This window comes from Haliotis asinina, chromosome 13 (genome assembly GCF_037392515.1).
Source record: "Haliotis asinina isolate JCU_RB_2024 chromosome 13, JCU_Hal_asi_v2, whole genome shotgun sequence".
Lineage (NCBI taxonomy): Eukaryota > Metazoa > Mollusca > Gastropoda > Lepetellida > Haliotidae > Haliotis > Haliotis asinina.
The window spans coordinates 6,111,422-6,233,317 of record NC_090292.1 but is presented as its reverse complement, the minus strand read 5'-3'; the positions used below and the strand labels follow the sequence as shown (position 1 = coordinate 6,233,317).

Here is a 121,896-nt window from a genome sequence, read left to right as displayed (position 1 = left end):
GACTGCCAGTCTCCTTCCTCCAGACACAGCCATCACCCTGCTTGTGTCCACACCCCACCTCCTCACACAGTCCCCTGTTGACTAGCAGTCTCCTTCCTCCAGACACAACCATCACCCTGCTTGTGTCGACACCCCACCTCCTCACACAGTCCCCTGTTGACTAGCAGTCTCCTTCCTCCAGACACAACCATCACCCTGCTTGTGTCGACACCCCACCTCCTCACACAGTCTCCTGTTGACTGCCAGTCTCCTTCCTCCAGACACAACCATCACCCTGCTTGTGTCGACACCCCACCTCCTCACACAGTCCCCTGTTGACTAGCAGTCTCCTTCCTCCAGACACAGCCATCACCCTGCTTGTGTCGACACCCCACCTCCTCACACAGTCTCCTGTTGACTGCCAGTCTCCTTCCTCCAGACACAACCATCACCCTGCTTGTGTCCACACCCCACCTCCTCACACAGTCCCCTGTTGACTAGCAGTCTCCTTCCTCCAGACACAGCCATCACCCTGCTTGTGTCGACACCCCACCTCCTCACACAGTCTCCTGTTGACTGCCAGTCTCCTTCCTCCAGACACAGCCATCACCCTGCTTGTGTCCACACCCCACCTCCTCACACAGTCCCCTGTTGACTAGCAGTCTCCTTCCTCCAGACACAACCATCACCCTGCTTGTGTCGACACCCCACCTCCTCACACAGTCCCCTGTTGACTAGCAGTCTCCTTCCTCCAGACACAACCATCACCCTGCTTGTGTCGACACCCCACCTCCTCACACAGTCCCCTGTTGACTAGCAGTCTCCTTCCTCCAGACACAACCATCACCCTGCTTGTGTCGACACCCCACCTCCTCACACAGTCTCCTGTTGACTGCCAGTCTCCTTCCTCCAGACACAGCCATCACCCTGCTTGTGTCGACACCCCACCTCCTCACACAGTCTCCTGTTGACTGCCAGTCTCCTTCCTCCAGACACAGCCATCACCCTGCTTGTGTCGACACCCCACCTCCTCACACAGTCTCCTGTTGACTGCCAGTCTCCTTCCTCCAGACACAGCCATCACCCTGCTTGTGTCCACACCCCACCTCCTCACACAGTCCCCTGTTGACTAGCAGTCTCCTTCCTCCAGACACAACCATCACCCTGCTTGTGTCGACACCCCACCTCCTCACACAGTCCCCTGTTGACTAGCAGTCTCCTTCCTCCAGACACAACCATCACCCTGCTTGTGTCCACACCCCACCTCCTCACACAGTCCCCTGTTGACTAGCAGTCTCCTTCCTCCAGACACAACCATCACCCTGCTTGTGTCGACACCCCACCTCCTCACACAGTCCCCTGTTGACTAGCAGTCTCCTTCCTCCAGACACAACCATCACCCTGCTTGTGTCGACACCCCACCTCCTCACACAGTCCCCTGTTGACTAGCAGTCTCCTTCCTCCAGACACAACCATCACCCTGCTTGTGTCGACACCCCACCTCCTCACACAGTCCCCTGTTGACTAGCAGTCTCCTTCCTCCAGACACAACCATCACCCTGCTTGTGTCGACACCCCACCTCCTCACACAGTCTCCTGTTGACTAGCAGTCTCCTTCCTCCAGACACAGCCATCACCCTGCTTGTGTCGACACCCCACCTCCTCACACAGTCTCCTGTTGACTGCCAGTCTCCTTCCTCCAGACACAGCCATCACCCTGCTTGTGTCGACACCCCACCTCCTCACACAGTCTCCTGTTGACTACCAGTCTCCTTCCTCCAGACACAACCATCACCCTGCTTGTGTCGACACCCCACCTCCTCACACAGTCCCCTGTTGACTACCAGTCTCCTTCCTCCAGACACAACCATCACCCTGCTTGTGTCGACACCCCACCTCCTCACACAGTCTCCTGTTGACTACCAGTCTCCTTCCTCCAGACACAACCATCACCCTGCTTGTGTCGATGCCCTAGTCTCCTCACACAGTCTCCTGTTGAGTACCAGTATCACATGATATTTATCGACTTTATTGTGTCTGCATAAATCCACTATGAACTAAGTGGACACAAATATTTTTTAAGATAAACCTCAGGACCACATCACTCAAAACACATCTAGAAATGAGCAACAATCGTCTCTTCATGTCCCTGTTTGGCATGAAAGGTGTCAACCATTCCTAAAAGCCACCCTCATCACTCACAATCACTCTCCACCCAGATGTACGTACCCATATTTCTCGGTCCACACAGTTAATGTTTCTGTTTCTCAGCCAGAACCGTACTTCGAAGACGAACACCTGTTATCATCACACAGACCACACACCAAAGGCGAACGTTCCCTCTCCACAACCACCACAGCAAAAACCCATAATCCTCACTCCACCACGGACCAATCATAAAAGCAAACACCCAACATCTGTCAAAGTCCCACCCTTAGGATCCTCCTCCTCTTCTCCCCCCGTCCGAACCAAAACATAAACACCTGCTCACAAACACGTCCTTAACGTGAAGAGTCTTCTTGGCACAATCATCCAAGGGATAACAGACCGCACACAATCAAGTCTTGACAGTAACCCTGTGTAGTGCAATAGTCCAAGTGAGTGGAAATCGATGGTATTTCAGTTGGCGTCTTAAAAGCGTGAACTTGCATGATGGGTCTCGTAAATAACTTCATCGTTAATGGAAAAAGACTGTGTAAGTTTTCGACCCTTGCTTGTCCTGAGAGTGGGAGGACAGGCTATGTTTTATTTGCAGTCAGCCTCAGAGAGCACTGATCAGGCTTGATCTGCTACACACATCGAACTACTGCCCATATCCAGACGTATATGTTCAACACCGCATGGGAAAAAATTCTGTTAGGTTACAGTGTTACAGAAAACGCAGCATCTGTTTCAAACTCCAGAGATGTGTCTAAGCTCAGTGGGTATCGCACTGAAGGCTATAACCCAGCGTTCTCTGACCACGTGGACCTGTACGGTTTATATGGAAAAAACACGGCTACCGATCATGAATAAAAAAGCATAAATAATAGAAGAGGTCAGTTATTTGCTGAAAGCGTGTAATGCCGCTTTGAACAAGGCTTCAACTGTATCATTGTTTTGTCAGCTAAAAGTGCACGTATACAGGATAATTAACCTTTCTGTCTTGTACTTTTGTGTGATAAAAAGTGTTTGTCAAGTAGTTTTGTAGCCCAAACGGCACAAATATCAAACGTAGCTAATTTATCTTTGCGTTATATAGAATTAAAATTGCGGCATTATGAGGGTCTTACACCCTTTCAAAACAGGGTATGACGAATTTATTACCTCTATGATCATTTTAAAGTAGCTTATCTTTAAACAATAACATTCAACATTCTTCAGAATGAGACTCACAATGTTTCGCTAAGATATGTCCTGCACGATTATAAAGGGAGATACATCGGGATGGCTTAGTTTATGATAAAAATGATCAAATGTTAGGTTTGTTAAACGACAAGTGAAATATAGAAACATTTTAAGTTTTGGATACATTTATTGTCACAAACAAATAAGAAATTATGGCGACACTTTTATCACTCTGTTAATTCCAACTCAAACATTTCGAAGCGATCATCCGTATGGCAGCCACATTCCATCTAAGGTCAAAGACGTTGTAGTTTGAAGATAACGTATACATTGTACAAACATTGTTACCAAGTAACCAAATTGTGTAAAATACAATCGAATTTGGTCGCCTTTCCAACAGTATCAAAACTAAAACGTATATATGTATGCGCTATATCCAGCTTGCCATTGGTGAACGGTTGCTACTTAACTCCTATATGCTCCTCCACCTCTATGTTTCGGCCAGAGAATCAATTGTATACTAGTAATTCAACACCACCGTCCTGACACCAATCCATGTGTTACTCATACAGTTCAAAATTAAATGACCATTCGTTTTTGTCACCAATACGACGGGTGTCACGTTGCCAAAAGGCCACTTGAGGTGAAGTTATAAATGGAAACACTCACGATCAATTTTCAGTTCTTATGCTTCTATCGTATTTTCACAATTTCTTTTCTTTCATAATTTTTCATTTTTTTATTTTGGACTAGATAGGAGAGCAGTCTTAACCAAGTGCGACAACTCTGATGTGTTTGGCTCGGCTAGAATAGACCTCATGATTGCGTAACATTTCAGCACTTATTTTGGCTGTTATACTTTCATTATAATGAAAACGAGTGTATATTTCCAAACTTTGCCCGGAAATAATTAAAATGTTTCACTTTGCTTCACAAAAGAATGCATCTGATTTCACTTCCTCTTTTGTGTGGTCAGACAGATATTTCAGCTGGTGAACCCACACGCCATGATTCAACGCACGATAACGGGCCACTTAATCAATTCGAAAGCTAGTAAGTAGTAACCAAACCCGACGCTAACGCTTCTACACGTTTATGCAGGTAGTATACACTTGAAATATGACTCTAGTATACACTTGAAATATGACTCTAGTATACACTTGAAATATGACTCTAGTATACACTTGAAATATGAAAATATGACTCTAGTATACACTTGAAATATGACTCTAGTATACACTTGAAATATGACTCTAGTATACACTTGAAATATGACTCTAGTATACACTTGAAATATGACTCAACCCCGTCATCGATGTTTTTGGTGTTGGTGCAGGAATTTTAAGAGTCGTCTGTAACGAAGCTCCAGAATGAGAAATCCTACAGTCTCATTCACTCAGAATTTCAAGGGAAATTCAATTTCGAATGAACGAACAGTCACCAACACTACATTGTATCGGTTTCTAAAACCTTTCGGTGCGACCGCGTCAGAGCACCATACAAACAATACTTTATTGGGAATGAATGAAGTGAGTCAGAGAAGTGGGAGTGATGGGACTTTGAAATGAGTTTGTGGGAACGTCTTTACTACCACTTGTCTGGGACGACACGATATATCTTGACTAAGGATAATCTTTCTCCAGTTATACTACTGCGTACTTTCAGAGACTACCACAACCATGGAAAGATAGTCTGTTATTCCATGTCACGAGTTGATTATATTTTTTGTGTTTTTGTTTTATATTTTTTACTATTTATTTATTGTAGGGAATCCACATACTGTAACGCGAGAATTTCATCAGATTACCTCTATTTTGTTACGCGGTATTAAATGGTCCCTTTGAAAATGTGTCTTTCTCAACTAACTTAACTGTATCGTTTCCTAATACCCATAGGCGGATCCAGAGGGGAGACTGGTAGCAGGGTGCTTTATTTACAGCTTTATTGAATGTCCAATGAAAACGGGTAAAATTAAAGTGTGCACTACCTCTTTCTTAAGAGTGCAGGAGGATCGGAGCTGACTGAGCTGACTGTACTCGGAACAGATACTTCGGAGTCTTGGGCGTCAAAGCATCGGCACCCAGCAGATGGACGTTTGTTGGTCCAAGTTTACTTTCCGCACATGGACTGTATTAGAGTATTCCTACAATCCCACAAAGTAGGTGTTAAAATTGATAGACCGGTAAAGTTTCGGGGTAGCATAGGCCGTCGGCAACCCATGCTTGTCATAAAACAAACGCGACTAACGGTATCGTGTGGTCAGGCTCGCTGACTTGGTGGACACGTAACATCGGTTTAAAATGCGCAGAACGATGCTCATGCTGTTGATCACTGGATTGTCTTGTCCAGACACGATTATTTACAGATCGCTGCCATATAGCTGGGATATTGCCGAGTGCAGCGTAAAACTCACTTACTCACTGTTAAAATTGATCAGCACCGAGTGAGGGCGTGAGTCAGTAAGGTTTTACGCTGTTTTTAGCAATACCAAACTTGTCAGCCCAGAGAATACCGTGGTGGTGAAAAGGTAGTTTGGTTTGCTTGTTGTTCACCGGGACACTCAGAAATATGTCATGACTGCACCTCCACCTCTTACGACTGGCATTGGTTTCTCAGGCTCAGGGGCCCGTTTCACAAAACGCTCGTAGCCTAAGATCTCGTAAGTTTTCTCGTAGCCATTGTACCTCCTATACTGTAACACAGGAGCTATGGATGCTACGAGAAAAGTTACGAGATCTTAGGCTTACGAGAGTTTCGTGAATCTGGCCCTAGGTCTGTCTTCATTGATCCAAGTAGAAGCACGGGTCCTGTGTGCAGCCAGGGGCCCAACAAGCTATCTGATCAGTGGACCCCTACTCCACCACCTGTCGTGGTGGCTCCGTGGGTAAATATTTCAACACGAGCACCATGGCCACTTCAAACGTAAATCTCCTGTGATATAAAATAATGATTATGGTCTTTTTGAATATTTCAATTCTCAATACAGGTCTTACTGGCGATGTAATGCCTCCACATTTATATATATTCCTGACTTGCAGCTTGACAGAGTCCAATACTTTCTTAAATGAGAAACCATATAAAGAACGATGGGAAGCCGGCACCGGTGGTGTGTAAATTGTTTCCAAACACACTGACTGTGACGGAGCACATAGTGTCCCAAGAAACAATAAAACATTGTTATCTTTTCTATGTCTCTCATGTTTCAGACGTTTTCTTCATTTGGTTAATGATTAATTAATTCACTTAGACGTACATTCCTTTATTCATTCGTGGGGTAGCCCGCGTCAGGACGGTAGCAGTTTCCATGGTAAAGGTCAATGTGAGCACTACGACAGCTGATATATATGTTAGGGGATATCACCCTGTTCCTGGTCCGCTATCTACCAACCATAATTGCTGTGACCATCACTCTCATTAGTTAGTGATCAATAACGTCATATTACCCTGAAGATGGGGATTCTGTTGCGTTAATGGTCTCCAATTTGCTATTTTTCACTCTTATCTCTACACTCCGTAGTTAATGGTACTGACGCCTCCTCATGCCTCACACGCCCATCACCGCTTCCTCTACAAATATACAAAGATGCATACACACACACATACACACATACACACAGTCACACACACACACGCGCGCGCGCACACACTCACACATACATAGATGCATAAACACAGAGTCACACACACTTACACACAGTCACACACGCGGTCACACACATACACACACGCACACTCCCACATACACACACGCACAGTCACACATATACACACGCGCGCGCTCATACAGAAAAACACAGGCACACACACGCACACACACATACGTTCATGCAGAAAGACACATGTACACACACACAAACACACACACACACACACACACACACACACACACACACGCAGACGCTCATACAGGAAAACAATGCAAGCACAAACGCTTGTGAACGTAAACTGCAGAAACTAGGAAATGACTTCCATTACTTGTGAGACCAGCTTCTCTCCCTTGTTACGTACATCTCTGAGACGGACTTGGGATGCATTCACTGCCTGTTAATCCACCCGATTACCTACCGGCCCAGAACAGGAAGTGACAGAAATTGGACACCGAACCCGTTCTTACCAGTTAATGTGTTTGAAACAGTTGACATGACAACGGTTGACGTCATCTGTTGGCGACAGGATGTACACTCGGGGGAGATTGCATCCTAGGGCAATGTTCCCATGGATGTGATATTTTTGTGAATACGGGGAAATATGTGACAAGCTTGTACAAGAGATAAGAAACTGTGTGCATTATAGTGAGGAAAGACGCCCTTGGAAAAGAAAGATTGTGACGACCCCCTCCACAGACACTGCCAGTTGACAGTTACATTTGATAATAAAAAGACCCCTCTTATCGGAACTCCCTTCACGTCGGTTATCGCTTTACATTACAGTTGGTTTACGGAAGGTCTTTCTTTTCATAAGAGTCGGCTTACAGAAGTTTACCGAGTGGTTGGTATACAGAGAGTGTCTGTTTTCGATCAGGTCGGTATACCGATGCGCCGGCTACAGTTGTCATGTTATGCAGAAACTGTCAGTATAGAAGGTGTCTGGTATAGAGAGGTTCTGTAAAACGCATACATATTTCGGTAAGAATTTGTATAGAAGCCTCTGTATCTGTACTGTACTGGTAAACTACAGGTCGACATACTGCCGGTGTATTTAGATTGTCAATCATCTATCTAGGGAAATGTATAGACTGACTGGCTGTCCATTAGCGTTGAAACAGAACTCGATAAAAAAATAATCGTTTTAATTTTGATGGTATGAAAGTTAAACCGGATCACGCTAAAAATCGTTTTCTTTCACAGAAAACCATATTTTACAAAATCTTATTTGTATGCCCGTGAAATCGATTTATAATTATTGCGATTTACAAACATTGGACTCAGTCTTACAGAAACTATTATATGGCATTTCAGATGCAATGTCTTCCAAATGTTGAATTTGCTGGAATTGCACTAACTGACTCATTTGAGGAGATATTATGATATTTCCCTTTGGACTTGTTACTGAAAGGGTTGAGGTTTCATGCGCTCTGGGGTTTTATGTCTGAGCTGTGATCATTTGAGTGAGTTGAGCAGATAAATGTCACACTTGGGTCGTGTGTTTATCATTCAAATCACTGAGCTTGGCTTACATCCAACAATTTACATTTTAAAAAAAGAAAAAAAAGCACCCACATTTTCTAGACTGATGATATCGGGCTCGCACTTCAGTTGAAACCCGATGTAAAGAAGTGATTTACAGCAGTTAAATAGAACGCTCGTAAAATATCCTTTAGTCGTCACTGGGAAGCAAGGCTTATCTCTGGACTTAAAGAGGGCCGGTTCCAACCAGTTGGAGCAGCTCTACCAGTAGGGGTTATGAAGACTTTTGCCTTTCTGAGGCTGGACAGGTGTTCAAACGGGTGTTCAAACAGGTGTTAAGCACTGAGAGATCATCTGGTTACGTTGCAGTGTAAATTGTCAGCCCGTCATTTTCTACTCACGTTAGAATGACAGAAACTGTAATAAATAAACTATAATAAATGAATCTTTGGATTCATAATATTCAATATAGTTTGTTACATGTAGAATACAATTGTCGATGATATTGTATCACAGTTTCTATCTGGTCGTTGAGTTATTTATAAAGTGACTGATTTCCACTCATAGCATCCTTGCAACCTACATGGGTTTGTCTCCAGAAGCGCGTGCCTGCTGCCATATTAATAGTAACCGTCGCATAATACAGTTATTGACAGAATAGCCGTTCTGTGGAGAATCGGGTTTGAAACGGGTTGGTACGCTGGGTGATGGCGTGACACTGTACCCTGACGTCGTGCATCGTTGACCATAGCATTAGTCACTGGATTGTCAGGTCCAGATTCATTTTATTACTGGACGCAGTCATACATCGGGAACACAATTCACGTCCTCCAGAAACCAATGTGGACGAAAATGACGGAGTTTGTGAACATTGTACGTACGCTTCTGTCAGAGAAGATAAGTAATTCACATGTCCAATGAAGCGCCACTCCAGTGAAACATTCCCAAACAGAGACACAGTCTCCAGTCATACTTGACGGACCTACCCCACATAGATACAGTATACCGACCACACTTGACAGACGTACCCCACATAGATACAGTATACCGACCACACTTGACAGACGTACCCCACATAGATACAGTATACCGACCACACTTGACGGACGTACCCCACATAGATACAGTATACCGACCACACTTGACGGACGTACCCCACATAGATACAGTATACCGACCACACTTGACGGACGTACCCCACATAGATACAGTATACCGACCACACTTGACAGACGTACCCCACATAGATACAGTATACCGACCACACTTGACGGACGTACCCCACATAGATACAGTATACCGACCACACTTGACGGACGTACCCCACATAGATACAGTATACCGACCACACTTGACGGACGTACCCCACATAGATACAGTATACCGACCACACTTGACGGACGTACCCCACATAGATACAGTATACCGACCACACTTGACGGACGTACCCCACATAGATACAGTATACCGACCACACTTGACGGACGTACCCCACATAGATACAGTATACCGACCTCACTTGACGGACGTACCCCACATAGATACAGTATACCGACCACACTTGACGGACGTACCCCACATAGATACAGTATACCGACCACACTTGACGGACGTACCCCACATATAGATACAGTATACCGACCACACTTGACGGACGTACCCCACATAGATACAGTATACCGACCACACTTGACGGACGTACCCCACATAGATACAGTATACCGACCGCACTTGACGGACGTACCCCACATACATACAGTATACCGACCGCACTTGACGGACGTATACCGACCGCACTTGACGGACGTACCCCACATAGCTACAGTATACCGACCACACTTGACGGACGTACCCCACATAGATACAGTATACCGACCACACTTGACGGACGTACCCCACATATAGATACAGTATACCGACCACACTTGACGGACGTACCCCACATAGATACAGTATACCGACCACACTTGACGGACGTACCCCACATAGATACAGTATACCGACCAAGCCTGACAGATTACCCACAGAGACACAGCATACCGATCACACCTGACAGACATACCCGACAAAGACACAGTATACCGATCATAACTGAAGACATACCCCACACAGATAGAGTACACCTATCACAACTGACGGACATATGTAGCGCAGCTAGGTGGTGAAAAACTGTAACGAGGGTCAAGCTACCTGAAGAGAATCATATATGCTTGGACGGGTTACGAAAGCTAGCAAGTGTGTGTGCTTTTTTCCTGGCGATGGACAGTGTTGATTGATAAACGTTACATTTTATAAAGGCGTACGTGTGGTGTTTAGACAAACTGAACTTCGACGGTTTATATGCGCGTTCACTGTAGCTAAAAATATCAATTAACACAGGAAATTGAAAATTTTCGATTAAATTTAAAGGTGTTCAACGTTCCAGGAACCCTTGCTTTTATCCAAATTAATAATCATAATTAACAGATTGTTTCTATTTATTATCGCCAATAGTTCAAGTGTTCTAATCTACAATTTCCCTGGAAACCTAGGCCAGTACTAGTATTGCCGCTAGTCATACACTGAACATCGTTGATGAATATGTGTTTGCTCGTCATCAGGTTACCCGTGACGACAACGTCATCTGTGACGTTGTATTAATGCGATGCTTTCCTTCCATCACAGATGACGTTGTCGTCACAGATGTGTTATTGCATATTGCATTAAACAACGTCAGTTAACTACAGTCCAGTATTTTCAATGTGTCATTTATCAAATTGTATTTGTCTTACTAAATTGGAGTCTAACATGGGTGTATTCATCCAACTAGACTTGAGTCTAACGTGGTTGTACTGGTCTAACTAGACTGGTGTCTAACATGGGTGTATTGTTCTAACTAAACTGGAGTCTAACATGGCTGTACTGTTCTAATTAGACTGGCGTCTAACATAAGTGTATTGGTCTGACAGGACTGGAGTGAAACATGGCTTTATTGGTCTAGTAAGACTTGATCGTGAGTCTAATATGGCTGTGTTGGTGTGACCGGATTGGAGTCTAACATGACTGTACTGACCTGTCTAGACTGGATGGAGTCTAACATGTATTGATCTGACTAGACTGGAATCTAACATGGTTGCGTTGGTCTGACTATACTGGAATCTAACATGGTTGCGTTGGTCTGACTAGACTGGAGCCTCACATGAGTGTATTGGTCTGATTAGACTGGTGTGTAATGTATGTGTATTGGTCTCATTAGATTGGAGCCTCACATGAGTGTATTGATCCAACTAGACTGGAGTCTAATATCGTTATATTGATCTGACGACAGGAATCTGACACGAATGCATTGACCTGTCTAGATTGGAGTCTAACATATATTGGTCTGACTAGACTGGAATCTAACCTCGTTGTATTGGTCTAACTAGACTGGCGTCTAACATGTTTGTACTTGTCAAACTAGACTGGAGTCTCACAGCGGTGTGACTAGACTGGATTCGAACATGACTGTATTTATCTGACTAGAAATGTGTTTTTCGTGGGAGTATTGGTTTTACATGACTGGCGTCTCTCGTATTTATTGTATTAATTTGTCAAGATGGAGGTCCTCTGGTTAGTGTTACGTTCTGACAAGACTTGTAGTAGTTGTAGCCTAACAAGACTCTCGCAAGTCGTGTGCAGGTCTCTCAGTGAGGATCTCCCATGCTTGTTTTTACGAGCGAACATGACTGGCGACTCTAGTGGGTCGTGCACAGGTCAATGAGGGTCTCCCGTGCTTGTTGAACCGGTGTATCAATGAGGGTCTCTCCTGGTTGTTCCTGAGTCCCAGCATGGCTTGTGTCTCCGACGGTAGTTGTAGCGGGCGTCTCTCAGATATCTTTCATCTCGCCTGACTGGTATAATTGTGTGACAGAACCTCGTCTGGCGTCATGTTCATTTGATGTCATGTTCTTCTGACAGCATTACTGAGATAATCATATATCAAATACTGTATCTTTGTAAAACGTGAGTGAGTGGGTGAGTAAGTGAGTGAGTGACTCAGCGAGTGCGCTGTGTTTACGTCGTTTTTATCATTCCAGCAAAATCACAGCGAAGACACCAGACATGGGGTGTTTGTTACATATTCAGCTAGTTTACTTCTCTTTGGTGTCTCTGACACGTCGCCACGATATTGCGTAAAACAGCATGTGATAACTTGTCCTCTAGTACAAGGGACAGAGGATCAGTCGTTCACTCGCCATGCTAAGATGCCTGATTCCACTCCCCTCATGGCAACACTGTGTGAAACCCTTTTATGGTGTCTCCATGAGATTGCTGGAATAAAGCTAAAATATCATGCTCACTCACTCACACACTCACACACTCACACACTCACACACTCACACACTCATTCAATGCCTTTGAGAAGCGATACCTGGTTTTGTCTCGTTTAAGGTCGTTGTGGCAAAGACATGACGATTGTTCATCATTCTGCAACACTCCCATCTTTGAGATACGTTCAGGCTTTAGCACTATTTAAAAGTTAAAACACCTGAGACATCTACCGTTCGCACTGTTTGTCTTTTTAAAAACCAATCATGTTTAGACTGTACTGGGTACCGATGATACATTTTAACAGACTCTCAGTCAACAATGCTGTAAAAAACTCTGTTCGCTGTTTATTAAGGAAGTGGTAGTGCAAAAATAACGATAATATGCGTTAAATACCAAAATATTTACATCACACCTAACAGCTGCGTCTGGGAGGATTATCCCATAATTGAAAGAAAATGACGGATGAAGAGGTGATCTAAATAGAGCCCTATCATCTAGGCGGTGGGCATCTGTACACAGCTTTTACCCCGGTAGTTTGATCATCATCTCAAGATCATAAGGCGCTTATGTTACAGCTGTCGACGTGACGTCAATGATTACATAGATTCCTATTGGCGCTTGGATTAGTTGCATAGCAACGATACCATCACGTCCGGTCAATACCGAACTCTCTTAATAACAAGCGTGAAAATATGAAACTTGGCGTCAAAAGAAGCTATATCTATCCCTTGATATGTCGAATGTTTGATTTTCAGTGGAAAGTACGTATACCTGAATAAGAATAATTTATAGTTACAATGTGCGCTATTTTGCACCCATACGTATTTTTTGCACTGTTCTGTTATTGTCAGTATAATTTGATTTAGAACATATAATATAATACACACATGTACAACTTTTACGGGAAAGTATGATGATCAAATAGGCATATTCACAATTATAATAAGAGTTTTGTTTTGCTGTATTTTATATTTACGCCAAACATGGCATACTTGCTATTTCCAACCAGTAGGATGTAAGGATGCTGTCTTCGTGTGAAGTGTTAGGAATGCGGGGCACTAGTGCTGCACTGATGCATCGAACTATCAGTGGATTGGTGAAAGCTTCGATACAAATTACCCGATGGTAAAAACGAAAATCTATTGATGCATCGATAGCATTTGTGATTAGTTTCTTGTCAGCCATTAATAGAGATAGAAACTACTTTAAATTGTTTTTATTTCATGTGAATGTATGATTTTTATATATTCATTTGTGAAATGACTTCAAATGAGAGAATGTAAGGATAAACAGTTATTGCAATAGTTTTGCAATAGCTGGTCGCAATAGTATGCTGCAATAGACTATGTTTATCGGTACAGTTGTTTCCTCAATAGTCACCCATGCTAAAGTATTTTAGCCACACTATGTTTGAGCCTCCAGAACACAATGTGTTCTCTGTGCACACTCTGGTCAGATAAATCTCACACAGTGTGTCCTACCACAAGTCAAGTCTGTCCAACACAATGTGTCCTACCATTGTGTTCAAAGGGTCCACCTTTACTCTCATACTCGGTCTCGGTCCGATTCTGTTTGGTATATGAGATGTGATCAAAACACAGTAAGGTTACAAATCCTAAGTATTTAATGACATGAAACAAATACCATAATCTATGAAAGATGGAAATGACGGTACGAAAGCCCTATTTCTTGTACAATTATGGTATGTCAAATCAAATACAACATTTCTCAGTTCTACTAATACCGTGCTATACCGTTTCTCTCCTAACCGTCGGATACCTCCATCCATCCATCCATCCATCCATCCATCCATTAATTTAGGCAATATGGGCGTGAAGGTCACATATTTTGGTAAGGCTGTTGCTCCATTGGGGCACGCACCGATTCCTATATTCCCCGAAATTAACTCTTCTGATGTGTGCATGACATGCTGACGGTTCAACCTGTACCCGTCAGAACACTACAAGAGTGAGGGGTTTGTACAATCCACTTTATTCCGTTCAGTATGAAGTACAATGTACAATGACATCGGGGGCTGTTGGGCAGAGTCGACTCCCAATGAAACACAGTTAATATTACTGACGATATGTATATATTTATATGACGTTTACACAATGTTGTAGTAGACACGAAATGAGCGTGATAATTAGAATCTAGCAGTCAGTGCACATCCGAACTTGAAAACGATACGAATTTCGGTTATTGTAATAACAATTAAAGTACTCCCAACACTGTGAGCCAACACACTACAGAGAAGACAAAATGTGTCTGATCGTACAACAAGAACAAGTCCATTTTACAGCAATCTATAGTGACGTCTTTATTTTGACGTCATAATGCTTTGCACACGTCATTAGTGCACGGAGTATTTCATTGACCCCTGTTTATGACGTCAAAACGTTGTGAGGGCTGTTTGATGCCGATAAGAAGAAATCCCAGTGACATCCTTTGTGGACGAATACTCCTTCATGTATACTCACGTCGGTGTTGGTCTTCATCGTATTAGCATTCTAGGGGCCACTGTTCTTAACACTCATCAGAGAGTTTGTACAGATAATATCACTCCATTCGTCCACTTAAATCACGTGACCCAAGGGTCAAGGTCACCTAGTGAAATGGGTTCAAGGACGGTAAAGTCTGACTTCCTTTTGGTAGATCGGCTGATGTAGAATCCAACAGATGGTGACTCTGCAACAGAACCATGGAAGGATGTTGTACTCTAGATTCTGCCCGTTATGTTTTGGGGTAGCTTGGGTGTGGGGTGCGGGTGTGGGTGTGTGAGTTTGTTGGGGGTATCATCACATATGTACACATATACGGGGATCACTTACTTTGTGAAGTTAACATTCAACAAATTCCTCCATATGTTGGATAAAAATTGGATCCCTAAATAAAGTTTTTTTTCAGTGCTATGTTGGCGAGAGACCGAAAAGAGAATAGTAAAATTGCATTCGCGGATTCACTGAAAAGTGACGTTGGCATTATCAAACCCGCCAATGTTTTCACATTGCTATAATTGTCTTGTAAACATGGGATGTTTTATGACTCCTCAGGCTTAACGGAACAGAATATTTGACATTTGTGTGAGATTGTTTCCGTAAGGTTTCTGAGAAGGAACCATTCCGGATGAACATTGACGGGGCATCCTGCAAACTGTCTGACCGACCTGATTTTTTATACCAGGTCACGATCTGGTTATTGGCGTACTCGCGCAGCGGTCTTAATTACCGGTGTAAATAAAGATGGGGACACGTCAACTCTTCATCGTACTTTGGGATAAAACCGTGGATAACTGCGTTATTCTGAGTCGGACGCTAATTGCTTCCTTGCAGGTAGAATATAGTGCCCTAGTTCTATTCGTTCAATAGCGAGAACCAATGGCTGCTATGTTTTGATTTGTCCAATCGCAACTAAGGTAACATTGGCTTAATCTTTGGCAGGAGAAGAATGAGTTTTTAGAGCACTCTGACCGAATCTATCTCTTTTTTTTTGTGAGAGGTAAAGAGTAAAGGAGGTGTTACGTCATGATAATGATATGTATATTATCTTTCAAATTGTGGAATTTTAAAGAAGGTAACGCTGAAAGGAATGAAATACTCTTTCAACATCAACAGCTATGTTGAACGTTAGGCCGCAGATGTTTTCAGTGTTGGTATCACCAAAGGTCAGGCATTTTGCCGCCAGATAATAATGTTCCAGAGTGTTATTTGAATCGATGACCACGGCTCAGACATTGCCCAAAGCTGTTACTAGTAAGGCTAGACCTCCACTTCAATGAAGCCCTAGCGTCTATGTTGACGTCTTTCAGGACATAGTGGCTGAGTGAGTGAGTTTAGTTCAACGCCGCACTCAGCAATATTCTAGCCATATGGCGGCGGTCTGTAAATAATCGCGTGACCAGACAATCCAGTGATCAACAGCAGTAGCATCGATCTGCGCAACTGGGAACCGATGACATGTGTCAGCAAAGTCAGCGAGCCTGTGACCACCCGGTCCCTTTAGTGGCCTGTCACGACAAGCATAGTCACCTTTTATGGCAAGCGTGGGTTGCTGAAGACCTATTCTACCCCGGGTAGACCTTCACGGGTCCTGATGGACATCATGGATAGCAACTTCAGTTTTAGTATATAACAGCAAGAATCTACACCCAAACGTCATTCTATTCCATAAACAAGAAGTTAAGATCTGTTTTGAAAAGTGACCATTTTGAATATTATGCAAGACTTTCATATATCAGCAATTTCTGTTTTAGCGGGGGGTTATTTCTAGCGTAGGGTGGGAGTTACTTCAGTTTCTTGAGTTTTTCGTTGTGTGTTTGCGCTAAATATACCACACGTAGGTTGTATGCTTCTGCACTGACTCACCAACTTCTAAATACGGATGATCTAGGATTGGTCCTGACAATATACATTGGTCGTCAGCACAACACGGAACATGTTCGTGTGTCTGAAACGTGCTAACGTAAAGACACAACGTTTTATTCCCCTCAAGTCAAGATGGCAGACCTCACTGCGATGAAATATTGTCCAAACTGTCGAAATTCCCTGACTTTGTGAACCTACCTGACATATTAACACTGAGGGCTGAAGGCGGCGATCTCCTCGGCCGTCGGTTTGGAGAGCGAGAATGTGATGGAGTTGTAGTAAAGGCCACTAGAGACAAGTCTCACTGCAGAGTTCTGGCAGCCCAGGGTCACGCTGCGCCGGTCTGAATAATAATTATCATTGGGTCATGAACCAGTTGGCATTTTCATTCTCAGCTCCGTGGAGATTATACAATCAAAGCTGCACGACGGTTCAAGTCGTATTGCTATCTTATTCTATCCATTTTCTGACAGGTTTGGTTGGTTATTGTTTAACACCGCCTAGATTTTCGAAGCTCTCTTAGCGCTGATAGTCGTACATTAATGTTAATGTATGGCACTCACTACTGTCTCAGCGGTAAGAGAGCTTTGAAAATCTATGCCCAGGTTATTGCGTCGGTCTGTAAATAATCCAGTCAGGACCAGATAAACCAGCATGAGGGTCAAGCTGGGGAATTCGGATACGATGACATTTTGTCAACCAAATCAGCGAGACTGACCACCCGATCCCGATAGTCGCCTCTATCGACAAGCATGGGTTACTGAAGAGTGTAAACTAAACTTAAATCTAAGTCACGTGTCTAAAGAGACACAGCCACAGAGAGCGCTAGAAACGTTCTCGAGTCCTTCTGCTGTCAGCGATAACCCATGCACCTACTCTACGCCACCAGCATTGCTTAACTGAATCTGAGCTGTGCCCTGTGTGCAGGATGGGACAATTCGGAAGAAAGACAACCCGGCATAGAGAATATGTACAAACCGTCATTTCCTGTCAGCTGTTAATAGAAGTGGGAATACTGGCTTTCAGTATATTCTGACATTCTCGAGGCAATGGGTGTTATGTTTACTTTATTATAACAAAATGCTATTTTAAGCCAGGTTTTATAAATATGAATAAATTGTGAACTGGAGTTAATGAATAATCTGAATACTACAGGAAATGTAAGGAGAGAATGGCAGAATGACAGAATGGTACGTCATTAAGTATCTGTTTATGTAAAACAGAACGAGGAAGTATTCGTGATCTTTATACTCACTAAACCAGTACTAGTCCAACTTCAGATCAAAATCAAAACAAATGCTACACAATCAAGTATATTCATATATATGTTCAGTCTTGAGTTCACATGTTTCAGATGTTTCAAAAAATGTCCTATTGTAAAGTTGCAGGATATTGCTGGGAAGTTACGTTGTTGACTGATATGTGATATCGAACCTGATGAAGAATGGTTTAGTTGATTAGGACTGTAATTTCCTGGTAATCGAGTGGTGACTTGGGTAGCGATGAGGATAGTAAAACCTCAATTTGGGAATGGATAAAAGGGTATGAGACCTGGCCTTGGTGTTTAGTATCCGATGTGTGGCATGGGGGCAGGACAAGGGAATTAACACAGAATTCCAGGAATGTCTGGAATTGGGGGACTTCTATTGTACATAGACTTTGTACGAAAAAAAGAAACAAAAGAAATCGGGGCTGCGGAGAGAAGGCTTGTGGTATGCAGTATTGGGGATAATGGATATAACAGATGATTACAGGTATCGGATTGGATGAGTATTGGATATTTCCATTGTCAGGTGATGGAGACAGTTTAATGACATTGTTGTATGTAGCTTTGAATTCTGAATATCTGTGGCGGTGCAGGATTCCCAAATCAGAGAACAGTGGGAGTAGAAAATGAAAATATTCTATAACGGATTCTGAACTGAATCCCTGTATAGATTCTCCGCATACCTGCTTTTGATCGTAGTCCACAAAAAGCTCTCTTCCGTCCCATGTAGCTGACGTCCAGACCGTTACCATAGAGATACTCCACGTAATCAGCACCAGCCTCGTTGTGGCACTGAAAGGGAGAAAATTCAGGGCAAACTGACGAACCCGTTAGACAGTTTACATAAAACTTACAGAAACTCCTTCCTCACACGACGTCACCGCGGCGTCACACGAGCTATGAGGAAAGAGTGACGTAACTCGTCTGTGGTTTCGTTGGCGTGAGAGAGTGAAGCAGATGACTTCTTGGCCTTTTGATTGCTCGGTAATAATTAACCACGCGTTTTTTTAAGAACAAAAAGTGTTCCGCTCAAGACTAAGCACAAGTCTTTGATATGTAATTGTTAAAAGAGTACAAGAAATGTAAGTTTGTTCGTTCTTTCAACATGGCACTCATGTATGTGCTACTTTTAGTGAGCGTGATTCACGCCAACATTCTGGCAATATCACCCCAGAAGACACCAGATATGGACTTCACAAATTGTGAATATGTGAGGAATCGAACCCGGGTCTTTGGCGTGATGAGTGAACACTGTAAGAACTACGGGCTACCCCACCGCCCCTTACAAACCGATATTAGTGCTGTAGACAAATAATCATATCAACATGTAAAGATACTAATGTTTTCATATAAACAAAGATAAAAGCCACCCGAACCCAAAGCCCGGACGGGTGTGGCATCAGGAAAGGGACATGGCGGACACTCACTCTGACCGACAGGCCGCTCTCGATGGCCACCGTGGAGCCCCGGGACGTGACGCCGATGTCGACCGACAACATGAGGATATTCTCGGGGTAGATGATGGAAGCGGTGCAATTGCGTCTCTCCCCGTAGTTCTTGAGCGTCACCACTTCAGCAGTCGGCATCAACATGACGTTACACGCTGCAATAATAGTAACACTGCTAGTGATGATGATGATGATGATGATGATGATGGACATGAACTTTTGTATTTGCTACTAATTCTTCTGCAAGCTACACAAATACAGTGGAAGCTGTCTAAACCGGCACTCAATGGGACTGGAGGAAAAATCCGGTTTAGACACGGTGCTTGATTGTAGAGCCGATGGTAAGTGTGCAAGCCATGGGTGGGGCTGCGATTGTATGCCGGTGTTGACAACTTGCCGGGTTGGGCAGCTTCCACTGTAATATTTTTTTCACATGCCACTACTGCAGATGTAATTAATTGCAGCTACTTCTTTACTTCTTCTTCTACTACTACTACTACTACTACTACTACTGCTGCTGCTGCTGCTGCTGCTGCTGCTGCTGCTACTACTACTACTACAATTTACAATTACCTTCAGCTACTACAAATGCTGCCACTACTACTACTACTACTACTACTACTGTGGGTACTTCAATTACCTTCAGCTACTACTACAAATGCTGCCACTACTACTACTACTACTACTACTACTTCTACTACTTCTACATCTACTACTACTACTACATCTACTATTACTACTGCTGCAACAACTAACTACAACCAGTGGATCACAATGTTTAGAGTTTTGAGTGGTAGTTATTATGAGACACATTTCGTATCACGGCAATAGTATATTTTAGCGGCAGGCCTTTTTTGATAGCGCTCCAGAGGTACCTGCCCTTGGCAATATATTGTTTACTTCCTGCGCAAAAGTCTTAAGTGAAAGGCGAGAGTGCAACATGTTTGCTGGACTGTTCCCTACTGTGTGTCCTATATATAAATAAGGTTGGTCAACAACATCCCGACCGACAACCTACATCAAAGACTGACACTCCTCGCCTGACTGTTCACTGCAGAAACTAGCTTCATTTAGAATTTCTGGTAAGTTAATACTTGACATTTGTGACCTATTGCCTTAGGCTTGTGACTCAACTGCATTGTCCTAGAAATTGTGATTCAACGTAACTTGCTCATTGTTTCCTAAATGCATTATTGAATATTTTAGACTTGTCTGTGTTATATTCTGCTGGTTCAGACGGGGCAAATAGTAGAGTGCGGTAATGTACGGCAGGGCAGTAGGTGATACTGGTACATAAACAACAGGGTTGCTGGAGACACTGTAGACGACCGAGACACTCACGTTGAGGGTTGTGGAGGTAGCTCAGCCGGACCCGGAAGCCCTGACCCGCCTCAGGGACCCGGAACTGGATGAGAGCCACGTTCTGCGAGGCCACGTAAACTTGAGCCGGTGAGTTGACCCCGCAAAACGTCTTGTATCGTGCCTCGAACGTGTCCCCTGTGTCCTGAATGTTGGGGAAGAACTCCGACTGCAGCTCCCAGCCGTCCACCAGCTGCAATACACAACACAGGGTGAACCGGCTGCAATATGAAACATGGGGTTAGCCAGTTGCAATACACAGTACGGGGTAAACAAGCTGCTATTTACCAAACGTTTCCCACAAGCTGCAATACAAAACACGGGATAAACCAGCTGCAATACCCAACAGGGGGTTAACCAGCTGCAATACACAACACGGTGTTAACCAGCTGCAATACACAGCACAGGGTTAACCACCCGCAATACACAACACGTGGTAAACCAGCTGTAATGCACAACACAAGGTAAACAAGCTGTTATTTACCACACTAGTTTCACAAGCTGCAATACATAATACGAGGTAAACCAGCTACAATACACAAACCAAGGCCAACCATCTGTAGTTTACAGTGACTTTTGAAGCATGACAGCAATCAACAGTCAATGATTGAGTTTAATTTTACGCCGCACTCAGCTATATTCCAGATATATGGCGGCGGTCTGTAAATAATCGAGTTTGGATCATACAAGCCAGTGATCAACAGCATGAGCATCGATCTGCGCAACTGGGAACCGATGACATGCGTCAACCAAGACAGCGAGCCTGACCACCCGATCCCGTTAGTCGCCTCTTACAAACTGAAGGCCTGTTCTACCCCGGGTAGATCTTCACGGGTCCTGATGGACATAACGACTTCACTTTTAGTTATATAACAGCGTGGCAGCCTTTCATGGCAACAATAGCCAACGAAAACAACCCACCTGGCATATGTAAATAAGCCATAAAACAAAATCGATTATTTCCTGGAATGTCTTTTCCAATTGGAACAGCAATCCTTCTCGGTGGCAATCCTTCGACCATTCGAATACTTACACTCTCTTGTTCAAAACAAAAAATCATCCCCAAATTACCATCGTAAAATTGCCCCTGGGTATTACAGGCCAAACACAGCCAGGCATTCTCCACCTGCCCGTCTCAATCCGCACAATATCAACTTAATTGTGTGTACTAGAAATTAATCGACTTTTATATTCATGCATGTAGTTTTTTTGACAGACGCCGTAAGGGACGCCGCTAGGAACAATGTTCCAGTTAGACGACGGGCATAATGGTTTTATATGAAAATACTGCCTGAAGTAATGCAGATTGTGGGCTTTTAACACCCGAGTGAATTACACGTTCATGGTGCTGAAGAAATCTTCGAAAAAGCATGATCGACGCTAATCCATGCCGAAGTTCCGTCCAGGTATTCTGGGCTACCAAATCCAGGATGGAAGGTTCTGTTACGCCGAAAGGAAACAACTTTGGACAACATATTGCACCATGACGTCAGTATAGTTCCAACCAATAATTATATATCCTAACAGAAAATCATTTCAAAGTGAAACGTGAAGGTGGGCTAACCACTACTGAATAAATCATGTTATATTTGGCAAGTGATTTATTTATTCAATGAAAACGACGCCATGTGGTTTTCATACATCCTATCAAACGCCGCCGGATGTCCCTGTCACTGTCACGAATGACAATTATATTACCAGAATTCATATTCTTTTTCAATTTGCATTTATTGGTGTCAGAAAAATCGAAGATGGTGTCACATAACAATACATTTGCATGAACCTGAAGAGTTTTAGAATCAGAATGACATTAATGTCAAAAACGGAGAAGCGCAAGTGACACGGTTGTTTTCAGCTCCAAGTACCACCATCTGTACCACCATCTGTACCACCATCAGTACCACTATCAGTACCACCATCAGTACCACCATCTGTACCACCATCAGCCACGGTCATGTATATGCTGCTGCAGACAAGGCACCACAGTGAGTTTAGTTTTACGCCACACTCGGCAATATTCCAGCTATATGGTGGCGGTCTGTAAAGTTTCGAGTTTGGACCAGACAATCCAGTGATCAACATCATGGCAATACACCTGCGTATTTACGTGTCAGCGAGCCTGAACACCCGATCCGGTTAATTGGTTCTTACAAGCATGGATTAATGAAGACCAATATTCTAACCCGGACCTTCTCGGGTACAAGGCAGCAGAACCAACATGATACTCATCCTCGGTGAACAGGGACATTTTGTGTGCTGTTACATTAAGTCTAAGAATGGCTAAGTAAATGTTGCTTTAAGCCGTTTCAGCAATGCAGTGGCATAACCAAAATCCTTTGCGTACGAACTGAATAACTGAACTGTTTGGATTGTTGCTGAGTGTGTAACATTCGTCTTATCTCTCTCTTTCCGCAACATACTATCTTGTTCCGGAAAGTCACTGAAGGTTCCCAAAGTCCACCATGGTACTCACCGCCACAAGACCCCCTGCTTCACACTCAATGGTAAACTGGGTGAACTCAATCTGCAGGAGGGTGTCCGGTTGACCCAGCATGTACATCCCACACACCTCGCTCGACCCGTCCGATACGTAGAAATAGTCCCCGGCAGTCCTCTTCATGCTGATACAGCCTAGCAACGAGAAGGAAGAGTGAGTGAGTGAGTGAGTGAGTGAGTGAGTGAGTGAGTGAGTGAGTGAGTGAGTGAGTGAGTGAGTGAGTGAGTGAGTGAGTGAGTGCCCAAAAGAAGTTGAGGATTTTATTGATTACATGACTAGGAAGGAAATATCCACGACATCACGTATTTCAGTGCGATTCATATGTTATACTTAATAATATACTTATCCAATATGACAATATTTAGGCCAGTGAAGTGTTAGTCATGTAGTAAAAGGCCCTCTCCCCCCATCCCACCCCGCCTCTAAATATTCTCCGCGCGCATGCGTCAGGTTTGTGTTCAGATGTGTTTACGTTTCTTTACATTTGTTGGTCATATTTTGTTTGTTTGTTGTGATTACCTAGTTGTCCATCGTCTGGTGTCTCGGACTGTCGTTTCAGTAAATCACCTCTCTGAAAATAGACAACATTGTGTGTATACATAAGCGATCATCAGTAGGTGCCATACAAGAAAGACCTTATAAAATGAGAAAGAGAGACACGTAGCGATTATCCACAGATAGCATGCGGGAAAGTAGTAAGGGTTATGTGAAAATCATTGCCAACACCAGGTGTCCGGGTGTTTGGGTGAGCTTAAGCTGTGCTACAGATAGTACCCTTCATTCCCATACAATGCATTATTATGTATATGGCAGCTACCTAGAGACGACGGACAAATCAACTCTCACACTAACTGTCTTCACTGGTGTCTGGTAACCTAATGGTTAAAGCAATCGCTCGTCACGCCGAAGGTCCGGGTTCGACTCCCCACTTGGGCACAACGTGTGAAGTCTATTTCTAGTCCGTACTGCTACAAAATAAAGTTACGCAGTGTCAAGACTGAACACTACTATCGTGTCGCTGGCCGCTAGCCCGTGGTTAGTAAGACCCAGTCGGGCCAGTAAATGTCTACTGGTCCGACTGCCGTGTGAATTTTTCATATGGTTATTTTGTCAGTACATCACGCACTCGGACTTGGTAAGTTATAATACAACTACAAAGCACTGTGGTCTCATAAAAACATTATGGCCTTATATCAACAGGACCCGTGTGAAGGTCCGGAGTAGAATAGGCCTTCAGCAACCCATGCTGTAAGAGGCGACTAGGTTCGGGTGGTCAGGCCAGCCGATTTGGATGACACATGTCAGCGGTTCCCAATGTCCATCAGGACCCGTGAAGATCTGGGGTAGAATAGGCCTTCAGCTTTTAAGAGGCGACTAACGGGATCGGGTGGTCAGGCTCGCTGTCTTGGTTGACGCATGTCATCGGTTCCCAGTTGCGCAGATCGATGCTCATGCTGTTGACCACTGGATTGTCTGGTCCAGACTCGATTATTTACAGATCGCCACCATATAGCTGGAATATTGCCGAGTGCGGCGTAAAACTAAATTCACTCACTCATATCGGCAGCTAAATGATGAAACCCATATCTACGGTGAATGATATTGTTACCTAGAAAGTTTCTGACATAGCTAGCCTCTACTCACCTCACTCGGAAAAATATATGCGATTATTCTGAATGAAAGACTAACAAAATGGACAAATGTTATGGATAAAGTTTCTGAAACGCACGCTGTTTTCGGAAGGGCTATTCACTTGTTGACCACATATTGTACGCCATCATCGAAAAAAAAAACTATGTCGAAGAAGAAAAAAGATATAACTAGCTTTCATTGATTTTAAAAAAGCTTTTGATTTTGTGAATCGAGATATACTATGGAAATTACTCTCTTCATACAGTGTAAACGGCAAATTGTTACAATGTCTTAGGAGCATATATAAAACAGTAAAATCATGTGTCAGGGTACAAACTGAGCTAACGGGGCATAAAACTGCCCATTTGGATTGTATGCTGAGTCCAATGTTATTCTCATTATTTATAAACGAACTTTCCGTAGAAATCACACACTACGCTAAGCATGGGGTCCAACTGTTTCCTGATGAGCTAGATATTCTAATGTTGTTGTTTGCAGACGATGTAATTCTTATGACAGATACCATTGGTGGTCTTCAGTGTCAGCTAGACACTTTAAAATTGTATACAGATAAGTGGGGATTAACTGTAAATTTGGATAAATCTAAAGTCCTGGTTTTTCGGAGAGGTGTGAAATTAGTGGTTAAGGAAAAATGGCTTTATAATGGGAGAAACATTGAAACGGTAAACAGCTACAAATGTCTAGGTTTTGTGTTCACATGTAATTGTAGTCTCAGGCAAGCGGTCTCAGAACTTGCATCCTGCAGTAAAAAGGCTTTAATGGAATTAACTGAAAACTTAAGGAAATTAGGAACAATACCTTTGGAAGTATTTTTAAAAATTATTTGACAGCCAAATTCAGTCAATATGCTTGTATTGGTCACAGGTATGCGGATTTAAAAGATACGACAGCATTGAAAAAGTTCACTTACAAGCATGTAAAATATTGTTAAATGTCGGTCCACAAACACCAAATGTAATAGTATATGGAGAATGTGGACGTTTTCCAGTTTATATTAATTCCTACGTTCGAACGATGAAATACTGGCTTAAGTTAATGACAATGCATGATGGACGTAGCCCGAAAAAGGCATATAATATGTTATACCACCTAGACACAGCTGGGTACCACACCTGGGCGTCTGAGATATGCCATATACTTCGCTCGCACGGCTTTGGATTTGTCTGGTTTTCATAAGCAGTCGGTGATCCGTGTGCTTTTCACATTTTTATAGAACGCTTGATCAATATGTTTTATCAAAATTGGACATCTACAGCTGACGTTACAGGTTGTATGCACAAGATAAGAGTCTTCTTGAGTCTGAGGGACATCTATCCTTAAATCTGGAATATAAACTCCGTAAAGTATCGGTCAAATTCAGAACTGGAGTACGTTTAAAGAATAACGTGGGTAGGTGGCAACATACTGATCTGTCTCAAAGAAGTTGTCCCGCGTGACAAGTAGACTTAGAAGATGAATATCACTTTCTGTTGAAATGTCCAGCTTATAAAGATCTTCGGGAAATATTTTTGCCTGACCGTTTGCAAGTAAATATGATATCGTTGAAAAATGTACTTAAACAAAACAAAAATGAAGACATAGTTAATCCAGCTCGTTTTATCCATGATGCATACAAAATACGAGAAAGGTTAGAATAATAGAAATTAGTATTAGAATTATAAAAAAAATACAGTACCGACACACGTGTACATATGTGTGCTCTGATATTTCGCATTGGGGATGTAACTAAAGGAAATATTAACACAGGCAGACAGGTAAATACTGAATCCTTTAAGAACTGTTTCATGTTTTTATGCCTGTTTCGAAGATACATATTACTAGTATGTATCTGGACCTGAGTTCTTCCTACGCAATAAAGACTTTGATGATGATGACTAGCTAGCAAAATTTGGAAATTATTTCACACGCCGCTTACACAGTGTCCGAGGACACTAAAAACAAAATAAATTCTCACCAAACAAAATATTTTGGACCAGTATGGTGTGCGAAGCGTCTTAAAATATCCATGTCATACGTTGGTAAAGTTCTGCGTCTTCACACATCTTCAGACATCTGATCTTGTAATCCATGTGCGGGTCACCTGTCCTTTTTCTGCTTCCAGTGTGGGAAATTGGGGAGCGATGGGGCGAAGATGGCCACATTCAAAAGTAATTGAAGTGTATGAAAAGTGTAGGCTGGTTGAGACCAAACCTTTCTTGGAATCGTGTCCAACTCAGACACGAGTCTCAGACGTGATCACTTTTATCAGGAGAAGAGGAACATAATGCCATGAGTAAGTGAGTGGGTGAGTGAGTCAGTGAGTGTTTTCGACAGTCAGTGAGTGAGTAGCTAGGTCCGTTGGTGACATACATGAGTTACAAATACTGCCGAAATCCAGAGATACTGTTAACAACAGACACTAACCAGGTTCATAGACAGTACCCAGACTCGGTTGGTTGGTTGGTTGGTTGGTTTCTTGTTTAGAGCAACACTCACTAGTACTCCAGCTGTATGGCGGCGGTCTGTAAATAATCGACTTTGGACCAGACAATCAGGCAACCAACAGCATGAGCATCGATCTTCCCAAATGGGATATGATGACATGTGCCAGCCAAGTCAGCGAGTCTGACCACCCAATCCAGTGATTCGCCTCTTACGTCCAGTATGTATGGGTTGTAGATGACCGATTCTATCCCGGATCACTACTCACAGGACACAACTCAGAGAAGGGCTAAAATTGTCTGAAGCAGACAACTGACAGTGACAGCTGCACTGTAACCCAATGCCCACGGTGAGGCGAACTTAAGGAATCGTTCGATAATTATTCGAATATCTTGTCATAAGCTGAAAATCGAAACTTTACAACAATGCAGTAAATTGTACATATCGCTATTTTGGCCACCAATTATGGCGTGCTACATGCAATAACTTAACATCACTAAAACATTAAAACAAGTCAAGTCAAGTCAAAGATATATAATGTACTTAAGGCCTCCGTCTCATATACAAGTAATACTTGTATAATATCAGCACATGTTACAAACATTTCGGGCAAGAAATTACAGTTCAGATAAGATATTGTTTTTAAGGATAACGCATGTTTCACATAGAGGGAACAGCATGTTTTACATAGTGGGAACAACATGTTTTACATAGAGGGAACAGCATGTTTTACATAGAGGGAACAGCATGTTTTACATAGAGGGTACAGCATTTTTTACATAGAGGGAACAGCATGTTTTACATAGTGGGAACAGCATGTTTTACATAGAGGGCAAGATTACGTATCACATTTTCAGTTTTGGAGCATAGAATGGAAACAAAGGCAGTTGAGGGATATTTTAATAGGTAGTTATCTGGGATATATTTTTCCTTAAATCGACATAATATGGGCATACAAAAAACGAAGTGAATTTCTTCTTCTATGGCCGAGCTACATAGTGAACATAACCTTAATCGACTCTCTATTGAAAGTGGTTGATAAGTCTAATAAGCCCAATCGAAAACTGACAAATATGCGTATGGTATTTCTAGATGTCAATACAGATAGATACATTTCAGGTTGAATTAAGCTCTTATGCGATCTGTACAGTTGATATCTTGAACTATTGTCTAAACAGGAATGCCATTCTTGGTGATACATGCTAACAGATTGTTCTCCAAATTGCTTATGAAATACGGCAATATTACCAACTGTTTGATTTATCCTCACAAATCCAAACTCATGAGAAAACAAAAGGTTTCTAATATGTTGTTGGTCAAAGTTGTCAATATGGTACTGAGTCTCTATTGTCCATTTGTGTAAAAAACGGACAGATGATCAAACTTGAAAATTAATAAACATACTATGTAAAACCCCAGGCGTCAACAACTGCCCGAAGTATGTCATGAAATGTGTTTATGAAATAACCTGTAATTGTGGACTGCTTAACATCAGTTTTACGTTGACAGTTCTAGCAGCAAAACAGCCATCTCCGATTGCATCAGATCATATCCCAGTCACCAGATAAACTGGTCCGAAATCACCATTCGTGTGAACAATCAATCGGACTTCACCAAATGCAAACTCACCAAGCCCTTCACATCAGGGGACCCACATCAGACGCCCAAACCCCATCATCAACAGAGATCAAGGATACTTCAATCCATCTGCTAATGATCCGAGTTATTTGTATAAAGATCTCCTCCTTTCAATACTGGCCCTTTGTTTGTACATCCCTGGCATACAGTCCTTTCCCGTATTAACTGACGAGCATGATCAACTTAGCTAATTTTATTCATTATGTTGTTTGTTTGGCCTCAAAAGGTATATGTACAGCGCATCCATTCCATGTGACATTCCTGCTTGGCAGCTCTATAAAAGTCGAGGCGTCACACACACGCCACAAAGAAACTATTTGTCTAAATGAAAAAGGTAAATGTTTCACGGGCATCTGCGTGTCACTTATATTTGTGCACTTAACAAGTTTTTATTGCCATGATTGCAAATATTGTTTATTTGGCCGCGTCCCGATCATCCATTTGTCCACTATAAGAATGAGTGTAAGAACGACTCTGGCTGAGTAAAACATGTTCCTCCCTCGTAACGTTTTCTTCTTTCAAAATTAAATGAGTCCTGCCCCCCTCGACACTTTTGAAAAAAATGCACCGAGAAACATTCAATTTTATATGCATCCTTATCCACAATGGTTGTCAATATCGCTCTGTAAACAGTGTTTGTAGACGTATGCAGGTATCACTGTTGGACTCCTATATCATTTTCAAAAGCATAATAAACTATCCATGACATGCAAAGTGGCAGGTTTATATAGTGGAACATGTTAGGAATTTCTTTTCACTTCCATACCCCATATCATGATCATAAAGGATGCGTCTCGACACTGTCTCAGGTCGGTGCGTTGGACAACTGACGTTTCAGCCTAATTTGCCCCAAATTGTCGTGTCCGGTGAGGGTATGAACGATGCAATGATTCGACACTGATTACACTCAGATTAAGGATTGATTCCAGTCAATGACGTCCAACACAATCCCCAAGGGTCACACGACGCCAGTTGTACAATTAAAGCTCTCACGTTTCTCTAGATGGAGGAAGCTAAGTGACTTCTCTGTAACTGATGAGTCCCGTATGTCCCAATAACACAGTTACAGCGTGTGTAACACTGGGGTAAACGTATGGCGAGTTCTGTAACAACATGCGTTGCTCTTCACACGAGCTGGTGCTTGAACAAACACGCTTTTTGGATTGACCAAGGGTGAAATCTAACAGATTATTAATTTATTAATTTTGGATCGCTATGACTCTACATACAATGACTAGTTAGCTGTAACAGTAGATGTCGTAGACCTTCCGCGCTAGTCAGGACAGGTGTATACCAGCAGAACCACTTTTATTGCTTTTTGTACTGTATCTGTTATACAATGAGGTGAGACTTTAATAACCAATCTGCCTGTGTATATTGTTGAAGTGGGACGCCGCCTGATGTAAGTATAACACAAAGACCTGTGTGCCTAAACAGTTCGTTCAGTATCAGTGTAACCGAGTGTTATGGAAAAGTACATGGTAGCTAATAGTTAAGAGCCAGGAACAATGAAGAACGTGATGTAGGATATCTTGCGATAAATCGGTGTTCAATATAAACGTTATGTTTTGAAAATCAAACACAGCTGGATCTGCATCACCTCTTCAGCCGCTGGCGCTTGTAGTCTCGCTTAGCCAATATTTAAAATAACAAATGTACTGCGTTTAACCTTGGTGAGGCAGTATGTACTTTGACTGTTTTGGGACGTGCGTACACCTTATTGAGCGAGTGATCGCGTTGTCATTAACGTCCAAGTCAGTAGCGTTGTGTCAAGGCTGTGGAAGATAGGTAACGTATATATGTCCGATAATCATCATTAAGTTTGAGAATCATCCCTGTTACTAACACCGTTAGTTGGATAATTCCCGATTGTCCCTGGTTTGACTGGTTTTGCAGCAAAGACTACCCTAACCCGTGGCAGTGTTCTAGTCGGAATCAGCCACTTGCTTAAATGATATCCGGGAAGCTTATTTTCCTTTCCGTGCACTCTTTATAATGGATCTTCTCCTTTAAAAGCGGATTATACCCACTTCCTTGTTTAGACTACAACTTAGATCAAGGCGCTGCAAAAGAGCCTGTGTTCAAGACACTGATGTGTGGTAATTGCAACTCCTAATGTTACGATGATACAGCTTCTCGTCATTATATACGTTGAGTGGGTGGAACAACATGGCCATGTTTGGTGGACTGGGCATTCACCTGCCAAGCACCTGTTTGTCTAATTGTATCACAGGATCTTCTATGAAAATGTACTGTCAGGATGTATTGAAGGGGTCTTTAGGGATGCATCAAAACTACGGATCATTTGGTTGGTATTGCTTTTGCTTGTTTTCGTGTTTTTGAAAAATTCACAGACTGTATTCGACTTGATATTCCGATGATCGTGTGCAGAATCAGTGTGCAGCATACGTTATAACAGAGGGGTCATGGTGTGGGTGCCTGCAGCAGCAAGTGGAGTTGTGCAACCGATGACGAAAACAATAAATGAAATAAGGGTAATATCAAATAAGGGCATCAAGGTTAAGTTGCACTAACCCATAAGCAGACGATGAAATATATGTAGCAACTGTCAGCTAACAACGGCATCAAGGTTGAGTTGTGCAGCAACTGAATAACATGCGATGAAATAAAGGTATCAAATGACGGCTAAAAGGTTGAGTTTTACAACACATTCAGACATTTGTTAAAATAAAGGCAGCAAATCGTTGTTACCCCAAGATTTGAAGTGCACAGGAGTTCTACATATGTCAAAATCAAATTTGTTGTAAGCATCAAAACACTAAGTTATTCTTGGTCTGATATCTACATATAAACCCGACATGTCAGGTGCATTAAATGTAATGACACCACTCTACAGTCCGTCGCCGTCTCGGCAGTAACAGTATGTTTGGGGTAGCTTAGTGGTTGAATCCTCCGCTCGTCACATAGACAACCCGGGTTCGATTCCTCACCTAGGAACACTATGTGCCCTGGTGTCCCCGACGTGATATTGCGGTTTTAACAGCAGTTTAAAGCCATACCCTTTCACTCATTCTACTGTAACAGACGACAGAGAAGCCGTTTACAAATGGGTGAGTGAGTGAGTTCAGTTTTACACCGTTTTTAGCTATGATTCAGTAATATCGAAGCGCCGACACCAGCAATGGGCTTCACCCATTGTATCCATGGGGGAATCGAACCCGGGCTCTTAGGAGCGAAGAGCGAACGCTTTAACCACTGGACCACCCACCACACCAGTGTCACACAAGGAAGATATATCTACTGATTGGCTTTGCGCGTTCAATTTTAAAACATGGTGGTTTCTGTGAGTTATACACTCTTCCAAAAAAGTAGGGGAACTGTACTTTCAATGTACGATTGTCGAAACTTGGAGATACATGGGATTGAATCAATGTTGATAAAATAATAATGGATGTTTTGAGAATGCATCACGACACGGATTTCATTCAAAACAAAGCTGTTCGTTCAGTTACCCCCTCAGTTAGGTGACTGGAGGTTGACATGAAAATTTCAGGTTTACAATGTTCAGTCAGTAGTCTGTGATTTGACCCTGAAAACCCTGACCATGCACAGATGCAAGAAAATTATCGGAAGAATGTTCTACAGTGATTTATCGACCTGACTGAAAAACGTCAAGATTCATAATGACACATCATGCACGTGTAGGAGGCTGCCGCGTTGTGCACGTGCTTCCCATGCATTGTGTTTTAGTGTGGTGATAACGTGAAATGATGCTGCATACAGAAGATGAATGTCATTGTAACTTTCCTCAATGGGTTTTCTTTCTACCAGTCTTCTGTTTGAAGAGTGTATAATTATGATGCCTGAAAAGTTATAGGAGCGTTGTATGAAGCATATATTCGCCTTCCCCATCGCAACGGGGACACGTGTTCCATGCGTTCAGAAACGCATAGCTGGACGTCCGAGTTTAATATCTATAGCCAGGCCATGGTCAGTCGGACTGTATGTAGCATAACTGCAACCTTAACCTGTTGATTATGCGCGGTTCACACTGTCATGCGGTCAGTTACTACTGGCCACTCGTGGCTGATCGTGGAATTTTAGGTTTGGAGGCGAGGTGATGCGAGTCGAATACGTTCTGATATTCAGGCGACTTAATCTGTCACGATCTGGGGCCCGTTTCACGAAACTCTCGTAAACCTAAGGTATCTTAACTTTTCTCGTAGCATTTGTACCTGGCATACTGTAACATAGGAGGTGGAAATGCTACGAGAAAAGTGACGAGACCTTAGGCTTACGAGAGTTTTGTGAAACGGGGCCCTGGTCTCCCGTTGAGATACGATCACATGTGTAGCGATAGGATGGTTCCGGTCGACTCCATGATTAGATCGTGATCACCACGATGGGGGGTCCTCTGTTTGGGACGATCTGGTACGTGCAGGTACGTTCTAATACGTTCATCACGAACCGATGAGCTCTTTTGAGATAGGATACGACTGAGGTCTCGATGTCTTTCTCGATCACGATCGAGGGTGATCATGATTTCAGCTACGACTGTACCCCGCCGGGTATGCATACAGCCTGGCTGACCATGGATGTCAGGGGGTTTTTTTTATAACTTTTTCAGTGTGAACACTACGACCCACAACATTCGTGATGTTTGTCCTTTCCGCGATTGATTCCGGTCACCATGATCTTGGAGGACGATCAGATGGCATATACGTTGCGCTTTGTTGCCATGCAATTCAATTTGACTGGATGATCACGACTGATGATGAATAGTCTAATGGCAGAAAATTGTGAACCGTCCAAAACCTTTTCTACGACCAACACGATTTCCACGACTGACCTCAAGATTCGATTAGATCTGATAAGATCTGTTAGGATCACCACGATTGGTGCACGATTATAGCCAGTCTCGGCGTGAATCGTGAAAGTGTGAACACAGCATTACCGATTTCAAATTCACGTAGGTAGGTGAACTATTGCGTGACTACAATGGTCTGATATAGGCACAGAACGCCAGTATCCGGAAGGAATCAAACTGTCTTGTTCCTTGCCGTCCGCATGCGGTTCCTTGTTTACAAAAGGATTATTAAGCATTACACTGCATTCTTTGAAGATCAGTGTAGTCTTTGAACTTCCCGATGGAAAAAAAGAAATGCTTTCGTGATTACTTCCGTTTAATTACCATCACGTAATGGTCACTGGGACGGTCAGGCCACGGCAATGGAAACACTAGTAGGTTGATAAATGGGTTGTAGAGTGATATGGTGGATGGTTGATTGGGTGAATAGTTGATTGGGTGAATGGTTGATTGGGTGGGTAACAGAGTGAGTGAGTGAGTGAGTGAGTGAGTGAATGAGTGGGTCAGATGGTGAGTGACATAGGGAGTGATGTGATTGAGTGACGAATCGAGTGAGTAAGATGTGGGTGGGTGAGTGATGGAGTGACATAGGGAGTGATGTGATTGAGTGACAGATCGAGTAAGATGGTGGCTGGGTGAGTTATGGAGTGGCATAGGGAGTGATATGATTGAGTGACGGATCGAGTGAGTAAGATGGTGGGTGGGTGAGTGATGGAGTGACATAGGGAGTGATGTGATTGAGTGACAGATCGAGTAAGATGGTGGATGGGTGAGTGATGGAGTGACATAGGGAGTGATGTGATTGAGTGACGGATCGAGTGAGATCGAGGGTGAGTGAGTGATGGAGTGACATAGGGAGTGATGTGATTGAGTGACGGATCGAGTGAGTAAGATGGTGGGTTGGTGAGTGATGGAGTGACATAGGGAGTGATGCAATTGAGTGACGGATCGAGTGAGACGGTGGGTGAGTGGGCGAGTGAGTGAGCATGATGGTGAGTGACTGAGTGACGAAACGGGTTAGTGGGTAACGGAGGGAGTATGTGAGGGAGTGACGGACACTGAAACATTACACTGAAAAAAATATATTGCAGTTGCATTAGTTTAGCTAGGAAACATTATCCAAAAATGATGAAGCATTACCCATAACTCGAATAATGTTTTTGGATTACCTGATCATAACAAACTCCACTATATAACTCACAACTCAACTTGAACAGGCATATTTAATTTCGCTTGACCAGCTTGAGTGCATTGCACTGGATAGCGCCAGCTGCTACAAAGGAAAAGATATACCAGATATAACCTTATTAGTTAAGAAAAATAAATAAATAAAACAAACCAAATAGAAGAAAACAAAACATGTTACCGAGGAAACTACTTTTACAAGTCCACTGCCATCAGTAACATAAACATATAGCCTCGGTTGTGTAGAGGATAGTACACATGTCCACAAAAAGCGGACACACATTGCCATGACAATGTTCTTGTACTGGAACTACCATCATTAGTCAGGACTAATACAACCTTCAAACCGTACACCTGAACGCACGCACGCACCCACGCACGCACTACAGTCAATTTCACCTCGTGGCAACAACGTCATTCGCGTGTATTGTTAAAGCTCCTGTTCTTGTGTTCAGGTGAATTACTTCTGTATGTTTCTGACACTCACAACTCACACCGTACCATATATTCTTCTAAGCTATGTCTGTCAGGAAGCGACACGGTATAACTCGGTTTACGCCGCTAGTGATCACTTGTCAACATCTCGTGTCAGGACAGATAAATCAGTAGGAGTGGGCCAGAAATAACGAGTCGTTCAAACTTCAATTTGCGTTAGTGTCCGGACTCCGCTGTCGTATCGACACATCGTGGAAGATGAGGCAGGCTGTTCCTGACAACGACGTTCATCTTAACGACCCGCTTTGGCGGGGGCACGTCACTAACTGGATACCGATCTCACCTAGATCGAGAAGACTTTTAGATCTATCTTTTAGTTTTAGATACACTTCCAATTATTACTTATCATCACCAAAAGGCAAACGGCAATGAATGAGTGGGTTAATATTTATGTAGTATTCAGCAATATTCCAGCTAACCGAATCTGGACCAGACACTCTAGTGGTCAGTAAACGGACATGTCAATGCCAGCACATTTAACAGGTGTAGTGCTTGTCATAATTCATCGGAGTTTGACAATCATCGGAGTCTCACAATTCTCTCTCACTCACCAACTGAGTATACATTGGAAGAGGGTGACTAAACATTGATTAATATGTGAAGAAGGTGACTAAACATTGGTATATATGTGAAAAGAGTGACTAAACATTGATATATATGTGAAGAGGGTGACTAAATAATGATGTGCATCTGGATAGTATGAAAAACAATGATATACACTTGAGGAGGGAGGCTAAACAATGATACCCATTTGGAGAGTATGACATACAATGATATACATTTGTAGACTATGGCAAACGGTGTTACCCATTTGGAGAGTATGACATACAATGATGTACATTTGTAGACTATGGCAAACCGTGGTACCCATTTGGAGAGCAAACAATGACACACATTTGGAGTGGCTAAACCGTGGCATATATCTAGAGTGGGTGGCTAAACATTGATATACCAATGGAGAATGTGACCAAGCATTGATACACAGTCTAGGCAGTTGCCATACACACTTGAAGAGTGCAAGAACAAACAATCCAGCAACTGCAGGTAGGTCCTAGTGAAACAGGTAAACCACTATGGCTTGTCGACAAATCATTGCAACACGGTTCTCTTTGTGCATGAACCGTATGTATGAATATATATCACCTCTTAAAATTACATGTACAAAATGATTCGATTTTGCCTCCTGTCAAGTGAAGGTTTTAACCACTAGGCTGCCCCCATTCCCAAAGACACCCCCACCCCCCTCCCCGCCCATCCGCATCCCCAGTACACACAAAGCACCTGCTTGTAAACAAAGCCAAAATATAAATGACGTCACTTAAGATGTCGCAAACTGCTCTTTAAAGCAGCCATCCAGAAGTTAACCATCTGTGACGTGGTTTTGGATCTTCACCTAACGCGCAAGCATGCGTGATCTCAAGATAGGGAACTGAGCTGACCATTCTGGACAGGACGGGATGACAGTGCGCGGACCGTTCAAGTGGCTGACAGGGACGGCGTGACTTGTCATCAATTGTCTTTGATAATGGAGAGCCTTTTGAAACTCAGGATGCCTTGTGAATGCTTAAAGGAGATTTGTTTTGGTCCAAAGTCATCTTCAAACATACTGCCATTAAGGGTTGTTTGTTGAGCTAATCCTACCTCGAACCTCGTCAACTACGACGTCAAACATCAACGTTGCTCTGATAGGAACATCTTGTCAACATCAAAAGTTCGATTACGAAGCCATTCTTTGGTGGAATGCTATTACATATGGGATATTCAAAACTATTCATCTTTCCGATGAAACGAAACCAGATCGACGTCCGTCTTCAACGTTGTGTCAATTACTGATGGTGAAACGTTAACAGTTCGGGCACTTTCAATATGCCGGTTGTAGTCAGCAGCCGCCGAATGTAATAAACTGAATTAAACTGAATTAAAGACAATACCATGTTTCAGTCTGTTTTTGTTTATCACTGAAATATATTGCAACACACTGACACGTTTCACAAGTTACACCTAGCATGTTTACTTACAGTTCATGAAAAACGTTTGGACAAAACTGACAAATTTTCACAAAATCTATCAAACGTTGTGAACAGGATATTATTGTCTAAATCTATAAACAGTCATACATCTTGGTTCAAAACACTATCACCCTTAAAATGGAATATCTGGGGTTTTTTTGTGATGATGTGTAAGGAGAAGTAAACGATCTTCCTGGTGACGAAAATCGACAGTTTTACCATGGCAAGAAGCTATTGCGCACTGACATCTTTCTTAATATGGTGATTCTTTGCCCTACAGGAGACGTGCAATTCAATAACTCTGAAAATCTGCACCAGCCTGGTGTGCATGGTGGTTGTGTGCTTGCTTAAGTAAACGTAATCACCATTAGACGGTAGTGCATATTCTTACATTTCGACGTGGCTGACCTCATGAGCGATGCACTCACTGACACACTCACACGCTCACTGACACACTCATTCACTCACTCATTCACTTACAAACTCATTCATTCGCTGTCTCGCTTGCTGACGCACTGATCCTCTTACTCGCTCGACCCTTCGTTCTCCTATTCGGTCTTCATTTTATTCTTGAGTTCTCCATCCTAACACCTTCCGTCTGATTGAATGCCGGCAATAAAAGTTTAACAGTCACCCCTCTCTGTAACCCCCTGTCGGAGTGTTTTACCCCCGTGCTGTCGCGTGGGCGTATCATTAAACGCACGTTTTTAAATTTCCCAAATGTCTTTTCTAAGGGTGAGTTCGCTTCAGTGATCTTTACACTCTGTGTTATTGAACGGCAGTCGGTGTTTGACTGAAGTTACAAATAGCTGGATTAATCAATCAATTACCTGCTGGGGAAGCTGATCTCGAAGCCGAGGGTGATCAGATTGCTGAGAATTTTACGTGACGCACAGACAGTAAGTTTTTGTGAATAAACCACATACATTTCCCCCAAGCCAGCGTTGTTTTGTGTAAAAGTGCTTGTTTTCGTGTAATTAAATCACAAAGGATGAGAAGACATGGAATCGTGGTTTGATTGCCAGGACTCGAGTTCCACGGCTTCAACTCTAAACCACTAACCTGGCTAACCCACCACAAGCGCACGTGCAATAAACAAGTTCTGTTATCACACGCGGGAATGTTTTATAACCCATTTCTAAAAAAATATATTTGCTTGCCATTTAACATGTTTCCGTTCCAGTGTGCTTGTGGTGAATAGAAATTACTATAAAAAGTAAAAAAAACCTGTTTTATGCTTTGAACACTGTGTGTTATATTGCAGTCGATGGGGGACGTTTGAGCGTGTACATTGCCTTAAATAACACGTGGCGGGCAAAGGGTGAAATGGATGCGATACAGCGATAATAATCCCCAGCCAATGGCCATACACTGAACAATATTAAACCCAATAAAAGGATAAAACATGTTGTTACAGCCTTCTATTTGTCCTGTAACTACTGGTTTTGTAAAGTTTTCCAGCGGAAAACGAAACATTACTTTTTGTTGAAGTCATCTGTATCACGGCAATCTGTTGATGCTGTGTGAGTTAGTGGCTGGTTAAGTGAGTGAGTAGTTGAGTTTAGTAGTTGAGTAGTGACTGAGTAGTGAATAAAACATTCATATAATAGCATATAAATTCCTACAACGAATCAATATTGAAGGTATTTTATAACCTCTAAGAAGTTTGTTTACACCATACTATTCTTAACAACATACAAACTAGACGGATGTATCAAAATTCACATTTGACGCCCTTTAGCAAACGGACAAAATTTTACATTATATTTTATTTTCCACCAATCGGATGGCACGAGTCAGTTTAATCGGATGTGGCCATGTCACGTGATTATCTCTGGCTGACAAGTGACTATGATTGGTGAAGTCCTCACTGTCGAGGAAATGATATGTAGATGTTGCAATAAGTGTTTAGGCTTATGGAATGCAGTTGCCAATCGAATCTAGCTCTACACCGGTGCTGTCACCGTGGCTGGAATTAATAAACAAATCTAAGAGATGAGTTTTCGCTGTCTTGACTGATCCATGATTTGGGCGTGGAATTGCGGAGTTAGCTGTTTTCGGTGAATCGCGGCATATAACTTTCGAAATAATGGTCCGATTGTGACAATGTATACCTCATTTTGTAGGGAAATAATCTACCGGTCGATGCATAGGTCCCGCCGGTCCTTTAAAATTATTTTCCCTTAATATTATAACTGTGTGTGGTCTATGTACCTATATGTCTTAATAATGCTATTTCTAAACGTGCCGCGCCCTGCATGGAACTCAGCAACGAGGGATTAAACTGGGACTGTTCGACTTGGAGTCACTGCACTGTCTGAGTGGGGTATGCATGTACACAGGTGTCCACAATATTATTAATCGTTACGATATACTCTCAACTTCACATCACTGATTCGTAAAAGCACAGACAAGGTCTCAACGATTCACTAGAGCACAAACACCGCTCTACCGATTCATAAGAGCAAAGACACCACCTCATCTATTCATGAGACTACAGACGCGGACTAAGATGTGTGGAGCCGGTAGGTACGTCGTGACGATTGAGATGAGCTGAAATCCCTGGCTTAAGCCTCCAACAGGAAGTGGTCAACCGACACCAGGAAAGGGCATTTGAAGTCCACAACTACATTTGACCTTCTTCCAGTAATTAACTACTGGTCATGTCTCTGGGCAGTTGTAAGACGAGGAAGGTGATGGCCAGTAGAGCCAGTGAGATATCCGCCTCTGAATCATACGAATCTACGGTAGAGTTAGCTTTTATGTGTGTTCGAAACAAAACACTTGACATAATGAGTTTTGATTATGTTTAATCGTCCCGGAAATCCACGCTCCTGAGCTCCGAACCTTGACCTCCCGTACGTCACTGAGACTCGCCCGCAGCAGCGTGGATTTGAGTGAACATTTCGAACTATCTGCTTACATGTGAGTATACACTCCGCTATACACTAGCATCTGTCCGAACCAAGGCAGCAGCACGCGAACTTGTTGTTGAATTGTGTATCACCTCACAGCTCAGACTGTTCGCTAGTCAAAATTCGCTGGTGATAAAAGTCATTTCGGGTTTTACATTTATCAACATCTCGTGTCACGCGAGATGAGAGGCAGCCTATGTATGAACTTTGAGGCGATGGTGTCCATATTGTGTGGAAAGAACCATCAAATCTCCCAGAGGTGGTAATCAGCAGGGAAGCCTAGTCACGTGTCAAGTTACCGGAACTAACCAAGAATTGTAACTCCGACTAAAGCTTACCTGTCTCCATAGATCATATATGTAATGGTCTACTGTTACAATAATCAGGCTTAACTGCAACAGGTACACCTGTAGAAAGTCTCTGCATTGTCCAGGGTGCCAGGCAGGTCAGTGGGTGTGTGAGTGGATTTAGTTTTTGCGCCGTTTTTAGCAAAATCTTCCAGGAATATCCATTGAGGGTACATTAGAAATAAGCTTTACATATTGTGCCCATGTGGAGAATTGATCTAGGCTAGCCTTCCGTCCAGCAGGACAAAGCGGACAGCCCGATTGTGTGTGGAAGCGAGTGTGGTATCTGTTTATTGTGACACGTCGAACTTAACTACATTCCAGATACACCAAACGTACAGTGTTTAATATTATGAGAAACCACCCACGCCTGCAAGATACGAGATCACACCCTCGACTAGACCACAGTACATGGAACGCCAGAGCCTCTTCCAAACTGTCATGTTCTAAAACAGATGGAACCCTCATATGAAAGCAGTAGGTTCCATATTCTGCAGAATGCGGAAAAGTACGAGCCCATTCGGCACCTGGTGTGGCATTTCCAACAAAGTGGTTGTTCCACTTCGTTCCGGCCAACGCAGAAGACCCACAAGGAGATAATTCTGTATGTTTCAGCGAATAATCAATAAGACAAGTTAGGTTTGGTTGAATGTAGTTTGAGTAAAGTTTTGTGGAATTAGTGTGTACCACTTCATTCTACTATATCAAGGAATCGATCGCCTGGCGATCCCCAACAGGCATGGTTCCTGGAATTGTGTACGCCTTGCTCCAACTGGTGCTTGAAACGTTGAACTATCACTCGACGACATGTATTTGCGCTAACAGACAAGGAATTGGAACTAAACAATTACTTCAGTGACTTTCCGTCCAGTTGTTGACACAAGCGGTCTCTCGGCACTTGGGACAGAACTGGCGAATTAAATCAGCCTGCACACTCTCCACTTTAATATTAAAGAAGAGCTCAGTACCGGGGCTGGGCCTGTCATTATCCAGGTGATTGGTTCAACTGCTTATTACCAGTCCAGTGGAGTGGCTGGGAACTTTGGTCCCACGGAAGTTGTATCACTCGGAAAAGATTAGAGTTTGTTGATACACGGACTGATTTCGTAATGTTGCCGAGTTCAGAGTACAGGTTGGCTTCGCTGTAGGGAGTAAAACTGACGCAGTCTGTGCTTGTAAGGGCTGACCAGAACTTTAAAGCTCGTACATCTATACCAGATTTGGTGTCTGACTGAATTCAGGAAGTGAAAGCATCCTGCTTCTTCGTTCATCTACAAGAAGTAGAACGATCACACATACGTAGCAGTGTACAGGAAGAAAACCTATCAGTGAGTGAGTATGGTTTTAGCCGTTAGTAATATCACAGCAATATCATGGCGTGTGAACACCAGAAACGGGCTTCACACATTGTACGCATGTGGGGAATCGAACCCGACTTTTCGGTGTGACAAGGGAACTCTTACCACAGGGCTGTCTAACCTTTCAACGCACCCAGAAAATCCCGAGATAACCGAGTCCTATGTCCTTGTGGAATACGCACACAATGTTTGTGACTGGGAAGTTACAATCACAACATCATCCAAAATAGTCAACATGGTGTTTTGGGGATAAAGTACACGGTGTATAAATGTTTATGTATGTCAGCATGAACTCTGTATTGTCGCGTCAAACAGAGAGTAACGTCACATTAGTGAGTGAGTGAGTTTTACGCCGCTGTTAGCACTATCCCAGTAATATTTGGGACACCAGAAATGCCTAGCTTATCTAACCTTATAGCTATCTCTCTGGTTCAATAAAAACAAAATGCCTTTCACATTTGTAACTCATGTAGGAAATCGAACAAGAGTGTTCGGCGTGACGGGCGAACGCTTTAACCACTAGGATACCCCACCGACCCAGTGACGTTAAACAAGGACGAAAAAAATGTCAGAAGCATATATGCGAGAGGTCTGGTAACCTAGTGATAAAAGCGTTTGCTTGTCGACTCTGGTTCGATTCCATACATGGGAACAATGTGTAAAAAACATTTCGGGTGTCCCCCGTCGTGATATTGGTGAGATATAGGTAAAAGGGGATACAGCCACTCACTCACTCAAATACGGATGGCAGAACCCGTCTCATTTCACGGTGCCTCAAGGACACGCATTAGTGCGTTTCTTTGGGAAATATGGTTAAGTGCTATATGACTGTATTTCCGTCACAAAGCCACCATCCGAGTTTTTCACAACTGAGTATGAGGAACGTGATGTAGCCATATCCTCACATCCTTGTTATTTTAAATGCTATTAAATCTGAACGAATGAATTTCAAATTGCAATTTCAAGATATTCAGCTTCGCATCAAACGTGCAGTGCAATTGGCCAAGGTAGGAAGGATCGCGTGAAACTCACCCTGTAACAGTTCCTTCCAACTTCTGTGAGCCCACTTGCGGAAAATCAACTTAGTATCCTCACCTCATCTGGCAAGAAACATTTCCGAGCTGGAGAGTCTGTCGCGAGTTCCTTGTGTATAACTGAGAGGTTGGCAATGTGTAATTAGAGTAATAATCAACGTTGAGAAAGGAAAACACCGTGTAACTTGAGTAAGCAGACAAGATGGTGTTTGAACGACTGTACATTATCACTTCTGGTTAATATTTAAGCCAGGAGACAAGAGGTTGTAGGAACATCTTCAAATTACCACAACTTGATTTATAAAGTTTTATTTAAGCCAGAAGGCGAGATAGTGTTTGAACATTTTCACACTATCAAAACTTGCTTTATAAAGTTTTATTTGAGCCAGCAGACAAGATGGTGTTTGAACGACTGTACATTATCACTTCTGGTTAATATTTAAGCCAGGAGACAAGAAGTCGTTGGAACATCTTCAAATTATCACAACTTGCTTTATAAAGTTATATTTAAACCATAAGACAAGACGGTGTTTGAACAACCTGCAAATTAAGAAAGAACATAGAATCAGGCTCACTGACTTGGTTGACAAATGCCATCGTATCCCAACCGCATCGATGGATGCTCATGTTGTTAATCAATGGACTGTCTGGTCCAGACCCGATTATTTGCTTACCGCCGTCATATAACTGAAATATTGCTGAGCGCAGCGTTAACCAATCAATCGATCAACCAGCCAGCCAGCTATCAACCAACCAAATCAACCTCCACGACCAACATGAGCAGTGACTGTACTTGATGACCCAAGCAGTCACAGCGTCCCACAGTGGCACGTCAAACAGTTTACATCTTGTTTGGTGCGACGTGTTCCAACGACAACAGCCAACAACGCAAACTCACCATACGACTCTTTAACATGGACTAACGCGTTAGACAGCTATTTCCTTGAGTCAGACATACCATAACGTCATGTAACACAAGTTTACGGCCCAGCCATCGCCCATAACTGCTGACAAACCGTTATTTTCATTGCCAGCTGTATAAAGAATGGTGCGGCGACATTTAGTGCCGACACTTGACGGCACGACCATCTATAATCAGATTTACGAGTAGTCGTTGGTCAGGTAGTATGAAGTTAACCCGCACCTCTGTCGTGACTTCGCGACATGAATGTCAAAGCTGGTACTGACTGAACTTCAGAGAGTAGCGACGACAATTTCCTTACGACTAGATTTGCATGATGTCTGTACAGACAGAAAGCAATTGGTATCATGTATGCATCAATCTATATCCAAATCCCTATGTATGTTGTAAGGGCCACGAGTCTTTAAAAACTGAAAAAGGTATGTGTGTCTGTCTAAGAAAATTACCGGAAGTACAGATATTGAACATCTGTCACCAGTACAACCTCCTCTGTGTGTTCAAAGAATTTTCTGTCCACAATAAACACCCAGACTTCCCCTGTAAGCATTAACCATCAAGAATTCCTTGTACACACTACACACCCAGATCTCCTTGTTTCACTAAACATCCAGATTTCCTAACTCACTAAACATCTAATCTGACTCCCTAAACAAGACTTTCTTGTGAACACTAAACACTCTGAACTAAACTCACTCACTCCATACAGTTTGGAAGACCGATAACGACTGACCTCTATTGCGTCATAGAACTGACCCGCACGAAACCAAGTTGCCAAAGGGAATATGGCCACTAATCAGCCACTTACATCGATAGCATATACATCAGATACAAGTAATGGGGCGACAAAATTACATAAGACAACACAGAGGTGTGAGTTGCGGCGGATCGAATTATGATCCTTGACCAGCGTGTACAAGTTCAGCGCCACCCAGTCGTAAACAAGGAGCCCAGTCAATAGCGCAAGCGGAACTTGAGCAAGGGCAGACACGTTACTTCCTCCTGCACTGCATCCGCCATAACAGCCCGAGCCTCTAATGGCGTGTCACATGTGGTTCGTTCCGAGATGTGTTGGATTTAATCAGACAAGATTATTATCAGCAAAGGGCGAGATTCGGTGTCATTATAACTAATTATTACCGGGCCGATAAATGTAGTTTCAGTGTAATTTGAATCTTAGGCTTTGGGGCCCTAGTTGACCTGTCCACCTGGACCATCGTGGGGTTGACAAGTTCAAGTTTGGATAATTTGAGATTGAGAATTACAAATTCCTATATTTTGCTCTTTCGTCTTTCAAGTAAATAAAACTTTTTTTTCAAAGTGGATATAAAACGTAAAGCTTAGATGCACCCCCATCCCCATCCCCATTCCCAAACCAAAAACAAAAACAAAACAAAACAAAACAAAAAAACCACAACAACAACAACAAAAAACAACCAAGAATAACGAACATTTTCAATTGCCGATACCCCATGGCACTTTGTTAATGGCGTATAGCATGGTGGTGTAAGTTCAAGTTGGATGCGGTCAATGATTGAATGTTGTTTATTTCATCATTGTCATTTGCAGACAGGTAGGCTGTCACATAGGTGTCAATAATACAGACACCGAGTTTTGTCTGTGACAGAGGCTGCTTATCACAATCAACATGTTGTTATTTTCTGCAACAAGTAGATTATTTATCTGCTTGTGTACACAACGAAGGTGTGACTACTCGATCCTCTTCACGGTCTCATTAACCGGGCATCCCGCGTCAAGCTGCGTGAACGTATTTTCTCCGCATGCCCCCAGCCCCCAGCTGGTGAGGAATCCATAAATCGTTTGAACTGGCGGGGTTTTTTTTCATCGCGTTATTAATCGGCTTTATAACTTGAATTTGTCCACACCGTAAAGTATAAAAAAAGGAACGTTGTAGTTTTGTGTTGAATGTAAGCTTTAAAATTTTCTGTCTCAAACACACACACATACATACACACACACACAAACACATATATATTTCACTGTCAGACCTTCAGTACTGCCTCGTGGTCCCTCCATATTCACTGTTAGCGCTTTCACATTCTACCATACCTCTTTCACTTTCACTGATAGCTCTTTCATATTGCCCACTAGCGCTTGCACGCTGAGTGTGAGCTCTTTCACATTCCTGCTAGCCCTTCCACATTCCCTCTAGTTCTTCCATATGCCATGTAAGCTCTTTGAAGTTTCATGTGAACTCTTTCACATGTACATTACATGTGAACTGTTTCACATTCACTGTGAGCCCTCTTTCACATTCAGTGTTAACCATTTCACAGTCTCTCATATCCCGTTTTCCCATTCAGTGTGATCGTTCTTTCATTCACACATGCTAGGTTCATATCCACTGAAAGAGCGACTCACAAAACAAGAGGATGAAGAACCTTTTCGCCGCCACCATCAATAACAAGGCACCCACACATATAAACCGCTGCAACCTGACACCCTGTACACAGCGTAAAGTCAACCGACAGATGAGACATACGTGGAGAGACACACTGTCAGAGCCGGAAACAGAGCAAGTCGCAAGACAGCGGGTTAGACAGCATCAGGGATCAAATATGGCCACTGATTGTCAAGGAGACACACGGCTGTCAGCACGGATAGAGATACCCGTGTTTAGTTCCCATCTAATGACTATGTCTGACACTGAGGCGTGCTATCACGTGACGCCATGATGACGTGGGATGTCACAATGTCCACCCCACGTCCTTTGTGGTGACGTCACCGTTGAAGAGGTCTCACTCACGCCCCCGTTTTTAGCGTACCTATGTGTACGACAAGTACAGAGTAGCGCAGTGTTTGGTAAGGCCCACCTATCAAATAGCACAAGTATGGGGTAGCGCAGTGTTTGGTAAGGCCCACCTATTAAATAGCACAAATATGGAGTAGCGCAGTGTTTGGTAAGGCCCACCTATTAAATATCGCCACAAGTATGGAGTAGCGCAGTGTTTGGTAAGGCCCACCTATTAAATATCGCCACAAGTATGGAGTAGCTATAGCCTACTGTTTGATATGATACACATGTTAAATTGCTCCAAAAAATGCAGAATAGCGTACTGCTTTGTAAGCTGCACATGTTGAAAGGTGTACTACCTGATATAGTACACGACATCAATGCCCGTTACTCATTAAGTTCACTAACACATGTAGGTTAGTTCATTATCAATGTAGCAAGCACCAAAATTATTAATAATACACCACCACCGGAGACATTGTACGAGAGTCAACGATACACCATGAAACCATTTCTGTGGTTGGCTGGTTCGTTATTCAACGCCCCACTAAGTATTGCAGCTATATGGCGGCCGTCTCTAAATAATCGAGCTTGGGCCAGACTATCTTGTGATCAACAGCATGAGCATCGATCTACGCATTTGTGATAAGATGGAGCGAGTCAACCATGTCGGCCGGCGAGCCTGACCACCAGTCGTCTCTTACAACAAACCCCGCTCCTGTGAAACAAGTATATATTTGGTATGTTGTTAGAGATCTGTGAAGCATGGTAGTCATACATCTAAGCTTGCATTCAGCTTACTGTACGACATGACAATATGTGATCACACAGCGAGATATCGCATCCGGTAATGACAGCTTGCGCTTACACGGCATGAACAAAACCCTGAGAGGCACTTGAAAGTTTCAGCTAGACACGGGTATCCCCAAGTCGGGTAACCTGTCACATAAACCTAGTTATTAACGCAACAGCGTCCAAGAAGTGACTTGAGGGACAGCGCCACATATGGTAAGGCAACGGACTGACGTAGGTGATAACGCGAGGCACCGCACATGGGGAAATGAGTATTTCATTAGAGTAGTACAACTCCTATGGGATAATGCAATATTTCCCAGCCGCTGAATAAGGTATTTAAACATTGGTTAGAAACCACCTGTCTGATATCACAGAGTCTGGTAAAGACATTTCCCGCGGGATAAACGCAGAATAGGTTAGATACTGGATGTCGACTAACGCTGCTCTTGAGTAGACACAACCCACTGGTATGGTAGTATTTAGTTAGACACAACCCACTGGTATGGTAGTATTTAGTTAGACACAGCCTATTGGTATGGTTGTATTTGCTTAGACAGCCTACCGGTATGGTCGATTTTGGGTAGACACAACCTACTGGTATAGTAGTATTTACTTAGACACAACCTACTTGTATAGTAGTATTTACTTAGACACAACCTACTGGTATAGTAGTATTTACTTAGACACAACCTACTGGTATAGTAGTATTTACTTAGACACAACCTACTGGTATAGTAGTATTTACTTAGACACAACCTACTGGTATGGTAGTATTTACTTAGACAAAACCTACTGGTATAGTAGTATTTACTTAGACACAACCTACTGGTATAGTAGTATTTACTTAGACACAACCTACTGGTATAGTAGTATTTACTTAGACAAAACCTACTGGTATAGTAGTATTTACTTAGACACAACCTACTGGTATAGTAGTATTTACTTAGACACAACCTACTGGTATGGTAGTATTTAGTTAAACACAACCTACTGGTATGGTAGTATTTGGTTAGATAGTGACCGTGGTATTAAGAAGTGTTTACTTAAATACCGATAATGGTATATTGGAGTGTTTGGTAAGATACCGTCCTTGGTATTTATTTAGATTATCGCCATTGAACGACGGTACTACAGTATAACGGAGTGTATGATTAGATACCCACCACGGTATAACGGAGTGTTTCGTGAGACGAGTTTCACGGGATAAAGCACTGCAGACAGGACAATATTTGAATAGACAGCACCATCAGGATAACATAATATTTGGTTTTGCGCCATCAGTGGCATAGCTTTGTTTGCTTCTACCTGTAATGTTATCCGTGGCACTTTGTCCGACATTGCCACGGCTTTTGTCCTTTGCCCTTAAAACTCACTCTCCACATGGTTAGCCGTGTCCTTACTTCTAGCCTGTGTAGGACTTTGAGTCTAATGTAATTTCCGTATAATAAACACTGCGCAAATGAGTTCAGAAAAACCAACAGAAAAATATGAGCATTTTTTTCAGAAGCAATATCAGTTGTGTCCCAAGGCAGAAAAAATCCCGTGATGCACGACTTCCACGACTTCATTACATATTCCTCATTTTGTTGTCGTTGGAAACACACATGGCAGTGTATAGGATGCAACATCACCTCGTCAAGGACACTGTTATATCTCACTAATGGCCGCCTTCAAAAGGAACATGAAACGTCAATGATACTTGCAATGAAGTGTTTTATTTCCCGCAGTGTACGAGGCCCCATAAAATACACAGAAGCTCTATTAACATCAGCCCTGAAGCCAAACCAAACAATTATTCTCACTTCTCAGGAAGGACGTTCTTCGTCATTCCTTCTTTCCTCAAAACCATGACGTCACATCCGGCCTCCCACGCCCAACGCCGGCATCCTTGACAAGTTGACAAGAACACGATTTCTGCTTTCGAAACACATTTGATTGCAGACACACACACCCCACCCCCTCTCCCTCCCCTCCCCTTCTTCCTTCCTGTCTTCCCCCAAGGCAGCAAATGCAAACCCCCTCGTCCCAGCTCCTTCCCATATCCTAGCCACCCAATGGTTTCAGTCAATGTTCTGTCAGTGTTCGCCACTATTCGGACGTGCTCTAGTATCCACACACATTTGACCCCAGAGTCGAAGACGAAGAGTTTGCGGAGGTGTAGGAGTGATCCCTTGGTAAACCCGACGACGTGAACAGAATATTACCAAATGCCGAGAAGGTGAAATAAGACTATCTCTCTCAAACGCCTTGTTAGAATTCACGACACACAGTTCGATAACGGGAGAAGTGTTGGTCGTTCTTTTGAGCGAATACATCCCCAGGAATATGCATCTACTAACAGCCACATCTTTCAGGAAATTAATTTAACATAATTATATCGATCTGGTAGATCATCTGATCTTCGTCAGAGGAACATGCTTAAAATATTTAACATTCATACAAAACCGCCAAATGTATCCATAGTTAATGTAGATAACTTGCGAAAAAACCCCAAAACACACACACACACACACAAAAAAAAGAAAGGATTGTGTCCAGGGACAAGGGTGCGCCAACTGCTGTAGGAAGAGTTCCCTACACTGGGTGTGCTCAGGTGATTGATTGATAAATAAGATCATGGTTGGTTATTATAATAAATATATACACAGTGTCCAAGGTAAATCCTTATTTGTAAATGCATATCACAATGAACGTACCACAGTACAATTAATAAAACCTTTATCATAAGATTCATGATACAAGGGTAAATACATTAGCAATAGCAATATCTCTGTGGGGGCAAGTGAAAGCAATAGATTGTTGCGGAAGCTAAAGTGGTACGTCTTGGCATATTCTGGAACATATTCAATATGTGAGGTTAAAAGGTAACAATTTCATGATCCCACTGAAGAACATGAAAATTGAAAACACGAAAACAATGTCTTGAGGGGCTAGCTAACACAACCTCTTATCATGTAAAGATCAATAATCGAACAGAATTCACGAAAACCTATCGAGTCCCAATGAAACACATGTATAAGCTTAATCAGTTCTGTTTAGCAGTTTTTGTGGAGAAGTGGATAGACTTAATCCCGTATTTCACTATCATCAGAGAGAAATTCAACACAATTTATCTAAGTCAAATGTCTCTAAACATACAACAAATATGAAACACCCCCCAAAAATGAGATCCACACATTTAGAGTAAGCTAAGTAAGACTTATGTAAGCTAAATGAATATTGTGCAGTGATTTTTCGGGAGGATAGAGCACACCAGCTGTTCAATGCGACGAATAGGGTGAATAGAACCAAATTCAACTAAGTTCAAACATCTGTAGAAGTGCTAAAATTAATGCCCCACAGCCATCCTTGTTTTATAGTTTTGCATTCGGAAACTTTTTTGTTACTTTCGGGATACAGACATTTGATATTGTTGACTGAATGAATCGCTCAGCACTGTTGGAATTACAGGAAAGCCTTCACGACCCTTGGCTGATTAGAACGCTCGCCTGACACGACCTCTTCTGTTGATGTCAATAGCTTCTCATACAGCGTGTCATCACGACGGAGTCAAACACCTGATTAAAATAGGACCGTGTCTCAAATAACACATGAGCGAGGAGGTTCATTTGAACTATGTTTTAATGACAGATTTAATGAACAAATTTTATCTCCAGATGTCGCGGTATTATTGCATGTCCTCTGATATATTTGCCTGGCTTGTAAGTGCGCAATAACTTCAGAATTTTGTCATTTTCTGGAGCAATAATTGTTCCTGGTCTCTATAATCTAGTTATTGCTTCCGTTTCAAAGCCTGATCTGCTTCGAATGATCTGTAGTTAACCACTAAGAGAGCACCAAGTTTGATCTGCTTTAAACCAGAACTCAAGCCCGACATAACTTGAACTGCTGCAGTCGAAGAAACCATGAGTGGTAATTGATGTTGACGTTTGCCGTATTATGTTATATTCTACCCAGCGCGTATAGCTATATCTTACCTGACACATTAAGGTCGTTTTCTGATTGGTTGAGCGCCCTTCTCTTACTTTCAACGTATTGCAAGCGAGTATCATTTCTATGTGGATGTCGAAGTCATTTGGTACTTCGCGGTGATAATTCTGTATCTTCGAATAAGATCGAATTACGTTTTATGTACGGAAATTCCCGATTTTTGCGAACGTAAATCGATGGAAGGGACATAACTCTGAATCGGTTTTCTTGTCGCCTGTAAGCTCTAGCGATCGCTGTAAAACGTTTTTACCCGTACTTCAAACAATTCAAAATGAACATTGAGGTGTTCCTCCTCGTCTTTCGGCCTCAGACTACATAAACAAAGATCGAGAGTACATCAACAACTCCCCCCCCCCCCCCCCCCGCCCCCCGACATAATTCCGTCTGCCAGTGTTAAAGAATTCAAACAAATTAATCAAAGTGTAATGAGGCTGAGTTAGCAGTTAAATTGTATGTTCAACAGGATCTTATGAACCAGTCGATGGCATCTATCTGACACAAAGGCATGGAAAACCATTGAGTGTATTATTGTTTGTGTTCTGCATCGTATAATATGTCATAATCTATCATGATACGTACTTTGAAACCCCTTGCTAACGGTACTTCATGTATTACTATACATATTACAATATGCCGGTGCTGCTCAAGACGTAAGTGCGGCGTAGATGGTGATGTCAGTGTGGAGGCCAGTGACCCAAAGATATTTATCAAAACAGAAAGAATCTATGACGCTAGATAATAGAGATGGTCAGCTTCACGTGGGACGGAGGTCTCAGGTGAAGCTGATCGTGAACCTTTATCACCGAGTATATACCCAGTGGCACAGTTGCAGTGTTTCCGTCGATATTTGTACAAACAGGACTGCCTGGACAATCGATGACCCATTCTCCCTGGTCCGGTGGGAATACCTCTGGAGGCTGATGTAGCCGAAGGTGTTATCAAGCCTGTATGTGGGTGGATCTGCCAAATATATTGTCGTCACAATGACCAATATCAACCTTATTGGTCGAAACAAGCCAACTTTCCGATTTTTTTTCAGTTGTGCATATTTGGGGATAGTTCTTTGTTGATTGGCGAGTTGTTCATGACGAACATTGTGAGTATATTCCGTTACCTGAACTATAGATTGTCATCGGAGATGCATCGCTGTTTTGTGGACATTTCATACGCTTAACTTTCACTATTTTTCATAGAATACCATCATAGTATACAGAATAATCTTTGCGAAACTCGATACAGTGGTGTTCAGAAGGGTTTCTCCAAAATGCAGCCAGGTGTGAAAGTGTTCGTGTACATATCATTAAACATGACACCCAAACTCACGAAAAGGCACAAATATCACAAACGGCACGTGCTCTACATGCGATGGAAGAGAAAAAAAACACATGTGTTAAGTGTTTAGTAGTTGGGGCTTAGGTTTGATAGTGAAAACCTGCCTCGATAGTATTGGGAGAATATTAGTTTCTTGAGCCCAATTGTTAGACATTTAGTACTTAGAAATTTAGTTTTAAGACATTTAGCTGAGCATATTTTCAAACGGGCCTGACATTTACTGTATTTGTGAAAACATTTCTTGTTGAATCAATTTCTGGGTCCCTTCAGTTCGTTTACTTGGTTTTCACTGTAAATATTATTTAATTTAGTTTTGGCCCAAGGTCGAAATATTACCTAAAGCCACCCAGTTTATGTTTTACTTGCACATAGTTTCTAGGACCCTTTCAGTTCGTTTAGTTTGGTGTATTTCTTTTCAGACTGTTTTTTTAATAAAAACTTCCACTGTGCATCCCTCCACTACGAGTGGGTTGTTTGCCCTACTTGAGCACGTGTACTCATTTACTCCAAACAGGTTGTTGTGTAATTATCACTCTTATGAATGGAGAATGGAGAATGGTTCCCACTTAGTATGGTACACTGGACACAGGAAGCTTACTACAGCACTGAAAATTGTTCAAATCCTGTTAATCCTGGCTCACTCACTCACTGTGGGGTGACTGGGTGGGGTTGGGTGGGAAGGGTGGACCCTAGTTTGATTACCACACTGTTCGACTTATCACTATGTATGGGCGAGCGCGTGAAGTTGGTTTTACACCGCTTTCAGCAATCAAATCAAAACATTGCTTACACAACAGTCTCGTACCCTGTTGACTGGGTTCCGTCATTTTGCGCAACTTAATGGAATAACCAGTCCAGGATTTGTAGAATCATTTAACGGGATACATAAATATCAATCAGTATGATTTGATTCACCCGAGCACTTGTATGTTAAAACACTACGCTCTTTCTAATCCTTGCAACCCCGTCGTATAGCGTGCTCTGTCGTACAGCGAGCTCTGACAAACTAAACCCTGGAAACTCAAAACGAGGCTCTGTCGCTAGAAAGGTTTGGCTATCTGGTACGGAACTGGTATTATATCAGTCTCATTATGTGTTACATAACTATACTGAATAAACGTAAAAAAAACACATAACAGGTATAACCAGTCAGCCAGATGCATTGTGAATCATTTTACGACCTCATCAAACAGGGACAGTCTGTGACGTCTTAGTTAAGGTCAGCTACCTACACCTCACCATAAAACATATAAGTACGGCGTTATTAAGTTTAAAAATTAAAATTCATTGTGAATACCATTTTCTTGTGAAACAAAGACTTGGAATTCAGTGTAACCAGAGTTATTTGTGATGTCTATTTTCACTTGCACACGAGAAAACTCGGATCGGCTGAAAAGTAGGTCATTATCTGAATTGGTCAATGAGCTCATGTTTCGGTATATTCGAGCAATATCACTTTGAGGGCCACCAGATATTGTACTCATGAGGGAATGTGAACCCAAGTTTTCGTCAGGGCGAGCGAACGCTTCAAACACAAGGCTACACCACTACCTCACACAATGCCTGAAATTCAACCATTGTGCCCTCAGTCGTCATATTGATGGGGTGGTGTTAAATGCGTCATTACAGTACTGTCCCTAGTTGAAGTAACATCCATGTTATAACACTACTTACTTATCGCATCTATATCACTTGACTGTTCTAATGTTACGTCCTTGACCTAAATTTACAATAATAATCTACCATGGACACTTTGGATCATATGTTTTCCAGTCGCCTTCAACAAGAAGCGATGTCCTCGATTTAAACAGCCTCTCCCATTCCGTATGACTGGGGCTGACACCAAAAACACATACTGAAGACAAATATTATCAGGCTGCCGAGAAAGATTGACCAAAGGCTTCATTAAGTCGACGATGTCAAATAAGGTAGTTATCTGTTGCGTCTGTAACTGCCATGCTCCATCACGACTTCATCAATAAGAACACCCAGTATTACGACAAGCTGATGCTACAGGTACACGACAGCGCGATGGCTAGATGGTTGTGGTCGAACAGCGCAGCGTTGTACTAACACAAGAACTATGTAATTTCATATGAATCAACGTGGAGTGTGTTGAGGTGAAATAATCAATTGCCAAAAATCAATGTTGAACTTAACGTACTGAAATCGTCCGGATCATGGGACATCAACGTTAACGTCATGGCTTGACGTGTTGACGACTGAAGTCCTGTAAAGGATCGTTTTGTAACACACCTTTCATCGAAGCACATTGTTCAGTTTCCATGTTGGAGCCCCTAACGGTCCGGGTTAGACTTCTTTTCAGCAACCTGTGCTTCTTGTAAGAGGTGACTAACGGGATCTGGTGGTCAGGCTCGCCGGCACATGTCGTCGTACCCTAGCAAATTAGCGACGTAAATCGATGCTCATGATTGTGATCACCACATCGTCTGGTCCAATTATTTACATAACGCCACCATTCAGCTGGAATATTATGTGGCGTTAAAGAACCAACCAACCAAACCAAATGAGTGGTCAGTACTGGTCATTCCTAATTTCGGCACTTCCAAGAAAGATCGAATGTCTGTGGACCATTATTTAAATCAATCGTCCTGAGTCGGTAAAATGCTGTGCACCCCCTGCACCGTGGGGAACACTGAATGGTGAAACAAAAGACCCGTTCTTAGATGAGCGACGTTTATTGTGTGACTTGCAAACTGTTTTAAATATATAAAATGAAAACAAGTTTTATATTCTAAAGTTACAATAACATCCATTTCATTAAAACTGAACTGAAAGAATGACGTCCAGTTGTGATAAAACTAGTTTCGTGAATTAGCGACGTGGCATATGCAACATGTGGAAGGTCTACGAGTTCTTATGTTCAATGTTTCGCTGCTTGCCATAAGTAGACAAAGGAACAGGCACCAATAAATGTCCCTTTCATGTCCAATGTTTGTCTCAATTCAGTGACAGATACAGGATCGACTAGATCCCGGCCAGACCCCATTAGACCGAGTTAAACCAAATTCATGCCAAAAATTCCTTAAACTACTACAGTACGAGTTACTGGATGGGGTCCTGATCCTCAGACCGTTCGTTATGGTAGGCCCCAGAGACGTCATGGCTAACAGTATACAGTGGTACAGTGTGTGGAGCCCAAAGTCCTGATCCTCAGACCGTTCGTTATGGTAGACCCAAGAGACGTCATGGCTAACAGTATACACTGGTACAATGTGTGGAGCCCAAAGTCCTGATCCTCAGACCGTTCGTTATGGTAGGCCCCAGAGACGTCATGGCTAACAGTATACAATGGTACAGTGTGTGGAGCCCAAAGTCCTGATCCTCAGACCGTTCGTTATGGTAGGCCCCAAAGACGTCATGGCTAACTGTATACACTGGTAAACTGTGTGGAGCCCAAAGTCCTGATCCTCAGACCGTTCGTTATGGTAGGCCCCAGAGACGTCATGGCTAACAGTATACACTGGTACAGTGTGTGGAGCCCAAAGTCCTGATCCTCAGACCGTTCGTTATGGTAGGCCCCAGAGACGTCATGGCTAACTGTTTACGCTGGTACAATGTGTGGAGCCCAAAGTCCTGATCCTCAGACCGTTCGTTATGGTAGGCCCCAGAGACGTCATGGCTAACTGTATACACTGGTACACTGTGTGGAGCCCAAAGTCCTGATCCTCAGACCGTTCGTTATGGTAGGCCCCAGAGACGTCATGGCTAACTGTATACACTGGTACAATGTGTGGAGCCCAAAGTCCTGATCCTCAAACCGTTCGTTATGGTAGGCCCCAGAGACGTCATGGCTAACAGTATACAGTGGTACACTGTGTGGAGCCCAAAGTCCTGATCCTCAGACCGTTCGTTATGGTAGGCCCCAGAGACGTCATGGCTAACTGTATACACTGGTAAACTGTGTGGAGCCCAAAGTCCTGATCCTCAGACCGTTCGTTATGGTAGGCCCCAGAGACGTCATGGCTAACTGTTTACACTGGTACAGTGTGTGGAGCCCAAAGTCCTGATCCTCAGACCGTTCGTTATGGTAGGCCCAAGAGACGTCATGGCTAACTGTATACACTGGTAAACTGTGTGGAGCCCAAAGTCCTGATCCTCATACCGTTCGTTATGGTAGGCCCCAGAGACGTCATGGCTAACAGTATACACTGGTACAATGTGTGGAGCCCAAAGTCCTGATCCTCAGACCGTTCGTTATGGTAGGCCCCAGAGACGTCATGGCTAACTGTTTACACTGGTACAATGTGTGGAGCCCAAAGTCCTGATCCTCAGACCGTTCGTTATGGTAGGCCCCAGAGACGTCATGGCTAACTGTATACACTGGTAAACTATGTGGAGCCCAAAGTCCTGATCCTCAGACCGTTCGTTATGGTAGGCCCCAGAGACGTCATGGCTAACAGTATACAGTGGTACAATGTGTGGAGCCCAAAGTCCTGATCCTCAGACCGTTCGTTATGGTAGGCCCCAGAGACGTCATGGCTAACTGTATACACTGGTAAACTGTGTGGAGCCCAAAGTCCTGATCCTCAGACCGTTCGTTATGGTAGGCCCCAGAGACGTCATGGCTAACAGTATACAGTGGTACAATGTGTGGAGCCCAAAGTCCTGATCCTCAGACCGTTCGTTATGGTAGGCCCCAGAGACGTCATGGCTAACTGTATACACTGGTACACTGTGTGGAGCCCAAAGTCCTGATCCTCAGACCGTTCGTTATGGTAGGGACCAGAGACGTCATGGCTAACTGTATACACTGGTACAGTGTGTGGAGCCCAAAGTCACGTGTAACACGTGTGGTATTGCTGGAATATTACAAGCAATAAAAACGGCCTAAAACAAAACTCACTCACTCTTCCTTCAAAACCCTTGGCGATATTAACCACAGCGTTCCAGTTAGATCATTACTAACACTCAGCTACAACTACAACAAACAGCAAATTTCCAATAAAACTAAAAAATATATGCATATTTTCAATTATTTTCCTTTACTTCTTATTCTCCTTTAAAAATATATTCATGTGAAATTCGCTATTTGTACGAAACACTCGTATGCACAAACTGTCAAGTCCTAATTTGTTTACAAGTCAATATTATCACATGAGACACATTGAACCAGTTTAATTGCAAGGACTTTTTCTCCTGATGTGTAAACGTTTCATTACATGTTACCGAATTTTTTCCTCAAATTTCAAAATGTTCATGGTTCCTTGTCTAATTGGGAATTCCTTTGTCCCATCTCACAATATCGTGACACCGACCCAACTTAACTCTTTCTGCTACAGCTTAACGGTGTGTTCGTGAGTTAGTGACTGGGGGAATAAAGTGTTTTGAGGCACGTAGTAATATTCCTTGAACTTCCAGGCTGGAGACATCAATACGGTGTTCACCAATGCGTCATAATTTTGTTACTTCAAAAGTATATTCATCTAATGCTCACTTAAACATTGAAACAAGTTTGTGGAAATCATTTTCTAAAGACCTTTGTGACTTATATATAGCTAAAGCTACTATCCTGCACTGAATTCGTTGTTTGATAAGTGATTACTTTCGGTAGGGACCCGTGAAGGCCCGGAGTAGAACAGGCCTTCAGTAACCCATTCTTGCTATAAAAGGCGACTATGCTTGTCGTAAGAGGCGACTAACAGGATCGGGTGGTCAGGATCGCTGACTTGGTTCACACATGTCATCGTTTCCCAAATGTGCAGATCAATGCTCATGGTGCTGATCACTGGATTGTGTGATCCAGACTCGATTATTTACAGACCACAGTTATATAGCTGGAATGTTGCTGATTGCAGTGTAACACTAAACTCGCTCACTCAGTTTCTGTAGGAAGTGATTGAATATGATTTTACGCCACTTTTAACAGTTACAGCAATATCCCCGCGACTGACACCATAAATGAACTTCACACATTGTATAGAAAGTGGGCATCGAAATCGTGCATTCGCTAAGACGAGCAAACGCCTAAAGCACAAGGAAACCTTAGGAATATGAGAAGAATCCGTTTTGATCTAGATGTCTGTACAAGAGGACACCTTAACAACTGGGCTATATCAAGGCGGAGGACAAAGTTCTGTGCTATGCAATCATACCCCTAGCATTGCATGGCTGTTGGCGCCAACAGCGTCTCGTCCGATTTCCGTCAAGGGAAAGAATACAGGCACTATCCCGGTCAGGAGATTGTTTTCAAGACCTCACTTGTGAGGGTTGTCATATACACGTGATATCGACATTACTCCGGACTCTGTCCAAAACACACCGTTGGCAATAGTCAAGCAGGATCTTGCACAGCGCCCCTATTACCGCTGTCAGACCAGATCGATCACAGCTGCTGGTAAATGTCCGGTATGTTCCTGATATGTATGTCCCTGTGTGATATATATGTTAGCAACTGAATACAGGGCTCCAAATACAGCCTCACCAAAATACAGGTTTGAGTGTGTGTTGGAAAAGCGAGAACTGACTGCTGAAACCTAATATATGAGTGAGTGAGTTTTAAAAACCACTTAGCAAAATATTCCAGCAAAGTCACAGAAGGGGACACCAGAAATGGGCTTCACGCAGTGTACCCATTTGGGGAATGGTACCCAAGTCTTCGGCGTGAAGAGCGAACCGTTTGACCATTAGGCTACCGCACCACCCCAACTAATATATGAAGTGTGGGCTCCATCACCATAAGATGAAAACGTCATGAGCCATCTCGTTGTCGTCGCGTATCTTAAAGGTTTCTTATTAAAACTTAAATGCAAAAAGAAGATATTGTGTATAACAGTTTTCCCAAAGTGTCAATCTTCTAATAAAAACAGAAATCAGTTAGTGTATTTACTCGCTATGTATGGAATGGTATTGTCGCTGAATTAAACTTCAGTATATTCTCATCCCGTCGCAAACGGAGAATGAACTGCACTTGTTTGATGCTTTTGGAGAAGAGAACCGTGGTTTCAGTGTGTATCAACGCCTCTCAGCTTCCACTTGGATACCCGGTAAGGACATGTTACGTAATGTTAAAGTTAAGATAATCGTAATTCCTTGCCAACGTTAGAGACCATATACCATGACGCCCCTCTATCACATCGTACTATTCCGTGACTCACCGACATGGCCACTACCATGTCGACATGTGCGTTACGTTAACCACAGAGATATGACAACACCCAAAACTTTCCGATGTTTGCCGGTTAATATCGGTGAGTATACAACAATTACCTTCAGTCATCATAAATCAAGAACAATCTTTCACACGGAAAGGTCAACAGAGGACAGGATGGCTGCACGTGAGTTTGTTCATCGCTACCAACTTACTGTTATTGGTGAAAGCGATACACTGAAGAAAACAGCCAACTCGATGCATGGTCTCGCGCTATTGTCATTCATCATGTCGTAATTGTAACACTATACACCCTGAACATTCATCATAGCTAATACAGGGAACGTGGCTCAGCATCGCCAAATGTCCATTAATGTTGATATGAAACATAAGAGTCCCGTCTCCATCCAGAGCCGAACATGTGGGTCGGTCAACGGGCCTCATAAGTCGCGTTTTGTCTGGTGTAAAGCGGAACTCAACACTTCATAACGGCAGTCTGTATGGGAGGTTGGGCTAGCGGCCAGTCATGTTAAGGTAAGAGTCAAATATCGCTGATTTTGTGTAATTTACCATATCCCGACTTCTGTTGAAAGAGAAGCAACATTCACTCACTCATCCAATCAACCACTCAATCAACCACCCATCCACCCACCCATACGCCCACTCACTCACTCACCTACCCACTCACACGGTCATTCAAGAGTCCGTTCCTATATAGCCCAGTCTTAAGAAGTCGTACCTATACAGCCCTGTCTTAAGAACCCGTACCTATATAGCCATGTCTTAAGAACCCGTACCTATATAGCCCTGTCTTTAGAATCCATACCTATATAGCCCTGTCTTAAGAACACATACCAATATAGCCCTGTCTTATGAACCTGTACCTATATAGCCCTGTCTTTAGCATCCGTACCAGCATAGCCCTGTGTTAAGAACACGTACCTATATAGTCCTGTCCTAGGAATCCATACCTATATAGTCCTGTCTTAAGAACACGTACCTATATAGCCCTGTGTTAAGAACACGTACCTATATAGTCCTGTCCTAGGAATCCATACCTATATAGCCCTGTCTTTAGAATCCATACCAGCATAGCCCTGTCTTAAGAACACATACCTATATAGCCCTGTCTTAAGAACACGTACCTATATAGCCCTGTCTTAAGAACCCGTACATATATAGCCCTGTCTTAAACACCCGTACCCATATATCCCTTACATTAGGGACGTGACGCATGTTAAAGTGTCCGGAAACAGAATTAGATATTTTGACAAAATACTGAAAACCTGATATGTCGGACAGCATTACTGAGCTCCTTGTCTGGACAGAAATATTCTGACGTCAAATGAGTCGTTCCCTATTTCGAGTTATATCCACCACCCCCGACTGATTACAACGAGTCTATCCAACAGAAATACGGAGACATTACAACGCCAGCGGCTAATGGATTCTGGTCGTTAATACCACTAAGTGTTCAAATATAATCCATTCACATTCCACGTGAAGCTGGATACTGCATTGCCAGATTGTAAGCCTGATGACACTAGGCGGTTATAGGTTTGGAAGCATCATCACTGAACAGCTCTCGGCACACTGCAACATGGGTTTGCTTTCTTTGACGTTTGGCGAGCGACTGAGTTGAGCGTTAACACTTCTGTTTAAACATTCCTCCTGCACTGTCGTTAAACGGGAATTGTGAGTTTCATAACACCATCAAACAAATTTCAGACTCCGTTATTGCTTTTCATAGCTTTCCGTAATCAAGAACATTTGATAGCCTCTGATCGCCGGCATTGGGTAGCAGTTGTGACGACTGCTTTACAGACTCTTTATAGAGAGATGGAACAAATATTGGCAATATGCTCACATTACTTATTCAGTTTTCACTCGCGATGTATAACTACTGTGTAGAAACACTTTTGATTAATACTTTCTATTGATTCAATATAAGGACAACCTAAGCCAACATAAAACACTGAAAACTGATATTGAAAAGGTATAGTTTTTGTGTTACAATGTCCGCATACGTACCGATTACATTGCCTATTTTATTGACAATCACGGTCCTTAGCCACCCACAGTTTACAATCCCCATTGTGTGGCCGCTCACAGTTTACACTCCCCGTTGTGTAGCCACTCACAGTTTACAATCCCCATTGTGTGGCCACTCACAGTTTACAATCCCCATTGTGTGGCCACTCACAGTTTACAATCCCCATTGTGTGGCCACTCAGAGTTTACAATCCCCATTGTGTAGCCACCCGCAGTTTACAATCCCCATTGTGCAGCCACTCACAGTTTACAATCCCCATTGTGTAGCCACTCACAGTTTACAATCCCCATTGTGTGGCCACTCACAGTTTACAAACCCCATTGTGTAGCCACCCGCAGTTTACAATCCCCATTGTGCAGCCACTCACAGTTTACAATCCCCATTGTGTAGCCACTCACAGTTTACAATCCCCATTGTTTAAAAGCGTGCACTCAAACATGGGGAAAGAAGCGGATTTGTTACCTCTGTCATTCAAAACATATTTCCTTTTGCAACACAATCCTGTCTGGAATTAATCAGACCAGTTACAGATTTCTACAATCTTGTACCTGAAGAGCCCACGCCAGTTTAATTATCTCTGTGTACGACTGTCGGTGATAAACAGAGTCAGTGGTAACACATAATGTTAGCAGAAACACATTCATTTGTAATGGGATCTTCTAACTAATCACGAAATCTCAATTAATTCAACTTACTGGTGTCCAAAGTAGAAAGTCAATTATCTTTTTGTGATTCCTGGGAATTATACGTTATACATAGTGTCTGAAATGCGAACAATATACAAGCGACTGATTTAGAAGAAGAAGGAAACAAATGCTGTCTGTCGTTTGAGATGACTCTGTTCGCCTTGTCGCAAAGTGTTTGTCAGAGTCTTTTCAATTATATATGTCCTGGAGTTCAGGATGTTAAGACGTTTTGTAGATGATAGCCTCACTGAAGATCAGAGATCTGGTTACAGGGCTCACTATGTATATCGACAGCCCTTTATACCGGCCTCAATAGCAAACAATAAACTCGAAATTCGAGGTTCGTGAAAGACACAGAATTCAACATATCGGCCTCACAACAGTTCGGCAATCTCTCTATACCGATCCAACTGGCATACAATACACTCTATTTACAGTGGAAGCTGCCAACACCGGCATATGTCCAATCCTGCATGTTGTCAGCACTGGCGTAAAATCTCCGTCCCGTCTGTGGCTTGTACACTTACCATGAGCTCTACAATCCGGCACATTGTCCAAACCGGACTGTTTCTTCAGTGCCAATGAGCGCCGGATTAGACAGCTTCCACTGTACTGGACTCTCTGGGGGCCATACACTGCGATATACAGGTCACCCAGTTCAGCGACATGTAGGTCTGTATTGACATGGATACCAATCGACCCGACTACAAAACAATATCTCCACTGGATTCGCTGTTGGACGAAGATCTGTCACCCAGTCCTTCCAGAATTCAAAATGCTCCATATACTGGGATCACTATATAACAATGATCTCACTCAGCAATTCCGTTATCTCTCTATACCAAACAAAAACAAACAAAACAATATTTCTTAGGCATTAAATACAATGTACAAAATACAACCATCCTATAGACTTGGGGGGTGGGGGAGGGGCTTTGTTTTCTCCGGCAGATATACCAAAATATTCGTGAATGTTTTACAGCAAGCTGACGTCGTTAGACAACACGTCTTCTTGCAAGAACAACACTGTTATACAGGTAAGTAATTTACGTCAGTGATGTACTTAGGGGTCTGACAACAGCGCATGCCGTATAGCTTTGACCTTTGAGAGTTTAGGGATAGCAGACAATGATATTGTAGAAGCGCGCACAGCAACGTCTACATAAGGGTCAAGGACGTCTCCTCCCACGGAGGTCGGGGTGGATTGTTGGAGAATAGGATATAATAACAATTAGTCCATTTAGTTTGCGCCACAACAAGTAGTGGTTAAAGCGTTCACTCGTCACGCCGAAGACCCGGGTTCAATTCCCCACATGGGTACAATGTGTGAAGCCCATTTTCCGGTGTCCCCCGCCGTGATATTGCTAGAATATTGCTAAAAGCGGCGTAAACTCACTCAGTACTAATTCACTCACTCACTCACTCACTATTACTCCTGATATCCCAAACTGCCTGTGAGAAGCTAGAGGTTTGCTTGTTAGCTGACTTATCCCACCCGATAAACATTTTCGAGTGGGTGAGCGGATCATCATCATTTCATCATCATCATCGCCACAACCATCACTTACATCACTATCATGATCATCGTCATTTTTGATTCCATTTAATTGGAGGTTTAGTAGATTCTTTCCCACCTCAACCCTCACGGGACGCAATCGTGTCTGGCACTGAGTGAGCGTGACTTTTTGACATTCCATATTTAGACATCCTCCGGGGATACTGTGATGGTAATTCGATGCAACTTGTAATCTCATTGGACGAAAAGATCAATGAGTTAAATGATTTATACAATGACGCGAAGGAAACTATGCCGCATATATGATATGGTCTCGAGAGACCCTGTATAAAGACACTGATAGCATCGCATCACAAGGTTTGAGAGACGAAATCACAAATTACGTTAACGTCGTCTCAGCGAAGTGTGTAAGTTGGCGTGACCGACTGGGGCTTCGTAGCAAGGACACCACGTAACGCACGCGATCGGATAAATTTGTTCCCGTCAACACAACTCACTACTTATGCGATGATCAATAGAGTTATCTGCCCTTCGATGGGTTACGACCCCCTTGCGTGTTCCCACCGTCCCAGAAATGACAACGTCTGACACCCCCTAGTACCTCTTCTAATATATTTATACCTAGTGCAAGTCATCCTGATCTAAATAATATGTTTAGCCGTTTATGTTCTATGATGAATATTTTTCTCTGATTCTCTGATGAGATTTATGAGGACTATAAAACAGCGAAGGAACAGCGAGGGAAGAATGACATTTGTGCATAGAACATTTGTTTATTCATCAGTAAACATAAATAACATCATTTCTGTATCACCTACATCTTGTGACATCCAAGCAGTGCCAAAGCCAAAATAAAATAAAATAACTGACGAAATGATACTATCATGTATCGCCTAAAGCGTATTTTAGGTAATCTCAGAAGTATATGCAGAGGAATGGAACTTCGTGTGAACGTTGTCAGTGAGTACATAACGACCTGAGAAAGCCATAATATCAAAGCCAGACAGTTCTTAGATAGTCCACGTTGTCGTTGACATTGGACAGTGACCCAGGTCAAGGACAAGAAAGCAGAACTACTTCAAAGACATTTGATGTTGAGGAGACGTGTGGCCCGGATGTCCACTGTGGTCGGAGAGAGTGTGTGATGGCCAGCGCGGTCGTATGGCCAGCACTCAATAAAGCAATCAAAGCTGTAACCTAAACGTTAGTTCAATAGTTCAATACCCTTTATATGTTTGTCTGATCGACGCGTACTGGGTCACTGCGTTAGGTACCATTAATTGACGAGTATTAAACTCACGACTTCCTCACTGCAACCCGCAAGTACAACATACTATCGACACCTACAATCCACCATCGATAGATCACATCTACAGTCCACAATTGATATATAAGCATCTACAACCCACCATATATAGATTAAAGTCTCTAACCCACCATCGACAGATCAGCATCTACAACCCACCATCAATAGATCACATCTACAATCCACCATTAATAGATCACATCTACAATCCACCATTAATAGATCACCATCTACAATCCACCATTAATAGATCACATGTACAATCCACCATTAATAGATCACCATCTACAATCCACCATTAATAGATCGCTATCTGCAAACCCCCATCAATAGGTCAGATCTACAATCCATCATCAGTAGATCACCATCTGCTACCCTCCACCGACAGATCACCATCTACAAACTCACCACGATGTATCACCATCTACAACCCACAATCGATTGATCACAATGTACAACTCACCATCGACAGACCACCATCTCTTACTCGCTATCGATGCCCTACCATCCATTCCACATTGTCACTATTTCACTCAAATTATGGAGAACGACAACGACAAATGCAAAACGGGTTGATTACAAACACCTTTTGCAAATTCAGTTCTAGGAATATACACTTTACAACTATCGCTGTACCAAGACAATAAAGTCATTTTCATGCTACGCATTTTAAACTTGTATGGTCATTGCACCAACAGAACGCCACCAACAACGTATTCCTATTTTGGGACCACAAATATATCCTTTAAATGACTGAAAGCACTTATAAAGATGTGCTATCAGCCAGGAGAAGCGCCGTTATATCCGATTGTATTTCAAACAGTGCTACGTCTCCATTTAATGTCGCGCAGCCGTTTGTCCAGATATAGAAAAAGATGAACCATGTCGGTTATCGGGCCCAACACAGGCGGGGGTGGCTGTAAGCCTCTATCTTATTCACAGTGAGTCGATAGCGTTAAGTAGCCCCTCAACCAGCACATCCGACAATGACTCGTTCGTGCTGTAGAGCCGTGCGGAATCGGTTAAACACACAAACGCTGAATGACTTTAAACACATACGGCCTGCTGTCGTCGTTGTAGTAGCAGGACGCTGAGTGACGTTACATGTCGCCAGCTTTAGGCGGCACTAAGTGTTAGATAAGTCTATCGCAAACAACCCTCCGACGCATCTTCTCTCTTCGGGATATGCCTTGTCTAATTTGTCAATAGTTTCATTGTATTGTGATCGACCTGTCAAGTAGGACTCAGTAATCCATACCGATGTGTTTCAGCAGAGAGACTACAAGCCTCGTTAAACCCGTTCCTTAGCCTGCTTAACGGCCATGTGCTTTCAATGAGATATTGAACAAATATCAACTTGGAGGATTCAATAACTGTTCCAGGGCCCACTTACCCAAAGACTTCCTGCCACGACAATATGGTAATACCACACGTCAATCAGAGACAAATAGTGCAACAGAGACGATTACGTGGCATTGTTTGGCTACATGTGAAAGGTGAGTTTAGTTTTACGCCGCACTCAGCTATTTCTAGCTATATGACGGCGGTCTGGAAATAATCGAGTTTGGGCTAGACAATCCAGTGACCAATAGCATGAGCATTGATCTGCAAAACTAGGAACCAATGACATGTGTCAACCAAGTCAGCGAGTCTGACCATCCGATCTCGTTAGTCGCTTTTTACAAGCATAGTCGCCTTTGGTGGCAGCATGGGTTGCTGAAGACTTATTCTATCGCAGATCCTCACGGTTTCCATGTGAGAGGTTCATATATGGAATATCTATTATGAAGTTTGTGAGCAAATATAATATCGATATATAGTATTTAAGACAAAGTTTTTAAAATAATGATAGATGGCGGTTTAGTATTGGTCGCTAAGTGCCTATTCATAAGACCAATTATAAAATAATAATAATAATCATAATAATAATAACAAATCGGTTTGTACTACTGGGTGATATGTAAGAGATGCCTACGTATAAGATTTAATGGTTTTGGTGTGTGACATTTTAAGAGATAGCATTGTATTATTGGGCGCTATATGAAAGGTGTCTATATGTAATATTTATCATAAACTTTGTACATAGACTAGAGGGGACTTCAGCAAGTAATTTTGTTATGAGACTAACAGGATATGTTGGTTAGGCTCTTTAACCCATATATCGAGAATACTAAACTATGTCCCGTGTTATACCATATTTATGAAACGAGTGAATTGTATCGAACGAGGGATACCATCCACGAGTTTCATAAATATGGTGTTACACAGCACATAGTTTAGTATTCTATATACTGCTCACCCAACATTATCAAAATAATATCGAGTAAAGTACTTCTTTCCTAAGAATTCAACGAGTATGGTGACAGCTTTCCGCGTGTCAAGCAAGATCTAATATTACTGCGGCAGATCTAGATGTTTTAGCATTGTGACGTCATACGTCGTAAATGTAAAACACCTTGACGTCATACCTACGGCATGGTGGTATGATTATTAGACAATGTGTAACAACTTTGTAAAATTATTAAACAGGGATATCTTCAAAATGTGAGTAATAATTATCCTCATCTCACGTGAATAGACGGACGGTCGTGACGTCAGCTGATGGATTGTATCATCCAGGGTCGAATGCTTACAGCCAGTCCGCATATAACTGGATAATTATTGAGTACGGCATTTAGTATTAACCTGAGTGAGTTTAGTTTTACGGTAGACTTAGCACTAGCCCAGCTATGTATCGGCCGTCTGTAATTATTCGAGTCTGCACCTGACAATCCAGTGATCTGGCATGCGCATAGATCTATATAGTTGGGAAAAGATGGCAAAGTGACACCTCTCGTGACAAACCTACATTTCCGAATAACACAGATAATTACACAAGCATGGCGTGCATTGTTACAGAACGCGTCCATTTACAACAAAGGGCCATCAATTTCTCCTTTCATGTAAATCAACCAGCTCCCTTTCATAGCAAAGCAATTGGTATTCCAATGTCCGTCCTGATCCAGCAAGTTTACAATCAGCTGGAAGCATGCAGCTTTAAATACCGACTGTACCAATGAAATACATCGCCAGCGGTTACAATAGGATGCCTCCCCACATGAACTGACCTCGGCATCAACAGTGTGGAATCAAAACCCGCAATAATCACGTTGACAATCACTTGCACCTATTTAATATTCCGAAAATAATAACACAAGGAGATGGATTATACAAAGACATTCACTATAACACCCAAACGTCCAACGTGATTGATGGAATGTCGTTTAAACAACTAGTAGAGTTCCGTTAATATTCCCTTGAAGAGAAGTTGATATCATCTGAGCATGTGTTGGTTATATGTGTGATGTATATACTCGTGAACATGAAGATTTCTCATTAAGTCCAGTGCCATGAATTTGTTCCGCTAATATATTCCGTTTGTCGATGAACATGTCACAAATGTTTGACAGTGTAAGTACTGTGATTCATGGGTACAATTAGTAAGCAAGGCTTCGGTGGCAACTTGAGACTAGTAACGCGTCACGAATGGCCTTCGTTTTCTCAAAGGATGGCATTGTCGTGATGTATCGTGTTTGATTCAAATGCCTATTTATCTATTTATAAAGCGCCGAGTTCCAGCTAGCCTGTTCACTGGCGTTTTTCCCCTCAGTCATTGAATGTCAGTCTCAGAGCCACATCGTATTATCTATCTCCACTCCTTGGGGACCATGTAACTCTTGCAGGCACTAGGCGCACCAAGTTAATATTGCCTCCTCATCCTTATGAGGTACCCATTCACGGCGGGGTGGATTGGGACACAGCACTTTACCCAGGTTTACTGCACGTTGCTGTACCCGCAACTAGCTGTTTGCACGTATTCATGGGGCCATCATCTGGTCACATACCAACGGAGTCGTGGGTTCTTTTAAGTGCATATAGTTGTGTACTGCACACTCAGAGTTGTGACAACCTACACACAAAATGATTCCAAGGTTTTTACACCCGGTCACAGCTGGGCTCCATCCCGACACCTCAAGCTCGCTGGATCACTAACCTGCCGCTTATGACATCTCTCCCATCACGCGTCCAAATGAGGATTCCAACGTCACAAATACATTAAGCAACGGGTTGGATTAGTGAGTGAGTTAGTGAGTGAGTGAGGGTAGTTTCACGCTTTTCGGCCAGATAACAGCGTGGCTGCTTGATGCAAGGCACTCGTGGATTTATGTGGAGCTTTCAGCAAGCTTTGCTGCTACCTACGAGGGTGAGAATCTTGTTGTCAAGACGAGGAGATTTTTGAAAGTCAAATCTTGGATCCCAACCCACGGTATTAGGTTCCAGGTAAACCTACTGATAAACAGAGAATACAGCACATTCACTAACGTAGGGAACCTCCTTATAATCTAAAGCCAATCCCAAATTATATCCTTGTGTATGAAATTCTGACAACAAAATGCCTCGCAATTATATTGTCCTAAAAATGTCCATCCTGTTGTTTGTGATGGACGAAATGGTTACAATGAAAGTATGTTGTTATTGTTAGGCAATGATTTTCTTTGGCAGAGACGTCCTTTTATCGAATCGATCCACAAAAGAAGTCAGATTATTTTAAAAATCTGACGTCTGATTCCTTCATAACCCGCTCGACTTTGCGTGACCCATGTTCCAGTCTGGTTTACCGGATGTGACTTTACATGATGTTGTGGCAGGCTGTAAGGGTGCACACACACAAATGATGAGCCGGACACGCCTTACAAATGAAGATCTACACAACGAACTTAGGAACACCGGATTAGATTGAAGATGACTGTAGAGTAGCCTAGCAGTTACAGCGTTCACTCCCCACACCTGGTTCGATTCCCCACATGGACACATGACGTAATGGTGTCTCCCATCGTGTTATTGCTAGAATATTGCTAATGTGGCATAAAAATAAATTCACTCATATGACAAGCAGCAAGTATATTCTAGAAGGTCATTGTTGGTGGGAATAGAGCGCGTATCAACATATGCCACGTGATTTGTGCACCAATTGTAAAGCAGGAATGTTTATGTCCTCGGCACGATTTAGTTATCTGTCATGTGATTTGTGCATCAGTTATATGACACCTGCCTCTATATGACCAATGCTTCATGGCAGTGAACTTCCTCCTTTACTGGGATATAAGGGGTATTGTACACCCTGTCACGGCTGTCATGGCTGTCACGGGAAGAGACAGCATGACCCATATTTTGTAACCCATCCTTCTGGTGACGTCAGCATTGCATGACCACGTGTTTATAACAAAACCATTATATTGATAGTGCGTGACTAGTAAGATCAGTTGACTTCTTTTTGCATGTCACAGAATATACATTCCAAAGGAGAAATAGAAAAAAATGTATTGACAAATTATGTGGCCAAGGATAAAAGGTGAAGGTCGACTGAAGACGGTATGAAGACTGTTGAATTGACGGTCTAATCGACGGAACTCTGTACTGTTGAAGCGACGTCGCTAATTTAGATTAGGTATGTAGAAATGGCAACGTAGTGAAAAGCGAGACAACGTGCTATACCTTTTGAACAGAAAAGGTGAGTGTGTTTGTATGATAAGCACAGAAGTTGGTGACTTGATAATAAAGCATGCGACGTAATGAATACATTTCTTGTTTACTGCACTGTGGTGTATAGTGAATGAGCCTTGTTACGGGAGGTACGCAGCCTTGTGCCAGAATTCGTTCTCAAATTGCCGTTACAGGATTCGGCAGTGGGATGTTCGAATCCAATGTCGTGATACACAAGGTCTCAGCGGCTGTTTGACAACCTCACCAGTTTGATTTAACATGCTATACATGTATTTCGTTATTTTGTCAGCAATTTGCACTGTTTATGAATGAACATGCGCATCATTCAAGCACCACCGTCAGTCTTCTACAGCACCGTAAATCGATGCTATTTGATTCCCTTGTCTGATTTCGTTCTTGTGGGTTACGTCGTTGGAGGTTTCACAAACAGGATGGAGATCTGAATCACTTCAGGAATGTCCTTCATTTGAAGCCGTCAGATCGTCCTATAGGTGGCCCTATGTTCTCCTCAGAAGGGTCATTCCCATTCTGTGTAACTTGGAGGTTTACCTGTTAATTTGTCACACAGAGGTCCGGCAGCACACGTCACACAAGTAAGCGTTAACTATAACCATTCGCCTGAACAAATTTTGTGGGACTTGATTGGGGTGACTGCACAACTTTATAACATATTGTCAGCAGTGATGATCTGTTTTGTTCGAAAGCAATGTCATCCTGCGTTTTGTTTGAATATTGCACCATTAAAAGCGTAATTTACGACTTGACAATACATTTGATAAGTTCAATACACATTGTCATTGAGTTATTTGACTATAGCGGCATCGTGTATTGCTTCAAGCTTATCATCTGCTAGAGGCCTTGGTGCAAGACTATATGCGATGACAAAGCGCTTTTCTTTCAATCCAGAACTGTAGTATTTGTATATGTGTGGGCGTTTGAATACTGTATTCAGTCGCCTTGTAATCGCAACAACGATACGAGGGTCGGCAGAACAAGTTTTGATCTTCACAACAAAGGGAGTATGTTACAGTGTTATGAGTTTGAATGAAGCAAATACTTGTTACACACACAGACTGTTTTGGTGTTAATAAATCAACACTGGTGCCGTAGTCACTCAGGTTATGTCCACAATATACAGACTTGACTGATGAGCTCTCATTAAACATGTCCGAGTGAAAGGACTACCTCATTGTGGACAGGCAGCTATAACTGGGATAATTTCCAGTAAGGTACAGGCTTTAATACTTTCAGAGTTCTAAACCACGTTTCATTGTGGGTATTCGGTATACATTAATCCCCAAATTTTGTTGTGCACCCCCACCCAGCAGACGTTTTAAGTTCGTCCTAATTCATGCCACTGTACCGAGGTAGAAATAGGAAAAGTTGAAAAGGGGAAGAAAGAGAAGCGCTGTTTGTCCAACATCAGGAGGATACCACGTGCTACAACTGGGAAATATATGAATTAGTTAAAACATATCAATATTGATGACCAACGACCGACAAACGTCACAGAGCCAAGACAGTAAACATGTATAAGCTTGGACACGATAGAATTTCAATCTGAGGAAAATACAGGGCATGAGAGAGGCTGAAGAATATACAAGGCATGAGAGGCTGAAGAATATACAGGGCACGAGAGAGGCTGAAGAATATACAGGGCACGAGAGAGGCTGAAGAATATACAGGGCATGAGAGAGGCTGAAGAATATACAGGGCACGAGACAGGCTGAAGAATATACAGGGCATGAGAGAGGCTGAAGAATATACAAGACATGACAGGCTGAAGAATATACAGGGCATGAGAGAGGCTGAAGAATATACAAGACATGAGAGGCTGAAGAATATACAGGGCATGATAGAGGCTGAAGAATATACAAGACAGAGGCTGAAGAATATACAGGGCATGAGAGAGGCTGACGAATATACAAGACATGAGAGGCTGAAGAATATACAGGGCATGAGAGAGGCTGAAGAATATACAAGACATGAGAGGCTGAAGAATATACAGGGCACGAGAGAGGCTGAAGAATATACAGGGCATGAGAGAGGCTGAAGAATATACAAGACATGAGAGGCTGAAGAATATACAGGGCATGAGAGAGGCTGAAGAATATACAAGACATGAGAGGCTGAAGAATATACAGGGCACGAGAGAGGCTGAAGAATATACAAGACATGACAGGCTGAAGAATATGCAGGGCACAAGAGAGGCTGAAGAATATACAGGGCATGCGAGAGGCTGAAGAATATACAAGACATGACAGGCTGAAGAATATACAGGGCATGAGAGAGGCTGAAGAATATACAGGGCATGAGAGAGGCTGAAGAATATACAGGGCATGAGAGGGGATGAAGAATATACAGGGCATGAGAGAGGCTGAGGAATATTAGACCATGGGAGAGGTTGAGGAATATACAGGACAGGAGAGGGTTGAGTTCATTTGGGCTTTACGTCCCATCGGCATTCTTTTCCACGCGGGGCTCTGATACCTGATCATAGACCCTCAAGGTTCACTTTATCTCGTGAGAAATTTTCCGAGAGTTCGAAGAAATACTCCTTGTAAACATTATCCAGAGACGCCTGATCATTTGTCTCCAATATTTCGCTACACGTAGGCAAGTGCGTGAGAGCACCAAAACTAATGGTCGCTGAACTCTTTCCGTGCTGTTTCACTTGCATGTTTGGCACAATCATAATTCTTCCTCTTTCAAAACTCTATTGCATGAATTATGCAAATGTTTGTAACTGAATTTCTGCCGTGAAGTGTTACTGACCATTGTACTATTGACTTCGTGCCAGTGTGGCAACTTTGGTGGGTACCTCGGGAGAGGGTTGAGATGTAATTGTGCGATCATAGTGAGGCTCAGAACATTTCAGTAAAATGGCGACCACACACAGAACCCGCCAGAGCTGAGCAATGAGAGCATGACCTAATCTTACGCTGCACTCAGCAATATTCCAGCTATATTACGACGCTCTATAAATAATCATGTCTGGACCAAACAATCCACTGATCAACAGCATGGGCATCGATCTACCATGTGAACCGATGTCATGAGTCAACCAAGTCAGCGAGTATGATCACCCGATCCCCTTAGTCACCTCGTACGACAAACTTTGGCTACTTAAGATCAGTTCTAACCCGGATCTTCACGGTTGGATCTGAGAAGGGATGTCGGTTGTGGTCAATTTACTCAGGAAAGGATGACGTAGAACGTGTAGCAGGACCACAACACATCTATCTCACCATTACCCATTTCAACAAGATACGTACTGGCAAACAAGGACAAATTGAGCCCCGACCTGACAATGGACCTGTATTATCATGTATGAGTGCCTCACACTGGCGCTTGCCATTGTGAGCGAAAGGGGCTCCAGGCTGTCCGCGGTCAAATGGACACCTACCAGGTGAGAGTCTCATGAGCATGGCGTCTGCAGCTACATGCGGAATCAATTTCATTGGCATGTACAGCGCGTGCATTGGCCATCATCTGCTCTATCTTTCACAAACTAAATGGGTTCGCTCAATGCCGTGCACCGCCTACTTCTCAGACATTCGTTCCCTGCGCTGGTCTAACTTATCCATGTTTTGGTAGGATGTCATACTGTATAAATCAGCTTTTATTTGACTTGTAATAATATGGCAAGGTTCGCGATTGGCAAGATTAACACTTTCTCATGTCTCGAACCTCGTGAGCCCAATGTATATATATATGTGTTATGTTATGCCAATATATATATATTTGTTAAATAGCACGGATCAATGTCAGTGGATTAAGTGAATATGTTGTTTTGAGACCATTGTTGAAACATGAGACGATTCTTCAGAAATGCAATCATGGCCTTTGACATTGACAAACTGCCTGTCGGACTCTAACAACATTCGTGGATATTTAGCTGACACTTAAGCAAAAGGTAATACATATTCTAAAGAAACCAAACTCCCAAACGCAGTCAGTGACAGTGACAGGACAACTTTGACGGCCTGCACGCCATTGAATGTGATGCTCGGTTTGTGAGCGGTTTTCTCCCAACCGAACGCCCAAAGGTAATATTTGGTGGCGAATGGTCCTATGCGTAGTGCTCAGGTCACTATCATTTGAAGTTAAGCACCGTTGAGCTCGGACAGTCCTTGGATGGGTGGCCGTGTTTGGCAGTTTGACTCCTGAGAGTTTCTAGGACTTCGGTCCTGCCCCACAACGAAGTACACAGGAAACATGTGGTCTCACCTTAGGCAAGTGAGTTTGTTCAAATTTGCCTCTGTTCACCCAGCAGAAAATGGGTACCCGGTGAGATAGAGTCCTGTGACTATAACCTTCTAGCGCCTAAGAGGGCAGCTTGGGTTATCCGTGGTAATGATAATCAGATTCTGATTAGAGCGTCCAGTGAGCAACTGGTCAGATGGATACTAGGCGCTATATAAGTGAATTCTTATCATTATCATTTAATCATTACGAAAGCTACTGATCGTTTGAGGTCTGCAACGTGTGTATGTGCCACAGGTACGTTGCATGTTGCCACATGTTACACAAGTGTCTTCATAAAGCTGAGTTTGTCTCAATCTACAAATTACCAAGAAACAAGTAACGTCGAAAGTCGTCTTCCTTCTGGACGCCCTATTCTGGCGCAAACGCTGAACGTTTCAGACGAATTGTGGTTCCCTCTTGACTTCCAGTGCAGGGCTCGTAGTTGAAGACTTTCCACTTATGGTCATTTCCAACGGAACCATAGTGTCACAATGACAGGTGGAACTACAGCCCACATGAGTGTCACAAGTTAATGCCATCATTGCAGTAGTCGCAATGTCGACATGTTGGGTAACGTTTAATCTTTCACCGCGGTAGTACAGTTGTTCATCGTGTCCAAATTCCGTCAACAATAAAACCCAGAGTCTCTTACAACTGATACGTCAAAATCCAAAAGCACACTCGATGAGTGCATGAGATGTTTCGCTTTGTTCCAGTAATATCACGGCGCTGGACGTCAGAAATCGACTTCACACAATGTGCCCATGTGGTGAATCGAACCAGACTCTTTAACCATTAGGCTACCCCACCACCTTAAATGGACGTAAGGCCCAAACAGTATTCTCGGCTGCCGGGTATACGCCGTTGTCATTCGCGTTGCAGAGTTATCCACCTTAGCTCTGACAGGATCTGATCTGTGGTTGCGCCCTATGATCACCGCAGTTCTTGTTGGTTTCCCCAAGATGAAAAGCGTCAGTACCTGGCGCAGTCCGCCAACGAACAACTCGAATCACGAACAACGTTCAGAAATGATCCCTGTATTCGTTTCCTGCTACTTCTCAATATATCTTTATCTTTACTTCATAAGCGTCACTAGAAGAGATTTCTCGTGTGCGTGTTTGGCGTACTTCAACGAGATAATATTACTTTCGTGCGTAGTAATGGTATCTTTAGGAATATCTGTGTTCTCCGGTTCATGTATGTGAAAAACGTTGGCAACGGAAATACATGCAAATTAGGCATTTATTTCAAGTAATTAAATATCTACGTTTTCACAGATTCATTCCAATCCCTTTTGTTTTTCAAACGAAATGTATTATGTAACTAGAAAAAGAACCCAAAACACCAAACAAACAAAAAATGTCGATGTTTTGATTTGCCATTTCAAGGATATCTCATGGTACTGTAAGCGAAGAAAAAAGCAGTTCTCGACAGTTTTGCCTTAAACCATGCGGCGACACAATATGTTTCGAAAAAATGTTGCTTGAAAAATAATATTGCGTTCTATAGTTGTGTTCTACATTGGTCTTTTGGCGGCCATACTGCCTAAAATATAAAAAATATAAGTTAGATGAGGTATAAGGAGACGGAGTTGTACTTGGGATTTAAGCTTGTTCATGTATGATCCTAAGTCTGGCGTCCTTGTACTCTCCCAGTGTGACACCATATTACATTCATACCAATGTTGGTACCTAGAGATTTGTAGCGGAACTTTGTTTCGAGAGCATATGTACCCAAGATAAAATCCAACACAAATCAAATAAGACATAACGAAGGAAATTTCGGGCATTTTTGAAGTCTTTTAAACCGTGAGCCAGGCTGGGCAACAATAATTACCATCTTTCAACGTCCTTACTTCTTGTAGACATCATTCCAGCACGACGACTGGGGAAAACGTTTTTGGCCGATGTTGCTTGAAGAGATCCCATTCCCATCTGTGAGTGTTAGTGGGTGTGTTATGTTGGTCGGGTGGTTAAAGCATGTGGTTTGGTGGGAAACTAGTTTTGCTAGGGGTATAATTAGTCCTAGCAAACTAGCCCTCCCCAGGGTTGACTTGCACGAAGCAATCATACCACTACATTGACTAACTCCCATTCTTCAACATAGGCTTAAGTTAGTCGTAGCGCTAAGATTGCTTTGTGCAAGAGGGCCCAGATCTCATAGCCGAATGTCAAATAGCGAGTCCCTAAGAGCCCGATCGCGACACCGTGAGGTTGTTATCTATACAATATGATAATGTATATATAGTCCAAACCTGCCGATGTCCCTTTTCTTCGGAACTGTGTGACGCCGGTTGTGTCAGAACATATATAATTATTTGATTCATATGTGAGCTATTCACAGCATACAATTAAAACATTTGCGTGGGTACATATAACGAGTCCCCGGATGCAATCAATAGGGACAAACAATAGGCTTACTAACTGGGCTTACAGGTTTACAACTCTGACGTCTCGGGGCTTACGTATTGGGCCAGCATGTGCAGTAACGCGTTCAGTATTGCGTCACTACATGTTAGTGTGTAAAATACGTTAGATATATTCCTGTGCTATCAAGCTTACCTGCGACTTAATATTTCACACAAATATCGGAACCTTTTTACACATCATAGATCAATAGTTCAGAAATTCTTTTCCAGACTCCCACTATTACGTCAGTGAATGATAAATCTCCGACAGAAGCCAGATTTAGCCGTAATGAGTGAGACATCAAATTTCACAATCTGGTAGCACTTTTTGCCCTTGCATTACCTCGTCAATTACACGCTTATACACGATGGCGTACTGATATCATTTCACACCTGAGATCACAAAGGTGTTGGACACCTGCAGGTGTTCTCGCCGTCATGGGTGCCGCTCAGTCTTCAACGCGATCATTTCCTTAATAGCCGTGATATGAGAAATTCTACTACCGGTCAGTTACACATACAATTTAAGGAAAAGTTTGGTTTTGAAATGTTTCTAGTTAATGCATTTTAATTGTAAGCAGATATGCACTAAGTAATATGAGAATTTCATCCTACAGATAAACAAGTGAAACGGGTAGATTTAGTCGCAATATGATCCAAAGGGATAAACGACAATGTATATATTGCAATTCTCTAGGATAGAAAGTTAAGACATACATATACATGTATTCAGTTATTATATTCATCAAATGTTGATATTCAGCGGTCATTAAGTAAATATGCACATGTCAAGCTTTCCAGTAAAGACGCAGCAATTTATTATTTATCGACTGTTAACTAACCTCGGAATCATAAACTGTGTTTATTACACCATATGTACGATCAGAGGCCACCCTTGGCTTGAGCAATAAAGTCTGTGTGTCTGTCTGCCTGTCCGTTACGATGCTTTCTACGACTTTGGTTAATTCTCACCGATGGTTATCGCCTTACTGTCACACTGGCAGAGTCGACAATGACAATCTGTGAGTCGACATATTTCCCAGAGTCACTCAATGACGATGAACTGTGTATAATACCTAGTGTTTGGTTTTATCGACGTTATTAATCTTGCTTGTGAAACAGAGCTCGAACCTCGACTCCTGACGGTGTACTTGTTTGTGAATTGCATTCAAATTTAGGCGCACACACAGACACACACACACACATATGACGGTACATTAGGTTAAATACGAAATAAACAAAAAAAACCCAAAAAGTACGATTCACTATTTTTCCGGTGAGAGTAACAAAGTGGTGTCTGTACAATGATCAACCATCAGATTAGCTGGCACGGTGGCCATCATTCCGTGATTAGTGTTTTTCTTTATCGCTTACGTGGATGTGTCCATGAATTTCTTTAAGTTACACCAGTCTCCATCACGTATGATGCAATAATGCCATGTCAGTATGGCGAACATCTAGTTTCGATGTTCTGTCTGTACATTCCTTCCTAATATTAGTATCTTGCAAGATTCTACTGTGAACACGTTAGTACCTTCTTAAATGTAGAAAATACCAAAGACATGCAGACAAAGAATCCGTTACTTCATGTATCGAAAGGAATTCGTCAGACTATAAACCAGTTCCCATTGAAACCACAATTTCAAAGTTAACCGTCAAAATAATATCAAACAAGCTGGACTTACCTTGACAGGTATCGTTAAGCCGGTGGGAAGTTGCACGCATATAGTCATAAGTAGGGAAAGAGTAGCTCTCATGATGGTGATGATGTCAACACGGCTGTTGGTAAAGTCACAGAAAAGTCTGGGTGTGTTTTTCTTAGCGGCTGATACTGCCCAGTCCTCTCCTCTGTCCCCAGATGTCCTCTACACTCTGATGCCCTGCCCGCGGAAGCCCTTCTCTTCGTGGTGTTCTCCGTCGCTCCAAACAGACACTGAGTTGTCCAGTAGTTCCGGGAGCTTCTCTTCTTCAACTCTATCGGCCGGCGTGCCTCGTGCCTCGTGCCGCGCTCGCGCAAGGGAGGTGGTCCTCGTTAAACGATTTCCCGCCTTTTTATACGTCGCGTGCCTTCCAGTGCATGGCAGACGACAAAGTGACGTCACTTCTTGTACTTCTGTTTTCCCTGGCTACATATGGGAAGTGGAAAGCTACATACAATTCTCTTGTAGCAATCGGGCTGTTGGCCAATCAACATCCACTTATTGATTTGAGCAGCCTTAACAGTTGAATTGATATGTTTGGTGGCTACAGTCACAGACAGATACGGTTAGACCAGACCAGAGACCATATAATAGACCAGACCTTTATATCGGGGTGGGTTGTTTGACCGACTTCAAGGCAGATGACACCTAAAACACCAGCACTGAGTGAGTGAATGAGTGAGTGAGTGAGTGAGTAAGTGAACACGCAAAAGCAAAGGCGATTTTCAGAATATTGTTTCATACAGCCCCGGTAAAGACGACATAAATACACTACTGCTTTCCAGAACCTTATCTTTGTGTGACTGTAAACAGCCGAAGCGTCAAAAAGCGGCCATTTAACTTGTTCCTTTGTTTATAAAGCGCGTGAGGAAAGATTCACCAAAACGTCACCAGGAAAACAAGCAAAACATACGAGCGATTCTTTCGAAATACAGTTGTATGACAGCAGTCTGCAAGTAACCACACATTCCAGTGATTCTTCAGCGTCTTACTGCGCCGCAGAGTTATAATGACATGAATTAGCAAGGCCAACCGATGCTGTTAATTACATCTCGTGACAGCCTTGGATTACTGAGGACAGGCTGTGAAACGATCTAACGTGAAGTCTGAGGTGGATTGGTATAATGTTATGTTGATGTCAAACCATTGGTTTCACGTGATGGGAAAAGTGTTGTTTTGCAATATATTAATATATTGCTCTCATCCTGAAATCAAAGTAGATAAATCTAACCAAGTGAAATACACCATTATTGATAATATTCATAATATTATTATCAAGATAGATTTTGCTTTCGTTTGAAGCCTTTCCGCTTTGCAGAGATGGGTCATTTTGGGCGTGTCAGAATGGATCATTCCCATTATGACAAGTCCCAGTTCGACTACCCGTCCAATACACAACCTATTCCACTCGAGTGGTTTTCAGTTCCGAGCACTCTTCCCTCCCACTTACACTAATAGCTGTTCCAGGTTCGTAAAATGTTAATTAAGCTAATTGCACAGATACTTTTATGGAAGAGTTCAGGTATTTACATAAAATGTTTTAGCACGATTTATCATATACACAGTCATATACACATATACACAGTCATACACAGTAGTCAGCCACATAACCAGACTTCTTCAAGTTCTACCGACATCTGACATGCAGCACCTGTCGGGTACCCCTCAGATATACAACAAACTCTGCTTTCTGAACACGAACCATACTTAACGTAAAATCTCTGGGACTGGCCCCAAGGGTCTTCTGTACTTGTGATAAACGTGACAGTTGAAACATTTTAAGTTTTGATCAGAGTAGAGGGATTATCCTAGCTTGGCTTGTAATTGGATGATGTCCAATTTTCAAAACAAACACAGGATCCCCGATTCACTTCATTTCTAATCATTACAGGCAGGGCAGGGGAGTCTCCCTTATAGGTTTATTTCAAACAGTAGTCATACTGGGAGAAATCAGCTATCCAGGTACAGTACATTATTAAGTGTATGGGTGTTCCATTGTATGTTTATGTTCATGGGTAGTCAAACTGGGAATAGTCATACTGGGAGTAGTCCTAATGGGAAGAGTCCCATAATCGCGGGTCGAAATCCATTGGGTCTTAGTTCGTCAACACAATATTGATTTTAGCGGGTTTCTCTGACATTTGACAACGGTGTTATGAATGAAAGAACGTACAGGATAGTGACATCCCGATCCCACGGTTCAGGCACGTTGCATCGCCATGCCAGTAGTTATATGGTAAGAACACACACATAAAGATATGAAGACTTGGCCCCGATTTCTCGAAACAAACTTAAGTCTGAGTTTTGACTTAAGTTCAAGTTTTATATGTATATATGCAGACATACAGACAAACAGAGAGAGACAGACCATAGGCGAATCTAGGCACCTCACTTTGGTCCAGAAATTTTGTTAAAATGACCATTTCACCACTGTACCTGCCCCTGCAGGCAAACAGGCGCATGCTCAGAAAGAATTCCATGCTCAAGTTTAATAGACATTGTTAGTCGCAATATCAGGTTTATTAGTATTACTTAGTGACTACCTCTGGCACGACAGCCACAAGAGTGTGTTAACGCTGACAAATGTACAAGCTTCAGCTGATACCTCAGGTGTTACGTTCAAACTTCCTTCGTGTCTAACAAACGTATTGTATGCAAGCAGGGTCACAACAGCTTAATGGTTCCCCTAATGAGCACAGCAGGTGAAGGTCTCACTAACTATCTCCATATTCCATTCATTGTCAGAGAACGTGTGTGGAACGTAGATGGGAAAAAAATGTTGTTGGTTAGATTTTTTAAGATTTTGGTGGTAGATCCCCTGAAACTATACCACCCCTAGTCATTGATCAGTGAGGTAAGATGGTCATTGATGACACAGGCAGGTGTAGAATGTAAACAGGGTAATCTTCATCCAGTGTGATAATGTCGCCATGAAGGTCAGTCATTAGACGGTTTCCTGGAAATACTGAGATACTTTTGTCATATGTGCCTAACTGTGCAATCAGTAGATTAAAAAATCAGATGGGACGTATTTATAGTCTATTTCAAATGATGTTTATATATCCTGGTAACTAGTGCTTCCTCGAGGCGCGGGCAATTTCTCCATCGGATCATTGGATGCCAATCTCAAAATCTCGTTTTATCAATCTCAGCCTCCTTGGTAGTATACAACTGCTGCTGCCTCTGGGCGCTCCGAATTTTTTTGTGGCTTTTTCATCCAGGGCTGTGTACTGTACACAAGGAGTTGTGACAACACGGAAAGAATCTGCTGCACACAAAGTTGTCGGTTTTCGGCAGGTGTGTTCGAGACGCACTTGATGATATCTCAAAACATGTATGTTCAACATAATTGAAATGAATAATATTGACAGGCCGCTTCTGGATTAAGATAATGCAAGTGATTGCAAAACTGTTAATTGTTCCACCTGTTTGATCATTATCACTTCAGAAATCGTCTTCGACTTGTGTGTAGCGTTTAAGCCGCAGACAAGCCTATGACGAGGGTAAAGATAATCAGGTTTGTAATCACGCCATCTATACAGCTGTGGTGCAATGAGACGGATCAACCAGAACGATACCCGACATCGTGGCTTCCACCGGTTCATTCGGATGCAGGTGATTTTGTTTTCACCTTCATGGGAATGGTGGTCCTTTCCCAAATTAACACAAACAATAGGGGACCGAGTGCCTGTTTATGCTCCTCTTTGGCGAGGGGATAATTCGAACATGTTAAAAACCAAAGTTAAGATGTTTCATTCCAGGTTACAGATCTTCATTTGATCACATGTTGTACAAATGAAACTATATACCAGTTCAAGTCCCACTAATGTGGGTAAACGGCATGGGGCGCCATGACTCGCCATGACCCCCACTGATCATGCGTAAATGATGATGAAGTGTCGAAACAGTTTGCAGAATCACGCCACGGTTTGTGATGTTATGCTCAGAGCGATTAAAAGCATTCACCCGTTACACCAAAGACCCGAGTTTCCAACAAATGAATAATATGTGAAACCAAGTGCTGGAGTCCCCTGTTGTGGTATGGCTGGAATATTACCAACAGCGGCGCAAAACGAAACTCACTCGTGCTGTTATAATTAGTGACATCGTAAATAATCCGATGAAAATTGCGGTGGCAGATGCATACATTTCTTTCTTGTTGTACTGACAAGAACCTGCTTATATATGATGCCATACAGAGAAATATGTTTAATTGTTCAAATACGGAAAGAGAAGTGTCCACCTCCAAGACCAGCAACGTCAAGAATGGTGTCGACTTTCAGGAAACCTTGGTGCTCACGTCCAGGAAATGGCCTGCAAGCTCTAACGTGTTGCTTTGTGTGACGTGGATTTAACAGAAGAGAAAGTGTATAAACTCCGTTAGAGTATATTACAGGCTGAACACTATTAATATATATATATATATATTTCATTCTTGGGTTCGTTACCTTATATATTTTAGCAGATACAGGACAGTGCAGCCAATTAGCGAATTTCAGAGGATTTTAGTTTGTCACAGATACCGTTTCTCTGATGCATGATACAGATTGGGGGTCACTTGCACTGACAAAAGACGTATTGAACTTGTGTAGAGAAAACGATATGTGCAAAAGATATATCGTACGCTACGCTTCGCGCCCTCATTCGTTATACTGACATGTAAAAAAAACCAACAACAATAAAAAACAAAAACAAAACCCCTTTATACTGCAAGAATGTTATTCTGAATATATCAGCATAAAAAAATCAGCAAGGCATTAAATAAGGGACGATATTGCACTTTGGACATGGCTCTTGACACTGCCTGGATAATTATTGTTGGCTTTGATACTATTATCACAATCTGACACATCCCTTAAATGGAAGTGGATCAGACACCTGGAGTTTAATAACATCTGAATGAAATATAATTAACGGCATCAAACAGGTACATTCACAGCCACATGCATATATACCTGGCACGCCAAAAGAAGTATTGGAAACTTAACATATTTCAGTTTATTTGCTTCGAGATAACGATAGGTAGTGTTTGTTCAAACCGCGAGCATGCACGTGTTCAACTGTAATGCTTGATTGGACTCCCAGCGACAGAAATGTTTTTTCATAATAATTTCCATACAGACCAAGAAGAAAGACTGGGCAGTAGGCTCGGCAGTAGGCTCGGCAGTAGACACGTTTGTTCTGGCGGACCCATACACTGATACGTGTGGAAGAGTGCTAAGAATGATGCTAATTTGCTTTTAGTAGAATTCAACAAATATAAAGGTATTTATGTCAGCATCCCGCCGTGGGAAGAATCACTGACAAGTGTAAATGTCATATTGCCGACTAATTACTGCTTTCCTCACCACTTGTCCTGAAACAGAGTGATTCATATAATTGGGCAAAAGAAAAGGTATTTTAGAGGAAACTGCAAACATAACAGCCGCTGTTATTTCTTCTTATCATCCTCTAATATAGATTTCACGGTTAATTAAAACTCCCTGAAATGATTTTTAGCTGTTTAGCCATCTACGCCAAAAATTAATGGAATCAAAATCGGTGGGCAATAAAGGCGTATTATACTCTCGTATGTGTATTACACGTTTTCTTGCTTATTGTCTCACATTAACATTATATATTTACTGACTAGTGTTATCCTAGCACGACATAGTGGACAAAGGTGATGTTTCTGATATCTTTCATCTAACTGAGGACTTGGTGGATGTGATATGTAACTATCATGATTGTCTCCAGTGAAGCTGTCATTACTGTCACAAGTGTAGCAGTGTGTTGTTTCGTGAAAATATACATGTAATGATCGCGTTGTCTGAAACACAAAAGAACCAACAGAAGGTTGCATTATCGGTATTGGAACAATAATTTATTAGATCAATGGGTGGGAGGGTAACTTACTGAAACATTGTTTTCTCAAAATAAAGTCTTGTGGGCAACGCTGGAGACGTGCGAGTTAATGATGGAATTGATACGTTCACACATGAAAAAGGAAAAACTATATTTCCCCAAATATTAGGAACAGGAAGGACCAAGCCATCTTTCAATGAACAAAAACCAGCACAAAATACAAGTTTGTATCCTAATGAATGTCTGGTATTTCGTTACATTAGGTTGGTTGTCGTTGGTTCATCTTGCCAGCATTGTCCACGATGTCCTGGATTGTCTGGGTGTTATTGCCTTGTGTGTCCTGTTTGATACATGGTATCATGCAGGTTGGCACCATTTGGAGTCACCTACACTGACAAAAGACGTATTCAATTTGTGTTCTGAGTGAGTGAGTTTAGTTTTACGGCGCACACAGCAATAGACCAGCAATATGGCTGCGGTCTGTAAATAACCGAGTCTGCTTCCATGAGCATCGATCTGTGCATTTAGGAACCGCTGACATGTGTCAACCAATTCACCGAGTCTGACCACTCTATCCCGTTAGTCGCCTCTTACGACAAGCATAATCACTTCATTTTGTGTCGGTAAAATGTGTGCAAAGTTGCACAGGGCATTGTGAATATGTATAATTTCATCTGTATGTATATGTCCTTTTAACAAAAATATGAAAGCCTGCTTCATATGCTTCATTCGATACACCATCTCGACAATTAGTGTTGGCTTTGGAACAGACACCTGGTGTCCAAAAACATCTTATAAACTATTCAAACGACCCGTATCAAACAGGTGTATTCACAGACAAATGCTTATATACCTGTCACGTTGAAACGACTGATGTGAAATTTGATACGTTTCAATTTGTTGCATGGAGAAAATATTAGGTAGTGTTTGTTGAAAGCATAAGCTTGCGCGTGTTCAGTTGTCATGCTTTTTAATCGCTAATAACTGTAAATGCCATATTGCCTTTCAAATAATGTCTCCCTCACCACATGCCCGAAAATCAAATAATTGGACTAAAGAAATACATGTTTCAAAGGAAACTGAAACTCCACCGCTTTTATTCTGAAAAAAAAACCCACATTCGCTGGAAGCGAAATGTTATAAAATTTCACAATACATGTACATAAAAGGAAGATGGTAGAAAGTACAATTATCTTTTCTCAATATAAATGAAACAGTTACAGTATATAATCGATTTAGTTCATTTCATATTTTTATCAACCGAGGTGCTTTGCTATATGTATGCAAGTTTTTCATTCAAGAATATGCTTTTTTAAGTTTTTAGATTACCGGAAGATAGGTATTGAGTGTGAATGCATTTCTTTCTTTGCTCAGTAAAACCTTCGCATATAAATAATTAAATTCATCTGCTATAGCAGGTGGTTTACAGAGAGTTCTATTTTCACGGTCAATGCCGTACGAACAGACAACTTCCACAGTTAGGTTAGGGCTAATATACGTACCCTGGAAGGAGATATTTTTTTCTAAAATCGGGATATTTTAAAAGTATTTGTAAAAACCCTCTAGGGCTAATGTTTATCTCAATTTTCCAACTTTGGTAAAATTGATGTTTTAGGATTGATCCTATAGGAGAAGTTAACCAATGGCATGAAACATTTACGGGGTTATAAAATATATAAGATAGACCACATTTATCAAGCTTACATCTTACATATTTGGTCCAAATATCAGATTCGTTTCCGCTAGTAAGTGCATAATTAAACCCCCTTGGCCTGTATGGAATGTAGCCTATACCAGTATCAGACTGCCATTTGGGCGGCTGATATTTAAAGGGCAAGTTCTCCATAGTTCTTCGTGTACCATATAATTTAAAATGGAGTTTCATTAGCCAATACCTACTTTAAGAAATCCCAAGTGAATGTTCTCTATTTGGGTGGACCATCACTGACAATGTGATTTATTCTATGGGATATGTATGTTTAGTATTGAGTCATATAAATATTATGTATACTTTCCTACGAATTTCTTTGCAGGCTTAAAAAAACACACTGTTGCCCTCATGTGACCCCGTATGTTCCCCCTCAGTGTATTTACTGATTAGCGTTATACTGGCAGAATATATAGGTACGCTTGATGTATCTGATATCACTGATCTAACTGGTGTGACGGAATTGGTGATTGTAACATGTAGTTATCATGAATGTCTCCAGCATGGTTATCATTATTGTCACAAGTTTAGCAATACGATGTTCGTGAAAACACTCATGTAATAATCGTGCTGCCCGGGAACAAAAGAACCATAAAACACGTTGCCTTAAAGATATGGGAACAATCAGTTTCACCGAAGGAAGCAATTCCCTGCAGGCGAGGCAAAGAAACGCCAAGGAATGATCAGCATGAAGATCAAAGGAAAACAGCTGTGGTGAAAGCGCTCAAACCTCGCCGATGTCAAAACACTTGTTGTCTTCAAACTGATCTTAAACAAGAACAACACATTTTACATACGCTTGAGTAGTGAGAGCAGTCTGACATTGAACTGCATGTTCAACCTTGAAACTGCACACATGTACGTGTACTTGTAAGTAATGAAACCATTGATTCCAAGTCAATATTCATTAGACACAAATGTCATGACGCTGACCAGGAGAACGTGAATGTGATCTGCCGTCAGCTACCGATCAGTGTGGTTTTCAAACAACCCACAGAAACCATGCAGTCCGCACCCTCAAGGATCCTATGCCTTGGGTGAGGAATGAGAGATTAACCGGCCTGAATACGTCTCAGATGAAACAGACATATCTTCTCTAACAATTATCCAAATTGGAAGTAGGGGCGTGTGAAGCTACCCTCGTGGGCATACTGGGTTGTAATTGGGACGTCACTGTATCGGATAAACTGAGGTGGGTTGAGATAGTCGGGCTGTTGGGAGTGAACAGTCCTTGCTTTGAGTGGCAATATTAATCCACAGCCACTTAATACAAATACTGTCCACCATAATGAATGGGCTTAGACAGCAACAATGGTACCATGAAAATGAAAGTGACTTGCTTCTCGATCTGACGCCAACATGCATTTTAAACTAATTGTTGCAGTTATGTTATATACTTTTTTATTCCTTTAAACGCATGTCGTTCAATCTTTGATGAGTACTATTTTATGCCTTTTAGTGCTATTTCAGCAACAACGCAGCAGAGGACTCGGCAAATTGGTTTGACACATTCAACCCTTTATGATTACAGTCCTATTTGTTGTGAAGAGTGGCTACATCTGCAAAGTGGCATGTCGTACATGTTTGTATCTCCTAATGATGTTGTTAAATTTCCTGTCCATAAAGCTGGTATCACATGGGGGACACTGCTCAGGGCAGCCCCACAGCATTTATTTCCGCCATCTTGTTTTTGTCGATTGCCATTGCGCTATCCCATTAATGTGCGTCCAACAAAATAATCCATCAGTTATGTAAACATTAAATCTAACCTGAAAAAAAAACAGAACTTTTTTTATATACGCGTGATCAGTTTGAAATAATATAAACACTGCCCTCATTCCTTTTGACGACTTACTATAGATTTTCTAAAGTTTGTATATTTTCTTGTCGAATGTTTATGTTTTAGCAACTACATATCTCGTAACAATACATGTTCGTAATGTTTTTTAACCGCGTCATACTAACATTAATTTTCGATAATAGACGTGAAGCAGAATAAAAACACACGAACGAAAGCAATTTTCATCAAATATCAGCGAGTAAGCATTAAGTCTATCCATCAAAGGCACAACTACAGATTTTGATAAGCGTCATTATGTTAGGGCATTGTCTATTAGGATTATGTACACTCTCGCATGAACTCTCATGTTTTGAACAAATAGATTTATCCTTTACTTGTGTTGTAATATTACAATGTTCGTAATAACCTTACACACTATCATGTTCATAATCTGCATTTTGTGTCAAGACACATGAAGAAAGACACATGAAGAAAGACACATGAAGAAAGACATGCACATGAACGAAAGCCGTTTTCATCTAATATCAGTGACGGAAACCATTAACTCTATCCGTCAAAAGCACTGCTAACTATTTGCATTAGCGTCATCGTGTTGGCATTGGTTTGAACATTCTAAAGAATACACGTTTCTTTGCATACATACACTTGAGCAGCTGCATTGTTCTTAAGAGTGTGTAACAATGTTTGTAATGTTCCTTAACCTTGTGTTCATGTATGCATTTCCACAAGACACGTGACGAAGAGCAAACAAGGCAGTGTCATTCTTGATCCAATTTCCATTGTGGATTATCATTCAGTAGATACCATCAATAAATTGGCAGTTGCTTCCAGTGGACTCATATTTCATCTGGATTTTGATTAAGTTTTCTCAGATAATTCAAAACTGACTTTCGGCAGATTAATGAGAATAGCCACGACGTACAGTATTATGTGTTTGACTGGGGTTCTCCGTCAGCTAGCTACGTGTACCTGTATACCGCGTTCATTATGACGCTGTACACATGTGTACGAGGCAACGGTCTTATACCTTAGTTGGATCTAGACATGTGTGTGACACGTGTGTGAAACATTAACTGTGTTGGCCTTCAGCTTCTTTTACAAGTGTGTAACAACTGACCGAATCGATATAAACGAATTTGGCAGTCTCGAAATGATATTCGGGTCTCAAGTAATTCTACATCCACTTAAAACCGCTTAAGATTAAACACTGAAAGTACACTGATGTTGATCGGGAACCTGACAGATTAATAACCAGCCCAAAACCTCTCATGCCCAAAACTCGTGGTCATGAACCTCAACTTTAGATGAAAACTGTCCGCAGTTAGAATCATTGGCATGCTTCAAAGTGCATCACTTGCATCACGTTCATTATAAAAATAGTCCCAGCTTGTTTAGACTGCATGGCTTTATGAACGTGTAGCTAATAACACTTCTTAGTCGTTCACTACCCGAGCGTAACCTTAAGGGATGCTGATCTGGAATATTCTTTGACATCACAGGCACCACACAGTGAAGTGAAGGTCGTGTCATTCCGTGGCAGTCCAAAGTGATGCCCAAGTGTTACTCACGAATGGATGATATCCGTTGAAACATTTGTGTCCTACAAGCAATTTCGGTTTCGTTTGAAAGTTTGCCAGCAATAACATGGGAAACAAACGAGGAGTGCCATTCTTACTCAAATTGATGGGGAAAAGATTCACAATTTACGACACATGTTGTAATCAACCACACCTCGGTTTTGTGTACGCGACAATTTACTGCCCAAACCTGAGTTATTGCTGGAGCGTTTGTAGACAACAGTGCACTGTACATGACATGCACTGTAGATGTGTCACATTTAGAGCGAGCTATACTCGGATATAATACCCCTGTGTGTATAATGTACTCACGAGCAAGCCGATGTTACTGAAAAAAACCTAACCAATGCATGGAACCACCTTATCCTCAGTGACTAAACTTTATGCAAACATCTTTACCTGTAACTCGTTAACCTAATCAATACAAGCCTGCACACCAATCAGTTGATGCCGGTACAGAAGTTGAAGGTTGTACATCAATCAATCGAAGCCTGTACATGAATTAATAGAAACCTGTATATCTATTTACCCATTGTTTTCAGTCTACTGTTATGTGTATATATACTACATCCCTTTCGTTTTACCCTCACCTCACCTGAGGAAGAGACTAGGAGACGTTGTGACCTTGTACAATAAAGAAGTTGAACCATAAAGCATTTTTAGTTTAAAAAAACAGTGCGTTATATCTGGAGAACAGAGAATTTTGAGGTAAGAAACACAATTAAAAACAACCTCAGTTCTAACTGGAAAGAAACCAGGGTAAATAATTGAAACATGAAATTTTCAATTTTGACAAAACAAGGAAAAATACTTGGTGGGTGCAGTGTACAAATCAATAACATGGGTAGTGACCGACGTTTGGTGATACTTAAAGGACTGTTTCTATTCGTTGTCGTAAGAAATACTCTGTTGCTTTTCGTCGGTTTCCAGTCTATCTTTGAACAACATCCAACAATAAATCAAACTAATAATTCATACAGGGTCATCAATCTCCTCATCTAAATAATAAACTTGCCAATGAAAACAAGGAAGACAAATACTAAGTGGGTGGTATTGTAAAACATCAAAATAGCTTGAGTTGGGGTGATACAAAGATGTTTGTTCCTATCGATAGTCTTAAAAATACACTTGATTGATTTTTGTGTTTCTGTTTCAGTATTTGGCTAAATCCAAATATCGATATCTATGTTTAAAGGAAACAAGGAAACATTCTAAATATCATGTCATATATAACAGTGGATTTACATTTTGTGAATAATGTTTTCCCGAGATCGATGACCATGTTCTGAATTATGACAAAACGTGAAAAAGGAGTAGTTATACGCCGCACACAGAACTATTTCAGCTTGATGACGGAACAATTCAAACTGGAATCAGCATGTAAGAATTCTACCATTTGATACGCCGTGGTTCGTCCTAAAATACCAATATCCCGAATTACATCGAAAACTCTTCACAATAGTAATATATAATAAAGCTACAGACAAAAAAACAAGACGTTCTCATTGATTTAATTGTTTACATCGTTATGCCAATTACGTTCCAGAGGAAAGTTTGTATAACTAATATAAACATTTCGATCATTAATTGACACGACTAAATGCTGTCAAAGTGCCCATTCACCAATGTGACACAAATTCATCCAATGGCAGCATCCGATGGAGGAGGAGCTGATACCTTTGTTTGTCATGTCCAATTCAGGATGTGGTGTATCCTTTATATATATTCAGCCATGTAAACAGCTCTAAATACATGTCCTTCTCTCTGTAATAAGCAGTTGTATCCCATTACCACAGAATCTCGTTCCGACGTCTCGTATCGGCGCGAGAATAACGTGATTAGAGTTGTTATCCGTGCTGTCTAATATACAAATGTCATCTCGAGTTGCAGACATCACGAAAACAGGGGTCATGGGATCTCTCCTTACTGACTTACAGTTTCAGTGAATACCAGTATTTCCGCTGATGAAGAATGTAGACAACTGCAATGTCAGTATGGAAAATGCTTTCTTATCTGTTTGTTGGACGTTGTGGACGTAGGTGCGGTTGTTGAAGCTGTTGTCTAGTGCCTGAATGTTTTAAACTGTGGATTGACACGACTATGGAATAGGAAATGTCAAATAGGGGTGAATGATGTCGAGTTTTGTTGAAGATTTCATATAAATATGTAAGTACTCTTAAACGAGGGACAATGTTATATGATACATTTTAGAAAGGTTAAAGTTGGGATAAAGTATTGTCAGATGATATTGATGTATTGTTGTATAGTTTAGTTTTATAGTAAATGCCAAGATTTACAGCAAACCGGTTGTTGTGGGAGAAAACGGAAAACAATCTCCATTTGAGGTAAAAGCAGGCTGACATACAAATCTGAGACAGGCATGTCCTATTATAGAGAAAAGTAAAATTTTGTAAATCTGGTGGACAAGATGGATGGAATAATAATAATAATTGACACTCTAAAACATATTCAACCCGACAAATGGATTGAAGTGTAATCAATTTTCATTCGAAACCTTCCATGGATATCCACAAGAGCGTCATTAGAACAAATCTTGTGACCTTAGTGGGCCTCATATGTTTCCATGTGTGTCCATGTTGAGAATCAAACAGGAATGAAACTACCAACACAACTACACCATACCACTGAAACAGCCGATCTCGACCTAAATCATAACTCGTACACTGTACAGACAGCTAAATTTTAGAGGCGTCACTGACGTGCTTTGAGTGACATGCTGCCCTTTCAGTGCAATCTGACTTTTAACCCACCGAACACTACAGTCGGCCTTAGTTGCCCACGGAGAGCTCTCACCCCTGACATTGACGATTCTAGACCCTTTGATTAAAGTTAATAACTCGACAGAAAGATCGAAAACTTTAATTATATTGTACTCTAACATAACCCAAGTGTGTGTTGGTGGCTGGAAGACTATTAACAGTAGTGGAAATTAAAACGTCATACGAGTTCCTTGTTTCCAGACTGTCATCATTAGTATGGCGTGTACGGCTCCTGACCGTGGTTACGTGGAGGTACAAGTACAAGGGAGATCCTTGTGGTTGATTAGCACGTGTACTGGAAGACGCTGACGGTAGCGTGTCAATAAGACGTTAAAACCTTAACTTGCACGCCATAATATACATTTAGAACTCCAGATAGTCTAACGCTTAATCCACGAATGTATGTAATGTTCATGGAAAGAAATATACTTGTTTAAATGAAACAGAAAACCCAAACCAAACAGTTAGGAGGGAAATCTTGACTTTCTTCAGTCAGGGATTTAGCAGTGCAAGGAGTGCTAGGATGTAGGGAAACACTGGTTCAGGGACTGTGAGGCTGTGAATACTCAAAACAACACTGAAGTTTCGGAATTGTCTGAATCAGTTATAAGAGCTGCCCGTAACAGCAGCATGCATGTAAAGATTGCATCACATTGCCGTGCACCAGGTTGTTCGACGAAACAAGTTGTCATGACATTGTGTTAACTAGCTCAGGTTTACCTGACATCACACCAACAATTGTGTGAACAAGTAGGTAATATAACTTCATAAGAACCATTGTGTCAACTAATTTGGGTAAACATAACTTCATAACATCCACTGTGTCAAGAGGCGAAGGTTAAAATAACTTCATAGGGGACACTGCGATAACAGATGTAGGTTAATATAACTTTAAAACAACCATTGTGTCAACGGATGAACCTTAACATGTCTTGGTAACAAACATTGTGTCGAAAACGTCAAAACGTAATTTAACTTCAAAACAACTTACATGTACTTATGTCAGCCTACATTATGGCAAATCTATTTCGATCCACAGCGCTGATACATTCAACAAACCAACCGCTTCTCTGTTACAGAGCAGAAAACTTGGACATTCTGTAGTGGCTCATGGAGACTGTATGTAATAATTAAATGAGGTAAAGGTAAACTGAATCGAACAGAGATACCAGCCTTTGATTGTTGAAGAATTTATGTATGTAAGACAAATGGTCCCTGATGCAAAACCAGGTCACGTACAGTATTTCTGCCGTTTAAAACTAAGTCAACAGCTATCTGCTAGAACACCTCTCTATAACAGTAAAACCGTGAAGCTGTGGGTTTGTACCGATCTTCATCAACTCATGATGATCATGAGCCGATTCAAAGGATCGGATGGTTAGGCTCGCTGTCTTGGTTGATGCATATTCATGTAGTAGTATTTAAATGAATGCTCATGAAATCAATCACTTAAATGCCTGTTCCAGATTCCAATATTTACAAACCACTTTAAAATAGTCGGGTGTTGGATTTGTTACAAGATGTGTATTTTCTTTAAATTGTGTTATTGGTTAAGTGACAATTATTATTGGGTCACAATGCTGAGGGTTTTGAGTGATAATTGTTATGGGTCACATTTCATATCATAAATGTTAAGTGCTGTAAGTATTTTAGAGGCAGGCCTTTAAAGTAGTGCACTGGAGTTGCCTCCCTTCACTAGTTGTGTTTACTTCCGAGAGACTGCGAGAAAGTTGTAAGTTGGTGGTGATGTGGTGTCAAAGTGCTTGATTATTCAGGAATCAGTGACTGTGTATATATAAAGTTGGTTATTGTGTTGATGATAAATGCTCGGATTTACTGGAGTTGTCTTTGTTCGGCCTATCTATATCTGTCTGCCTCGTCGCCTAATTGTCAACATCGACCTACACCCAACACCAACCGATCGTTTGGGCACATTCAGTATAACTGTTTCTCACTCTCAAACCAAGACTTTGGTGAGTTGATACTATATTTGTGACCCATTACTTTAGATTTGACTCAGTTGCGTTATATTAGAAACCTCCATTGTGAACCTTTGTATCTTCTTCGTGTCTGCTCAATACATTGTAGTGAATATTTTAGACTTGTTTGTGTTATATTTTGCTGGTTGTGATTGGATTTCCTACACCTTTTGTCACAGCAATCTATTCGCCATAACAAAATTGGGGGCTCATCCGGGATAGAATTCATTTCACATTTGAGACCTATTTCATTTTTTTTTTGTTGCCCTTTTGCAACAAGTTAATTGTGGAACCAGCAAAATGGTGTTTGAACTTGAGAAGTCTGTATTGTCCCCTGGCCCTGAGTCAGTCAATTGAGCAAATTTCTTCACATCTGAAACTTGATGCCAAACCTGCTATGAGGCAATTTCATATTTTGAGAATTGTTTTGAATCGCTATAATGATGAAAACATTTGATGTAAATTTCAGTTTACCAGGTTTTTAATCGTAGTATTCTTGTCATTTTAAATTTGGCTAGTATTTCGTACACTCGCCAGCAGCTGAAGGGATGGTGTAAATCCAACTAGGGTCCATGCAGGTAGCAAAGGTACTGTAAGTCCCCATGGTCCCTAGTATGGTGATCTACCTTGTGTTGTTGGCGATCTATAGCCCGTGTTTTATAATGTATTGTCTTCTTTAATTACAATGTTTTAGTTTTTCATGCTGGTTTTATATTCATGTCTGTGATATTCTAGTGTTTTTACTGTCCTTTGTTGACAGGTTTTTTATATCACACATATATTCCATTTCAGTGTTAAGTTCCCGTCACGATATGGCTGAAATATTGCCGATGTGACGTTAATTAAATGTTAACTCACTCACTGTTGCCATGGTTTGCCATGTTGACGGCATGGATCACTGGTTATATTTTCACTTCATTTTGTCTCAAGCATATCAATGGTTTATAATCGATCTTTCAAATTCGGGCTTAAACCAAAAATAACCTGATTACACAAAGGATACAGCATTGCTCCAAGAAAAACTCAGGATCATAGACCTTTCAATATAGTATAGTTTCTGTGTGTCAGATAGATGTTCTTGGGACCCTAAATAACATCACCTATTGGTGAAAAATGTTCGTTTAATGAGACACATACAGCATGGAGAGACCATATGACTTTGGGACGGACCCCTTAGGATATGGGTGTCTATATTTCATGTTGTTCATCACCACAGTGTGTTAATCACGACGGACGTTTTCATGGAGCTGAAACTGAAATGCCACAAGGATGTTCCGCATTTATCACTCACGTCTTTGACGGAGATGGTGTTATTGCTTCTGCAGTCACGTGGTACTAACAACCAGCGTCCTTTTATCTCCGAACGCCAAGATCGAAGTGGTGTCAGGGGTTTTCAACTTGAATGGGAGTTTAGCGGGGGTGTAACTCGCGAATCAAGTGAGGAATATTCTTGGCGTGATTGTATGGATCGTTTGGCAGCAGAAGGGAGGGGGATTAAGTGAGAGGGTACGGGAAGCGAGAGGGAATCAATGACGACTGTGCAATCGACAATAAGGACGACACAATTTGCTCTACAGAATTGAGTCGTGTGAAATCACGACTTCGTGGACAAAGGATCAGAGAACAGACCAATATATTTCCTGACAATGTAGATAAGCCCTGTGTCACCTAAAACAGACTTGCATCAAGACCAAATAAGAGGCGTTCGTCCCTCACGTCTCTGACTGCTCACAGAGAAGTGAGTGAGTGAGTGAAAGAGTGAGTGAGTGAGTGAGTGAGCCACGTTCGACTGCTTACGAAGCAGTGAGTGACAGTGATTGAGTGATTAAGTGCGTGCGTGCGTGCGTGCTGGCGTGAGTGAAAGAGTTAGTGAGCGAGTGAGTGAGTAATTCCTACAAATCGCAATTTCACGTCTGAGACATGTTAAAACAAATAAAGAAGGAACGCGTCGTGCATGACAATAATATTTTCTAGACATAGTTTGACTAAGACAATTCTTAATACAGATTACATTTAAGCAGTTCAAGTTGCTGTTGAAAGTTTACCGGTAATAACATGCAAAACAAATGAAGAGTGTCACTTGTTCAGAAAAAACATGATACTGTATAATGTTAATACGGCTTCCCATTCATTGTAGAGAAGATTCACAACACAGAAGATTCACAACACATGCTGTAATCAATCAATATACTCGATTTAGTGTACGGAACATATAAAAAGCCCTCAACAGAGTTTTTGCTTCAAACGTTGGCAGACGGTGCTGTATTGAACATGACATATGTTGTCGATGTGTCATAAATAGAGCGAGTCATACTTGGATAGAATGCCTGCCCTGTGAATACCATGCACTCTTGAACAAGTAGAACTTACACTTGAAAGCAGTACTTTATCTCTACAAAATGGGGAATTGTGATGAAGAACAATCTGTAAGTAATCTCCATATAATTGTAAAGGAACCATGGTACATAACTGAGACGTTACATTTCCGACTTTGGAAAAAGAAAGAAGAATACTTGCTGGATGTTGAACTGTAAAAATCAATGACACCATACCTGACTGCCTGTAGTGGTGCTTGATTGGTTTTAGTAGGTTTTTATTTCAATATTTGGCCAAATCCCAACCGAATCAAACTGATCACTCATAGTAGGTGATCGATCTCCCTGTCTTAAGGGTACATTCAAAGTATCTTTGCTATATTTATACACCCATAGAGAGACATAAGAATGATCATGTCACGGAAATACGACATATATAACATTCGATTTACATATTGTGAATAATGCTACTTTTCTGAGATCGATGTCAATGCCCTGAAGTTTAGGAAAACGTGACACCAGGTGGCGCCTGGGTGCACTGTAGGTGGCGCCTTAGCAGAGTCACTATACAAAAAACATGTGTACTTCTTAGTTGGGTTACGATGTTAAACATTCGGTTTCTGTTGAGTTACTACATTGGTCAAGGACGCCATCCATTTTATGAATGCACAATACAGCCGTTACTGGAAGGTAGCAGAAAGCTGTTTGTCATTCTATCTGGTTCTTTTGCTTTTTCTGGCCCAGTCTTTGACACGTTAATTTGTACTTCAGTTCAGAAATCTTTGTTGAACTATTAATTGGTGTTTGAATTTCGATCTTACAGAATACAATTGTTAACTAGAGATCATCTCACTTTTGACGATGGCGAAAGTTTGAACTTTGAATCAGCATGACAGAATTCTACCATTTGTTACGTCGTGGTTCATCCTAAAACTCCCAAAACATCCTTATCTCAGTAAAAATGTATCACGTTTATGTCGAAAACTAATCACAACAACAACCTACAGCGTCCAGATTTGCCCCAGTATGTATGTATGTATGTATGTATGTATGTATGTATGTATGTATGTATGTATGTATGTATGTATGTATGTATGTATGTATGTATGTATGTATGTATGTATGTATGTATGTATGTATGTATGTATGTATGTATGGATGGATGGACGGATGGATGGGTAAAGGAATCGTTCCTGTCTCTATATAAATGGAGACGTGTTGACATATATCGAGCCAGATCTCGTACTAATTGTAAATCATCTTCGGCATTAATTAACTCTATTCACATAGTTGCCAAGTACCCTCTTTCGTTGTGTCGCTGTAACAGGAGGGAACTCCGTCATATTAGGGATTAAATAACCAAATACAAATGTTTGTGAGCAACCGTGTCCATTTGTTTCATTATACAATTAATACTGGATCTGGATTGATTGTATAATCATTTAGCCATTATCACAAAGACACACGGAAAGCAGTTGCGAGTGTGTATGGACACGGGGCATCTCTGTTGATGATAGATGCCGCCAAGGAACACATTCACCCACGAGAGTTAGAGTTGTTATACGTGCTGTCTAATATATAAATGCCATCTCAACTTGCAGACCTCACGAAAACAGGGGTCACAGGATCTCTCCTTACCGACTTACAGTTTCAGTGAACACCAGTATTTCAGCTGATGAAGAACGTAGACAACTGCGATGCTCTTGTGGAAAATGCTTTGTTATCTGTTTGTTGCACGTTGTGGACGTAGGTGAGGCTGGTGTAGCTTCCCATGATGTCTAGTACCTGGATGTTGTAAACTGTGGATTAACACGACTATGGAATAGGAAATGTCAAATAGGGGTGAATGATGTCGAGTTTTGTTGAAGATTTCATATAAATATGTAAGCACTCTTAGACGAGGGACAATGTTATATGATACATTTTAAAAAGGTTAAAGTTGGGATAAAGTATTGTCAGATGATATTGATGTATAGTTTAGTTTTATAGTAAATGCCAAGATTTATAGAAAACTGGTTGTTGTGGGAGAAAACGGAAAAAAATCTCCATTTGAGCTAAATGCAGGCTGACATACAAATCTGAGGCAGGCATGTCCTATTATAGAGAAAAGTGAAATATTGTAAATCTGGTGGACATGATGGATGGAATAATAATAATAACTGACACTCTAAAACATATTCAACCCGACAAATGGATTGAAGTGTAATCAAGTTTCATTCGAAACATCCCATGGATATCCACAAGAGCGTTATTAGAACAAATCTTGTGACCTTAGTGGGCCTCATATGTTTCCATGTGTGTCCATGTTGAGAATCAAACAGGAATGAAACTACCAACACAACTACACCATACCACTGAAACAGCCGATCTCGACCTAAATCATAACTCGTACACTGTACAGACAGCTACATCTTAGAGGCGTCACTGAGGTGCTTTGAGTGACATGCTGCACTTTCAGTGCAATCCGACTTTTAACCCTCTGAACACTACAGTCAGCCTCAGTCGTCCATGGAGAGTTCTCATCCCTGATGCAAAACCAGGTCACGTACAGTATTTCTGCCGTTTAAAACTAAGTCAACAGCTATCTGCTAGAACACCTCTCTATAACAGTAAAACCGTGAAGCTGTGGGTTTGTACCGATCTTCATCAACTCATGATGATCATGAGCCGATTCAAAGGATCGGATGGTTAGGCTCGCTGTCTTGGTTGATGCATATTCATGTAGTAGTATTTAAATGAATGCTCATGAAATCAATCACTTAAATGCCTGTTCCAGATTCCAATATTTACAAACCACTTTAAAATAGTCGGGTGTTGGATTTGTTACAAGATGTGTATTTTCTTTAAATTGTGTTATTGGTTAAGTGACAATTATTATTGGGTCACAATGCTGAGGGTTTTGAGTGATAATTGTTATGGGTCACATTTCATATCATAAATGTTAAGTGCTGTAAGTATTTTAGAGGCAGGCCTTTAAAGTAGTGCACTGGAGTTGCCTCCCTTCACTAGTTGTGTTTACTTCCGAGAGACTGCGAGAAAGTTGTAAGTTGGTGGTGATGTGGTGTCAAAGTGCTTGATTATTCAGGAATCAGTGACTGTGTATATATAAAGTTGGTTATTGTGTTGATGATAAATGCTCGGATTTACTGGAATTGTCTTCGTCGGCCTATCTATATCTGTCTGCCTCGTTGCCTAATTGTCAACATCGACCTACACCCAACACTGACCGATCATTTGGGCACATGCAGTATAACTGTTTCTCACTCTCAAACCAAGACGTTAGTGAGTTGATACTACATTTGTGACCCATTACTTTAGATTTGACTCAGTTGCATTATATTAGAAACCTCTATTGTGAACCTCTGTATCTTGTTCGTGTCTGCTCAATACATTGTAGTGAATATTTTAGACTTGTTTGTGCTACATTTTGCTGGTTGTGATTGGATTTCCTACACCTTTTGTCACAGCAATCTATTCGCCATAACAAAATTGGGGGCTCATCCGGGATAGAATTCATTTCACATTTGAGACCTATTTCATTTTTTTTTTGCCCTTTTGCAACAAGTTAATTGTGGAACCAGCAAAATGGTGTTTGAACTTGAGAAGTCTGTATTGTCCCCTGGCCCTGAGTCAGTCAATTGAGCAAATTTCTTCACATCTGAAACTTGATGCCAAACCTGCTATGAGGCAATTTCATATTTTGAGAATTGTTTTGAATCGCTATAATGATGAAAACATTTGATGTAAATTTCAGTTTACCAGGTTTTTAATCGTAGTATTCTTGTCATTTTAAATTTGGCTAGCATTTCGTACACTCGCCAGCAGCTGAAGGGATGGTGTAAATCCAACTAGGGTCCATGCAGGTAGCAAAGGTACTGTAAGTCCCCATGGTCCCTAGTATGGTGATCTACCTTGTGTTGTTGGCGATCTATAGCCCGTGTTTTATAATGTATTGTCTTCTTTAATTACAATGTTTTAGTTTTTCATGCTGGTTTTATATTCATGTCTGTGATATTCTAGTGTTTTTACTGTCCTTTGTTGACAGGTTTTTTATATCACACATATATTCCATTTCAGTGTTAAGTTCCCGTCACGATATGCCTGAAATATTGCCGATGTGACGTTAAATGTTAACTCACTCACTGTTGCCATGGTTTGCCATGTTGACGGCATGGATCACTGGTTATATTTTCACTTCATTTTGTCTCAAGCATATCAATGGTTTATAATCGATCTTTCAAATTCGGGCTTAAACCAAAAATAACCTGATTACACAAAGGATACAGCATTGCTCCAAGAAAAACTCAGGATCATAGACTTTTCAATATAGTATAGTTTCTGTGTGTCAGATAGATGTTCTTGGGACCCTAAGTAACATCACCTATTGGTGAAAAATGTTTGGTTAATGAGACACAGCATGGAGAGACCATATGACTTTTTGACGGACCCCTGAGGATATGGGTGTCTGTATTTCATGTTGTTCATCATCACAGTGTGTTAATCACTCACCGCTATAATGATGAGAAGAGACCTTTTCTTAACAATAGGTTTTGCAACTGGTTGAAGAGGAATGTTCAGACCATCTGGAAATGAAAAAAAAGTAGAACTGGACCGGATGGAAATGGAAAACAAAATGAAAACGTTTGAGATGGAGCAAGAAAGAGAAAGAGAAAGAGACAGACAGAAAGGAAATAGAATTAAGAAAAATTGGAAATTGAAAGGTGAACTGAAAAGATTAGAAAAAGTCATCTCAGAACTCAAATTCTTCCTCTTCTGACATTGAGAGGCATGATAGACATGTACCCACCTTTTAATGAGAAGAAGTTGACAAATATATTCTACATTTTGGAAAAGTTGTTGAAAATCTCACGTGGCCTAGAGAATCATGGTCAAGGCTATTGTAGCCTGTATTGAAGACTTACGCCCAGGATGCTTATTCAGCCTTGTCCAAACAGCAAAACTCAGACTATGATCTTGTCAAGAGTAAACTTTTAAAGGTTTATGAGTTAGTATCTGAAGCGTATCGGCAGAAGTTCAGAAACGCTCACAAAAGGGAACAATGAGACTTTTGTAGAGTTTGCTAGAGAAAAGGAACCATTGTTTGATAGGTTGTGTGGGTCTAAGGAAGTCACAAATTCTGAGTGTTCATTCTGATCTTAAGACCTGTTTGAATGAACAAAAGGTTGGTGACTTACATGAGGCAGCGATATTGTTTGACTCACAAGAGTTGTTTTAGGTCTCTGGATAATACAAAGTTTTCTGGCCAAAAGGGCTTTTCCCCGGGTAAGATTTCAGGACATGCAGGCTACAGTGGTATTAAGACAGGTTCAAATTCTAGTGGCAAGCAGTCACATTCTTTTCAGTCTAACCCTAAGCCTACCAGTGTTTCTGATCCTGTTTGTGCATATTGTAAGAAGTCAGGTCATTTGATTTCTTCATGTCGCAAACTCCTGTTAAAAAATCAGGCTGCAGGTTTTCCGAATGCATTTGTGTCCATCACACCTAAACCTTCCTTTCCAGGTGGTTCTGATGAGAGTTTTGTTTGTGAGAGTAAATGCCCAGATTCTGTAGTTCGGAAGGAGTTCTTGTCCTTTGTTTTTAAGGGTCATGTGTCGCTTAAAGGGAGATAAGGCTACCCCACGGCCCGTTTTTACCTTGCGGATACTGAAGCTATCCAGTCTCTGATTTTGAAGGATATTTTGCCTTTTTCTGATGAATCTTGAAGCGAATGTTTTGCTTCAGGGATTAGGTGGCAATTCTTCTGCTCCTTTCCATTTTGTGAATTTGACTTCAGATTTGATTTCAGTTGAGGTGTGTGACGTTAAATATTAACTCACTCACTCACTCAGGTGAGGTGAAAGTTGGTGTTCTTGACTCTCTCCCAGTTCCGTGTGTTGATTTGATGATCGGTAATGATCTTATGGCGGCCAAAGTTCGTCATGATCCAATATCACTGTTTTGTCGGAGAGTTCAGTTAGTACAGAAAAGTTGGAGGATGAATTTCCAGGTATTTAGGCCTCTTGTGCAGTGACTCGTTCAATGTCAAAAGGCAATTCTTCCAAGACTTCTTTGCCTAATGATTCCATTTATGATTTGTCAGGTACTTTCATGGATCATCCTTTGCGTGAGATAGAGACTGATGACTTATCTTCAAAGAGTAGTTACACTTCAGGTCTTTTTGGTGAGTGATAATTTATCAGGTGGTGATCACATTCTTTCCAGAGAGCAGCTTATTAGTGTACAGGGTAAGGATGTTGTGAATCTTTGTATCTTGCTCTTGTTTGCTCAGTACATTTTATTGAATATTTTATACTTGTCTGTGTAATATTTTACTGATTCCAAAGGGATTTCTTGCATCTTTTGTTATGGCAACTTATTCTCCGTAACAGACTATATGATCAATAAACAAATCGCAAACGTAATATCTATATTATGTAATAGCCAATTAAGAGGCTATTGTGACCTCATTTACTGTGTTGTTAACAATCACGTATTTTATTGCAAAACTGGGGTTGTGAATACTGTACATGCACATCATGAGGCAAGTTGCCATGGTTTGCCATGTTGACGGCATGGATCACTGGTTATATTTTCACTTCATTATGTCTCAAGCATATCAATGGTTTATAATCGATCTTTCAAATTCGGGCTTAAACCAAAAATAACCTGATTACACAAAGGATACAGCATTGCTCCAAGAAAAACTCAGGATCATAGATCTTTCAATCTAGTATAGTTTCTGTGTGTCAGATAGATCATGGGACCCTAAATAACATCACCTATTGGTGAAAAATGTTCGTTTAATGAGACACAGCATGGAGAGACGATATAACTGATGGTCTTTAGCGCTGCCCACTTTGTGACGGACCCCTTACGATATGGGTGTCTATATTTCATGTTGTTCATCATCACAGTGTGTTAATCACGACGGACGTTTTCATGGAGCTGAAACTGAAATGCCACAAGGATGTTCCGCATTTATCACTCACGTCTTTGACGGAGATGGTGTTATTGCTTCTGCAGTCACGTGGTACTAACAACCTGACGCGGTCTCCAGCGTCCTTTTATCTCCGAACGCCAAGATCGAAGTGGTGTCAGGGGTTTTCAACTTGAATGGGAGTTTAGCGGGGGTGTAACTCGCGCATCAAGTGATGAATATTCTTGGCGTGATTGTATGGATCGTTTGGCAGCAGAAGGTAGGGGAATTAAGTGGGAGGGTACGGAAAGCGAGAGAGGATCAATGACGACTGTGCAATTGACAATATGGATGACACAATTTGCTCTACAGAATTGAGTCGTGTAAAATCAAGACTTCGTGGACAAAGGATCAGAGAACAGACCAATCTATTTCCTGACAATGTAGATAAGCTCTGTGTCACCTGAAACAGACTTGCATCAAGACCAAATTAGGATCAGAGAACAGACCAATCTATTTCCTGACAATGTAGATAAGCTCTGTGTCACCTGAAACAGATTTGCATCAAGACCAAATTAGAGGCGTTCGTCCCTCACGTCTCTGACTGCTCACACAGGAGAGAGTGAGTGAGTGAGTGGGTTTGTTCGTCCGCCACGTTCGACTGCTTACACAGGAGAGAGTGATTGAATGCGTGCGTGCGTGTGTGCTTGCCTGCTGGCGACCGAGCATGTGAGTAATTCCTACAAATCATAATTTCATGTCTAAGACATGTTAATACAGATAAAGAAGGAAAGCGTCGTGCATGACAATAATATTTTCTAGATATAGTTTGACAAAGAGAATTCTTAATACCGGTTACATTTAAGCAATTCAAGTTGCTGTTGAAGGTTTACCGGCAATAACATGCAAAACAAATGAAGAGCGTCACTATTTCAGAAAAAAACACATGCTACTGTATACTGCTAATATGGCTTCCCATTTATTGTAGAGAAGATTCACAACACATGCTGTAATCAATCAATATACTCGGTTTAGTGTACGGAACATATAAAAAGCCCTCAACAGAATTATTGCTTCAAACGTTGGTAGCCAATGCTGTATTGAACATGACATATGTTGTCGATGTGTCATAAACAGAGCGAGTCATACTTGGATAGAATACTTGCCCTGTGAATATCATGATCATGCACTCTTGAACAAGTAGAACTTACACTTGAAAGCAGTACAATATCTCTAAAAAAAGGTAAATTGTGATGAAGAAAGCTAATAAGTAATCTCCATATAATTGTAAAGGAACCATGGTACATAACTGAGACATTACATTTCCGACTTTTTCCGGAAAAAGAAAGAAGAATACTTGCTGGATGTTATACTGTAAAAATTAATGACACCATTACTGACTGCCTTTAGTGATACTTAAATATACTTAAATACTCTAAATACTTACTTCTATCCGTTGTCTTCGTCAGTTTCTGTTTCCATGTGTGAACAACAGTCGATAATGAATCAAACTGATAATTCATAAAGGGTCATCAGTCTCCTCATCTAAATATTAAATTTGCAAATTTGCTATTTCCGATCGAAAGTCGTGAAAAACACATTTGATTGGTTTTAGTTAGTTACTATTTCAATATTAGGCCAAATCCCAACTTGAATCAAACTCATCACTCACGGTGGGTCATCGATCTCCCTGTCTTTAGGATACATTCAAAGTAGGATTGCTATATTTATACACCCATAGAAAGACATAAGAATGATTATGTCACGAAAATACGACATTTATAACATTCGATTTACATTTTGTGAATAATGCTAATTTTCTGAGATCGATGTCAATGCCCTGAAGTTTAGGAAAACGTGACACCAGGTGGCGCCTGGGTGCACTGTAGGTGGCGCCTTAGCGGACTCTTCATAATGAAGCATGTGTATTTCTTAGTTGGGTTACGATGTTAAACATTCAGTTTCTTTTGATTTACTACATTGGTCAAGGACACCATCCACAATACAGCCATTACTGGAAGGTAGCAGAAAGCTGTTTGTCATTCTATCTGGTTATTTGTTTTTTTTTCTAGTCCAGTCTCTGACACGTTTATTTGTACTTCAATTCTGAAATCTTTGCTGAACTATTAATTGGTGTTTGAAGTTCGATCTTATAGATTACAATTGTTAAGTAGAGATCATCTCACTTTTGACGATGGATTGATATCTCTGTAGTTCACTGTTAGCAATGTAATTGTATGTAGTAACTGCATTTAGTTATATCCCGCACACAGCAATATTCCAGCTGAAATGCGGAACAATTTAGTTTCAACTTGGAATCAGCATGACAGAATTGTACCGTTTCATACGCCGTGGTTCATCCTAATACTCCCAAAACACCATTCCCACGATGTATGTATGTGTGAAGGAATCGTACTTGGCTCTATATAAATGGACGGGTGTTGACATATATCGAGCCAGATCTCGTATTAATTGTAAATCATCTTGGGCATTAATTGACAGGATTCACATGGTTGCCACGCACTTCATATCTCTATGTAGCTATAAAAGGATGGAACTCCATCATCTTACGGATTAATGGATTAAATAACCAGATACAAATCTTTGTGAGGAACCGTCTCGGGTTATTTCGCTATACAATAAATACTGGATCTGGATTGATTGCATCGTCATTTAGTCATTACCAGAAGGACACTCGGAAAGCAGTTGCGAGTGTGTATGGACATGGGGCATCGTTGTTGATAATAGATGCAACCAAAGAACACATTCACCCACCAATGACAGCATCCCGTGGATGAAGAACTGACACCTTTGTTTGTCGTGTCCAATTCAGGATGTGGTGTATCCTTTATAAATATCCAGTCATGTACACGGCTCTAAATACATTTCCTTCTCTCTGTAATAAGCAGTTGTATCCCCTTACAGCAGAAGCTCCTTCTGACGTCTTTTATCGGCGTAGAGTTGTTATCCCTCCTGCCTAATATATAAATGCCATCTCGAGTTGCAGACCTCACGAAAACAGGGGTCATAGGATCTCTTCTTACCGACTTATAGTTTCAGTGAATACCAGTATTTCAGCTGATGAAGTACGCAGATAACTGCGATGTGACTGTGGAAAATGCTTTGTTATCTGTTTGTTGCACGTTGTGGACGTAGATGCGGCTGGTGTAGCTTCCCATGATGTCTAATACGTGAATGTTGTAAACTGTGTATTGACACGACTATGGAATAGGAAATGTCCAATTGGGATGAATGATGTCGAGTTTTCTTGGCGATTTCATATAAATATGTAAGCACTCATGAACGAGGAACAAGGTTATATGATACTATCAGAAAGGTTAAATTTGGAATATAGTATTGTTAGTTTATATTGCTGCACTACTGTATAGTTTGTATTGTGAAGAGGTTGTTTTGGGAGAAAACGGAAAAATTCTTCAGTTGAGCTTAAAGTAGGCTGTCATAAAAGCTGATTCAGGCATGTCCTATTGTATAGAACGTGGAATATTGTAAACATGTTGGACAAAATGGGTGGAATCATAATTAACCCACTCTCTAAAATATTATCCAACTGGCAAGTGGGTTATAGTGCAATAGAGTTTTTTTTTGAGTCCTTCAGCAGATGTTCACAAGAGCTAATCTGTGGCCTTAGTGGTCCTTTTATGTTTCTATGTGCCTCCGTTTTGAGAAGCAAACAGGAATGAAACTACCAACACAACTGCACCATGCCAATGAAATTGCTGAACTTGACCTGAATCATAACTCATACACTGTACAGATAGCTAACTCTTAGAGGCGCCACTGACGTCGTCGTGCTTTGAGTGACATGCTGCACTTTCAGTACAATCTGACTTTTAACCCTCTGAACACTACAGTCAGCCTTAGTCGCCCACGGAGAGTTCTCATCCCTGACATTGACGATTCTAGACCCTTTGATTAAAGTTAATAGCTCGACAGAAAGATCGAAAACTTTAATTATATTGTACTCTAACATAACCCAAGTGTGTGTTGGTGGCTGGAAGACTATTAATACGAGTGGAAATTAAAACGTCATACGAGTTCCTTGTTTCCAGACTGTCATTGGTAGTATGGTGTGTGCAGCCCCTGAGCGTGATTTCGTGGAGGGAAAAGTACTGGAGAGACGCTTGTTGTTGATTGACACGCGACGTGGATACGGATATCGGAAATGGGAAGACGCCGACAGTAGGGTGTGAATAAGACGTTAAAACCTTAACTCACAATGCCATAATATAGATGTAAACTTCAAGATAGTCTAAAGCATAGTACACGAATGTTTATAAGTTTCGTGGAAAGTAATATACCCATTCAAATGGAAAAGGACAGCCTGTGAGTTGGGAGGGAAATCTAGACTTGCTTCAATCATGGATTTATCAATGCAGGGAGTGCTCGGATGTAGGGAAATGTGGTTCAGGGACTGGACTTTCGGAACTGTCTGAGGTCGCTATAAGAGTTGCCCGTAACAACAGCATGCATGTAAAGATTGCATCACATTACCCTGTACCAGGTTGTTCTATGAAACAATTTGCCATCACGTTGTGTTAACTAACCCAGGTTAACGTAACTTCTTAGTAAACGTTGAGATAACAGATGGAGGTTTATATGTGTTTATAACAACCACTGTGTCAACAGATGAAGGTAAACCTATCTTTATAGAAACCATTGGGATGAAGGTTAATATAACTTTATGAAAACCATTGTGTGAACATATGATGGCTAACACAACTCCATAGCAGCAACTGTGTCAACAGTTGAAGGTTAATAGAACTTCGTTACAACCATAGTGTCAAGAGATGAAAGTTAACATACCTAAATAACAAACATTGTGTTGAATAAGTCGAATCATAACGAAACTGCAAAACAATTTACATGTCCTTTATGTGAACCTGCATTATGGCAAGAGGTATTTCAATCCAGTGCTGACACATTCATCAAACCATCAGTTTCTCTGTTACAGAGCAGAGAACTAGGACCCTTATCATCCCCCATGGAAATTGCGTGTACTAAGTAAATGACGAAAGGGTAAATTTGGTCGAACAGACGTGCATAGGTTTTGACAGTTGTTGAGGAAAACTTATGATGTAAGAAAAATGGCCCCTGATGCAGTTAACAAAACCAAGGTCATGTTTAGTGTCTAAAACTAGGTCAGTGGCTATGAGTTACAACACCTCTCTATACCATTAAAACCGCGACGATGCGGGTTTGCAACGTCTTTCATCAGCCTGTGGTGGGCGTGAGGCAATTCACAGGGTCGACTCTTTAGGATCAACGTTTTGGTTGATGCTTGTAGTTGTTTTCAAATCGATGCACACAGTATGTCCATCACTTGATTGTCTGGTCCAGATTCGAATCTTTACAGACCGCTTCCACATCGTTGGAAGTTGATGAATGTTGTACAAACAATAAGGAAATGGCAAAAAGAAGCCATCATGTTTTATGACCTCACTGCCCATCACATTCTCTTTTCAAAATATACTGAGTCAAACAATAAACATCTCAAGATGTAATTTTTCAAAACAATGAATAATTTTTCTCTGATGATACATCTGTGTGTCCGAAATGGGTCTTTCGACTCTAGAAAAATGCTAGCAAAAAACCACTCAAACCCATCAATTCCTCGTGCAAATGACGTTAGTGCCAAATCAAGTTTTGCACGTGCAGTCGATCATTTTTATACCACAGTTCTAAAGGTACTTTAAATACCACAATTGCGAAATGTGCAACGTGAACATGCCTTTGGCATGTTGCAAGCGGGAAGATCAGTTATTGACATCGCAAGAGCTATGGGATGCAGTCATGGTACTGTGTATGACTTGTGACGTCGTCTACAACAAATTGGCACCAATTCTGATCACCCAAGGTCGTGACGTCCACGTGTGACGTCACGAGCACAAGCAAATCATAATACGTACGAACCAGGGCTGGGATGAGATGCCCTCACAGACCATTCGAAATTGGTTGCGGGCTGCCAATCTCCATCCGAATTTTTATTCCTGTGACTTGTAACTCAGTATATGAAACATGCATCCCGTGGGGTAACTTGACTTGAGTTGTTTTCTAAAATGGTAATGGTTTTGATCACTGGTTTCAATTCATTTTGCCTTCTGTTGTTGCTTAAAAACATTTGTTTCCCCATGACTGATGGTCTTCAGCACTGCACACTTGTGACGGACCCCTCAGGATATTGGTGTCTATATTTCATGGTGTTGATCATTAAGGTGTGTTAATCACGACGGACGTTTTCATGGAGCTGAAACTGAAATGCCACAAGGATATTCCGCATTTATCACTTACGTTTTTGACGGAAATTCCGTCATTGCATCTGTAGTTACGTGGTACAGTTATCTAACAAGCTAATACGTTCTCCAGAGCCCTTTTATGTTGGAACGCCAGTATCGAACCGGTGTCAGGGGTTTTCAACGTGAATGGGAGTTTAGCGAGAGTGTAATTCACGAATCAAGTGAGGAATATTCTTGTCGTGGTTGTATGGATCGTTTGGCAACAGAAGGAAAGGGGATTAAGTGGAATGGAACGGGAAGCGAGAAAGGACCAATGACGACTGTGCAAACGATAATGTATACAACACAATTTACCTTATAAAATTTAGACGTGTAAAGTCACGTCTTTGTGGATCAACGAACAGATCAATATGTCGCCTGACGCTGTTGATATGCTCTTTGTCACCTGATACAGGCTTGCGTGAAAATCAAGTTAAAGGTGTTCGCCTGTCACGTCTATCACTGGTCACACAGAAGTGAGTGAGTGAGTCATCCATTCCTACAAGTCGCAATTTGACATCTGGTAAAGGTTAAAACAGATATATAAGTAAACTGCCAATCATATTATTTTAAACATAATCTGACATAAACAATTCTTAATACCGCTTACCAATGATCAGTGAACAGACCAATATGTCTCCTACCGATGTTGATACACGCAGTGACACCTGATATAGACATGCGTCACGACCACATTAAAGCCATCGTCCGTCACGTCCTCATTGGATGAGTGAGTGAGTCCTACAAATCGCAGTTTGACAACTGAAAATGGTTCAAACAGATATATAAGAAAGGTGCCCCCATGAGAATAATATCTTAGTATTATCCGACACAGAGAAGTCTTAATACAATTAACATTTCAGCAGTTCAAGTTGCAGTTGAAATTTTACCGATAATAATATGGAAAACAAACGAGGAGTATCACTAGTTTAGAAAAACTCACCATTGTATAATGTTAACTCAGCTTCCCATTTATTAGGGGAAACATTCACAATTCACGACACATGTTGTAATGAACCATGCCCCTGTTTTGTGTAGGCGACAATAAACTGCCAAAGTCTGAGTTATTGCTGGAAAGTTTATAGACAATACTCTGCTGTACAAGACATGAATTGCAGATGTGTCAGATTCAGAGCGAGTTATATTTGGATATAACACCCCCGTGTGTATGATGTGCTCATGAGCAAGTAGATTACACCAAAAAGTCCTTTATCTTCGGAGAACGGAGAACTTAGATGAATGAAACACAACTATCAACAACCTCAATTTAAGTTTAAAAGTAGCATTGGCCCATATCGAAACATTAAATCGTTTAATTTGGGAGACACAAAGAAAAAATACTTGGTGGACGAATTGTAAAATTTGTTTGAGTTGCTACACCCATCAAGGACACCATCCATTTACAGCCGTTACTGGAATGTAACAAAAATTTGTAACTCATTGTATCTGGTTGTTTTGCTTTACCAGGTTCTGTCTCTGAATTTGTACTGACACACAAATTTGTACTTCACTTCAATACTGAAATCTTTGTTGTACTATTAATTGATGTTTGAAGATCGATCTTTTAGAAAACAGTTGCTAACAATAGAGCACCTCTTTGACGCCTGTTTCACACACCTGTAGTTCACGGTGAACGATGTAATTGTTTTCTAGTAAGTGAGTGAGTTTAGTTATACGTCGCACACAGCAATACTGTAGTTTTGAGATGTAACAATTTAGTTTCAAACTAAAATCAACATGAAAGAATTCTACCATTTGATGCGTCATGGCTTGTCTTAATACCCCCAAAACACAATTATCCTGATAAGAATGTATCACCTTTAGATCGAAAACTAATCACAGAAATAATCTACTTTGAAACGTTGCTGCAGGCAAAAGACGAGACGTCATCAATTTTCAAGTAATTATAGCTAATTATAGTCAAGAGGGAAATGTTTAAAACTAACATGAAAAGCTTTTCTGCGTCTGGATTGAGTGAGTTGGGTGTACGTGTTAGCTGAGCACATTTCGACGGAACACACTGTGTGCTGGGAATTGAAACTGTGTTTTAGTCATTCCACCGAAACGTTGTACCGACTAGGCTCTCCTCAGCAAAGACGCAGACTTGTCCCAAGATGTATGTATAAAGGAATTGTTCCTGTCTCAATGTGAATGGACGTGTGTGCACATATGTGGTGCCGAATCCGGTGCTAATTATAAATCATCTTGGGCATTAATTGACAAGATTCACATCGTTGCCAGGCACCTTCTATAATAACCAGATACAAATCTGTGTCAATAACCATGAGTCGTTATTTCACTATACAATTAATACTGGATCTGGTTTGATTGTATCATCATTAAGTCATTCGTTTAGTATTCTAATTGCTCCTAAAATATTGCAATCGTTAGTTTTTTTTATCGTAAAAAACACTTTTGCTGTCATCTGTATTGAATTGTATTATCATTTAGTCACTATCACAAGGACACTCGGGAAGCAGGTGCGTGTGTGTGAGGACACGGGGCATCGTTGTTGACGATAGATCATTTGGCAATGCGGCCAAAGAGCACATCAATGACAGCTTGGAGGAGGAAGTGATTTCTTTATTTGTCATGTCCAATTGTGGATGTGGTGTATCCTTTATAAATATCCAGCCATGTACACAGCTCTAAATACAATTCCTTCTCTCTGTAATAAGCAGTTGTATCCCCTTACAGCAAAATCTCGTTCTGACGTCTCGTATCGGTGCGAGAATAACGTGATTAGAGTTGTTATACCTTCTGTCTGTTATATAAATGTCATCTCGACTTGCAGACCTCACGAAAACAGGGATCATAGGATATATCCTTATTGACTTACAGTTTCAGTGAATACCAGTATTTCAGTTGACGTAGATACCTGCGATGTCAGTGTGGAAAATGCTTTGTTATCACTTTCTTGCAGGTTGTGGACGTAGATGCGGCTGGTAGAGCCTCCCATGCTGTCTAGTACGTAAATGTTGTAAACTGTGTATTGACACGACTATGGAATAGGAAATGTCCAATTGGGATGAATGATGTCGACTTTTATTGAACATTTCATACAAATATGTAAGCACTCATGAACGAGGAACAAGGTTATATGATACATTTCAGAAAGGTTAAATTTGGGATATAGTATTGTTAGGTTACATTGCTGCGTTATTGTGTAGTCTGTATTGTTTTATAGTAAAAGCTAAGATGAATGGTGAAGAGGTTGTTTGGGGAGAAAACGGAAAAAATCTTTAGTTGAGCTTAAAGTAGGCTGACATAAAAGCTGAGGCAGGCATGTCCTATTGTATAGAACGTATAATATTGTAAATCTGGTGGACAAGATGGGTGGAATCACAATTAACCCACTCTCTAAAATTTTATCCAACAGGCAAACGGGTTATAGTGCAATCGATTTTTATTCGAGTCCTTCAACCGATCTTTCCATGTGCCTCCGTTTTGAGAATCAAACAGGAATGAAACTACCAACACAACTACACCATGCCAATGAAATTGCTGAACTTGACCTGAATCATAACTCATACACTGTACAGACAGCTAACTCATAGGGGCGGTACTGACGTGCTTTGAGTGACATGCTGCACTTTCAGTACAATCTGACTTTTAACCCACCGAACACTACAGTCAGCCTTAGTCGCCCACGGAGAGCTCTCATCCCTGACATTGACGATTCTAGAGCCACTGATTAACCTTAATAGCTCCTTTTATATCCGAACCCCAAGATCTAAGTGGTGTCAGTGGTTTTCAACTTGAATGGGAGTTTAGTGGGGGTGTAACTCCCGAATCAAGTGATGAATATTCTTGGCGTGATTGTATGGATCGTTTGGCAGCAGAAGGGAGGGGGATTAAGTGGGAGGGTACGGAAAGCGAGAGAGAATCAATGACGACTGTGCAATTGACAATACAGAATTGAGTCATGTAAAATCACGACTTCGTGGACAAAGGATCAGTGAACAGACCAATCTATTTCCTGACAATGTAGATAAGCTCTGTGTCACCTGAAACAGATTTGCATCAAGACCAAATTAGAGGCGTTCGACCCTCACGTCTCTGACTGCTCACACAGGAGAGAGTGAGTGAGTGAGTGGGTTTGTTCGTCCGCCACGTTCGACTGCTTACACAGGAGAGAGTGATTGAATGCGTGCGTGCGTGTGTGCTTGCCTGCTGGCGACCGAGCATGTGAGTAATTCCTACAAATCATAATTTCATGTCTAAGACATGTTAATACAGATAAAGAAGGAAAGCGTCGTGCATGACAATAATATTTTCTAGACATAGTTTGACAAAGAGAATTCTTAATACCGGTTACATTTAAGCAATTCAAGTTGCTGTTGAAGGTTTACCGGCAATAGCATGGAAAACAAATGAAGAGTGTCACTTGTTCAGAAAAAAAACACATGCTACTGTATAATGCTAATACGGCTTCCCATTTATTGTGGAGAAGATTCACAACACATGCTGTAATCAATCAATACACTCGGTTTAGTGTACGGAACAGACAAAAAGCCCTCAACAGAGTTATTGCTTCAAACGTTGGTAGCCAATGCTGTATTGAACATGACATATGTTGTCGATGTGTCATAAATAGAGCGAGTCATACTTGGATAGAACAGCAGGGCGTGTAGGATTGTGGGGCCGTGACAACGACAATTTGGCTCGGTGGACTCCTATAACGATTGTTCAGTCACACATGCATGCATATATATTGATTTCAATATATTTATAGTGAAATGACAATTAATTTAATGCAGATAGAATTTTACAAAAAAAATCGAAATTCTGGATTATTCATGTGCATATATTTGTATATAAGGTCTGTCAGCATCCCCAATATAAACTCCAATATATTTAGACTCTAAGTTCACATGGCGAAGGAGGTTTATACACACAACCAAAACCAATTGGTCAGCTCGAGGCCGTATAAAACAATAAATCTGAAATTCCCTTTAAATGTGAGATATTTGGCTGCGCGTCATGCGCAGTCATTTCTTTTTCATCCATATACACTCACGAACACCTGGTCATTTCAAAACTAGTGTCACCTAATGACCTAATGTGATCCATGGATGAATTGTGTATATTATGACAAGTACAATACACTTGAACGCGGCATCTGTTTTACTCCAATACACAAGACCAGCGGACGAGACACGACTTTTTCGGGAGCAAATTGTCGTAGGCGCTTTGCTGAAATTACGTAACTGAACGCGGAGAAACAGAAAACGTCATCGTTCCGCTCAGTGGTCTTGTCTTTGCGACTTAAGCTGAAGTAGTCAACGAACTGAGATAAAAGTCAGAAGGACCAAAAAGTGGAAATCGGTGTGTGAATCTCTCATGACGTCGTTGGCAAAGTAATATCTGTTCAGGTCATGAAAAGTTGAAAAACAGAAACCGTTCTGTGAATGTACAACGTTATCAAGCAAGCGACGTCTACAGGCTAGTCCTGTAAGTTAACCTTTGCTTTGGGTCAAGGTCAAAATCGTTTGGTGTAGTGACGGTGTTGATTTTAGGAATTAGACACTGGTATTCTACAAAAAAAGTAAGAGACATTTTTGTTTACATTAATAATTAATTCAGATATCTTATTGCATGTTGGGGAATGGATGGACATTAACAAAATGTTAACTGACACTGTCACACTGTCCTCAAAAACACAATTGTCACAAAGCGTTCTAAAACACCTTTCCAGTTTTGTCAAATAATAAGATCAACAAGAAAGAAAGAAGTTATGGAACTATAACCCTCAAACATCAATGGCAAATCAGATCATATCGGCAATAAGTCATATTTTTCACACACCTCAAATACACCCTAACATTTTGTTTTAGATTATGAAACTATCACTATTACGTACACATTTCATCTGATAGTATATTCCCCTCATAAGAATAAAAAGTGTATGTGAAAGATGTTTTTGAAGTAATAACTAGAAACGCTCAAACAACGGCGTGTAGTATTTCAATGGCGGATCAGAGCAGATCGTCGATATGTCACATTTTTCATACACTTCACATACAACCTAATATTCTTTTTTTAGGTTATGAAACTATCACTATTACTTGCAAACATATTTCTCCCGATAGTATATTCCCCTCATATGAATTACAGGTGTATGTGAAAGATGTTTTTGAAGAAATAACTAGAAACACTCAAACACTCAAAGCATTTCAATGGCAGATTGGCGAAATGTCATATTTATCAAACACCTCAGTTACACGCTAACGATTTTTTTAGTCATAAAACTGTCACTATTACTTGCAAATACCTTTCAACTAAAACTATGTTTTTCTTCTAAAAATTAAACGAATGTATGAAAGAAGTTTTATAGGCACAATTTAGTCTGTCTTCGCGGTGAATCGAGAATAGAAGCCTGTGAACTATAACATACCTACTTGAAACTTTAATGCAAATCTGCTGTCCTAATACGGACACTAATACCAATTATTTGACTTAAACTGAAGTGACAAAATGGTAAACATATCTTCTACATGTAGGATTTCAGTTGTTAAAACACTCAGCTGTTGAAATTAAACCGGGCTCAATCTTAAATACTACGCTGCCACCATGCTGGCTACACTGGCTACGTAACGACCCCAGACATACGTTCAGCAGCTTTTCTGGGAGTTTCTTCTCCCCCTCTATATAGGCTCCCTGGTGATGTGGGTATACTACGTCAACAGGCAGCTGTACAGTCAACCAGATAGTTTGTTGTTTTAATCTGTCTGACAATTGTCATGTCTGACCAGGGCGTCTTTAACAAGCTGATGTTAACACATGTGATCTAACGATAGTTTTGCGTTCTGTAGCATGTTTTGGAAGGGATGGCCGTGGTGTATCAATTATTCTTTCTTTCATTCACGTACGTACTTATTTGTGTACTGTATATGTTGCTGGAAGTAAAGCTCTGGGTTTAGGACCCGTGAAGATCTGGAGTAGAACAGGCCTTCAGCAACCCATGCCTGCCATACAAGGCTATGCTTGTCGTAAGAGGCTACTAACGGGATCGGGTCGTCAGACTCGCTGACTTGGTTGACACATGTCATCGGTTCCCAGTTGTGCAGATCGATGCTCCTATTGTTGATCACTGGATTGTCTGGTCCAAACGCGATTATCTATAAGCCGTCGCCATATTGCTTGTATATTGCTGAGTGTTAAACTCACTAAATTAAACTGAAATTGATTGTCATTTTTATTTGATCTATTTTTATACCGTATGTTTGCAAAATGTTTTAAAGAAAACAAGCAAATGAACATGTTCCCCAAGAGCGAGATTAGTCGAATTAAGACCGGAATGAGTACATATTTTAGTCATGATACTTTTAAACACATCTTCATTCATTTACAACCTCCAAGACAATAAAACAACTATGAACTTTGAGTGGAAGTGCAGATTCTTATACTTGTAGAAACTAGCGGAATTAAGTCAAAATGAGCTGCATTTTGTGCCACGATACTCATAAATATATCTTCATTCATTTACAAGCTAAAAAAAAAAACAGGAAAAGATTATTTTGAAGTAAATGTAATTATACTGGCATATTTTTTTTTAAAATCGCGCTGAATTCGCAAAATTAAGTCGAAATGAGTTGAATTTTGTGTCATGATATTCATAAAGGCAGTAAAAGGAAAGGAAAGTAAAAGGAAATATTCTCGCCCATGGGCCAAATGTTTTTCGCCCATGGCTGAGATTTTGTTAAATCGCTCTAAATAAACGGAATTAAGTCAAAATGCGTTGAATTTTTTGTCATGATACTTATGAATACACTTTCATGCATTTACAGCCTCCAAAACATAGAAACAAATGTATTTTGAGTAAAAGTAAATAAATCGCTCTACATTAGCAGAATTAAATCAACTCAGCTGAATTTCGTGTCACGACACTAATAAATATACTTTCATTTATTTAAAAACTGCAAAACATGGAAAACCATGTATTTTCAGTGAAAGTAAATATTCTCGTCTGGTATGTTTTTCACCCATGGGCGAGATTTTTAAAAATCGCTGTCAGTTAGCGGAATCAAATCACAACAATCACAAATTTGTCTCATGATACTTATTAACATGTTTTCATTCATTTACAACCTCCAAAACATTTATTGTGGACGAAGTGAGACATTCTCGCCCATGGGCCTCTGTTCACCAATGGGCACGCCCATGGGCGAGCGAGTCTAAAATTTTGAGTTTTCGAAAAAAATGTTTTTCATTTTTTCATCCTTAGCACATATACATACCAGCTGCATGTTTATTTTGGCCAAATCCCTTGTGAAAAAGTGGCCACAGTGCGGAGAGTTTCTGGATTTTTGTGAGTCCACAATTAAATTGTGACGTGTTTCAGTATTTCATTGCTGAGATCTGTGTGATGTGCCCGATACGGTGACAGCGCCACAGTCAGTTCCATTAAGCTACACCGCCATTCGAAAACATGGGTATACAGAATGTCAAGTCACAAGAATGAAAATTCGGATGGAGATTGGCAGCCCGCAACCGATTTCGAATGGTCTGTGATGACAGTCGACCTCTAAACATCTCAGCCCTGGTTCGTGTACCGGTACGTAGTATGATTTGTCTTGTGCTCGTAACGTCACACGTGGACGACCCGACCTTGGGTGATCAGAATGGCTGCCAATTTGTTGTAGTCGACCTCGCAAGTCATACACAGTACGATGACTGCATCCCATTGCTCTTGCGACGTCAATAACTGATCTTCCAGCTTGCAACATGCCAACGGCATCTTCATGTTGCACATTTCACAATCGTGGTATTTAAAGTAATATTAGAACTGTGGTATTAAAGTGTTTGGTTTTTTTTTCAATTCTTGAGGTCAATGCAAACACGTGCGAAGATCACGTGATCGACTGCACGTACAAAATTTGATTTGGCACTAACGTCATTTGCACGAGGAATGGATGGGTTTGAGTGGGTTTTGCTAACATTTTGCTAGAGAAGAAAGATAACGTTTCAGATACATTACCCTTTCATCATTTAATCATTACATGCTATTTCCATGCGCCCCTACGGGGATTATAAGGGTCCTAGTTCTCTGCTCTGTAACAGAGAAACTGTAGGTTTGTTGAATGTGTCAGCACTGGTTCGAAATATCTTTTGCCATAATACAGGTTTATGTAAAGGAGATATAAATTGTTTTGCAGTTTCATTGTGGTACGACTTATTCAACACAATGTTTGTTATTTAGTTGTGTTAACTTTCATCTCTTGACACAGTGGTTGTTATGGAGTTATATTAACCTTCGACTGTTAACACAGTTGTGGTTATGGAAGTGTGTTAGTCATCACATGTTCACACAATGGTTGTCATAAAGCTATATTAACCTTCATCTGTTATCCCAATGGTTTCTATGGAGAGATGTTCACCTTGATCTCTTGACACAGTGGTTGTTATAAAACTATATTGGCCTCCATCTGTTATCTCAACATTTGTTAGGAAGTTAACACAACGTGACAACAAACTGTTTCATTGAACAAACTGGTGCACGTGTAATGTGATGCAATCTTTGCTGCATGCTGTTGTTACGGGCAACTCAGTCAGTTCCGAAACTCCAGTGTTGTTTTGAGTATTCACAACCCCACAGTTCCTGAACCACAGTTTCCCTACATCCGAGCACTCCCTGCATTGCTAAATCCCTTTCTGAGGCATGTCTAGATTTCCCTCCCAACTCACAGGCTGTCCTTTTCCATTTGATTGGATATATTTCTTTCCTTGAAAATTATAAACATTCGTGGATTAAGTGTTAGACTATCTTGAGGTTTATATCTATATTATGGTGTGTGAGTTAAGGTTTTAACGTCTTATTCACACCCTACTGTCGGCGTCTTCCCATTTCCGACATCCGTATCCACGTCGCATGCCAATGAACAACAAGCGTCTTTCCTGTACGTCTGCCTCCATGAAATCACGCTCAGGGGCCGCACACACCATACTACCAATGACAGTCTGGAAACAAGGAACTCGTTTGACGTTTCAATATCCACAAGTGTTAATAGTCTTCCAGCCACCAACACACACTTGGGTTATGTTAGAGTACAATATAATTCAAGTTTTCGATCTTTCTGTCGAGTTATTAACTTTAATCAGTGGTTCTAGAATCGTCAATGTCAGGGATGAGAGCTCTTCGTGGGCGACTAAGGCTGACTGTAGTGTTCGGAAGTTAGAAGTCAGATTGTACTGAAAGTGCAGCATGTCACTCAAAGCATGTCAGTACCGCCCCTATGAGTTAGCTGTCTGTACAGTGTATGAGTTATGATTCAGGTCAAATTCGGCAATTTCATTGGCATGGTGTAGTTGGGTTGGTAGTTTGATTCTTGTGTGATTCTTAACATGGAGGCACATGGAAACATAAAAGACCCACTAAGGCCACAAGAGTTGCTCAGATGACGCTCTTGTGGACATCCGTGGAAGGTTTCGATTCATAACCGATTACACTACAATCCATTTGTCGGGGTGAATATGTTTTAAAGTGTGGATTATTATTATTTCATCTTGTCCACCAGATTTACAATATTTCACTTTTCTATATAATAGGACATGCCTGAATCAGCTTTTTATGTCAGCCTACTTTTAGCTCAACTGGAGATTTTTCCATTTTCTCCCACAACAACCAGTTTGCTATAATTCCTAGCATTTACTATATAACTAAACTATACAACAATACATCAGTATAACCTGACAATAGTATATCCCATATCTAACCTTTCTAAAATGTATCATATAACATTGTCCGTCGTTTAAGAGTGCTTACATATTTATATGAAATC

General features: G+C 41.4%; 1 protein-coding gene across 1 annotated transcript; it reads right to left on the bottom strand.

The window, feature by feature from the left end:
- Positions 1-14,695: 14,695 nt before the first annotated feature.
- On the bottom strand, positions 14,696-80,394 carry LOC137260015 (corticotropin-releasing factor-binding protein-like). Its single transcript, XM_067797696.1, has 8 exons — positions 79,888-80,394; positions 24,177-24,228; positions 23,634-23,791; positions 21,143-21,353; positions 19,781-19,956; positions 19,037-19,145; positions 17,285-17,429; positions 14,696-15,410 (listed from the first exon to the last, which is right to left on the bottom strand). Exons 1-7 carry the CDS (start codon positions 79,957-79,959, stop codon positions 17,293-17,295), a joined length of 915 nt encoding a protein of 304 aa, XP_067653797.1. The 5' UTR covers positions 79,960-80,394; the 3' UTR covers positions 14,696-15,410; positions 17,285-17,292.
- Between the last annotated feature and the right edge of the window lie 41,502 nt (positions 80,395-121,896).

Coding starts and splice junctions, on each gene's coding strand:
- LOC137260015 (XM_067797696.1), bottom strand. CDS start 79,959: ATGAGAGCTACTCTTTCCCTACTTATGACTATATGCGTGCAACTTCCC. Junction 21,354..23,633: donor AAGCAGGGGGTCTTGTGGCG/GTGAGTACCATG, acceptor TGTGTATTGCAG/CTGGTGGACGGCTGGGAGCT. Junction 17,430..19,036: donor TGGACTACGATCAAAAGCAG/GTATGCGGAGAA, acceptor ATTATTATTCAG/ACCGGCGCAGCGTGACCCTG.